At 36.0% G+C, this 144179-nt stretch overlaps 11 protein-coding genes across 21 annotated transcripts; 6 read left to right on the plus strand and 5 right to left on the minus strand.

The window, feature by feature from the left end:
* Positions 1-1166: 1166 nt before the first annotated feature.
* LOC140789338 (putative laccase-9) lies at positions 1167-4470 on the minus strand. The gene is made up of 5 exons (XM_073139004.1): positions 4326-4470; positions 4084-4235; positions 3733-3977; positions 2402-3478; positions 1167-1643 (listed from the first exon to the last, which is right to left on the minus strand). Exons 1-5 carry the CDS (start codon positions 4437-4439, stop codon positions 1513-1515), a joined length of 1719 nt encoding a protein of 572 aa, XP_072995105.1. The 5' UTR covers positions 4440-4470; the 3' UTR covers positions 1167-1512.
* A 7449-nt stretch (positions 4471-11919) lies between these two features.
* Positions 11920-20232, plus strand: LOC140788784 (uncharacterized). Its single transcript, XM_073138232.1, has 5 exons — positions 11920-12347; positions 13571-13745; positions 15642-16104; positions 18848-18928; positions 19517-20232. The coding sequence occupies exons 1-5, from the start codon at positions 12264-12266 to the stop codon at positions 20019-20021; spliced, it is 1308 nt and encodes a 435-aa protein (XP_072994333.1). The 5' UTR covers positions 11920-12263; the 3' UTR covers positions 20022-20232.
* Positions 20233-29598: 9366 nt separating this feature from the next.
* LOC140789075 (protein DMP2) lies at positions 29599-30843 on the minus strand. The gene has a single exon (XM_073138675.1). It carries the CDS (start codon positions 30796-30798, stop codon positions 30199-30201), a length of 600 nt encoding a protein of 199 aa, XP_072994776.1. The 5' UTR covers positions 30799-30843; the 3' UTR covers positions 29599-30198.
* Positions 30844-32405: 1562 nt separating this feature from the next.
* Positions 32406-34745, plus strand: LOC140788164 (probable indole-3-acetic acid-amido synthetase GH3.6). Its single transcript, XM_073137307.1, has 3 exons — positions 32406-32780; positions 32883-32990; positions 33280-34745. The coding sequence occupies exons 1-3, from the start codon at positions 32500-32502 to the stop codon at positions 34634-34636; spliced, it is 1746 nt and encodes a 581-aa protein (XP_072993408.1). The 5' UTR covers positions 32406-32499; the 3' UTR covers positions 34637-34745.
* A 5616-nt stretch (positions 34746-40361) lies between these two features.
* On the plus strand, positions 40362-43489 carry LOC140788903 (receptor-like cytosolic serine/threonine-protein kinase RBK2). 3 transcript variants are annotated; one of them, XM_073138420.1, is made up of 9 exons: positions 40362-40554; positions 40622-40689; positions 40762-41148; positions 41714-41965; positions 42048-42202; positions 42425-42504; positions 42609-42744; positions 42843-42992; positions 43128-43489. In XM_073138420.1, the coding sequence occupies exons 1-9, from the start codon at positions 40538-40540 to the stop codon at positions 43296-43298; spliced, it is 1416 nt and encodes a 471-aa protein (XP_072994521.1). In that variant the 5' UTR covers positions 40362-40537; the 3' UTR covers positions 43299-43489. The 3 variants fall into 3 exon arrangements, with proteins under 3 accessions (XP_072994521.1, XP_072994523.1, XP_072994522.1); XM_073138422.1 differs by having other exon boundaries at positions 40362-40502; XM_073138421.1 differs by having other exon boundaries at positions 40389-40554; positions 40861-41148.
* Positions 43490-43929: 440 nt separating this feature from the next.
* Positions 43930-46073, minus strand: LOC140788904 (gibberellin receptor GID1C-like). The gene is made up of 2 exons (XM_073138423.1): positions 45755-46073; positions 43930-45416 (listed from the first exon to the last, which is right to left on the minus strand). Exons 1-2 carry the CDS (start codon positions 45791-45793, stop codon positions 44412-44414), a joined length of 1044 nt encoding a protein of 347 aa, XP_072994524.1. The 5' UTR covers positions 45794-46073; the 3' UTR covers positions 43930-44411.
* Positions 46074-53334: 7261 nt separating this feature from the next.
* On the minus strand, positions 53335-54087 carry LOC140787995 (histone H2AX-like). The gene is made up of 2 exons (XM_073137069.1): positions 53796-54087; positions 53335-53713 (listed from the first exon to the last, which is right to left on the minus strand). Exons 1-2 carry the CDS (start codon positions 53991-53993, stop codon positions 53492-53494), a joined length of 420 nt encoding a protein of 139 aa, XP_072993170.1. The 5' UTR covers positions 53994-54087; the 3' UTR covers positions 53335-53491.
* Positions 54088-55233: 1146 nt separating this feature from the next.
* On the minus strand, positions 55234-85038 carry LOC140789037 (nodulin homeobox). Of its 4 annotated transcripts, XM_073138624.1 has the most exons (17): positions 84878-85038; positions 79029-79154; positions 78797-78952; positions 77362-77445; positions 77134-77259; positions 68344-68568; positions 67397-67528; positions 67193-67288; positions 66925-67086; positions 66529-66844; positions 66332-66454; positions 66167-66236; positions 60416-60464; positions 58012-58572; positions 57909-57943; positions 56027-56088; positions 55736-55905 (listed from the first exon to the last, which is right to left on the minus strand). In XM_073138624.1, the coding sequence occupies exons 1-17, from the start codon at positions 84917-84919 to the stop codon at positions 55868-55870; spliced, it is 2403 nt and encodes an 800-aa protein (XP_072994725.1). In that variant the 5' UTR covers positions 84920-85038; the 3' UTR covers positions 55736-55867. The 4 variants fall into 4 exon arrangements, with proteins under 4 accessions (XP_072994723.1, XP_072994721.1, XP_072994724.1 ...); XM_073138622.1 differs by having other exon boundaries at positions 55234-56088; positions 58012-58563; XM_073138620.1 differs by having other exon boundaries at positions 55234-56088.
* Positions 85039-93869: 8831 nt separating this feature from the next.
* On the plus strand, positions 93870-118515 carry LOC140788375 (sodium/hydrogen exchanger 1-like). Its single transcript, XM_073137608.1, has 14 exons — positions 93870-94359; positions 94445-94563; positions 97886-97983; positions 104532-104591; positions 104686-104732; positions 104811-105005; positions 105133-105179; positions 105457-105523; positions 105657-105757; positions 105882-105983; positions 110841-110979; positions 111067-111129; positions 112644-112727; positions 117831-118515. Exons 1-14 carry the CDS (start codon positions 94189-94191, stop codon positions 118158-118160), a joined length of 1623 nt encoding a protein of 540 aa, XP_072993709.1. The 5' UTR covers positions 93870-94188; the 3' UTR covers positions 118161-118515.
* Positions 118516-120177: 1662 nt separating this feature from the next.
* On the plus strand, positions 120178-123476 carry LOC140789800 (acyl carrier protein 1, chloroplastic-like). Its single transcript, XM_073139644.1, has 4 exons — positions 120178-120446; positions 121177-121275; positions 122259-122381; positions 123169-123476. The coding sequence occupies exons 1-4, from the start codon at positions 120387-120389 to the stop codon at positions 123295-123297; spliced, it is 411 nt and encodes a 136-aa protein (XP_072995745.1). The 5' UTR covers positions 120178-120386; the 3' UTR covers positions 123298-123476.
* Positions 123477-132173: 8697 nt separating this feature from the next.
* On the plus strand, positions 132174-141715 carry LOC140789006 (uncharacterized). Of its 6 annotated transcripts, none has more exons than XM_073138584.1 (4): positions 132316-132568; positions 133251-133352; positions 137661-137787; positions 137860-141715. In XM_073138584.1, the coding sequence occupies exon 4, from the start codon at positions 137864-137866 to the stop codon at positions 141050-141052; it is 3189 nt and encodes a 1062-aa protein (XP_072994685.1). In that variant the 5' UTR covers positions 132316-132568; positions 133251-133352; positions 137661-137787; positions 137860-137863; the 3' UTR covers positions 141053-141715. The 6 variants fall into 6 exon arrangements, with proteins under 6 accessions (XP_072994681.1, XP_072994685.1, XP_072994683.1 ...); XM_073138583.1 differs by having other exon boundaries at positions 132430-132568; positions 133251-133308; XM_073138580.1 differs by having other exon boundaries at positions 132174-132568; positions 133242-133308; positions 137661-141715.
* Positions 141716-144179: the final 2464 nt, after the last annotated feature.

Here is a 144179-nt window from a genome sequence, read left to right on the forward strand (position 1 = left end):
AATGAGATTATTATAATGTTTAACTATTATTTGGTGGCAAGATATATTTTAGAATAAGAAAAAAATCTTCTTAAAGTGAACCAGGGATATTGTAAGTAAATTTAGCTCCTGGTTGGATAAGGGATCGCGTCACGTACTAAGGCTCATCCGACAATGGGTTGGTCCACTCCATGCCTACCGATTAATTAACAAATCATAATTAATTAAAGAACTAATCATGCACGCAAGGACTTTAATTATTCCATCTAATAATTAGATTCCAAGTAAGTTGAGTGTGCCTACCAGTGGAGAGTGATGTTATATTCTGCATGGTTGTAGACATTGACGACGACGGCATCGCCCTTTGGTCGGACCGGGAAAGTCCCGGTGACAAAGCCTAGTGTAAGGATCTTCTTTTATCTTCCAAAAACCATAGTAACTTTATAAATTAAGTTGATAACCTTAATATACTTACCACAGAGTTAACGATGAATGATGGGTCTTTGCCCAAACTGGGCAGCCAAAAGCTCCACACAGTAGAAGAACAAGTAGTGAAAACTGGAACATGAAAAAGATTGAGAAGAAAACTCTATTCTTTATGAATGAATAGGCTTACATGTATGGGAGTTTCTATAGAAAAAACGTATAGGCATGGTGAAACAGCATTCTTGTGTATAGATGGCTTGCAAAAAACTCTCTGATATATAATCTTCTTATTTAGCATGTGATGAGCTGTGCCAAACTCTCTAAATATATTTCCTTGTTCAGCAGGTGCATGGTGAGGTGTGCCATGCATTGATTGAGCTCATATTGATGTCAAGGTGTCTGTGGGTCGTAGTGACCTTCGAGATTATGTGAGGGACCTCTTTGAATAATGGAATAAGAAGATCAAGAAAAAGGAAGGAAGACAGTGGTGGAAATATGGTATAGCTTTAGTTGGAGAGGAATAGGAGAATATTTTAGAGCAAAGAAAACGACTGGAAGGTTGTTCTCTTGTGCTGGAAGAGGTGATCAAAGGGAGGACTCCAAAGACAAAAGTGCGAAAGCTGCTTGTTGGGATGAGGACTGAGCAAATGTGTTGGTGTTTTTTTTTTTTTTTTTTTTTTTTTTTTTGCTTCTGTTTTGTGTCCAAAACAAAACTATTGTGTATATTGTTTTCGAATCAAGTAGTAAAACCGGATAAAATATGAATTATTAATATTACATTTATTGATACAATCATCAGTTGGACTTTTACAACTCATGAACAAACGAAGAAATAAGTAATGAGTTACAAGTCAAAGTGGAACGGTCCATCGAATCAATTCTTCAACTTTCTGACCAGGATTGGGGAGCTAGCACTTCTCTCTCCATCCATTGTTTTTTTCTATGTAAAATTCTCACCATAGGTAGGTAAAAGACTAACATCAGTGTCCCTATCCAACTTGCTCATCGTTATTCTCCAGTTAATTTCGTTCACATTTCGTTAGTCAGAGAGTATATTAGGTTCTACTATATAATAAATTCACGTTTATTATTTACTTATTTAGTCTTTTAACATGGAGGCATATCTGAGGGAGGAGGAAGGAGCTTTGCTTCTGGAGTCTTTCCATTCTTCACTATGAACACAGTGTCCATTCCCCAGACGAGATGGCGATCCAAGTGGCAATGCATGAACCAAACACCTAACCATGAAAAAAGGAACAAAAGATTAAAGAATGAATCCTCATGTTTATTATATTGTAAACCTCGTTTTCTAATTTCACTCCTATATATTTTCAACAAAATACTGAAATAAGTGCCCTGAACCACAATATATTTGTAATTGAATTTTTCATAGAAAAACTATGTAGGGTATTTTCTATAATTTAATTAAAAAAAAGCGGGTAAAATTAAAAATAGTGTGTATACTAAAATAGTATAGACTATAGGGATGTCAAAATAAATGAGCCGATAGGATTGGCTCACAAAATTATTTATTAATATTATATATATTATATATAAGTATATCTATAACTATTAGATATTTGATTAAAGAATTGCTTAATAGGCTTGGCTTAAAAATAGTATAGTTTCATGTTTGAACTATGCTCGGTATGAAAATAGGCTCAATTCAAGCTCTACTTAGGCTATGCTTGGCTCAATTTGAGCCGAGTATGGTTTGAATAGAAAGGGTAGGCTTGAAATTAATTTCGAGCTAAGCTTGAACTAAAATCAATCTGAATAAAAGTTCTTAATGCATGTAATAAACAATCGGCTGTGAGAGTCAATTCGAATATGCCATGCTAACACATCAAACAATTAGAAGTCAGGCACCATTGCTACATTAGGGCACATCCTTAGGGCCCTTTGAATTCAAAGTGAACCGTGGAATTAATTATACCATAAAAAAGATTCTACTAAATAATAATAAAATGAATGAATCAAAGAATCGAAAACTCACCAGGATTGGTTGTCCTGAACCGAATCGCCGTCCACCCACTCTTGGGCAGCCCCACTGTGTTCTGATACGGCGGATCCACCAAATTATATCCCAAGATGTCCTTCTCCTCGAAATTCCCCTCCCCACTCCCCACCACGTAGAAGCTCTGCCCGTGCAAGTGCATGGGGTGGTTCTCTCCGGCCAAAATATTCGTCCCCTGGAACACCACCTCCACGCTCGTGTTATACTCCAAAACCTTCACCTCCGTCGCCTTTCTCGTAAAGGACAACATCGGTGGGAGGTTATCTCCGGTGAAGTTGAAGTAGAACGGCGGCTTGTTCGGAAAGTTATCCCCGTAGATGCCGCCGATCATGTGGTAGTACGCCTCCAGGATGTCGATCGCCGGGTTCTCGAAGCTCACGTTGTTCAGGCTCGCCGCCAGGCGATTCCCGTTGGGTCCAAAGCAGGAGTTGTTAGGGCAGCTGATCACGTTCACGGATACCGTTATAATCATCCGCTCGTCGACGGTGGTGGGGACGTCGACCGGGTGGTCCTTGCTCGCAAGCGAGCGGAGCCCGGCGGTGAACCTATTGGCCGCGTCGTTGTCATCGAAAGCAGGTAAGAGAGGGAGTGAAGAAGGTATAGAGTAGTTCGAATTGGAGTCGGTGGCGTATTCTAACACGGCAGTGGTGGTGGTGGTGTCGAAGGGGAGGTTGGCGGCACTCGAGTACGATCTCGCCGCCATGTAGTAGTTGTTAGGTTCTTGATTCGCTTCGAGGAGGAGGTCCATGGTTTGGCCCGGGGTGATCATGATGTAGTCGGTGGTGAAGGGCTTGGTGTAGCTCGCGTCGGTGCCGACGACGGTGAGGCGGTGGCCGGCGACGCCGAAGAAAAGCTCGTTGTTGATGGCAGCGTTGATGACGCGGAGGAGGTAGGTCTTGCCACGGTGGACGAGGGCTCTGAACGTGCCTTCTTGGGAACACGGATAGAGGTCCCCGGGCTGGCCGTTGATCGTGTAGGCATCGGAGAGATTTGCGTCGGCGCCGGTCCGGAGGGCGTCGGCGAGGATTTGGCTGACGTTGGCAATCCACCATTCTCCTGCCGTGATTAATAATGTTAGGAAAAGTAAAAGTAATATTTCTGAATTGAGATAAAATTCAGTCAACATAGATTCTAACTCCTAACTCACAGGTTTAAATGCCCTTTCTTTAATATTATAATTAGCCTACTGACTTAAACCTATATAAAATAATATACTTATTGCACTCTCTCCTTTAGCCATTTTTCTTCTTCTTATAGACTATTATAGAGGGAGTAACCATCATAGAGTATAGAGTATAGAGTATATGTACCAAGAATGATGGGGATCTCCTTGTAGGGCTTAGGATAAGGGAAGGTTGTGCCACGCCTAGGGTGCACCACAATCGCGCCATGAACAGTTGCACGATCCCAATCACTATGTGCATGCCACCAAATAGTGCCTTCCTCCTCGGTGAACAGGATTCTGTACGTAAAGTTAGCTCCTGGTTGGATAGGGCATTGCGTCACGTACTCAGGTCCATCCGACCATGGGTTCCTCGGTTGGTCCACTCCATGCCTACCAAGTAATTAGCAAATCATAATTAATTAAAGAACTAATCATGCACGCAAGAGGACTTTAATGATTCCACGTAATAACTAGAGATCAAGAAAGTTGTGTATACCAGTGGAGGGTGATGTTATATTCTGCTTGGTTGCAGACCTTGACGATGACGGTATCGCCCTTTCGAGCGTGGATGGTCGGCCCGGGGAACTCGCCGTTCACCGTCAGGATGTTCTTCGTCTGACAAAGCCTAGTGTAAGGAGTTTCTTTTATCTGCAAACGAACCATGATAACTTGTAGTTGATAACATAATTACATTTCCTAATTTATAGGACTTTGATGATAAGATATAGATATACTTACCACAAAGGTACGGTGATGAGTCTTTGCCCAAACTGGGCTACCAAGAACACCACAAAGTAGAAGAACAAGTAATGGGAACTGCACCATGGAGATCTTGTAACTAAGAATGCTCATTGGAATAAAGGAAGGAGGAGATAAACTTGTAACCAATATTTGATGCCTGCCTCTTTAGGTATTTATAGAGGCATGAAACGATATAGTTGATGACTAGTCCACCCAAAATGACTGACATCTTCCTAAGTTTCTTCCACACGCGGTAACCTTAGACAAATTTGTCACTTGCATGCATGCATGCATATGTTTCTCATGCATGACGTTCGTCGTTCTCATTAAGAGTTCCTTGAGCTTTGGCATTTATTTGGAGAAGTCCAAAGGTTTAATTAGCTACCAAGAAAGCTTATCTCTATATCCTGAGTTTTGACACTTTCAACTTCGGAATAGTCATAAAAGCGATTCAATTCAAATGTTTTCTTGTCAAAATAGCAAGGCCGGCATAGAATAGCCTTAGCCAAATGGATTTATTTGGGGTAGGTTATGTTTTGGTTAATGAAATTAAGAAAAAAAAATCAAAATTTACAACGAAATATAAAATCTACAAGGATATTATTGCTGAGTTTTACTTAACTAAGTTAGTTTGGGCTAACCCCATGAGGTGACTTACTTAGCTAATAAGTGGTTGAGTTAGATTTTTTATTAAATAGGTACTTTTACTCATGCTACTTAGTGAAAATAGAAGAAAAAGAAGACAAGAGAAAAGAAGATTTTCTCTACATACAATAAAGGTTTGCAACTAGAGGATTTTTTGGTTGGGATCAAGGCACAAGGATTTTCTTTTTTACATCTACAAGGGTGTTCTTGCTTCAAGAAGGTTTGAGTTTCTATATTGGAGGTGTTATCTAAACTTTAAAATTTGAAGCTAGGGTTATTGGTTTCTTGTGGATGACATTTTTGTGATCTTAAGAGACTTGTTGTGGTAATTTTCTTTGTACCAATAGCTTTTTTTGGTGCTTGGTGTTGTTAATTGCACATCTTTCTTAATTGGCATCATTTTTAGCTTTTATTGTCATAGATATCTTAGGTGAGAAAAATAGCTCCTTTGCAACAATTACAATGCTCTTAGTTAAGAAGTCTATGTCATCCAATTGAACAGATTTAGGCATCATGAATATACTATAATTTTCTTAGTTAAAAAAGCAACATCATCTAATATAAAAGGACATATTTTGATGCTCATGGAAGAGGATCTAAGCAAAAAGATTTGAGTCTATGTGAGTATTTTATGTGTTTCTTCTAATTCCTTCCAAGTGATTTCTTTTAAGCATCAAATCTCCATATTCTTCGCTTATATATTTTGATATGCTCATTTTTGTACCTTCATCTTCTCCGAGCAAAAGTGGTATCAGAGTTGCTGATTGCTGTTTAATTTCTCTCTTTTTAATTATTGCTTAAAGCCACCAAATTATTATTTAATCTAATCCGTGTGTCCCAGTTCTGTTGCAAAATATCTTTCACCATGCATCCGAATTGAAGTATTTTTATCTAAGGACCTGCTCTTCTCAATGAGATACGTAGAGAGAGAGAGAGAAGCAATAAAATGTCTAAGTATAATCATGAAAAAAAAATTGAGAAGAGTAGAAGTAGTTTTCTAAAGAAAAGGATGAAAAGAATAAATAAAACTTAATTGGAATCCTGGTGGGGAATGCTTTTCCAAAGAGTTCAAATTGGATTCGCCAAAGGAAACACAGAAAGGGAAGCAATCCAATTCCGAGTTGACAAAGTAGTCTACCAGACAAACTTGAGGACTTGTTATCCAAGATTAAAGAAATATAAGAGAAAACATTTATTGTCAAATTCTTCAAACTATTATTTAAGTAGAGTTTTGCACAGTTTATTAAAGTAGCTCATGTTATATAATCACAGCGTATTTAATGGGAGATTAATTTCTCACTTCTCTCAAAAAATGTTTTATTATTCTTCTTAGAATATCACATAAAAGTTTGTGTGCATCTTTTCTGTTAATTTTCAGTTGCATATAAATATGAACTTTTAAAGACCTACTTTAACTAGTAGTATAATTATTTTTCAAGTACCAGCTCTTTCACACTGTATAAAATGACCAGATTTCTTTGTCTCCCTAAAGTCAAATTTTTGGCCTCAACTTAATCTGTCAAAATGGATGGACTTTTCTTAGAACACTAGATTGGGGACCATAAACTATGCTTTCTATCTATAATTTTGCTTAATTGTATCTGTCTTCTATTCTTAGTAGCAGTTATGGAATGAAAAAAGGAAGAGACATATAATCTGAAAGGAATCCTACACTAGTAATAAAACTACAGAAGGGCAAAAATTTGGTAGGATTTGATATGTTTGAAAAGAATGGAGATTTCATCTAGAAGTTGAAACTTTCACAGATTGCAAACGTAAACTTCTTTGACAAGTCTACTCCATTATAATCACTGGAAGCCTTGTCAATTCTTCGAAAGAGCAACCTGGTACCCTTTCCATTTACTCGTTTTTTAGTCGTAGGGAAGAAATTTCCACCTAGTAAATTATCCATTAATCTTCTTAGATATTCTGTCATTTATTTTCCAAGGTCCAAGTCAGAGCTATGGGTGATTTCATGTGAATGCCTTGATAGGTGATACCTAATGATAGACATGCGTAACTTTGATGGGGATGGTTATATATATGTTATAGGTCATAAGCTTGTCGTCATCATTTTATTAATAATTTGGCATCTGACTATTGTGTAAATTGTTTTGGAATCTACTTGTAAAACTGGATGAAAGAATTATTAAAGATTGAAGTCGATATTGGATACGGGGCTGGGTAAAATACATTCTATAAGTATAAAAATCACATCGTATCAATTCTAAATGACACAATATATATATATATATATATATATATATATATATATATATATATATATATATATATATATTAGGGCATATGCCATAGGCGATGGTATAGGCAGTAGAGGGCCCAACACTAGCTGTTCCATTATAACCCAGGGTGTAATCGAACCGAGCTCTAATCAATATTGAAATGAATATAATTTCGAGCATAATTATAGAATCAAGCTTGAGTTAAAATAATTTTAATTTGAGATAATTTTGAGCTAGTTTTGAACTCGAGCCTAAACGAGTCGATTAATAAGCAATTTGGAGCCTGAGTCAATTCAAGCCTAAATCGAACCTAATTAAGCTTGAATAAAGCCCAATACAATAGTGAAAGAATAAAAAACTTATATAGTAATACTATGGATCTTTAGATTATGATCTAAAGATTTGTAGTAGTCATATATGTTCTTTAGGACTTATTGAACACAGCTCGAGATGATCATTTGGTCCGACCCGCCCAAGCTCGGTCTGAGCTCAGTTTAGACGTGGCCCAACTTGAGCCCAAGATGATAGTGGGTAGCACAGGCTAAGCCGTTGCTCATCCGGTCCAACCTGAAAGCCCAATTTGCTACGCCAATTTATGGCTTGACCCGTTATGCATGCCTATTCCCATAGTTTTTTAGTCCCACGTCGAATATTTAGATATTAATATATAAGATATTTCTATGAAAGATAACGAACATATCTTCATAGAGGCTAATTATACTTGACCCAATAAAATATAATATTTATTAAATTTAGCCCATTACGCCTGAACCAAGCCCAATATCCAAGTCTAGTGATCAGCAACGGGCTACAATATTCTAGCTTAGCCCTAACTCGGTTTAAGTGATTGGTGGGTCGGGCTATGAACAAATATGTTTGTCCTATCCTCCTGATGATGACGTCTAAACGAAGCTTGATCAATTAATTTGAAATGTTTTCTATATTCAATTGGTGCTCCTTAAGCTTTAGATGAATGAAAAGGTTTTGATCTCTGACTCTAATGCTTTGTTCACATATGGAATAAAGGTTCAAATGGGAATATCATTTTTTATTTATTATTAAAAAATAAAGGATTTATTGTAAGAATAATTATTCTTATATAAATAAGGGTATAATAATTATTTTTAAAGTGATATAAAGTAAAGGTAAAGAAGAAAAAATATTATTGAAATATCCTTTGATTTGATATAAAATATGTTGGTATAATAAATGAAGTATAAAATACTATACTCCATGTATGAAATGTTTGGGTGTAGGCCCTAAATATGTAAGTGTGCAATATTAGGGTGTTCAGTATGCAAAGCTAGAGTGATAGGCATGCAAAGTAAGGATGCGAGCGGTACATATGCAATACTAAAGCGTGGGTGTAATGGTAGGGTGTGGTGTGCATGCTACGTGTGTAATGGTAGGGCGTGAACGCTATATGTGCAATGGTAGGATGGTAGCTATGCAATGCTATTAGATATGCAATGCTAAGATTGGTACTTATACTATTATGAACAACTACGTATGCAGTGCTGCAAAGGTACGTATGCAATGCCTTAGTGGCAAGTAGTAGCAATGCAATACTTCTTTTTTTTTTGATCGCCAATGAGCTGTGCCCAGCAATTTATTAATAGACCGTCGAAACGTAGCCGCGTCGACAGTGATGAGGTTACAGAGTTCTGGTGGAGCGTTGATTGGCTGCTCAAAATAGCAGTAGCCAGAGGCCACGCTTGCCCTAGTTGCTGCCCAGTCAGCAACGGTATTAGCTTCTCTCCCTACGTGGGAGAGCCTAACTTCTACAAACTCTTTTGCCAGCTCCGCACACTCCTGCGCCAGATACTTACGCAATGATAGAGAACTAGCCACTAGTAGGTGTGCGTTGCTTCATATTTCGTCGATACATATGTAATAACTATATACAAAAATATATATTATACATATTAATATATTCTACATTCAACAATAATAAAATTTTATTCTATGTAGAAAGTATATTTTTATTTTATTTTAAAACATGAGATTGTTAATAATATTAAAATATTTACACTTTCATATATATATATATATATATATATATATATATATATATATATATATTCTCAAATTTCTTATTTTATTATTTAAAGAAAGAAATATTTGATTATTGTTAATACATAGTTAAAATATAAATGTATTATTTTATCTTTGAATAAATATCAATTTGATAACATATTTACTAAGTCCAACTAAATAATATTATTAAACAATTTTGTAATATATTTACTTAATTTTAAGAATTTACTATCAAAATAAAATTTAATAAAATATTTTAAGATACTCACTAGATATGTAAGGCGCAGATAAATCAATAAAAAATAGGGTTAGATATATTTTTACTCTACTGTTTTTTACACAAAATCACTTTACCCTTATATATTTTAAAAAGTCTCAAACTAGTCCCTACTAAAGTGAGAGGGTTAAATTTTCTATGAAAGTTAATAGAGCATGCCCAAATGACCAAAATACTTTGTTATGTTTATTAGGCAAAATAGATATATTTTTTTATCTGATTTTCCTTAACTCTTATTCATCTTCTTGCTAGATGTGATCTAACTACTAAACTTCATAAAAATCTAAGTTTAATAATACTTATTATAGAGTTGGCACAATCTAAAAAATAAGAGAAGAATACATGTGGTATTATTTGAATAGTGAAATGGTTATAAAAGAGGGGAATGCCATTTTTATCCATAGAAAAAGAAATGGAGGTAATTCAACCCCCCATTTAATTTTTGAAAGTTTGAAGTATAGGGGGGCAACATAATTTTAGGCATAAGTATAGGAGGGTAAATTATATTTAATTCAAAACAATAAAATAGGAAGAATTTATAATGAAAACATAAAAATGGGACGAAAGTGCAACCTCAAATATATCTAGACATTTTAAAACAAAAGTCTCAAAATAGTTTGATTTCCCAGCACGATTTTTATTTTGTTAGGTTAAATATATTTTATGCTTTGTACTTATGACTAAAATTATTTTATTCTCCTGTATTTTAAAAAGTCTCAAATTAGTTTGCACTTACGACTAAAATGATACTATTAAATTTTTTTGTCTAATTATTATGACGTGCCCAAATAATTTCAAAAACTAAATGGCATCTTCACTTCCCTCCTTTTCTAGTTTTTATGGACAAAAATGTCCTTCCCCTCTTATATAAGCTTAATTTTCTTCTCTTGCTTTCTTTCTACCCATGGTCTCTTCCTAATCTCAAAAACCCTAGTTAGAGAAGAAGATAAAGTTGCCCAAATAAAAAATTAGATAAAAACCTCGTTGATTTTGCCTAACAAAGCGATGAGGTATTTAAGTCATTTGGTCATGCACCATTAATTTAGATAGAATATTTAATGATATCATTTTAGTCATAAGTACATGGACTAGTTTGAGACTTTTTGAAGCACATGATAAAGTAATTTTAGGTATAAGCATAGGGAGTAAAATGTATTTAACTATATTTTGCTCATTGAGATTAGGGTATAAACAAGCCAAGCTTAAGTGAGCTGGGGCTAGCTCGGCTCGGCTCGGCTCGACACCAATATTTTCTCAGCTCGAGCTCGAGACGAGCTAGAAAAAGCTAGCTCAACTCGGTTAGGTTAGACTCAAGCTCAAGAAAAATTGAGCTCAGGTTGTTAACTCGAATCTAAGTCGGTGATCTTGACCTCACCAACAGCCTTGGCATCTAAGTCGATGATGTTGTGTACATAAAGTGTCCAGAAAGTAGATTGATGTGATCAAGGACATCTACAAAAAAGAGAATATGACTACTGAATTGTCTCACATTGGAGGTGGCTACAGTAGGCAGTGTAGCATGGAATGACTTTAGCAATGGGAGCAGAGATCTACCAAAACTTAGGAAAAAAAAGAAGAAAAATAAAAGGATAACAAATTAAAACCTGAGTTGGCGGCGGTGGAGGAAGTCAAGGGATCCACTGTCCACGAGTTGGAGGATGAGGCAACACACCGAATGGGGCAAGGAAGTCTATGTGGAACGATAAAAGGGGAGTCGGTGCGGCAAGGAACGATAGAGAGGGAGGTGGTGTGGTAGTGAATGACAGAGGGGAAGTCGGTGCGGCAGCGAATGACAAAGGGAGAGTCGATGCAGCATCGAACGATGGAAGGGGAGTTGGTGTGGAGGATGATCTTAAGAGAGGCAACGTCATAATTATTGGAAGAGGAGGGGGAGTTGAGAAGCTTGAGGGCATAGATGGAGCCATGGAAGAGGGGTAGTCGGCCGAGATGAGAAGTGGGGTGGGTGGGAATTGGGAAGGAAATAAGTGGGGTTTTAGATCTTTTAGATTATATATGCGCTATATTATCATCCGTTCGATCTTAAATCTAATAATTCTAAATTTCTAATAAATCAATTATTTATATATATTTTAAAAGCTACGAGCCCTAATTGAGCCGAGCTCGAGGAAGCTGAGTCTAGCTCGACTCAACTCAATAGTTCTTTCAATCTTAATATGTTCAAAATGAGCCGAGCCTGTGGCCCACTGGAATTTTCTTTTGACAGCCCTAGTTGTGAGATAATATCCTGATAAGGTATAGTTCAAGTAACAGCCACATAACCCTTCAAAAAAAATAATAAAATAAAAAATAACAGCCACATAACTTGGGAAAAAAGAAAAAAGAAAAAAAGAGAAACCACATAACATAACTTGCTATTCACCAAAGAGACGGCTGAAAAAAGACGAAGATAAAGAGTAGAAATAAAATCCGGAAAAATTAAATCCAAGAAATAGAAGAGTCCAAAAATAGATCGTAATCCCCATTTGTCGTCGTCTTCAGGATGGAATCTCGAAAGCTCCAACCACACCACGAAAATATTTCCCCAAATCGAACTGTAACCTCTCACTCCTTTGAATTCGTTCTACCACCCAATTAACCCTTCTATATTCCTTCTTCGTTCTTTTCCTTCAATCTAGTTCTGGTCCTCTTGGGGTGTTGGGGATTTCTTGTGGAATCCCTGCCACCGTTCGTTACATCTCGCGGATTAGGGTTTTGGTGTTTGATTTGGATAGGATGGTGGAGCTCTCTCTCATGCCCTCCGCCCTCTTCTCGCCCACCGGTTTCCATCAGGAGCCGGGACTACCAAGGCTACCCAAGGTGAGGGCTTGGAAATCGATCTACTTATACTGGATTGTGTTCCCCTTTGTTAGGGATTTTATTTTATTTTCTTTATGCATTTCCTTTTTTTTTTTTAACCGGATATCCTGTAAAAGGAGAATACTTGGTAGTCATGGATTCAATTTTAGGGCTCCTTTTGGTTGGCGTAATTGTTCTTGCTGTAAATTATTTGATGTTTCTAGTGTTTTGTGCAGATGTTGCGAATTGTTATTTTATTACTTTTAGAATTTATTTAAGAAAGTATGATACTTCTTTTAATAGCTCAGTTGATTTACTTGTGTCTTTTACCATAAATCATTATGTACAGTAATGCTTCCTAAACTTGAAAATTGGGGTTTGATAATTATTGAATCATGCAATTTTATTCCAAGAAAGGTTGCAAATGCTGCTGGTGTGGGGGTTGCTAGGAATCTGTTGATGCTGTGGCATGTTCCCTAATGATGCAACACATCATGCTGTGCAAGAGAATACTCAGTAGCCCCAAGAGTAAATACATGGTATCCGTCATCATTGTTTGATAAGAAAAGGGAAGGAGAGAGACAGAGATCTGTGTGCTTGAAGTTCTTTCTCTCCTTTACTCTGTTTTTCTCGCTGGAACTAATTAATGTTAGGTTTAACGGGTTCCTGCCTACAACTCGTGGGACATCATGAAAGTTTCATTTCGAATCTTAACGATATTGAAAACACGTCGTCATGGGGATTACTATATGTTCCCATTTTGTACCATTTCGGCTAATGGAATATTAGTGTCTAGTAACATGGTTAAATTTTTAGTCACCAATTTGAAGAGTGACCTATAAGGAAGTGCTGATCTAATGTGACCTAAGTTATCACATTTATACATTAGGCAGGAATGATAAAGCTCTTTCATAAAAAATAAGTTCTTTACATAATTTCCTGTGAATTTTTTAAAAATAATGTAATCATTTTGACACTACTTGTAATATCAACTTTATCCTTGAACCATGCAGCCACCAATTATATATCAGTATATTAAACCTTTATGTTCACTAGAAGATCATATTTTTTTTTAAAGTCAAATCATTACAAATCACCACCATTTGTGCATAATTATATTGTAGGGACTACAACATTGCTATATTCTTTCTTGTTCTACAATGAGATTCGAACCTAGTTATGAAATCTGAAGGCCCTATCCACCTTATCAGTTATGAAAAATGAACTTTGCTTTTGTTGTGCAGGATCTTCAAGCTTTGGCAACGATACATATTCAGGGAAAAAGACAAGATGTACCAAGATCTGCTTTCCTGCAACACTCTGTGCAAGATACAAAAAATGTAGTGCACCAGTTGCATCTCTTGCCAGATTCAACTATGTCTCTGATTAATAAAAAACCTGTTCCTATTGATGTGCAAGGTTTGCATCTTACCACTAGTAGTCATGCTAGGAATTGTAATATGTAACAGATAATGAATCCATCTTTTGATATCCACATTCTAAGTTCACACAAATTTCTGTCTCTAATGATAATATCCTAACACCTTTTTTATGGATAAAAATTTCTTCCCTTTTTGTTCAAGATTCTTTTTGTTACTAATTAATGTATATGATACTGAATGCAAAACTATAATCAAGCCATTTTGCATCTTTTCATAGTTATTTCTTATGCTAGGTACATATATTCAGTGGTGGAGCCAAATTTTTTATAGTGGGAGCAAAATATTATAATTTAAAAAAATATATTTCACATAAAAATATTAAATTTAATAAAGAAATATATCCAATAGTATTACAAAGAAGCATATGGAAATACATAAAATTAGACAATATGTGATTACCAAAAATTATACAATGTATATGTATATATATATAGTATGTTTAGTTTAATTTTAACATTGAAATTATAACACAACACTAATGAACAAAAAATAACCAAGCAAAAACTTTACTAGATATGTATCCACTTCAGTCATAATAAGTTAATAACACATCAATACTATATTACTAGGACGAAACTGGCGAACTTCAGGAGTTAGGTAGTCTATGCGTACTTTAAATTGAAGTATACGAATATGCATGGTTTATCGATTTTTTCTTATCCAACAATAGCTCCTTTCTATGTGTGCAATGTGAAAAATATATGAGATGTGTTGTTCTAGACTATTTATCTGTCTCTCAATCATCACAATGCTTTGAGGTCTCTTAGTCAACTATTTAGGGTTGTTAGTACTTCGGTTTTGTTGGTGTGGAAAGAGATGAAGGAGAGTGTGTGTGGGAAAAATTGTGAGATAATTATACTTGGGGATTATTATAGTAGCATGGTGCAATTTTAAGACTTGGAAATATCAGGAGGCAATTTTGGAGATTGAAAGGAATGAATAGTTAGGGACAAATGAACAAGGTGGCATTATTTCATACTACTATGTTAATTTGTATACTGTTATGTGAAATTGACGGATAGGGCAATGTATTTATGTGTAAATTTTTTTTATATGTCTTTAGGTGCTAGAAGTTTGCTATTTTATTTTTCTTCTTACATTTCAGCATTAGCAGTGGGATGGCCTCTCGAAATTGTGCATAACATCTATATTGGAAGCTTGTCGGGAAACTAGATACTAGATAGCTTCTTTTTTCTATTTGGTTATAGTTCTATAAGTCTGCTCAGATGTACAAAGTGCACCTGCTGTTTTGTTCATTTATTTGACCTGACTAAATAAGTAGACTGCATATTCAGTGAGCTGTGAAATGATGCTTCCCATGACACTCTGCCTAAAATAAAAGCATATCTTTACTAAGATTGGGATTGGTCAGGAAATACAAATCTGCATAGAGAAAGAGACTGTCAAAACAAATTTTTTTGGTCTGGTTTAAAATGTTCTCTATGAATACAATTAAGGAGTCTGAAATTACTCTCACTAAGAAAATCTAACTAAATGGAATCACATCAGTTTATGAGAAATTAAATGATTCATGGTTGAGTTTAAAATAAGAAGCTTCCAGAGTATTAATAAAGAATGTCATTTTCAACTTGAAAAAATAACATTTAGAAGGTTTATTGGACTATATTACCTTTCCATGAGTTGTTGATAACAATAATCATATGGTAGTTAGAACTTGAATTTACTAAAACTTTGTTTTCTTGGACTCTTAATGTTCACACGTTGATGGCTCAATCTGGAAACCAAAGTTTCTATTATCATGATCCAACACATTTTTCTAATCTGGAGAGATTTATTTAAATCAGAATAAACAAATTTGTTTATGCTTCTGACTTCCTTGTGTTTCGATGCTAACAAGTTGTTCTTTCTACAGATTCATGCTCTGACTCAGTTCTTTTCACCTTTGGGATTGCCGAGCAGTGTTCTAGACAAGAAAAGATACTAAATTTTCTTATGTCTGGTTCAACTATGTCAGAAGCAGGGGGCCTAAACATTTCTTTACTATCTGACCTTATGGGGTTTCGCACAATGGCAATTAACACTTACCATCCGCTGTATGTTCCTAATGATGATTTCTGTCTCTACGAGATTGGAATGGACGAGCACCAACATTCTCTACATCAGCAAATGCAGCTTTTTGCTCCTGATCCATTCGTGGATTTTGTTGGAAATATGACACGGTCTTCAGTCCTTACAATTGATCAGAATGGCCAGGTTCTTTTCACTGGCAGTGGCGCTGAAATGAAAGATTTACTTTCAATTCTTTCAGAGTTTCATCTGTCCAAAGGATCAAGAAGTGGCAACAAGCTGTCAATGCTAGTCCCATACTTTACTAGGTAAGCCATTATATCCTGTCCTTGAATCTGCAGACTTTATTGAATCAATGTCATATCTTTTCTATTTTATACTTTATCCATTGAGGTTCTTGAATAATATACTGAGTTGCACTGTTTGCATTCTTGTCTTGCTAAGTTGTGAGAAGGTTAGATGTACAGATTGTTGTAACAGAAATTTAAGTTCCATGCGGCACTACTTTCCTCAGTGTAGGCACTCGTAATTTTAGATTCAAGTAGACTTAGAGAAATAGTAAGTAGTAATGGCAACAAATAATTAACTCCTATTGCATCTTCATTCTTATTCTTCAGCACCTAATATGATGACCAACTACTATTGGTTGATGGATACACTATATTTTGTTTGATCTTATTGTGGCCATCAGGCAATGTTTATCAATTAATGACATGGAGATCGTCCATGAAATATATCATCAGCCTATTGTGACTTGGCTCTTTTTGAAACACAATAATACCTGATCCCCTAGAATGGCTGGTTTGGTGTTTTTAGGTTGTGTTCATACATGTTCAGAATAAGTGGTGTGGGGTGGAATTAGAAGGATCAAGTCATGATTTTCTCAAAGCACTGCTAGAGATAGGAAATCTCCACCACCTATTAAAGCTTTTGTTTTCACCTGGGAGTTGAGAATCTAGATATTCTGTTTATATAAGTAAGAGAGAGAATGCTGCCTGACTTGTGTGATAGAATATTTATATGATATACCTACTAATAGCAAGTCAAGGCTGCAGGAACACATCGCCTAACTATATCTAGACATTCCATTTAGAGATTGTTGGTTTTGTGAGTGCTTGTGGAATTTTTTTAAGTATCTTGAGATTTTGAATCAAGGATTATTATGCCAAAGGCACAAGACATGGTGACCTTGGCTCAGCATAAGCATGATTAGCACATGTCATGCCTAGCTGGTGTGCAGTTGGCACACTAGGCCCCCATTTACTTTAAATTATCTTTTTCCCTAATCTAGATTTTGGTACACTATTCTAGAATATAAAGTATACATTAGATTATCTCTATTTAGATTTGAAATGTTATTCATCCAAATCATATTTTATACCATATTGACTTGACTAAAGTTATTTAAAAATCATTTATCATCTCTCCTATTACCCCCCACCTCCTCATTTCACTAATCAAAAGTTCTCGCTTAATTTTTTCACCTATCTTCTCTCTCCTATTACTCGTTGCATACATAGAGAATATTAATATGTAACTATTGCATACATAGAGAATATTAATATGTAATCATTGCATACATAGAGAATGTTAATATGTACCCATTGCATGCCAGTGTTTTAAAAAGCATTTATGGCTAAATGGGGGGTCGGGTCAGACCAACTTAAAAAATATAAATCGATCTCTTTTTAATTAATCATCCTATTCTACCCTAAATCCATCTCTCTCGATTCTCTCTCAAATGACAATGGCAATTGGCAGCGGCAAGTGACGGCGTCGGCAAGATCTTCTTCCCTTTTTTTCTTCTCTTCCCATTCTCTTTCTTCTCTGCTTGGCTAGTCTCTCTAGTCTCTATAGTAGTATTTTGAAATTTCAATAATTAGTTTTCTAATTATATATTATTTATTAATATTAGGAAAATTTGCATATGACACTCTGTATTTTAACGAAATTGTGGTTAACATAATACATTTTACTATTTGCAAATCGAGCTCCATTATTTAGCGATTGTGTGCAAAAAGCACTCGCAGTTAGATTTGAACTATTATCGTTTGGGCAGATGAGAATATTCCATCAAATTTATTTTAAAAAAAAACTAAAATACCCATAGTTTCTTCATCTTCCTTATTTCCTTTCTCTCTTCATCTTTTCTAGGGCACATCGTGATTGCTTCTCCTAATAAAAAATAAATGTAAGTTCTCCTTAAGCAACTCTCTTCTCGTGCACACATTAGATATAGCTTGGGTTTGGTAATTTCGTTTAGATTTAGCTTTAGAGTTTTTACTTAGGCATAGCTTGAGTTTTTGGTTTTTATAAAGAGAACCGTCTTTCTTTTAGGCATAGCTTGGGTTTTTGGTTTTTATAAAGAGAACCACTCCACACAAAAATTATATTAGGTTGGAATAGATTTGGATATAGGTTGGGTTGAGTTTGAATTGAATTGAGTATAGGTTGGATAAGTATAACTTAGCTGAGGGTTTTTTTTTGTAATTTTTCTAATGTAGTTAACTTAATAGAGAATTTGTCTGCTCCTGCACAAAATCATTTGATTGCAAGAACTTAGTCAATAATAGTTTTCCATCTGATTAATTGCTGGTCTGGTGCCTATCATTTATTCATTGAGTACATGAGGTAAGCAAAAATGCAACTGAAGAAATAAAACCAGCAGTTTTCTCAACCTATCTTTTCTTGGGCCACTATGGATGATGAAGGGAAAGCAATCCTTTTGCTGATATTGGAACTGTCAGTTTGAACTCAGAGGGACCACCCCTTTTGCTGATAAACCCCTCAAGTATTAGTCAGACTCTGCAATCCTTGCATATCCAATTATTTCTCTTTTGAAGGGGATTGTGTATCCTATTCCTTTTCAAAATTTTGAATTTGGTACAGTTGATATAAAAAGGACATTTTTTTTTAAATTTTTTTATCATGACATTCCCCTTTTCCTCCATGTATTTCTTTTCCTCACCTTTGATTTTCCATAACTTCTTCATATGCTTCCTTGTTTTAATTAGTCAAGCAAAAGATGACATTTAAATGCTGTGTGAACAGGAGAGGTGGTGGACGGTCACGAGCTAATGGCCAAGTGTCCTCTTTGCAGTTGCAGACTCAGACGGCTGCTCCTTTGACAAGGTATATAGTGTGATATCTTATATCAAGCTTACTATGAATAACATCATACGTTCTTTGCAGCATAATTAAATAATATGGATTTTCATGATATATAATAGGTTGTTAGGTGCATACAGTTAATTCAATATTTTGTGCTTATGACTGATTCATAACTCACTGATTTTATCATTTGTGGAGGAGAGAGAGAGAGGAGGACCTCTAGGTTCTGACATATGAGAATGGATTGTACATTGTAGTTTACATGTCATGACGAAAAAGCACTAGCACAGATATTGTCAAGAAAAGGGAATTCAAGCTTTCTAATATGCACTTTTAGATTGAATCATTAAAATTATGTTATGTTGCTGGTCTATCTCATAATATTCCTAATTACAGTACTATCGCTGTTTATCTCCTATTTTATATTTTTTTTAGACATGTTTCACTTTTCCTGGCGCTGGCTTTTTTAAATATACTAATACTGTAGATATTTTGTTTTACTTTATTTTTCTTTTTCTAATTCTGAGAATAGTTGCCGTTCTCTGACATCAATAATTTCATTGCATCTGCATCTCACTTTTTTTCCACTGACCAATTTAAATTTCTCAGCCCTGAAAACCTCAAGCTGAAAACATCCACAAAGAAGAAACGGAACAAAAGGTCAGAAAGAGAGCGTGATTTATACCAGAAAAATTACTTCCGTGCATGTGAAAGCTTTCTTACATTGATCCTCGATAAGAATAGAGGAGGAAGCATGTCGGCGATCGTCTCACTGAAGAAATCAGGGCCCGAGATAAGCCAATTCCTTAATCAAATATCTGCTGGCCTTGCTGGAACAGGCCTTGCGGTTCTTTCCTCTGTTCTATGCAAAGTGGCATTTGGTCCGGTATCTTTTTCTGCTACCAAGCTTTTGAACACTGGATTTGGACTTGGCTTGTTTTGGCTCTCTTGGGCAGTCATCAGATTAAGTCATACAATCAGCTTCGTCAGTAAGAACTCAGGCCACAAGAAGCTCAGCGAGGAGGAGATAGCAGGCAAGATTGGGAGGAGCATGAATGACATTCTATTTAGAGCTGCGACAGTGTTGGCTGTGGTAGTTATGAGGTTTGCGTAAGTTTTCCTGCTTTCTTTTTTCTTTTTCCTCGTTAACCCATTTCCTCTTTCACAAGTGTTGAGATGGGACTAACTTTAATAATATGTTGATTAATGCTTCTTTTGGTAGTGTCTCTTAAGATGTACAAATGTCTTGAGTCTATTGTAAAATAGTGGATTACGGGTTTGTATATGGAAGTTGAGCTTATGGTAGTACCCAATTTTTTGTGCAAGTACTCTTTTTCTGTTTTGATAGAATTGCGAAATTGTCGCTAGTCTAATCTTTTGTGCAAATTGAAGATATAAAATTGATCAATGGACGAAAGCCCAATTCTTCTACCCTTTCATTGATGAGGAGTAATCCATTTGATTTCCCATTATAATTTTCATTGAAAGCAACCGTCTTGAGTTTTGGCCGTTTTAGGCGCATATTTACATTTCAGGCTTGTTCTTGAATTAAAGCTAACCTTACAAGAATAAAATCATCAGAACCTAATCACTTACATATATGATACGAATGCGGGCTCTTTCTTTGTTATACTAATAGCGTCGGAATTCTGATATATTTTTTGCGATCTTTCTAAGAAAGATAATATTTTACTTTTTTATACTAAAATAAATAATAAATCAGCTCAGGAGTGCTCATATAATACGAGACTCTTTAATTCTACAAGGATAATCCCATCTGCCATACGAATGTAGATTTTAGTGCACCATGATGTTGATGGTGGTAAAGTTGAGAGAATTAATATTTGTGCTTATACTTTAGAGCTAAGTAAACTCCGCAAAGACTGATAAGAAGACGTCCTCTTCTTCTCTTCAAAGGACGAGGAGAATTAACTCCTGGAACAAGGATAAAGACAATCTATCCCAATGCACTTGTCAGGCAAAGTCTGAATTGGCTAGACTTCGCTAGCAAGTTTGGTATTAGTCATCTGACTGCATTCTAAAATATCCATACATCAAGAAAGCAATATGAGCTTTTGATTGGGCCCAATGGAGGGATGAATTCAGATGCTGGACGTATTGGGATCTACAAGGTCCACTCGAAACAGACCACCACTCTGGTGTGGACATTTTTAAGAGCTCCTGCGAAAGGTTGAGCAGAATCGGATTCGTTCCAAGAATAAAATATCACAGTTGGTTTACACGCCATCCTCCGTATCTGCGATCGATACTACGACCAGTGTTTTAATATCCAGTTAAAGAGTCCATAACTCTTTTTCTCAGAAAGTGATGGACATGTTCGTGATGGAATAATGCACTTGCCGACATTAAAATATTGTTTTGATCTATTCTAGGATCGAACAATCAATCAAGCTCTCGTGCTTATGTTATAACAAGTGTATTGTAAGTTTTGAGATTTGAAATGGATTTAAGATGATTTAATGAGAAGAACTGTGGCTTTGGAAATTAAGTGAGATTTTTTTTTATTTTAGAAAAAGTTTGTAGGGTAGATATTTCATTCATTCTAAATAGATAACTACAAGTCTGATGTACATGAGAGGAAAAAAAATGGGAGATAGTGAACAAGGAAAAATATTATGTCAAGCCCCCAAAACACACATAAATAAAGTCAAAAATACTACCCAAGCCACTACACTTGCTTCAGAGATTGAGCTTTTGGTGATTCTGTCTGTGACCAAAGCGGATCCGACTAGCCAAGAAATATATATACACAAAATATAAATATAAATTGAAAAAAATTGGGAGGTAGGTAATTCGCCAAATTCGACAAGCCATGACTAGTGGAGAGGGAAGGAGTGTGGCAGCAATGGAGTGGCCTCGGTGACTAGAAGTAAAAAAATCAAGAAGGAAGAAATAGAAAAAAAGAAACATAGGTGGGTAAGAAATCCTACCACTGCACAACCCTTTCCTTCACCGGCAAACCCCAACTCCACCTCCATCGTTGCCAAGCTTGCAGGAGGAGTGGGCGACGAGGAGAGGGAGGGAAGTGCAGAACAGAGATGACCTTGGTGAGGAGCGCAAGAGCTAAAGAGAACAAAACCGATCATAGTCAATAGATGATGATGACTACTGTGGGATAAGAGAAGAAGCAAGAGAGGAAGGGAAGTAGGGACAGAAAAGAGGATTAAAAAGGGAAGGGGAGGAAGAAACAACTCATGGTTGAGGGGGAAAAACCCCTCCCCTACTTTGACCACTTGGGTAAAGAGATAGGAGAAGAGAAAAGTCGCCAATGGTGGAGGAAGAACCTTCTTCTTGTAGAAAAGGAAAAACTTGAAACCCTAGCAACACAGGTTGATACGACCGATGTTTAAACAAAAAAGTGAAAGTGAAAAATATTTATATATTATTAATCTCTTATACTCTTATATAATATTTAACTGTTATTTTAGAATAAGAACTACTCCTGAATCTAATTTGTTTTCTTTTCTTTTGGTGTGGATGTCTCACGCCCCTGTTACCCTTCACATGCAACAAGAGGTTAGTAAATTTTTAGTGTTTTTAGTGGGGCTGCCTAACCTCTGTTCTTATGCATTTTCTTTTTTTTTTTTTTTTTTTTTTGAAAAAAAGTCATGTTGGGATTAAGACTCTTAAGCTTGAGTACACGAAATTAACATGTAAGCTTAATTCTAAAAACTCATATTTTATAAGTGCAGAATCACAATAGAACATGAATATTAAAAGAGAGAGTGGATGAGGACCTTTTTCATATAATATTTAATAATAATAAAAACATTTTTGATAATGGGTCTAAAGTATTTACTCATCTATAATTATCTCTCCCCACGTATGAGAGAGAAACGCCAAATGGCAATCGTAATTAAAACATTGAAAGTTTTAAGCATTTTCTTTCTATCAGCAGAAATTTTGAAAGTATCTTAATACCGTGTGGGTTTATTATGGTTCGGATGTAACCTTTTATTTTCCTAAAAATCTCTACCATTTACAAATAATATCCACTCTTATGTTAGAGTATCACAAATTAAGTAACCGAGATACTTAAATAGCTTTCTTGAGATAACAGTTAGAATATCCATTGAGATATGAATAATTTTAAAAAAAAAGTAAGGTGAATTGAAACAAAAATTACACAACTGTGAGGGGATGGGTAACTTAAATTTAAATAATATCATGTTGAAAGATTAAATATTTCTTTTTTCTAGATTCTTATAGTTTAAAACAGTGCGAGTTAAAATTAATTTAATGTGTTAAATGAGTATGTGGTAATATAAGTTTTTTAGTGTATTAGAAGGAAACGTGGAAGAGAAACCTAAATATAAATACTTTGAACCTGCTATTAAAATATAATTTTTTTATCAAAATATATTATATTCAAAAAAATATCTATGAATGAGCCGGCCCATGAGATAGGAAATAAAAAGGTAAATTTTATGAATTATACCTTATATTTTATCTATTTTATGATTCACACCTTCGTTTTTTTAGTTTTTTTTAATAACCAGACTCATTATTTTTATAATTCTCATTTAACACCCTCCATTAATTTAAACAGTACCAGTAAAAAAATATTCGGTTATAATATATGAAATAATTTATAAATACCTAAATTAGGTAAAGAGGAGAAAAAATAATTATGAGGGTATTTTAGTAATTTAGTTGATATTAGTTAGTCAATATTAAATGAGAATGATAAAGAAAAGAAAGGAAGGATCGGATTATAAAATCGAGTGAGAATTATAAAATAAGTAAAATATAAAGTGTGATTTATAAAATATCCAAATAGAAAAAAAGGGGGAGGAATTAATAGATCTCTAATCAACAGCAGGTAGGATTATTTCGTCAAATACTCAACTACGGATGGTCTCGTGGATGTCCATATTTTGAGCCAGATCCCTAATTTACGTACAAACAGATAGATAGATAGATAGATGCACGTAATAAATCATTTCTCTATCTGTCCACACCCATATATGGGTGGACAGATACAAGAATCCGGATAATTATCCCCGAATACAGTCGGATTCCGATACCGATACCCATCCGGTCCCTCTATATTAATTAATCCGGTGTCACCCACACAGCGCACAGCGGTGGTGTCCACCACCTTTTAACCACTCGAACCCAAAATTTAAATAAATAAATAAAAATGAAAAAAATAAAATAAATTCCAGCTTCGACGAAACTCCATTCCTATCTTTAGTATGTGGAGGATAAACCTCCCGCCCCGTAAAAATAGCAAACATTACAACAGAAATTTAACCCTAACCCCCATCACTATATATATACGTATATATTTTAGTACTCTTACTACTCTCGCATTCCTTATAACAATCACACCCAAATTAATGACTTTGTGCATATTAAATTTAACATCACCGCCGCCGCCAATGGAGAAGATGGATCCTGGCTCGCGGGGGCTCCACAACTGTTGTGGCTACGCCGACGATGGTGTTAATGGATCGCTGGAGCTGTGCACGGAGAGCCTGGGGTTCGAGAGCGGGGACGGGAGGGTCGGGGAGGGGGAGGCCGAGCTGGACGTCAGCTCGGCAGATGACACAGCGGCGGGAGAAGAGAGGACGGGGCGGAGGAGGGACGACGAGAGGAGGAAGGAGTTCCCGCCGCCGCTCAGGTGGATCGGCGAGGGCGCTCACATGAAGGCCGAGAGGAGAGATGGTCGGCTGATCCTGACTGAAGTGTGGACCGAGCGGCCGGAAATCTTCCACGTGTCCCGGGAAGATGGACGGCTCAAATTGCATCTGATAGGGTCTGAAGAGGAGGAGGAGGAGGAGGAGGAGGTGACCGATGAGGAGAGTGGCGGCGGAGGTGGGAGTTGGGATTGGGGAAGGGATGAGAGGAGGAGGGAGGGGATTTGGAGGTGCCAAGAGGCGGTGAGTGGTAACGGGATGCCGTTATTGTGGTCGAATCACCGCTTCCTGACGACGGCCTGAGGTGAAAAGAAAATTAAAGAAGAAAAAAGAAAAAGAAAAAAAAAAGAAGAGAGATGGAACCGGTGTCGTCACCACCGGTGGGATGGGAGAGAAGATTCTTAGAAAGAAATGGGTTTCTATTTTCTTTTCTTTTCTTTTCTTTTGTTGCATGTACACCCTCTAAAATTTCTTAATTATGTTTTTAACCTTTTAAAGTTAGATATTTATATGTATACATTAGAGCCTGAGGTGAAAAATTAAGACTGGAATAAAATGAGGATTTATCTTAGGATAAAAAAATTTTGTCCCAATTTTTGTTAGGTGTTTGGTTGCACAATCGTTAGGATAATAATATATAATTAGATAGCATTTGGTTGTGATAGTTGAAATAAGATATAAAAATGATAAAATTAAGCTTATTGGTCTTTTTCTAGTTTAATGTATATAGATATTTGATATTTTTTTTATTGAGAAAGATAGGAAAATAGTTTTATAATTAAATATAAATTTTATATTTAATTTATAACTATTATATTATCATATCATGTTTATTTTTGAAATTTCTTACCAAAAAATAATTTAATTTAATTTATCATAATTTAACGATATAGATATTATCACAAATAGCATCATAAATATACAAGGCATATTTTAATAATTTTATTGCAAACATATTTTAATACATTATATTATAGTCACATTATAATAGGGTAATTCGACAGTTATATTAAGTCACATTACAGTTTGATAATATATTTTAATAAGTTATAATCACTATAAATCTATATTATATTCATACTATAATTCAGTAATTTTGTCTTTGTGAGAGAAACATTATCTGAGCTAAATGTTAGGATAAAGATACCCAGATAAGTATAGTTTGTTTTATTTCCTTATCCCTTGTTTAACAAGAATTTTCTGGAATAAAAGGGGTTATCTGGCCCTTAACCAAGAGTTAAATTTCTATTCCCATTTAATAGTAAAGAATCTATGTTCTTATTCTATTCTCTCTTCTTCTTCTTTTAATATATTGGGCATCTTGATTATTTTGTGTATTAAATACTTCAACTTTTGTCCGAAAGTAATTAGAAAGGCATCCTTAGATTTTAAAAGTATATTTAATTTACAAGGTAGTGGTTTTGGAGAAAATTTGGCTTGGCCAATGTAAACACTTTTATTTGATTAAATATTTATAATAGTAATAGTTTAGGAAGAGATGATTTGTTCTTGAATAATAAAAAATAATGCATCTTATTAGACAAACATAATACAAGATATTTTTCTTAAAGATTGAGTTGAGAATCATTGTGGGATCAAATCTTTGATAATTATTTATTCATCTCTTATATACATGACTTATAAAGCGGATTTGAGATCTATATATCTTAGAAAACATTTGCATCATGATATCATTTAATCATAGATGATTCATACATGAACTATACTGAGAAGAACTAAATCTAAGTCACTTTATAGATTATGGAATGATTCACTTAGAGCATCACACTTTACAAATTATATATATACTACTTATCATAGATAACCATATTCTCTATGTAATAGTATTCTTGGTGTTATATTAATTTTGCATCTAGCAAAATCTAAACTATGAGTAGGTATGAATTTGACAATATTTTCAAGTTAGATTGAAAATCTCTTTGTAATGTATGACAGTATGAGTCAAGCCTACCTCGAAGTCCAAGGAACAAACATGTTCCTAATCACTGTAATTATTCATTTTAAGTGACTCTAAAGGAGTTAGGTGATGTGGTCCGACACGATTGGGTTTATATATATATATATATATATATATATATAATGAGAGCCAAGCTTGATTATAGTTAGGCTATTTGGGCTCCCATGTCAGAGCCCAAGAAGATAAGCTACTTGGGCATAAGAATAGCTCATCAACTTAAAACGAGATAAGAAAATAAAAAGGAGCCTAGAAAGAGATAGGGTTTGGAAATTGAAGGGCAATCTTCTCCACTAGGGACCATATACACAACTACATATTGCACAAAGAAATTTGTTGAAATTTGTTGGGATTAATTGTACCTCCATCTAATGCCATTTTCTTGCGTCTCGATGTATGAGCCAATTTCGTCAAACACTATTAAAAGATAATAAAATAATCGTAATAAATTTAGACATAAAAATATACATGTATGTGAAAAACTATCTCAAGAGAGAAAATAATATGAGGCAATAATTGTAAACCTATCGGTCATGGGTCATGCCTACGTCCACGCACATGCGTGATGCGCGTAATGTAATAGTCATGAATGCAAGAATAAATCTTTATATAAGATAATACATTCCACAAGTAGAACTTTTATTACAAGAATCTCTATATATTAGCCCTCGTTCACTTTAGGAATATTTTTTTTTTTAAATTTCAGAATAACAACTAAATACCATAATATCCTCACTCTAGAATACAAATCTTATTCACCGAAATTACATCTTATACCACACACTAACTCAATTACTAATTTATTCTTGATATATATTTTTTATTACCTACTTTATGTCAAACCAAAAGGTATTCATCGTAATTTAATAAAAAAATAAACAAATTTTTTCTTATTTTTCTCTTTACTCTATAACACAGCAAAGATAATTATTACACCCTTATTCCATAATATAAGCAAACACAAGAATAGTTATTCTTCAAATAAAGACCTTATTTTGGGAATAATAAAGAGAAATATCTATTCTAGAATTAACATTATTCTTAAAGTAAATGAGGCTAGAGTAATAGTAAATAACTATAAAAATTTGGTAGGACCCACACAACTTAATATCCATATAAACTATCATCATTGCTATAAACCTAACTCCTAACTCACCTCATCTTTGCAATACAATTTTTTTTTCATGATAAAAAGTCATGAGCCAAAATGATTTAATGAATAGACCTTACTTTGAATTAGGGATGTCAAATAAAAAATAAATTATATATTAAATAATATAAATTAGAAAGAATCATCATGTTATGAATGAACATATAAATATATCATCAACGATATATATCTATATGTTCTACGGGTGAAAACGGATCGGATACAGATCGGATAGTGATTAACCCACGTCCATATAAATATATCATCAACGATATATATCTATATATTCTAGGGGTGAAAATGGATCGGATACAGATCGGATAGTGCTTAACCCACATTCGGATCTATATTTTTAGTTCAGATACGGATTCAGATACGGATATCGGATGGATAGTAAAACTTAAAACCATATCCTAACTAAATTGATACGGATATATTTATATTCACCTTGTTAATACCTAATAAACTCTATTAAAAAAAAATAAAAGAAAAGAGGAACAATTACACCTTCCAACATTATTTGAGTGGCATTAGCTGCTCCTCCCTAGTTTCGTCTCCCTATGCATCAATATTTTACACAAGATTAATTAGCCACATCAACTGAGATGTCCATGTCTGCGACCTCAAGTTTGGTCTTGCAATGACTTTCATGGGGCAAAGAGGATTTTGGAGGGAAGGGGAGGGCAAGAACAGAGGTTGGTGGGCAAATCAAGGGAGTGAGGGTCTGAATCCTTAAGGAAAAGGGAATTCTCTTGCTCCTCCAAGCCAATCTTAGTCCAAATCACCGTAGGTAACTAGTCACTCAAGCCACTGGAGCCCAACAAAACCTCAAATAGAGCATCTCTCTTTTGGCCACTTGTGACTAGTCACAAGGAAGGAGATAGTCATCCTCCCGAGGCATAGGGGAAAGAGGGAGATAGTCATCCTCCTAAGCCATAGGGAAAGGTGGCAGGCATATATCCATGCCTTGGAACCGAGGCATTGAAAGAGATGTGACACTTCTCAATAGAGTTGGACTCCATTGTTGGAATGGGAGTGTGACTCTTCCCATATCAAATGCAACTTGCCCCTTGTCATAGAGTCCTTCTCTCTAATAGGAGCAATTTTACTGCTGGCTGAGCTCACCAAGGTGTGATGCAACTTGCCCCTTGTCATAGAGTGCGACTTTTACCATGAACTTTTTCACCTCCTTTAATTGTATATCTTGTTCTCCGTTCGGCAACTCCTTTCCCTCCAGAGGAGTTTAATGATAAGTTTTAGGTTTTCTAGTGTAAATGTACTTGCTTGTGTGGATGTAGCTTTGAATGACAAAAAAAATGAATATATAAGAAAATTTATCGAAACCATCTTATCTTTTGTCTTTTATTATCTATCACATTCTACCATAGTAATCATTTGACTTTAATATTTTACTATTTAATGTTACAAAAGCATTCTGGCATTATTATTTTTTTAATGATAGTTACTATCTACATGAGCTAGCTAAATTAACTATACATGTAAAATGAGCTAAATAAATAACTCTTCTCATGTTAAAGTAAAGGGAATACGATTTTATTATCAAATTAGGATTATTTTGGATATTATTTTTAAAATAATATAATATTTTCTATTTCATTAACTAATAATATTTTTGAGGCATTAAAAGTATAATCTAGCAGTTGAATAATAAATATCAATATGGTAGATTATAATGATAAGAAGCAAATTGTAGGGCGTGTTTTTAATAATGTATACATATATATAATTAAGTAAAAAAAATTATAAGTTGATCATGTAGATGGTAAAGAATCGTTAAACAATTCTGAATATAATGAACAAATAGTGTCTCATCAAGCTAAGAGTTTGGCGTCTGAGCAAAACTCACATTCAGAATCAATCTAAGTTAAGACATTTCACCTCATGTGAAAAGAAAGAACTTCATTGAATAAGAATAACATCGTTCCTAAAACAAGATCCTAATATATATTTAGAGTTAGAGATAAGATAAAACTCGCATTCTAAAACAAACTCTGAAAAATAAATCCGAGGCTTGGCTCAGACATAAACTACAATGCTCGTTCATTGGAACATATTTTATGAACCATTCGAACAGATACTGTATCAGTTGAACTCAAGAGCGATGGAATGTCCAGAAAAGTACACAAGAAAATACGAGAAAGTTTTTTGCTAATATTACCTTTGCAAGAATATAGAAAATTATAGCATTAATTGCTTAACACACACACACATTCCTATAGAGCTTAGACTAAAAATATTATGTTAGATCTTTCTTGAAATATTTAACACTTCTCCGTCAATCGAATTGAAAGCGCCTCCCATGCTAAAACCTCATCCTGAGACGAAAAAGAGTGAGAAACTTTACTCTCTTTTTTTTTTGTTCTCTTCACGTTAAATTTTAAATTTTATGATCCTAAAGCGCAACCAGTGACTAGAAAACTATTAAAACTTTCCAAAGATTGAAGCACAGAGAAACGCTACAATTTCTCTACTAACAGATACTTCATTCAGAAGAATTCTCCTTGGACTCCGAGTACGGGTAGCCGATGCCATGGCGAGTATAAGGAAACACCACAAAGACAGCGCTAGCTATAGCACCAACCACCACCGGCAAGGCCATGTTCACAGCCTTCTCGTCGGACTCGAAAGACGGATAAAAGCACGAGACGATCTTCGAATCCAACATCGCGATAACTCCGAAGACAAGCAAAGAGAAGAAGGCATGCACAAAGTCCCCAAGTCTTAGCTTGTACTTGGACAAGTTCACAGAGCTAGAGTTTAGATCCGAGAAGGAGTACAAACCTTTTATGGTAGCTATACCATAGTAAATCTTCCCATCACTCCCTTTGTAGCTATCAGTGAAGGAAGAGAAGAAGCAAGAGAGGCCACAAAGGATGAGGAGTGCACCAGTCAAGAACTTGTTAGAGGTGTGACACTTGCCATTGCTAGTGAGAAGAGGGTTAAGGAATTGGAAGATGAAGACTGTTCCACTAGGAAGGACCTTGATGAGGTTGCCTACTCCTTTGAAGGCCTTGTCTGCTGTGCTTTGTGATTTCGTTGTGGAAGAAGAGCTGGTGAGTGTTTGGGTGTTATCTCCTGCCATGGTGATCAAGTGTATTTGTTCCAATTTTGATCTTGGGTCTATCACTCTTTATAGGAAGTATGGTGGGATTATAAGTTGAGATAATGATATGTTTACCATTAATTGTTAGAATGAAGAAGCTTGGTTGGGCTACCTAAGAGTCCATTCTACTTTGATACAATTGTTCAAAGTAATGCCTGCGCTAATGGCTGGTTGGTATGGGTGTAAAAGTTGACCAGTTTTATGCTCAAACACATGCAAATTTTCTATGCAAAATAAGTTTATTAAAGGCAGAAGATAGTTTAAATCCAAAATATAACCTGAGGAGTTCATGCTAATTTTTTTAATCAGCGAGCACATAGATATTTGCTTCTCTGCCATGTCAAGTTTTGATACTCTCTTGAATGTTAGTTGTGTTTATAAAATGTATGTTTTTATAATAATAACTTACATGCAATTCATAAATTTTCCAGAAAATGAACCTACCAAAGTAGAGAATCTGAACAGTCTATTATGGTGAACTTCTTGAAAAATTCACAATAAGATATCTTAATTTGGATGTGTTATAGGGATGTTTATTGCGTACATTCTCTTACTTGTAATGATGAAACATTTAGGTTATTATCCAGCTACCATAGCTACTCAGATACATCTCTATTTATTGGAATTGATTTGTGACAGTGAGATTGTTTCATTGTAGGATTCGATAGTCTCAATTAGATTGTACGTTTTATCTACCAATCAACCCAGAAGTACACACACATATATATATATATAAAACATGAGGTTGATAAGATATCGTTTTATATTTGCACACTAAGAAAACGCTTTGGTCCTTTGTATCAACCTTTAAATGTGCCTATGTGCAAGACTATTAAAATAATCAAACTAAATTAGTTCGACCCGAGCCCGACAAGCTCTCTCAACCTCAGCTCGCTCAAGATATAATGATTTATATCTATCTCTATCTAACTTTGATCTAATCCTAAACAACTAAACAGAAATGTCTATTTTCATTTTTGATAAATTCATGATTATTTTACGTATTAGAGTTTTAATCTTTTGATTAATTTATAGGCTAAACCTTAAATTTCAAGCTTTAAATAAGTTTTATTTACCTCAAGATTAAATCATGTTAGATCTGACCAGCTTGAATTAGGTTTGAATTAGGCTTGTTTAAGACTTGAATTTGACTTATTTAAGGCTTGAATTGAGCTTAGCTTGAGAGTAGCCTGAATTAGGCTCCGACTCGGAATTAAGTGAACCGAGCTCGAATAGATTAAGGCTCGCTGATGGTCAGGTTGTTTACACACCTTCGATAGTTATTTAACTGACTATTTAATTTAAATAATTATTATTATCTTTTTAGTATTACAATTTTATTTCTAACATTCTATCCATCAAGCTCATGACTCTTTTGTTTTTTGACTTACTAATTTAACTTGGTTGATAGTTTGATAATATAATTAGTTTGAAGGGGAAGCTTAATTGCACGACGGTTTAGAGTAAATTTTTGACGAGTTTAGTTTAAAGTAATTATTTAGAGATGCACGTGTTTAAAGACAGCTTACTATATCGATTAAATTTTAGTAAAATTTAAATGTACATAACGGAGGGTTGACATCCGCATACAAAAAAAAAAGCTATTTTAGAGAGAGAGAGAGAGGAGTTAAATTTTTTTAAGCAACAGGCAGGAGACTTTCTCTAGCTCTATCGGCGACGATGGAGACTGCCGACGACGACGTGCTGACCAGGTTGGACAGCTCTACCCGTGACGCCCGCCGCCTCCAACTCGAAACCCTCCAATCCATCCTTCAACATAATTCCGACACCGACTACCTCAAGACCTACCTCCGAGACCCCGAGATCGGCGCCGACTCCTTCAGACGCCTCGTCCCCCTCTCCTCCTATGCCGACTACGCCGACCTCATTGGCCTCATCGCCGACGGAATCAAACCACCTTCGTCCCTCTCTTCCCATCCCCTCCTCTGCTTCTTCCTAAGGTCAGCGGAGAAAAATGAAATTTTATTTTCTCTTTTTTCCGATCATTATTGCCCTTTTTCTTCGTTTTTATTCATCTACTTCGTAATTTGTGGAATACCCAGTTCAGGGACCAGTTCCTCGAAGCCAAAGTTGGTACCTTTCTTCGATTCCCAACTCGCTAAAACTTCCTCTAATCTTGCCCATCAGGCAAGCTCCGCCCTTCTTCGAAGGTAAATATCGAATAGTTCTCTACAGCCCATGTATTTCCTTGCAAGTTTTAATCTTTAATCTCAGCAAACCAAAACAAAAGGACAAAAAAGTTGATACCTTTTTGCCTTTTCGATTTTTCTTGCCTTTTTTTCTTTGTTTTTGTTGATGTGTACGAAATCTACGGGATACCTAGTTGGGAATCTAGCTCGTGGATCCAGAATTTGTACCTTCTTCGTATCCAGTTTCACCAAATCAGCCTCTGCTACCCATCTATTTCCTTGCAAGTTATAATCTTTGATCAAATCCCAGGTTGTTCCCACCAAGACCATCCATTAGTAAGATCTTATGGTTCCTCTACGCCGGAAATGTTACAGAAACCAAAGGGGGATTCAAGGTAATGGCGGCGACGGCATACCCACTTCAAGGGAAGGGGCCTAATCCATATCCTTTGCTCAATATCTGCATCAGTCCACAAGAAGTAATTCTGGGTGACGATATTTATCAGCAAACGTATTGCCACCTTCTCTGCGGCCTCAGGTTCTCCTCTTACATAGACGCCATCCGAGCTCCATATGCAGCAGGGCTAGTGAGGGCAATTCGACTTTTAGAGTCCAATTGGGAGCAGCTTTGCCATGACATAGAATTCGGATCTGTTAGTAGCAAGATAACAGAATCTCCAATGCGAGAAGTTGTTGAAAAATTGCTTGGTGGACCACAACTGGACTTGGCGCAGAGGACTCGAGTAGCTTGTCAGAAAGAGAGCTGGTGTGGAATTCTTCGCAAATTGTGGCCGGAGATGCGATACATTGCTTGTGTCACCACTGGTAGTATGGAGCAATATTATCCAATTTTGAAGTACTATGCTGGTGAGACTGTACCATTGTTATGTGGAGACTACTTTGCTTCAGAATGCCCTGTGGGGATTAACTTGGAGAGGACTTGTTCACCAGAGAATACAAGCTTTGTGTTACTCCCAACCGCTGCTTACTTCGAGTTCCTCCCTTTTGATATCGAGACTTCTCCTTATGACAAAAAAGAAACGGTTGATATCTCCAGCGTGGAGGTTGGAAACCTCTATGAGGTGGTGGTGACTACTTATAGGGGATTGTATCGATACCGGCTCGGAGATGTTGTTAAGGTAGTCGGGTTTTATAACTCTTCTCCTCGCATTAAGTTTGTGACAAGAGCTCCTAAAGATTCATCTGAGATCATTACTGAGAGGGACTTGATGTCTGCAATGGAAAATATTCAGCTCATGCTCAGAGATGAGTGCAGTGGAGAGATTGTAGAGTTTGCAGGGTGCTTAGATTCCGATTCTAGCAAGAGACATGCGAACATTTTTGTTGAAGTAAGCAGTGACTGTGTTTTGCTGCAGAAAAAGAGATTGGAGGAGTCAATTGCTTTTCTGAGAAGGTGTTGTTCATCTCTTGAAGAATATTTAGGGATTGTTTATAAATTGAAGAGGTCTAATGGAGATCTTGCTCCAGTAGAGATAGCAATAGTGAATCCAGGGAGCTTTGAGAGGCTCTTGAAGATGGCAGTGGAGAATGGAGTGTCTGCCAACCAATACAAACCACCAAAGATCATTAGAAATTATGAAATTGTTAAGACATTAAAGGCATGCATTGCAGTAAAAGCTAACAGTGAGGCTGCATTATTACATTGAGAGCTTCTCACAGGAGAATTGAACATTTACTAACTTCTTGTTTGTATCATATTGCTGTGGAAATTTTCGTCTGTGATTTTGTGTAGTAATTTAGGGTAAATTATAGTCATGTATTGCAGTCCGATTTCAACCTATAATCATTTATTTTAAATTTAAGGACTTAAATCCATTGTGATACAGACTAAATAATAATTATTAAATTTCTCATCTAAGATTAGCAGAAATGATACAAGCTTATGTTAGGGTTCTCTCAAAAGAATCAAAGGCCAGCCAAGAGAAAGAAAAGGTGGTCGATTCTGGCTAGCTAGAGCTTTTGGGTGTCCGGTGTCCTTTGGGTGCAAATCTCAGCTTGTCACTTGACTAGATGATGGGTTTAGGTCTTGATAGTTGACTGTAGAGAAGGCTCAAAGATTTAGCTAGAAGATGAGTCAAATAGGAAAAGGCTTTGGATTCGACGAGTTGGCATGGGTCTGTCGGGTCCAATTAGGTCTCTGAGCCAGTTCAGACCTTTCAAAATGAAGTTTTGGGCTGAAATTTGATATAAAAGTGTGTTATGCTCTTAGCTAGATATGAGCTAGGATTTGGTTAGATTTTTAGTAATAGAACTAGGCTTAATGATCGAAAGCTTTGGCTGGCTCGCAGCAACCTGCACAACTGGGTCTTAAGTTGGCTAGGATTTTAGTGCCCCTTGGTGAGTGAGGAGGCATGTCCAGGACAAAGGGCGTGGTTGACTTGTGTAGGGGAGATTTAGGCTAGGGTTTTGGTTGCAGTGCAACAAAAAAAATAATGTGTTAAAAATTGACTCAAATTTAATTTCAGCAAATTTTCAATATGTATCAGCATTTCTGTGCCGCGCGTTTGAACGGGCCCTAGAGGCGTTCGAACGCGGGTTCCAAAGATAGCAGTCTGTGATGCAGGCGTTCGAACGGCCCAGTTGCTTTCGAACGCGAGCTAGCCCGAGAGCAGACTTTTCTGCAGGCATTCGAACGGCTCCTCCTGCGCTTGAACGCCCCTTTGGTTCTGTTGTATTGATATTGGGCGCGTTCGAACGCGTCCTCGAGGGCGTTCGAACGTGACGCGAAAAATCCCCAAATATGAACCTGACTATAAATACTAAAGAGTAATTTTTTAGAGCTAGTGGTTGGAAAAATATTTATAAGAATTGAGCCACCATTCTATTGAGAGTGATTAGAGTTGTTAAACTATTTCTAAGTGAGGGATTTGCATAGTAAAGAAGATTGCTCCGCCCGTGGACGTAGGCACATTGCCGAATCACGTAAATCTTGTCTCTCTCTCTCTATTGTCTCCATTGTTTTCATTGTTAGTGATTGTTTGCATTAGGGTGTTTAATCCATGATTAAAACTGCTTAGGGCTATTCTATCACCATTAACATCTCTTTGGAGTTTTTCCCGAGCATTGCATTGGTTTCCTTTCTCTATTCCCATTTGAGATATTTGGGGTGAAGGTCTTACTTCCGCTTCCTTCACCATTTGGGTATTTTGCACAACACAATGGTGAGGTGATGGTTAAGGGTTGATGAACCAAGAAGGGCTGGCAGTGACTTAGTGGTGATAATGGTAGGATCCAAGGCTAAAGGCGATGATGGCTTGGGCTAAGGATAAGGGGCCACATCCATGGTGAAAGTTGGTTGTGGAAGGAGGTGATGATCATGAAAGGTGGAGGCCGAGTGGAGATGGAGATGGGCTCGATAAGGTGGAGAGTGGTGGCGATGGTTGCAGCCAGTAGGCCAGCGAAATGAAAGTCATACAAATGGTAGAGATGGTTGGGGCAAAGAAAGATAGAGGGGAAAAGCTAGAGACAAAAGAGAAGCTAAATCCAAATTAATTGATGCATAACTCAACTAGAACTGTTCTCCATATATTTATAATTCGACTAAACTGAATCGACGAACCGACTCAGTTTGGGCCTATCCAATTCAAATGAGACTTTACATAAAATCCAAACGATTTCTATAATTAAAATAACTAATCTAAAATGAAATAAGCAAGATGACTCGACTCAACGGACCCGCTAACTCGGGCTAACTCAACTCAGACTCAACCCGAATAGTAATGTAATCCGTAGACCAATATTTATTGAAAGCTCAAGACTATACATAGCTTCCAATAGTGGATCATTCAAAACTTTACAAAGCCTCTCTTGTAGACCTAGCTTGGCAATGTTATGAGTATGAGCATTTAACACCTACTCATATAACAAACCCGAAGAAGAGGATGTAGGGTCGAACACCTAGTGCATTCCTAAATTATTAGAAATTTAGTCAAGTTTGAGCCACAGAAAAAGCCATTCACCCACTTAGGGAGTCACTGAAGAGCCATACTGGGCCATTGCCCATAGTAATCAAAAAAATAAATTTACTTTTATGATACCCCTCAGTCTGTGAACCAATAATGATTCACACACCACCTTGCAACCCACCCTACCAACTTGCATCCACCCATCCAATAGGCTCAACTGCATAGAGTACCTGATGGCAAGAGAAAGAGTTATTTTCGACCATGTTATCACCCTACAGCAAAGGAAGGATAAGAGTGTTTTCCCCCATCCATCCAGGTTGGAATATTTAGCTAGGGGAGAAACTTCATTCTGCCTGGAAGCTATCATTCCTTGCTTTCCAAAGGCACCGCATGGCATTGAAGAGAAAAGCTAGAGGTATACTATGGATAAATCTGAGACAATAGTAGACTGGCAGCCATCTAGATGAGATGGGGTGTTATCGAGCTTGAGGCCAAGCTTACAACATTATCACATTGCTCAAGCAAATGGACAAGATAGTAACAATTGGACAACCATTTCAAAACCAGAGTTAGACATGGGTCAGGTCTCATCCATAGATCCATGGCCATATGAAAATTATCTTCCAGACCTTCGTAATTAAGCATTTTCACCCAAGGATTGTCAACACCCATAGAATTAATGCACACCAAAGATTTACAAATGCTCTCCCAGCTCTTAAGGTGCATCTGATGCTTCTCATCATCAAACTCTCACCAGAAATTGCATAGAGTGGTGTTAAGCTTGGAAATGAGAGCTTAAGGCAAGAGGGTAGTCGACATAAAAGAAATTTGGAATAGCGGCGTTGAGAACAACTTGGGAGAGGAGTTTGTGTTTCCATCCGTCTAGCTTCCTTTTCATATTTTTTTCAGAATGGACTCATAGGCTTCTTTTATGGGGACCCCAAATAATAAAAAGACATGGCAATAAGGAAGGTCCCTAGACCTCTCAAGCGAGAGATGAGGTAGAAATGCACTCATAGACCAGCTTAACAAAATGATTAAAACTCCACTCCATCTTGTCAAATACTTTCAATAAAGTCCGCTTTGAGCAGTGATGACTGTGTTAGTCTTGTTCAGATTTTGGCCCATTCTTTTAGATGTGAAGAAACACCAAACTTTGCTACAAATCCCTAGCTTCAGGACCGACCTATAGAGTTGGAAATACCGAGTAGTTTGGCCGTCCAGGCCTGCCTTGTCCGATCCAAGGCTCTGAAGGGAGGTCAAATGATACGGTTCAGCGCCCAGTGACTCATATTACTCCTGTTTTGCTTATTTGCTTAGATGTAATTCAGATTAGATCCTGAGGGTCCTGTAAATTGCTTATGGGTACTTAGTCGTTTTGTGTTAGTCGGATCGAAGTCGGTCAGGCTAGGCTGATCAAGTCGCAGGTAGCCACCTACAAATACTTCTGGTGCACACCTAGTTAACCATCTTTGATCAATTAGAATTGACTCCTCTTCTTCCTTGTTCGACCTCTCCCTCTCTTGTCCTCTTCCTCCAAGCTTGGCCAACCACTATTGCCGACCTTGCTATTCACCTCCTCCGCAAGTTGGTCTCTTATCTCGGAGAGACAGTCCACCTTCTCCCTCCTCCTTTTAAATCCCTATCGACTTACACCATCTCCGTCCGCTATCTTCATACCACCCTATTCTAGCCGAACTGACTAAACTTTTCAATCTTAGATCCGTTGCAAAACTCTCTTCTAGGGCGACATATTCAAATTCAAGAGGTTCCAACAGGGAGATTGCCTAGAATCGCCATCGCATGTTTCGCCCTATAGTCTATCCAAAGACCATTGCATATCAAATTAAGTTGTTTCCTTAGATCGGAACGTATATCATAAAATTTTCGTCAATCAGATAGAGGGGCTCACCTAAATTAGTAGCAATACCATCGTGAAGTTTGGGAAGCAAGTGCCACTCCACATGAGGAAAGTTAGCGAGAGAAGGCGGGCTAACAAAGGTGAAGATGGAGCAAAAATTGGAGACAAACTCAGCTAGAAATTGTGCTCTGAGAATGATTATAGATTCCCATTAACAGTTGACTAACATATGTAACTTGGTCTAGATCCTGAGGATTAGATGGTTAAGTACTTAAATTTAAAGTACACTGAGATAACTTAAATTGGGTCAAACTATATTGAGGTAATTTATTCAAGTTTAATACAAACTCAAGATTGATATTAATCAAGCTTGAACGAAACTTGACGTTCATCGAATTACTATTAGTAGCATTCTGTTAGTTAAACAACTAATCATAATTAAAATTAAAAGTGGATTAAAATAGACCATCTTGGCATTGTAAAAATTATTTAAAATAACTCCAAAACTACCCAATAATGTACCCAATATCATAGTATAGGGAAAAAAAATATCTTCTTTTATAAAAGGAAAAAATTCATCGGCAAATATTTTACAACTCAACTTCAAAAAAAAAAAATTAAATATTTTAGTCTTTTATATGTGTTTATTAACTTTAACAACGATCCGTTGAAAATTATGTTAAAAAATGTAATTCTAAAATAATCAAAAGATTTTAGTGACAATTATAATTTTTTTTTAAATATAACTATTAAAAAATAAAAATAAAATAGTTTATAAATTAATCTAACGGTTATAAAAAAATCTCCGTCAGATCGGATATTAAAATTGAAACAAAAATTACAAGGAAAAGTTTGGCTTAAAATATGAGCCAAACTTGACCACCATTCTTTAGCCTAGAATAAATCTACGTGTCTTGGAGGGTCGAATATAACAAAAATCCAAGAAAGAAACACTTAATTTTTTTTTTGAAGAGAAAGAAACACTTTACCATCTACCATCATCGCTCTAGAGAAAGAGACTAGAAAAAGGACAGACTAACTTGAGAAAAAGAGACCTCTTATTATCTTATTAATTAGATCCATTGTCCTAATCATTGGATACCATTCAGAGACACCAACTCCAATAAACAAGACGTGAGTTTAAGAACCCTAGACAAAGATCTCCTCTCTAATTTTGGCTAATAGCGAGGCCTAAATTTAGGTAAACGACTGTAATAATAAAAGTCCGAGCCTAGTTATTTGGTAACTTTTCAAATAACACCCAAAATTAAAAAAAATTTATTTGAAGATTTATATGATAAAAAGAGTTTTTTTTTTTTAGGGGATTAGTATATATTATAAATATGGGTGGGACCGGGACCGTACGGTAGAAATGATAACAACGAAGGCAAAAATTAACGGTGTTTCTTTCCTCAAAAATTTTGTAATAATTTCCTTCGTAGGTAACCTTTCTCCGTCCATGCAAGAAGACGAATGAAAGGCTACCAAACGATAAAAACGTGGATAGCTAATTCTATTCACCCATCACTATCCACAGTTGTCCGAATCCATGCAATTGGATTTGCTTTTATTGGTTTACTTCCAACGTTCTCAACCTTCTCTTCTATTTTTAAGTGGAGGAGAGAAGGCTTCGCGCCAACCACGCATTTAACCTTCCTTGAGACCACTAAACGGGAGCAAATTAATTCGTAACCAGAATAGATAGAGGGATAACTCGATCTCTATTCGTACAAAGAAGATATCTAGGTAATTGCAAGAATTTCTCGTAGCAATTTAGCAGCATGGCTTCTCCTCAAAGGTAATGATATCAAGCATGCGTCTTTTAATTGTATGAGTGTAGCTTTAATGAATTGCTAAATATCCAGAGAATGCGTAGAGAAACGTGGAGAAGTTGATGAATTAGTTCACTTGTCTACCTCCGTTTCAGCTCAAGGTATGGGAAAATTTATCTCAAACTCTTCCTATGAATTCAACTTCACTGTGTTCATCATCATCAAACCTTTAGATTTGAGATCGTTGGACTTCGATGAGGAGAATCGAGAAATGACCAATGAATCATCTTCTAGAACGCTTTTTGATGATTCCGTTCGGTCTTCGGATTCAGAAACAGTTTCTGAGAACACCAGCACATCGTACTCGGAGAATGGAATTATTTGCAGCCAGGCTTCACTTTGGCGGGGATTCCTTCGCCTATGGAGGGTGAAATCGATGAGGCGATTCTCGAGCTTCCCCCCATTTGGAGTGTCAAAGCTATCGAGAAGAAGAAGCAGTAGAGAGACCAATTTCCCCGGATCGAATTCGAGCATGGATAACGATTTCTGCCTGTTTAAGCCTTCTTGGAAGAGCTTCACGTTGCCAGAGCTCCAAAATGCCACAAATAACTTCAATCCAGGTCTGTTTTGATCTTCTCTCGCAATCTGACATGAACTTTCAGCACCAAAATATTCAGACTACATGAATTTGAATGAAAATGTTACTTAATTTCATTGACTACTTTGTTTCTTAATTTAGTCCTAACAAATTTGAACTTCAAGTATCAATCTGAACTGAGGTGATGCTCACAATTTGAGCTGTTACTCTGATATTTCTGTATGCCACATTTACTAATTTTCCTTGCAATAAGATCATAGTATTGTATCTTGGGTTTGAATCCATCCATATTTAAATGAACAGCATAGCAGAGTAAACTCCTCCTTAATTGTTCATCACCATCAAGTGAATCTTAACATTGGGTGACAGAGAAGAAATGTTATCTGAAACATATGTGCTTCAAATGCATAATGTTACATAGCATAGGACCTGTATGTTTCCCTTTAGTTGCTGATTCTAATGGAACTCAATATGTAAGGACAAAACAACTGAAGTGATACATTTCCCTCATATAGATATCGATTTCAGCAGTTCCTTTGGCTACTAATTCAGTGTGAAAAATTACACTTTCTTCCTTCGTACTACAGAGAATATAATTGGGAAGGGTGGGCATGCTGAGGTTTATAAGGGTTGCCTACGTAATGGCCAGATAATAGCAGTTAAGAGACTTACCAGAGGAACAGCAGATGAAAGGATCAACAATTTCTTATCTGAATTAGGAATATTAGTGCATCTGAATCATCCAAATACTTCAAGATTGATTGGAGTAGGGGCTGAAGGAGAGATGCTTTTTGTCTTTCAGTTGTCCTTCCATGGATCCCTGGCCACTCTACTTCATGGTAATTGTGTAAGTTTAACATGACATAAAGCTTTTCACGTTATGCTACATTTGTAATTTTCCCTTGCTGATCTATTTAAAAGGTTCAACGGAGAAACTAAACTGGAATCTCAGATACAAGATTGTCATTGGGATAGCCAAAGGTCTTGAATATCTTCATGAGAGGTGCTCGAGACGCATCATCCATCGAGATATTAAGTCTGAAAATATACTGCTTACAGAGAATTTTGAACCTCAGGTATCTTCCAAAAGATTGTTCTGTTAGTGTCTGTAATGTTGTTCCATGATGGTTTGTGAAACTTTTTAAGTACCAAAAGAATTTCAATACTTCAATCTCAAGAATAATGGAGACTTGAGAAGGTTACAGATTGGTTTGCTCATCTGAATACTTCAGCATAAGTTATTCAACTAATTCACTTTTCAGCAATTTTTTTACAGAATCTCTTTGATCTTGTTCCAGATATGCGATTTCGGAATTGCTAAGTGGCTACCTGACAATTTGACTCATCACACAGTGTTAAGCATTGAAGGCACATTTGGGTGTGTGAGTGAGGGATTTACTTCTAGTTTCATGTTCATCATCTTTTAATTATTTGGATATGCATTCACATTTTTCATCTAATATTACCCTCTTATGAAAACAGTTATCTAGCACCTGAATACTGCACGCACGGCGTAGTTAACGAGAAAACCGATGTGTTCGCCTACGGTGTTCTAGTACTAGAGCTCATTACTGGACATAAGGCACTAGATTCTTCAAAACAAAGTCTAGTGATGTGGGTATGTGTTCTTTTTACTCTGTTTCAACTTTAGTTTTCATGATTTAGAATTAAAACATAGTAATTGTAATTTATTTCTTTGCTTTATTGTTGTCTCAGGCAAAGCCTTTGCTTGAAAAGAATAAAATTATGGAGCTACTTGACCCTTCACTTTGTGATGATTATGACTCAAAAGAAGTAAAACGAGTAGCTAATGTGGCTCGTCTGTGTGTCCAGCATTCATCAATTCTACGGCCTCGCATGAATCAGGTGAGCTTACAACTATTGATCAATGTGCTTTCTCAAAAGAAAATAATGAAAGTACAACGAAAATGAATCGAAATGCCGACTAATTTGCAGAATCTATCCATAGTATGAATTTGAAAAGCAAATATTTATGTGCAGGTCCTAAAGCTGCTAAAAGGGGAGGAAGACCGATCGGATTCTAAAAATGTAATTCAGAAGTCGCTCATCCGCAGAACATATTCTGAGGAGATCTTCGATGCGGAGGAGTATAATGCAACGAGGTACCTGAATGATCTTAGTCGGCATAAACAGCTAGCTTTTGACTATTAAATCATAAGTTTTTGGACTAGCTTATCTACTAGTAAAGCAATTCTACATGGGACTCAAAAAGGAGAGAGAAAAGATGGCATTGAAATTGTCTAATTTTTGTATATCTCTTTGAGGGAACATGTTATGAAGTTTCTAACTCTATTTTGTACTCAAATTTCACTAGAAACGTATAAAACTTCAGTTGAATATTATGTGCTTTTGTTACATTAGTAGTGTAGTGCTGTTTATTTTGTCTTGAGGAAGACAGGGGAGCTCACTTCCTGTGAATGAGGCAGAGTACGGTCCAATATGCAACTCAAAAGCTTAAGAATCATAACTTGGTCACCCAACTCCTTCAAGGCCTAAGAACAAATAGGCAATCCAACTATCTTGTAATATATTTAACTTGTTCAAGACCAATACATCATGAAGAAAGATAATCTATAACAATTTTCACGGTAAAAGCTCAGTGGTACAACTACTATTTAGAATCCTAACCGGTGAAATGATAGCTTTTAGAAATATACAGTTAACCATTCTCTATCAGCTTAGCAGAAGCCACTACAGAACACTAAGGAGGTGGTTATATCCAGGGTGTAGCTAATTATACACTTGAGCATTTCAGTACCATATCATCATTGAACATGAACAATAGGAGAAAATAGGGTATATCACTAGAAAAGTTTAGTATAATATACATATTTCACAATAGCAATAACATGGAAATTAACCATGTTGCTGTAAATAAGAAATCTTACAATCTTAGTCGTGTACCGTCGGTCGCCTACCAGACATTACCAAGGTTTGTACCTTCATCACGACCGGATGTCAGAGAACATGATATCTTCGAAGAAATGCTTCAATCACCGGACCGCATACATAAAAGAACTGCCACGGTAAGAAAGAAGAGTAATTCCATTCCTTCCATAAATCCTAAGTCCTCCATAACTCTTCCTGGCCTCATCCTTAGAGGCCTAACAAGGTAGCTACTTCCGATGTTGCACATGCACCAATGGCACAGCCAACAACCATGCTAAGCCAAAGTAATAGCAGCAGCAGCACATACCTTGATCAGAATGTCAAGCTTATACTTCATATAAGTGTAGCTAAGGTCAGACAATACCCTATTTATATTCAATTTGAACTAACAAAGCTCTTAATTTCCTCCATGACATCATAGAAATGGTTGGTGTTGGGCAAGAAGTAGAATCCTACAGTAGCCTGCTCACGGTAGACAAGCTTAACTTCTTTACCAGCCCTTTTTAGCGCTTCAGCATAACCAATCTGCCAATCCTGAGTCAAATCCAGACCTGCCACCACGACAAGAGACTTTGGAAATGGCCTCCCGTCTAGCTTTATGCCGTTAGGCCCAAATGGGTTACATGCAGGATGATCTCTATTGGCCCCTTCAGGAAGGAATGCCTTCCAATACCAATCTCGGTCTTGAATTGTGACGAAGTATTTCCCATCCAATCTCTTCTCCGATTCCGTTCTGCCTTCCCCACCAAACATTGGGTTGAGTAGAATATTCCCTGAGATATTGATACCAAACTCCATGGCCCTCATTGCCACATTGTGCACAATGTTGCCACCCGAGCTGTCCCCTGCGAGGAAAACTCGCAAATTTGAGTCCTTACCCCTATAGAGCCACGGCTGGGCTGACACCCACTTAAGTGCATTCCATCCATCATCATAGGCGCAAGGGTGTCGATGCTCTGGTGATCGCCGGTAGCTGACAGAGATGACAACCGCATTGCAAAGATTGACAAAGCGACGGCAAAGAGAGTCGTAGATGGCAGTATTGACCGAAGAGTGTGCGAAGCTGCCTCCATGGAAGAAGATAATAACTGGGAAAGGGTCTGATTCCAGGCAAGGTGAGCAACGCATATCAGTGAGAATTGAGACCGCGGGGAGGGGGTTGGTGGGCGATGGGCAATAGATGCGGACAAGGAGATTGGTGGAGCGATCAACTAGGCAATCAAAGGAGTAGACACCGTCTACCGGGGTGGCATTAGCGGGGACCTTGCGGTCGAGGAATTCAGCTAGATGGCGGTCGAATGTGCCGTCGGGGCGGCGAAGCATGTTGTAGGCTAGTTTGAAGTTGGAAATGAGCACCCATGTGTTGAGAGGAACCACCATCTGTGATAAGGCCAACAAATCCTATGGATTATACTTCCTCTAGTAAAATGTTTAGTTCTTGCGCAAAGGAAGCTCATATGTGATTAAAAAAAAAAAAGGAAATGGCTTCATTTTTCACTTCGATGACAATCAGAGAACAAAGGGTCATCAGAATCGCAAGTAAAGATTGAGCTAAAACAAATTTCCTATTGGTTTCAAAAATCACGCTAGTATAAGCAAGGCATTCTATAACTAACTAAAAGGAGATAGGAAAATAAAAGAAAAGAAAGCATGCCATTTCCATATAAATCCGAAGAAATGAAGGGAAATAAACTTGAGAAGAGAAAGAAGTGAATTACCCTGGACTCGTTAAGGTTGACCTCGTTGCCGCCAGCCATGGAATAGCCAAAAGAACAAAAGATCCCTCCTTTTCTCACGAATCAAGATCTAGAGACAAAACCCAAGTCCCAAATCCAACAATCCTATCTCAAAACTCCTCTGATTCCGGAAACCCAACAAAATCCTCAACTTCCATGCCTCCGTCTCTCGGAAAGGAACCGCCTTTGAGGCGCAATTCAAAGCTAGATTGCTTTCTTAGATTCTTATAAGCTCAAGATACCATTAAAGATCTATCCTTTTGGTCCGACTTCTCCATTTGTTTTCTTGTTCTATTGGAGTAAAGAAGAGAGAGAAAAGAGAGGGGAAGGAGTGGGGAAAGGGACAAAAGTTGGCTGCGTGAAGCCGACGCCAACGCTGCAACACGACAAAAGGAACGCGCCTTCCCTCAACTTCTTCCCTTCTTTTTCATCTTTTTTTTTTTCTATTGGCATTTGTAAAAAAAAAAACCCTTCAATTTTCAAAATAGCAAAAATAAGTTTTTTTTTATACATTTCATATATAAATTATATGTATTTCATTATAAAAAATATATATACATATAATATAAAAAAATAAATACACTCAATTTTAAAAAGCTAGTTTTACTAGTAGCACAATTTTTTTTAATAAAAATATGCAAATAGCAAGCTTTTTCTTATATCTTATAAGTTATTTCTTATCGATATTTAGATTATAAATTTATCTTTTTCTAATTAATTTAGCATAATGAGATTCTTTTATTTAATCTATATAAGTTTTTCATATTTTTTCTAATATCTTTAGTTTAGTTAATAATGATGATGAATACTTCAGCGTTTTTATGTACCTCTAATCCTATTTTAAGTCAATCTCAAAATCTCGTCTTTCTCCTTCTATATCTCATCTCTTTGCATTCTCTTCTTTTCTTTCATTAGGCACAAATATTCGTAGCATAATCCAATTCTAAAATCAAACTTTTTCCAACTCCAAAATTACGTTCTCCAAAAGAAAAAGTATTTGATTATAAATGGCTAGAAAAAAAACTCTTCGCAAGATCTTCTCTAATATGTTATATATCTATAAAGACCCCAAATCCAAGGTTGTCAGAAACATGGAACGTTAGATATTATTATTTTTTTAGATCACACGCAAGTCTAAATGCATCACTAAATAAGGACTATCGATAATTGGATAGCAAATTTATCACCCCTGAGGTTAAAAAGGCAATCAAATAAAGCAGCAAATATTGAGATTTGCAAATTGAGGGTTGTAGTTGACTAAAAGAAGATTCAATTATCTTACTTAAATATTCAAGTTCTTCAATATGGGTTATGGTAATTCAATGCTACTATTGAAGGGCGAGCACATTGTCGAACTTATTTATAAGTAGAGATGAAATACACACGTATGAGAAATATAAAGGTACCTTATTGATAATTATGGGTGTTGATAAAAATGGTGAACTATTTTCTCTTGTGTTTGTCGTCATTGAATGTGAGAATATAGACAGCTAGAAGTGGTTTCTTTCGTGTCTGCGATACAGAGTTGTAGGTAGCAAAGGGGTGTGCTTGATTTCAGGTCGTCATGAATATATACTTATGATTGTTAATATTAAATCTAATTGGTGTAATGAGCCAATTGGTTACCAGTATTTCTTAACACATTTGGTTAATATTTCAACAACAAAAAAATGAAATCCTGTGTTAAAAGATTATATTTATCAAATTTTATTGAAAAATTAAATACGTAAATTTGATGATTGAATGTCTCACTTGGAGAAGAACCATCCCGGGGTGAAGAAATGGCTTAATGATATTCCTAATGGAAAGTGGGCACTGGCTCGACGGTGGACGCCAATTTGAGATAACAAACACAAATTTGAGAGAGATTCAATGATGTTTAAAAGGCGATCATTACCTCTTTAATTACAGCTTTGGTTCAAATAACTTTTCTCATATCAGTGAAAATATCTAATCTTCAGCATAAAATAAGAGAGATGTGGTATAGAATTGGGCAAGAATTTACCAAAGAAATATCATTGGCATTAAATGAGCTAGCTAAAAGAGCCAATATGCATACTGTGCAAGAATGTCACCATATTTGAGGTATATTCACAGTCTCAACAAATCCCATACCGGGTATCACATTGGGAGGTAATTATGATCCAAAAGTTACCCAAGTGATAGAATTTTTATATGTGGAAAGTGATAGTTATTAAAATACCTGTGTCCTAATGTTCTGGCTGCTTGAAAGATGAGAAGATTATAGTGGACTAAGGTTCTCGATTCAAGGTACACGGGTGGCTTAAGACTAAGTAGAATACTTACCGAGATAGATAATAAAAAAGCCTTGCAAGACTATACTTTGTAAAATAATAATAATAATAATAATAACAACGCCATAATTGAGTGTCTTGTTGGAATAGAAATAATTTAACACAATAGATTTTGCCAACTCAAGTACTCTAGTGTATTTTTTTTTTCAATAATCTCTTTGTCCTTTAAATTTTAGTATTACTCCTCTTCTATATCGAGAGAGAAACATAAATATATAAATAATTTAAACCGACTGTTAAAACAATAATTATTTATAAAAAATAATATTAACTTAAAAAAGTTGCAGCAAGGTAAAAAGGTGAAATTGTATATAAAGACTAAAACCTAAGAATTATTTTTGGTTTGAATCACATATCAATACATCTCTAGTTTCCTATAGCCAAAGTTGAACATAGAAATATAATATTTAGGGGAAAATATGCACGCATTAATAGGTTATATTACCATCCATGCTCACTGTCTGTCCATTCTGTGTACTGTGTAGGCACAGAGCTTCATCCACAATACAGGATTGGTTTGTACTCGTAAACATCAAATCTAGAGTTTTTTTTCTTTTTTTCTTTTTTCCGTATACAAATGGATTGGAGCCAAAATTTCCCAATGAATGAATTTTAAACGTGACATGTACGTAGACTCGTAACACGTTGGGCACTTATCACAAACTTTCTCCCAGAAAATTCTAAGTTCGCACGGAATCCAATCCACCGAGCTAGAGAACGAGAATGATATAGAAAAGAAAACGATGTCTTTCGAGAAAAAACAAAAGAAAACAATGTCATACTTCTTTTCTTTTTCTTTGTTGGTCGAATCCTGTTTAAAGTTTAAAGGATGGGTAAGAAAATTACATATTAACTCCCTATCCTATCCTATGGCTTTGCTTAAAAGCAAACCATCTCTTAAGCATTTATTTGTATCATTTTATCTCGTAATTTAAACTAATATAAAACTGCTAATTTTTCTATCCAAATTTTATTAAAAAATTTATTAAAGTGTAAAAACGAATTACAAATTTATTAGAGAACAAGTCTCAAATCTTAACTATTGTTTAATTATCACAATATATTGCCTTTGAATATATGATCATGGAAGAAAATATTTATATTATTTTAAAATATGAGTAAAATATTCACATTCACTCAAACAATAGGATTCTAGGGGTATTACATAATTAAAAATTTATTTTTAAGTTTCGATGAAAAAGAATAGCATTGTCACACTAGTCTACACCACAAGAGGACAAAATAACTCAAATAAGAACTCAAAGAGGTAATTTGATTTTAAATATTACTAGAGAGCAGTTTACTCACGTTCTGTGACTCAATTTCTAACTGTATATAATCCTTGCTTTCTCATAATCCTAATCCCTAGTTTAGTGAGAACCGCTTGAACAAAGACAAACTATAGTGCCGTTTTCACCTGTTTCAAGATGTATCATCTACAGTATTAAATAAAAAGCTAATATAAATTTATATATTTTCTCTCTCTTCTTTTCATTAAAGTTAACAAAATATATTTAATATCCACTTCAATTAAGTGAATGTCAAGATATATTGCATGTAAGCCCATCTTAGCCCTTTGAAATGATAATTTATAAGATCTATAAAACGAAATTTTAATATTAGGAAATACACGTACATATATACACAGTCTAAATATAGATGCCTCTTTGCACCCACGAGTGATGAGTCTTTTCCATTTCCTCTCTCCTTGTTAGGACCACATCTCTGTAACATGATTGCATCATTTACCAACAATCATATTCCAATATTGGTAAATGATGCAATTATATTATCATCCCTCTAAATAGTGGAGAAGGTTCCCTACATCTGACATCCCTTGCTTTCCCATACCAACATGGTGACCACTATTATTGATCTCCTACCTCCAATTTATTGTGATCATCTCCAACTATCTTGTCTGACCCTACACACCACATTCCCTGCCAAACCACCAGATGGAGGCCACCAACTTTTGTATGTTTGTTCCCAATTGCAAAGCATCTAATCTATCAAGAAAAAGAGTTTGATTGTAATACACAACATACAAAAGATAAATTTTAGCATTTCAGCCATCCAACACTAATTCTGCCGGAAATAATTTTATCAAACTCTCTTTCATATTTAACTCTTTAGCATAGTAGAAACATTCGTTATAGCACACTTACCAATAATGATAGTTCTTCTATTAGACGTTTCTTTGTTTTGGTTGGAGGTCGTGCTAACCTTTCAGCACAGATTGACTAGTTCATTGCGACATTGCTTATCTGTAGACTCTTCATTTGCAGAAGATGTGCTTCGCTGGGAAAGAAATATGTAGTCATGCAATCAGATTTATCAATGAAGATGAACAGTTTCTGCTTGGTAAGAAAAAGCTTTGCCATATTGGATAGGGTAGAACTGAGACTCTTGTGACCAACTTGGTCAAGAGATATATACTGTGCCAAAAACAACTATAAATACAGGAACATGGCAAGTACATGAGTATGTTAAGATTGGTAGCCAATGAACTCAGGATGTCAATCTTCTGGACATGGCAAGTACATGAGATGTTAAGATTGGTAGCCGATGAACTCAGGATGTCAATCTTCTGGTGTCACAAGAAGAAAGTCTGTGCATTCAGTGTTCCTAGGGTATTGAATCATCATCAATATTGTAATACAAATTAAAGTGAAGAAAATACATCTCATTGTTAATTTGTTGGACACAAGCAAACTACTAAACAACTTCTGTTAAAAAATATACATCAAGAGTAATGAACAATATTCAGTTGTATATCAATGAGAAACCAACAAAATTGTATGTCCTAAAACAAACCAATGCGTAGAATAAAATAATTGAGTTAAGAATTATAGTGCCATAGAGGTACCTGTGATGTTCCAGCATCAACTGCTACAAAGTTTTGTAAACCCTGAGCTGCTTCTGGACTTAAACATAGTGCCTTAGATCAAATGCCACTTAAACAAAATGTGAAACAGCAGAAGGCCACATATTTGGGTAAATAAAGATCTGTGCACTTCTTTCGCCAACAAAATAAAGAAACAATCAAAAAGTTAACCAGAATAAGAAAATTCAACCAGCATATTTCAACTCTCATTCTGCTATATAACCAAAAACAAAACACTAAAGAGGCTAAGATAATTAGGATGGCATTGTACCCTGGACAAAGCAAAACAAGAAAATGTACCATGAACAGGTGACTTTCTAGGTGTTTTGGCATCTTAAGAATGCAAGGACGTCATGAGAATAAAGTTGCAGGGGAGGAGGAAATCTAGATTCATTTTATAGATAAAGAAGGTGTATAAAAGAAAATAGCTATCTAGCAATCACTGTAGGGTGTTTAGCTTACACATGTAGAGTTTTATCTAGCTTAAAAATAAAGAGAAACCACATTAGATAGTCTCTGCTCTATGTCTTAATATTTGAGAATGTCTCCCTTGAAATGCTTAGGCATAACCATCTGCAAGCTGCATGCTAACAGGGTTCAGGTACAAGTCGAAAAGGACCTTAGGCTTCAGGATCAACTAAAGCAATTAGCTATGTTTTCAGCTACCTTCCTGAAGCAAGGTAACACCATAAGATGAAAGAGAGTTATATCATTTGAAAAGTTACTATTAGATCGTCAGCAGATGCATGTCGTCTCAATTCATGCCCTGATAACTTACAGATGTTTGGAAGACTGAGCATACTGTAAAATTGTAAAAGTAGCATGATTTCATCAGTGCACTCAACTAATTAAAGGGAAAGAATTTTCTAATGGGTAGGTGTAAACGCATCAAAAGATGAATAACTAGAACTACTTCTTTCTATAATAGCCTATAAAGATTATTTGGAAAAAGAAAATCATCACTTGAGAATAGGAATCTTAATAAAAATGTATAGTCCTTTCACAGGCTATGACATTTGATGATCAACCCCCAAGTAAAACAAAGTTCAAAGCAGTACGTGGATGGGATTAACAGGCAAAAGTATGACTCAATTAAATCTTCCGACTTCAGTCCAATATTTTGAAAGACAGCTGCAGTTTATAATTACAGGTGATCACCCCACTATGTAGCGCCTAAGCTAAATGTGGGCACCAAGGCAAATTAGTATTTTTAATACATAAAAATTAAAAATAATTATATATAATATATACTACTAAAATTTAAAATAATTCTTCTAGAAGAATAATAACTAATTCACAACCAATGATTACAATTACAAATAATAAACGACAGAATGGCCAACATACATACTAGCAAACAATAATCACAAACATTAATCAACAAATAATCATCACATACTTGCAGAAAAAAATAGTAATTCACAAATAGTGATCTCTCTCAAGCTCTCAGCGGAATAGCAACTAGCAAGTATAAGTGCAAAAAATATATTTATTCTATGGATTAAAAAATAATTTAAAATAATTAAAATAATACTAAAACCACCTGATGCCAAAACCTCCAAGGCAGCCCACCCACCTTTGTGGGGCAGCCTTCTTTATTTGCAACAGAGCCAATGTGCCGTCCCAACCACCTTACAATCGCCGCCTTCCAAAATAGTGCTTCAGTTTTTGCAGTAGTCAAGCTCAGAATTCACTAATAAACTACCACTTGAAATCACCTTTGTTACACTATCTAAAAGTATACAATTGACAGAGATGTCGTTATTTCATACAAGGAAAACTAACAATTCAAACTCAACAAATAAAAAACAACTACTAAGCATGAAATTGATATAAGACCAGCAAGAATATTTAACAAAGAAAAAGGAAGCAACACAGTTCCCAGCAATAAACTGAAGCAAAAGGAATACCGAAGAGATGGAAGAGCATGACAATTAAATTACCTGGCTTGATGCTCCAAACCACAGACAATTACATAGCAGAGAAGCAATACTACTAATCCCCTTCCTTAGCTCTTCATCTGATTGTTCTAGGACCTGCAGCAAAAACAGCCTTAACAGAACAGAACCGATAGGCAACCAGAGGGATTAGAAGATCCAATGCTCAGCATTGAGGCCAACAAGAAGAAAAACAAAAACAAGAGAGTTAGAAAAGTCCTTCAAAAATCATAACTAACTGACAAACAATTTCAGACTTTCTGCTACCCGGAGAAAGAAGAAATACAACGCACATCCAACAAGCAAAATAGGGGAAACAGCATCGTAATGCAAAGCGACCAGCCTAACCAACCAAAGGGAGAAATATAAGAATACTATAACGAAACAAACAAAACAAATGAGAAACTTATAACCCAACAAAACAAATGAGAGACTAAGAAAGATGAAATATCTTTCTCCACATAATTTCTTGTCATATTACTTTATGGTCAAAATTGTTACATTTCCAACAACTCCACACTAAACTTTTCCACCATCACATCAAAATCCACACTTCCCCAGCTTATTAAGACACAATAACAATCTAAAACTCCTGAGAAGCCGATCCAATATCACCCTTATCCTTCCCTGCTTTCTTAGGTAGGAGAGTCTGATGAATATTAGGCAAAACACCACCATTAGCAATTGTGACAGTCCCCAAAAGCTTGCTCAGCTCCTCATCATTCCTCACCGCGAGTTGTATGTGCCTCGGAACGATCCGATTCTTCTTGTTATCTCTCGCCGCATTTCCGGCCAACTCCAGAACCTGATAGGAACAAATGGCAAACGAGATCAGATCGGCAACAAAGAAGAGACGAAGGCCTAAGAGTAAGGACGAGATCGCTGACCTCGGCTGCAAGGTACTCGAGAACGGCAGAGAGGTAGACCGGAGCGCCAGCGCCGACGCGCTCCGCGTACTTGCCTGCTTTGAGGAAGCGAGCGATACGACCGACAGGGAACTGGAGGCCGGCCTTCTGGGACCGGGAGACGGATTTAGACGCCTTGGGCTTGCCACGGCCGCCCTTGGTCGAGGCGGACGAACTCATGGCGAGCAGATGTTAAGATCGGAGAAGGAAGTCGAATTGGAAACCCTAACCCTAAGAGTCGTGTGTACCTTCTCGAAAGCGGGAGATTTGCTGGAGGTAAGGGAAGAGGAAGCGAGGTCTTATATAGGGGGAAATTCAGAAGAGAGATTTGCTCTCATTGGTGGAAGTGGTTTTGGGAGGATTGCCAGCATGTAACACGCGATCGACGCCACGTGGCAATCGCGGAATAGTGGTAAGCGGGTCGGAGTCGGGTTTATATTGGATTAGTGGGGACGAATCCGAGTCGGATTAATCTTGTGGGTTGAAGAAGTATCCGCATCTATATTCATATGACCTAAATATATGATTAAAAAAAATATAAATACCACATATTTAAATATAGTTTATTTCCTCAGCTGAAAAGTAAAATGAAACTTGTAAAAAAAAAAAAAAAAAAGAGATAGATATACTTTTTCATTCGTATAAAATGGATTAATAATGTTGGTTATTCACTTATTAGGTGGGTAAATATATCTCCATTTGTATGGGCTATAGCTCCTTATAAAGCAATCATAATGGCAATAAATTTTTGTGAATTGGGCTACCGAGCCCTAATACGAGAGAGAGGAGCATTGCTTGTGTTTGGATTATCGAACTCAATTGAATTATGAGCCAAACTAAAGAAAACGAGTTAAAATCTTATAGCTCGTGTTAATTTTAGCGTGTATATATATATATATATATATATATATATATATATATATATATGTAAGCTTTGCTTGTGTATCTCATGTACATTTCCAGCTCCAATCTTAATTCTTGTTTGACTCATTTATTAAATGAGTGAGTCGATCTTGAATAAAATTTCAAGTCGATCCCAAACAAAATCACAAATTGAGCACACGAGTTATTCGCGAAAAACAAGCTTGATTGACAGCCTTATGAGGCACTCAGTTCTATTTCTTGTGATCAACCTGATACTTAATAGTCCTCTTAACTGGTATGCCAGTTCCAAAAGAAAATCACTATATTGTACATATTTTTTAAATGAATCCCGTAAATTCGTGTGAATAATTTCTCAAGCATAAAAATATGTAAGTATCACTTTGTTAAAGATATGTGAAAATGAAATAATAAATGAGCAAAGACATGAATGTAAAATGTAGACTGACAAGTGGGGCCTGTGATATTTTCCAGCTACTGTAACTAGATGATAAAGCAACTCAGACATTAGTTCAGAATGAGCAACATAGAGAGCATCTGGAAGAAAAAGATAGATAAAACTATGATAACTGCAAGACCAACTTCATACATTACAAAATTTCCTATTACAATAGCTTGATATAAAGCTAATTTGCATTGCTTGACATAGAAAATATTGTCCAATGAATGAAAGGAATTAAATCAGCTTAACAGACCCATGCAAGACTTTATATTCCTCGACTTCAAGCATACCATGGGTTTGCTAGAATAGTCCACAGATTGGCATGCTGTGACTAATCGGCATTTTCCTTTTTGTCGTTGTCAACCTCTTTGAGCTTCTGAAAAAAATATTTCCTACTGCATTATCGAGAGTACCCTGATGAGATCCCAAGCTACCCTCATTGCACCACCATTTTTCAAAGCAGCCTCCTCAAATGTTCTTCCAGCAGAGTCTGACGGGTGCTGAACTTCCTTCCACTTCTCTGTCTTCAGCTCTGTGATGTCGACAATGCATATGCGGCTATCGGCCAAGTTCTTCCCATGCCATCTACCCTCCACTTGGAACACCTTTCCTTTTCCTACTTCCTTGCCTTCTTTATCTACCAACGAAACAAATCGACCAGGCTCAACTGATGTAGATTTGATAACTGGGCGGTTTAGTTGAATGCCATGAACAAAATCTGTCTGAGGGGTCATCTCAGTGTCCTCTCCAGTTGCTGATCTATCACATCTGGTTAACCCTGGAAGATTAGTTCCTCGTGTTGATGGGACATAGTTTTCTTCACTGGCACTCTCGGGAGAGTCATAGAATTGAGAGGTCGCTATTATAGAAGGCTTATCAGGAGTATCACCTTCTGATGGAATACGCGCTTCCTTGGCAGCACGGGCAAGCCTAGCCTTCCTATTGTTCAGCCTGCAGTTTCAGATCAATTGAATGCCTGTTGTCAAACAATTCAAGTATGATATAAACTTAAAAAGCATGACAGCAAGCAGAAAAGTCAATACTGCCTATAACCGAAAAGCAAGCATTTTAAAGTCGTGTATCAAAGTAATCAAAGATAGACCTTTCTGGGGAAAAATGAAAAGCAGGTGCTAATTTAATCTGTACTTCAAAAGGATATGTTTCATATGATCTTTTGATTTGAATCGTATTAGTAATAGTAGATTTAAGTGCCATTCAGATTCTGAAAAGTATGAGTTCCAATATGTAGTAATAAACAAACTCTATCTACACGACCAATTTTACATCTACTTGACACACTAGGTAATGAAACATCAAGACATGATCTTGACTGTGGCTGCCATTTATCTTCTTAAGCTGTTGTGTTGATCACTTGCCTGAACAAAGCACGAAGGGAATTAATCATGTCTGTTATTTACAACAGTATTGCTCCCCTACATGCAAGGTTTTAGGCAAATTATGCCTCTGGAATACTACAAGCCAAATCTTAGCCTCCATGATACTACAGTCTAAAGCTTAGAAACAATTTTTATGTAGGATAGAAACCTGGGAGCCCGATACCACTTATCATTCTCAAATGGCAGGCTCAAACACCATTAGGCACGTGTAATAGCACATGTTGGTATAGGATCTAGATTTCTTTATTGTACTTATATATGCTGATAATATCGAGATACTAACACCTGATGATACCATCTGGAACAAAAAGCATGCTGCTTTCATGTTCACGCAAGAGCAAAAGGACTAGGTCCTTAATGCTTCTGTAGTTTGCCCAATGTACAAACGATTGTCCCAGATACTCTCATTGTCTACAATCATTTGATTTGGGCCCAACAATTTATGTGAGTAGAATAATCTGATTTGATTTGGGTTGACCAGAGATTTCTCTACTGAAGACAGTAGGACAGATACAGGAAATAGGAGTTCAATCTAACAAATGGATTCATTTTGATCTATCCAAACTATCTAAACTCCACGGTCATGCAATCTCCTATTAATTATTTTCATACTGTAGTATTATATCCATGGTAGCTAGTAATGTTGCAGAACTGTAATCTATATACCACTTCTCACTTTCTATTTTATGGTCAGTTCTACATATACTCTAAAGTCTAAACAAATTAGTATCAACTTCATCAAGAGTTGGTACTTGGTTGTTATTGCTGTTTATATGTGAGTACTCTACATAAAGGAATTACATGGTCCAATGATGAAATTGCGAAAGCTATTTGCATTTCTTTCTTGTTTATTCATGATTTCCATAATAACTTTATCTACTGTTTTGTGAACAGTAAACTTTTCAGGATGTTGATGGCTTGATGCATCTGACACCTAGTGATGCTCCATGATGCCTAAAGTCACCACTCACCAAATGTGATGACTTCGGTAATCATTATTATATGTGGATTAGGATCTCGACTAAAATAATTGGAAATCAAAATAATCATGAGAATAAAAAAACTGAAAAGAAACTAAATAGAAATTGTGTGCATACGTTCTATTTAAATTAGAAAGACCAGCCTGCTAGGAGAAAAACATAGAAAACCCAGATTGGGTCATTAAAACAACCGATGAATTTAGCATATTAAATTACATGTACATGTGTGTTTGGCATGTACACACACAGAGACACACAAAGCAATCTAATTAGGGAAAAAGAAAAGGCTATTAAGTCTAGAAGCTGTTATTTGTGATAATGTTAAAAGCCTAAAATGAGATGGCTAATCTCTTATCTGCTTAATAATACTAAGGCGAGATGGGCAACTTCTTACCAGTTCTTTAGCTGGGAGGATGTAATTTCCGAGCCCTGGGAAAATAATAATAAGTATTAAATAATGTATCACACTGACAACAGAAATTAGTTAGCAACTATACCTGGCTACTCAATTTATCGGCCCATGTCTGCAACAAAGCTGCATTTCTCTGCATTTCAGGTTCATCTAGAAGAGCCTTCTCAATAGCGTTTATTTGTCTTTCATTCATAATATTGCGCTTCCTTTTCCTCGGTTGTTTTTCTTCACCCTGAACAGCCTCTGCTTTCTCATCTTCCTGGAAGCCACTTTCTTTTGTTTGTTCTGCTGGATTAAAGTCCTCCCCAGAAGGGGGTATTATCAAGTCTATATCCATTTTGCTGGAGCTCAGTTCCACACCAGTTGTTTCAAAATTTGCAATCCCTTTTTCAGTACCTCTCAAGGATCCAGATGCATTCCTAGTGGTTGAAATTATATTAGTTCCTTTAGCTTGGTCAAGCTCAAAGTCACTAGGCGGGTCCACAGTAGGATTTCTAGTGATATTGACCTGGACAAGGTCTTGGCAAAGTGAAATTTCTGGAAACCCCCCTTTAACATCTTCATTGACTTCTGAAATTTCTTCTTTAGCACATCCATCTTGTTTTCTGAAGAGGGATGGTGTCATCCCCTCCATCTTCTGCATATCCTTTAAGAATCAATTTCCAGATACAGAAGAAAAAAAGGAGCACTGAGTTCACTAATCAATCCTATCAATAGAAGCATTGTTAAACAATATTTCAGAAAACCTGGTGGCTTTGATGAAATTAGAATTTGACATTGGTCCATTTTAGTAAAGATTGCTGAATGGGATACAAAGTTTCAACTCCATAATCTGATGTACCACCTAAACCATCCCAAGTGAAGTAAGCTGTAATGAGAAAGTGAAGTGTCCTGGAGCGTATCCAAAGGCAGGAATGCAGTAAAAAATACCAAGACAAGTATATCAAAAATGTTTGTTGGATGACAGATTTTCCTTTTAAGTTGTTCAGAATGGAAGTTTAATGAAACATTGGTTAATTTCCTCTTTAAAATTTCCAACAACTTATCTACCAAGAGGCCAAGGTTGGAAGGATAGCCAGTGCTATACAGTATAGCCAAGTACTCGGATAGGACAAGCCCACAAGGTACCCGTTTTGAAAGATAGAAAGTGGTGCCCTTTTATGTTCTTGTGCATGAGGCACAGCAAGGACACGAGGCCTGAAAGTGTAAAAGACAAATATCCTGGTTGGTATTAGGTCTACCATATGTTCTTCTGTCTTTGATTAACCTTTTCCCTTTTCTTTCTTTAGCTTCACTATAGTCCTTCATTAGGTCCCTTTGATCAAAAATTCAATCACACAAGATCACCGATCCTTTGTAATACTGAATGTTTAGCAGTTAAGAAACAGTTCAGAAAATCAAGATAGTTGAGAATTGAGATGAAAACATCAAAATAGATGTCACTACTAGAAACAAGGGCATATGAAATTCATTATTACTTGTGCCAAGTTCTTAGTTGCAATAATTAAGGACAAAACGAGAGATAATCAAATAAGAGGATTAACAAACTTCCAATAGAGAAAACAGAGTGCAATTGTGAGAAGATTGATTCAATTTAGGTTAAAGACACAACACAGATATTAGGGTAAAGAAAAACCACAAAGAAATGATATAGATACATTAAATAAAGGAATAATGACACTTTTGGTGTTGTTATTGTTGTTGTCCCATTATTTTTGGAGCAAAGATATAAATGATTTTAAGGCCTGTAAGTGATGAAGATATGATTCATCTAAGAAAAGAAATCACAATCCAATTTGGATGACCTGACATCTATTTCCAGTGTCAACTCCAATGAAGAAAAAAATCTAAATAAAGGTTCAGAATTCAAGTGTTCAGCTCTCTCCTCCCCACCCTCTTCCCCTATCTAACATATTGTTTGCAGACATGCAGTACATGCTCATGCAACTAAGGGACAATCCCTAACCCCACTAGGTGCCTCTAGACAAGGAAAGAATCCAGAAGTTAAAAATTATAGCTTTTGATCTAACCAATTATTCACATCTCTGAGGCAATATAAGATGACAGAAAAGAAAAGTTCCACAATACAATTAAATGCATACATACAAGGATATGTATGTACAGGTGGGAATAACTGCCTCATTGAGCATAAGTGCCTGAGGATATTTTTTTCCTCCTGATCAACTAAATGATAATAATGTTCCATATGCAAGAAAAGACTTATGCAATTGAGAATTAGCAATGTCTAAACCTCTAAATTTTCTATCTCTAATAAGATTAAGGTTGCTTCAACTTACCTACAAGGATCAAAATCAATGATGTATATATGCAAAAAGTGAATAAATATAAATGTGTCATTTTTTATTGTAACATGATTAACAATATGTAGGAAATATAAAATATCATAGCTCATCCATTTTAATATCCAGTGATTCCAATGGTAAATATCATAGCAATTTACTACAGGGCATTAATAAGGATATATCTACCTGCACCAGTTTTTCTCCTAATTCCCCCTGTAATGTATCTTTAAAAACCCTGCACAATATTGTTAAGCAATGAAAAACATTAATAAGTCATTCCGACAAATAAAAATTATTAACAGACAACAAACTGACTTATGCTTACATGACTTTACACCAACTCTACTCCTAATATAAAGCAACTAGGCAACTGACCTAATCTTTTTTCTGAAATGTATGTGATTTGTTATTTATGGGTTGTTTTTTCTAAGAGAAGGATGCTCCCCTGCCTAGAACCTAGTCGTCATCCTGCCGTCTAGGCAATTCCAAATCCAACAGGTCACAACTCACAAGGTTGCTCTAGATTAGTGTAAACTTTATTTAACAAGGTAGTTCTTCCAAAATGAAGAATGGTAAGATCCAGCGAAGCCATCTTGCCCCAAGTTGACCCCTCCATGAAGCAACACCAATTATTAAGATTTATATTATGTCATCTATTGCTTACAGAATTACATGGTCATCACTGAGGCTTCATGATCAATCTCAATATGCAAAGGCAAGAAGATATGATGTGAACACTTAGCTTTAATTCCATCATACATGTTTGTCGATGCACATATAATCTTATGTTATACCTTAGGGATATCATATCACATGCTTAATGTATATAAAAGAGAGATAGAATTCCCTTCCGCCAAGTTAGAGTTCCCTATTCCAATCAGTTCTTCCTCTGCCGTATTATCTCTTCTTGTTGGATGTCTTCGGAATTCTTCTTCATGCGTCTCATTCGATCTCAATCAATTCCACACGTGGATATTTTTCCGATCATAATTGGTTCCTATGAGAGATAGTGCAGAAATTCAATTGTATTCCGTTGGACCTCTTGCAAATTGAGATTAGATCTCCTCTATCTTTCTCCACCGGAGCCTCCTTGCCATTCAAGTGATCACTGGAAACATTGGAACAGTGCACATCTCCTTCACATCCACATGATCCGCAGTTTTTATTCTCTCTTTTCTTGTTTGATCTTGAGTATTCTCCAACACCTCGCGATAAAGCCAATTGAGTACAAACATCAATTCCTTACCAACAGAATTATTTTTTGCGCCCATAAGATGTTCGAGCATGGGTGGTCTAATTGCTGCACTGCTGATGCAGTTTGCTCGCCGAAATTACTTCCCTCAAGCTCTTCGACAAAATTATTGACTGTAATTCAATGCCAAGTCCAAATATTGCCCTCAAAAGCTATCAATGTCTTGCCTAATGATACGAACCGACTTAATCCAATTTGTAATTCAGCGCCAAGTCCAAACATTGTCCTCAGAAGCTGTCAATGTCTTGCCTAATGATACGACCGACTTAATCTGATTCGTAATAATTCTGGACAGATTTAAGGATGCAATTTTCAAGGAAGATTCCATTGGATCTAACCTTTAAAAGAGAGCTCTCCAACGGATCCAAAATTTCAATGTTTGACTAGTTAGATCTTGAGATATCGACCAAATAGTGGTCAAAGGTCGGATATTTTCTGTACTACTGGAGGAAGAGGAGATCGAGGAGAGAAGGAGGTCAAAATCTGGTCGAAAACCTTACCAACGGAAGGTGGCTAGATTGGTGCGGAAGGAGGTGAGAGAAGTTGTAGCCATCGACCAAGATGAGAGGGGAGAGATAGGCATGATAAGGGCTTAAGCCAATTATTCTTCCTTAACTCATTGATTAATTAAATTAAGGTTGCACTCCATATATATATATATAGAAGTTAGTCCTAAATTGATTCAAACTCATTGATGAATCTTTAAACAACACGCATCAAGTTGTTTCGGCCAATCCCAGATCTGGCCCTAAAACTAACCACTTGGCTGGGATTAAGGCAAAATTGGGATTGGCTAAAACTGCCATCGTTCATAGCATGAGCATTGCCCTCATTAGAGATATGATAGTGTTGATAATGCATGCTATTTTTTGAGTTTCATACCTTTTTGACATCTCTTCATACAGACCATGAGCTTAATTCTTATCAGGAAGCAATTATTCATCCTGAGTAACAACTCGTTATAAACGAGGAGTTTTAGGTTTTTGAGCATACTCAGACACGGGATGTCATTCCCTTGCCAAGTGATGTTGGCCCCATTAGCTGCAAATGGATCTACAAGATAAAATGATGAACTGATGATTCTATTGAGCAATATAAAGCTCGTCTTGTTGCTAGAGATCTGTGAATCATTGATAAATTCTTGAAAACTAGGATACGGATATGGCGTGGATACAGCAATAAAAATTAATAAAATAATATTTCTAATATATTGAAAACCAATATAAAAAATGGTTTAATACATATCATTCTATGAGCTTTATAGCTTATCTAGTTATCTTATATGCACTACTATCATTCTATGAGCTTCATAGCTTATCTAGTTATCTTATACTGAATATTTTGTAGGTAACTTTCTGACATTGGGGTTGAAAAATGGTGAACTTATGAACTTGTGAGCAAAAGAAGAGGCAAAGTATTAATTTGCATTTTCCTCGATCAATTTCTTTTTCATGTCCACAAATTACCTCCCCTCCCCCTGCCAATCATTTGTCCCGTGAATTAAGGGAGAGCGAGAAAATGCTGGTCCTCTCCTTTGAATCATCATCCTACTTTCCTTCCCGGACCGGGGATTTAAAAGAAAGAAGAGGCCAACTTGTTCTTTTGTGTATTGTCAACATCCAAGCGAAAAGCAGCCTTCGACGACCTAGGATCAGGTGGCATATATGTATGGCGGGATAACGGGTTGAAGAAACTAGTTTTTTGGGCTTTATCATTGAGTTTCCCTTCATTGACCTGGCATAGGCTGAAAAGAAGGAAAAAGGGCTCGCTTTTTGGGAAGCCCATTCCCACTGCGCTCACGGCCTGGAGGGAAAGCACCACCCCTTTATTTGCTGCTAAAAATAGACTCGGGAGTGATATTTTTTTAATAGCAGCTATTTATCATATTTCTTAGATGAGGGACGAGGCAGGAGAGGTTTATGTTATATGCTAGAGAAGCACCCAAAGTACTAAACATAATAGGTATTAGTTTTTTAACAGTTGGAGCAGCAAACTCGAATTTGGCAAGAATCTTATGTTTTGGTAGCCCATAAGTCAGTACTATGATGAAGCGGCTGTTGCTCACCTGACATGATCGTAAATAGAGTTTGTCCCACATTTAACTAGCACAATAGATATTTGTGCAATGTAACAATAGATTGAGCCAATGTAATAATTTCACTACATAAGGAATGACTACTTGAATTATGAATTATGATATTTATGCATATCAAAAGTGGTAGCAAGCAATTCCAATGATGTAGAATTAGTATTAGTACTTTAGTAGTGATATAAATGAATTATCCAAAAAAAAAAGTTATGATGATAGATAGAATAATAGAAACATCTCATATCATATTTATTAATACAAGTTTACAAAATAAACCAAGTTCCATTATTGATCATTCATTTTCTTCTCCAACTTGCTCATCCAAGTCCTCATTACAGTCGTCGATAAATAAGATAGACTCTAAATCTGATTCATCAAGTGAAAACTCCATAATTTTTAGCACACCCACTCCATTAAACGAATCAAATACATATTCCCAAACATCCCACATCTTAGTCTCTTCTTTGTATTCTTCTGATTTCCTAGAGATTGCTATGCACATACACTAGATTTTTCGATACGTATCTGATACTAGTACGGAGGCATAAATGAAGTATCCATGCTTCATAGCTAGAGATTTTACTTAGGAGTATGCCATTGATTATGAGGAGACATTTGCTCATGTTGCTCATATGACTATTATTCGTATTCTCTTTGTAGTTGTTGCAGTTTGGTGTCGGCCTTTATTTCAAATAAATGTGAAGAGGGCCTTTCATAACACTTTGTCTGAAACAGTATAAATGCAACTATTATTCATATTCTCTTTGCAGTTGTTGCAGTTTGTTGTCGGCCTTTATTTCAAATAAATGTGAAGAGGGCCTTTCATAACACTTCGTCTGAAACAGTATAAATGCAGCCTCTGTTTAGCCTCTTTGTTCCTTCATGTCATGTATGTTGCCTCTATTGAACTATTTAGACTTAAGCAGGCACTTTGTGCTTAGTTTGAGCGATTTCGTTGTGCAACTACTGAGGCTGAATATATTATGAGTGCTTATGGCCACTCTATGTTTATGCGGTCCTCACCGCAAAGGCGATCGTTTTCCTACTCTACGTAGATGACATGATTATTATTAGTGATGATTTGTCTTCTTTTAAGGCTCTATAAAATCACTTGTCTCAGCATTTTCAATGAAAGATTTAGGATTGTTATGTTATTTTCTAGGCCTGAAAATTGCTCAAGGCGAGAAAAGCATACTTGTATCTCAACAAAAGTATGCCTCTAATTTGATTAGTTGAGCTGATATATCAAATAGCAAGATGGTTGATACACCTCTTGAGCTTTGTGTGAAGCTTCATCCTACAAATGGTGTGTCATTGACAAATTTAATTAGATATAGACAGCTTGTGAGTCAGCTTGTCTACTTACGTATGACTAGACAAGATATCTCTCTCATGTTGTGAGCATAGTTAGTCAGTTGGTATCATCCCCCCAATCTGTTTATTCTGTAACACTTCTTCGAATTCTTAGATATGTATAGGGACCATTACTCACTCTCTTTTGATATTTGCACATTCTTTTCTTATGCTTCGTCCTAATTCTGATATTGATTGAGCTAGAGATCCTACCACTCATCATTCCTCCACTGGGTTTTACCTGTTTCTTGGTGAGTCTTTAATCTCCTTGAGAAGTAAGAAGCAAAATGGTATCTCTCTTTCTAGAAGTAGAATATAGAGCAATCTCCACTACTGCTAAGGAGATCATTCATGTTCATCGTCTATTGGGTGATATAATTGTGTCAACTCTAATCATATTGATCTTTATTGTTCTATACAGATTGCTAGGAGAAGCGAAATGCTCTCTCTTTCTAGAAGCAGAATATAGAGCAATCTCCACTACTGCTAAGGAGATCATTCATGTTCATCATCCATTGGGTGATATGAGTGTGTCAACTCTAATACATATTGATCTTTATTGTTCTATACAGATTGCAAGTAACCACGTATTTCATGACTGCACCAGATATATTGAAGTGGATACTCATTTTGTTCGGTATCAGTTTTTAGCTGGCATTATCAATTTTCCTCACATATCTTCTACCAAGCAGATAGCCGACCTTTTCACTAAGTCGTATCCTACTCCTTGCCTTACGTATCTTGTAGGCAAACGCTACATGTTCGATCCACCTTGGGTTTCAAAGGAGACGTTGATGTAGATATAATACATATAATTTTATGTTTACCTTGGGGATATCATATCACATGTATGATACAAGGATTGTCGTGTCAGTGCAGTACTGGCAAGTGTCACAAGGGGTGCTGTGTAGCACCCCTCCTTTCATCTCCTATGAATCATTGTGAAGTTATCATCATTGTTGTTACCGAGCTCCACCATAGCTGTCACCATCGTCAATCTTTGCCATCATTATATTTGACCCATTTGGATTGTCTTCCTAGTTCATCAGCCCTCTCTCTCTCACCACAATCGGCAAGTTCCATGTGTGTGTGTGTGTGTGTGTGTGTGTGCGTGTGTGTGTGTTAGTGGAAGAGATAGAATCCCTTTTCATAGAAATGTTAAAAGTTCTAAATTGTTCAATTTTCTGTTTGCACAAAGAAAAGAACGCATGAGTACTTTCTCAGTGAGAATGGTATGATTCACCTTAAAAGTTGTAAGTCGTCCTCATTTAACAGACTAGGAGTCAAAGATTTCCCGTACTCGGACAAGGAACCTGCACATTAGTGGTGACAATTTATAATAAGAGAATTCTGTGGCAATCACCAGTAGCAAAATATTAACTAATGGCACAAAGGAAAGTGATTATACTTAAGTTCTCGCAAACAGAGGCTGCCTTATCCTTATTGGAACTGGGGGAGGACCTGGATGATTCAGTTTTCTCTGCAAGCAAGTACTTGCGGAACTCCCTAAGAAATAGGTCTCTTTCTTGTTCTGTTGATAGAGCACAGCAACTTGATCAATTAGATTGTTGCAATGAGTAATATTTCATGGGTAAAGGATCTGACCTTCACAAATACTGGGAATAAAAACATGCAGATTCGCAATTATTTTAACCAAATATGATGTTCTCAGTTGTGCATATGTAATGGAAGGCCTGTTACTGAAGCTGATAGGGCATGCATAATTAATTTCAGTCAGTAAAACTGATGCTGATTTAGCACTCTCACAACCATCTGAAGTTGGAATCAATGCCACACCAGCTGCAGTAAATGGGTCGTACTCTAGATTAGCGTCTTCCTCTATCAGTGGTAAATTGACTGAGCACCAACTTGACACAAATTCTTCATGAGGAATAGCCAAGATTTCAGTAAGAAAAGGAACCTAAAGAAAGAAAATCAGCTTCTAGGATAAAGCAAATTGCAGGTAACACAGGTGCAACGAAATTTGGAAAGAACTCTTACAGAAGTAGTCATAAAAGATGATCGAAAATTGGAGTCATCAGAAAATATATCAACTAGGCGCAGGGCATTAATGAGCAGGAAACCCATCGGATTACTCCTCTTGTAAGAATTACCAGTTTCTTTTCCTTCTCTGGTGAATGCAGTCTTCAGTAAATTTAGAAACTGCATCAACGATGTATTAATAATGAATAACAGAACAGAGGAATGTGATATTAATCATTTTGCCACAATGATTTTAGTGTTTGATCTCCTTTCCTAAGGGACTGACCTCTAATGCGACAGACTGTCCCAGTTGCATGCTCTTTGGGGAACCAGCAACCTCATCAAGGTAAGAGATACTCTCTGCTTCACAAAGCTGCAGCAACTGAGGATGCAAGAAAAAAACAATGGAATTACTAACACAGAATAGGAAAGTACTGCTGTCAGACTTTGCTGAAAATAGAATAAAATGTTGTGGCTACACTAAACGTACAATGGACAAAACCTTTGCCTTCAGTCTGGAAACAGCAGCAACAACATCAGAAGATTCCTTCATGCATTCTGGAATACTTAATCTTAGCATCGTTCGAGCCACTGAAAGAATGCCCCCATTTTGGCATAGTTCCTGTGTAAGCTTCAAAGACTCAGTACAAAAGGTAGAGACATTACACTTGGCTAGCAATGTGAAAGCTGCAGAATGAAAGAGATCAAAGTTATACTTGCATCATAATCAATTATAAGAGAGAGAAACTTGGTTCCTTCTCATCTTCTATGTCCACACCACTTTACCAGAAGTATGCCAGCATGGTCTGAAATTTTGGGCCCACAAGGCAATTCCAAGGGGACACCTTTCAAGCTCTACCCAGTTTGCCTTATTGAACCTTAACCTTAAATATCAGCAGGCACAGAGGGTTTTCAGTCACATGTCGATGGAGGTGAGCTGGATCAAAGAAGTCAGTACTGGATAGGGCTAAGGATTCAGCATTTTCATTGGCCAGCAATCAGGAAGCGGTCAAAGTCATCTGAGTTACATCAACCTTGCTTCACTGTCTGGCACGCTGGATATGTACATGATATCTTCTGATTTTATGGCTCACATGCTAGAGGAGTATATCATCTTATCCTCACAGAGGGTCTGAGGCTTCCTCATTAAAAATAAATATAAAGCTAAAATATTGTGCGACTCTCCACTCGTCCCCCATATAACCAAAAAATTCTGGTAAGTCCAGTAAAACAAGAAACCATAGATTTTGCAGACTCTGGTCTCAATAAAATGGCTAAGTGCAATCGGGACTCTTAAACAGTTCTAGACAGACAGCCTTTACAAGAAAGAGGAAGAAATACAGAAAAGAAAAGAAAAACTGATTCACATGAACTGCATATGCCTAGCACTAAAAGAAAATCAAAAGTAAGAAATCTGCATTTCTCTGAAATGGTCACCTTGTTTCTAAGGACACGATCTCGAAACAATTTCTGCTGGCACAGTGATAGAAGAAACTGCAATGAAGCTTCACATTGTTGACAGATATAGTGAAAAGATCTAACTGCGGCAGGAAGACTAGACTCATTGCATGAGACTTCATTGGGCAGTGTTGATAGTTTAACACTCAAAATCCTTATATCTTCATGCAGACTTTCAAAAGCTACATCCATAAATATATCGACCTGAATATGAGAAACAATAAACAGATTAGTTATACTGGATATAGTGACACTTTAAATTAACAGAAAGTTCTGCATATGGCAAACCAGATATTAATCCACAATTAAATTTGTGAGCATGCAAGTAAAAAAGCAGGAAATGCACGTGGCTGTTCTTACACTCTAAGGGCGTGTTTGGTTGCAATGATGTAAGGGAAGTAAAGTGGGTATTTTCTAGTCCCCCTCCACTTTCCATTATTGGTTGCTGGAAGTTAATTAGGAAGTGATTTTTGTGACTTCCCCTAAATCATTGGATTTTCCTATTTTCAGCCCAATCGACTTTCTTTTCGAAGGAGGGAGAGCACACTTTCCACCTCTAGTTACCAATCACATGCAAAGCATGTGATCATTAGGTTCCTAAAAGACTATACACCTCAACCCATATTATTTAATTTTGGCTATTTTCTTCACATCTATACCCTTCTAAAATCTCTTATTTACATGTACATCCTTCTAAAATTAATATTTATATTTATCTCCTTTAAAACCCCTAGTGTTTGCATGGATGCCTTTTAAAACATTTTTCTAGATACCCCTCAAACCTAGGTAACCATTAAAGTTTCATCAATTTTATTGTAAAAGAACAAAACTACCCTTATTCTTATTTTTACCTGAAGCATATCTATGCAAAAACTGACTTTTAAAGGATATACACAATATAAAATTTAAAAGGGTATACATATCATTTTATTTTTGTTTGAAGTTCTAACTTCTATTTTTTTCACTTCTCTCAATGAAACAATTAAAATTAAAAGACTCACAATTCTAATCTCACACTCTCTATCCCGATAAAACGTTAGGAAGTGATAAGCTTTTGTCAGAAAATAAGTTCCCTCTGAACTTCCACTTCCCAAGATTACTTCACCTTCCGACAACCAAACACACCCTAAGGCACATGCCATTTGTTGAGAGGGAAGTCTCCCTAGGACAAGCATAATGTCATGCTGATATTTGTGATTTAAGCTGAACTCAATTGTTCTTGCCAATAATAACTAACAACTTAAAAGTATGTAAAAGGTAGAATTTACCATCAAATTCATCCTCAGTCTCCACTTATGTGTGCCACCGGTTATTGCCGCAGGTAAACTTCTGCTATTTTAGCAACATACTTTTTACTTTATATTTATGAGTATGACTAATTGAAATACAGAATTGCCCTAAAAGAAGAATACATTAAATTTTTGTCACTTTGGTACATTCATGTATACAAAACGACCCAGTACATTATCTCCACACACAAAGGTCACAAAGTGTTCTTTTTTTTAATAAAACAGTAATATATTAATTAAGGAACCTGGTTACAGAAAGCCTCAAAAAGATCATGCCAACAATTGCAACAGCTGGGCGAGGTATGCCCCTTCCCAGCCACCATAATTGGCAAGCAATCAACAGGTTTATTGGCTCCTGTACACATGAGGGTGTTTACAAGTATGATGTTTTTGTGTAAGGTGAATAATACCTTCTACAACTGGTTCAAGAGACCAAGGTAGATTGTGCACTCCATTGAGAATGTCGGTAAGATGGAGGGAATCATAATCAGTCCAAAGGTGCTGAAAAAAAATAATAAGTTGGCCAGCAATCCTTTACACACCGGCCAAAGTTCAGCAGCTAAGGTGTTTGGAAAAGCTCTCGTCCATGATCCTACTATGATTGTGCTTCGTCAAGGAGTCGAGCCAAGAAACCCACAGCACCTAGTCTAGAATGTTCTGAAAATGACAAAACCAATGTTAAGTTTTACCCATGGTTTCGGCCGAGGTTTCGGACGGGGTTTCGGCCGTTTCGGTCGAAACGGGTGGGAACAGGTCGGATCCGACCCGGATCCAACCCGGGGGACATCAATAATTGATGTCCCCACTCCCCACCTGCCTCTCTCCCTTTTCTCCCTCTCTTTTTTCTTTTTTTCTTTCTTTCTCTCTTTTCTTTCTTTCTCTCTTTCTCACGAGTCTTTCTCACCAGCGACTAAGTAGATCTCTGATGACTCGATCTCCGGTGATGTTCTCCGACGAAGATTCGACGACCTCGATCTCCGGCGACCTTGGGTAAATTTTTTTTTCAGTTTTTTTTTTTTTTCATTGTGTGCTGCTGCACCTACATGCTGCTACTGGTGCTGGTGTTGTTGCAGCACCACTTGGTAGCAGCACCTGGTGCTCCTGTAGCAAATGTTGCTTATATAGTTATGCCTCATAAATTTTTAATTATTTTATATTTTATTTTGATATTTGTTTATGTTTTTTAGTTGCAGAGTTAAAATATCAATAGCTCCAAAAGAGAAGTCATATGATACCGACATTGGGTGGCAACATTGCAGCACTATTGGGCAAGATAAAAGACGTGTTAAATACAACTGGTGTGGAAAGGAAATGAGTGATAGTGTCAGCCGTTTAAAAGAATATTTAGCTAGAAGACAAGGAAATATAGCAACTTGCACTCAAGTGTCCTTCGAAGTTAGAAAGCAGATGTTGGCTCATTTAATTGGCAAAAAGAAAGATAAACAATCTGCACAAGAAAGAGAATCAATAATTCGTGAAGAATTGATGCATAATCATGTACACATTGATGATGATAGCAGTGAGTAAAGTGAGGAGGATAAGGAGGAGAGACAGATGAGGGTAATAAAAGAGAGCAGAAATATGCATAGAGAAGAGGAAGAGATAAGAAGAAGCACTGGTAGTAATTTTCAGAGATCTAGATCAATTAATATACGAGAGAGAGAATATGATGGCAGCAGTTCTATCCATAGGACTCCTGGTGTTACAGCAGAGTCTAAAAATATTGGACCAATGGATACATATTTTCATAAAAAAATAGGTCGTACACAGACTTCCATCAAGACAGCTCTCAAAGAAATTAAAAATGCAAAAAAACACATTGGTAAAGCTATCTCTAAATTTTTCTTCTACAACCATATTCCTTTCAATGTAGCTGATAGTCCTTACTATCACAGTATGGTGGATGCTATACAACCAATAGAGCATAGTGTTCCCTTTCTTAGTTCAAATGATATTGCTACTAAATATCTTGACTCAGAGGTAGATGAACTTCATACTTACATTGAGACATTTAAACGATATTGGGATGACTACACAAAATAAAAGAGTAGTCCAAGTGGTGGGTACACAAAATAAAAGAAATATAATTAATTTCTTAGTGTACTTTGGCATGGGGATAATATTTTTGAAGTCTGTGGATGCTACTGCTCATTTCAAAAATGCAGATTATATTTGTCAGTTGATGGATGAGGTAGTACAAGAAATCGGTGAAAAAAGAGTAGTCCAAGTGGTTACTGATAATAGGGCAAATTATAAAGCTATTAAAAATTTACTGATGATTAAAATACCTCATTTATATTGGACGTCATGTGCTGCACATCGTATTGATCTAATGTTAGAGGATATTGCAAAAGAGCCTAAAATTGACATGGTCATACGTGATGGGCAGAGGTTAACAAATTTTATATATAACCACGGTTGGGTTCTTAATTTACTCAAGCAGATGACTGGTGGTAGGGAGATCATCAAATCCGGGGTCACTAGATTTGTCACTCACTTTTTAGCTTTGGACAGCATTATGCACTACAAGGATGATATTATGCGGATGTTTACATCACAGGAGTGGTCTATAAAAATTAAGAATATGAAACATAAAGATAAATCTTTACTTTGAAAAATATGGCTCTTGAAAATATATTTTGGGATAATATTACAATTGTCACCGCAGTATTTGAGCCTCTTGTCAAAATATTAAGACTTGTAGACAGTGATGACAAATCTGAGATGTGTTTCTTATATGAAACAATGGACATAGTAAAAGAATCAATAAAAAAAATATGGGCCAAAGTTATAAGAAGTGGTGGAAGATGATTGATTCTAGATGAAACAAACAACTACATAGAGATATACACGCTGTTGGTAGGCATGCTTTTAAGTTTTAAGTTTTAATTTACTAATTTACTTTTATTTATGAATATTTAAAAATTTGAATGCTTACAAATTTTAAATTTCTACAAGGTATTTTTTTAATTCAAGATTTCGATTATCTAAAAATGTCAATAATGATAGTGAAGTTTTGTTGGGGGTTAGAAAGGTAATCAGCAAGCTTGAGCCCGATATTCATAAACAAATCTTGTGCGATAAAGAAGTGGGTTATGATTCAATTAAATAATTTTATTATTATTTGTTTCAACTTTTAACTTTCAATATAATCAATAAGCTAATAATATATTTCTGATTTCAGATGGAGAGATATAGATTGAGAGCTAGGCAATTTAGTACTGCTAAAATTGCTGCAGCTATATCTCATAACACTCCAGCTGAATGGTGGTCTATCTATGAATGGGAGAAGACACCAAATTTGACGACAATAGCAAAGAAGATTTTAAGTCAAACTGTGTCTTCATCATAGTGTGAAAGAAATTTGACTACTTTCTCCTTAATTCACACAAAAGCACGCAACCGATTGACAATGGAAAGATTGGAGAAGTTAGTTTTTTGTCATTATAATATGAGATTGAGGGAGAGAAATTTAAGAATAAAAACAGACAATGAACAACTCATTGATTTCAATCATATTTTTGATGAAGATCAATTGACTCCATAGATCAGAAAAATAGATTATAGGTTATTAGACGACAAAGATAACCCATGGTTAGATAAGATATTGGGAGAGACCACCACGAGGGCAGAGACTGGTACGAGTCATTCAGCAGCGAGAGATAGTGTACCTACTAGTACTAATCATAGTCCTGATGATACATATGGTGGCGAGATCATTCCATCTACATTTGTTGAGAAAAGTCAAGGAGGCATAAGAATTGAAGACAAAGAAACTAAGGATATATATATATATCAGCGACATCGCCATGAGATACATTTTGGTCCCTATGATTATGATACATCGAGTATTTATTGTTTAAAGTCATCACAAGATCCATATGCTAGTTATTATCCTCAGTATTCTCAGACACAAGATCCAAATGCCGGTTATTATCTTCCTCAAACGCAAGTCACACAACAAGATCCATACAATATGACTACTATGATGGAATCACTTTTTGAAGCATCAGGTCCCAGACATCAATATTTACAAACTTATGGTGATTATGATGATGAAGACTATAGAAATTTACGAGAACCAGCTCGGTATTCATCAAAGTTTTAAATTTTGAGTAATTTAATACATTTTTTAAATTTTTAGACTTCATATGTGAGTAATTTTTGTTTTCTTATTTTTTTGTCATTTTTTCTAAATTTTTCTGCATTTTTAAATAATATTTAGAATTTTATATAATTAAAAAATAGTCTAATCCGATACAAACGGTCGATACGGCCGATACGTATAGTTTTTCTGGACGGCCAATACCGATCTCGATCCCAATACTGGGAACCTTGGTTTTACCCAACATATGGTGGGTGGTTTCCAATGAGTACCAGTCTGACGCACTTTATGGATGGTAATCTGTCTAAAAAGGACAGACAGGCCTAGGCAACTATTTCAAGAAGAAACAACCTAACCCGAAACAGTCATGGGCCCCAGATCCAATCCATTGGATAGTAATGATGAGTGGACAGCCTGGGCAACAGAAATGGCATTTAAGTTTAGGGAAAGAGGTTGAGTTACTCATCCTTGTGAACTTGCAGAAGTAGTGGACAGACCACTCCTATCAGGGTCTGGCCCCATCATATCTTTGGGACCTCGACCATCAATGAGCATGCATCACAAGATATTTAATTGGAACAACAACTGAGGTAGCAAGATGGGTGTAGCAGGCTAACAACTCGTACCAAAATGAATAAATAATAGAAAAAAAATATTTCTAGACACGCGCCTTACTACCCCTCATTCTCCCATCTCTCTCTCTCTCTCTCTCTGATATGACTAGGTCGGATTGGATCCATTCTCCTAACTCCATTAGAGCTTTGGCTGTGGAATCGGACCGCCAGAGCAATCAAAGATTACCACGCGACTCTCCGTTGATTACTCTCCCACCCTTCGAATTTAATTTGAGTTTAGAAAGGTCAATTGAAAATACCTAATTTTATTGTGCTTGTGGATTCGTCAACAAATATGGCCGACCAACGACTTTAGGTCGATGCCTCTCATGTACTGGAGCTTTACAATGTTGGCCTCATGCTATTGGAGCTCTTCCTTTAAGTCCTCGTGGCTCGGACAGTTGTAGAGGCAAGCTCCATGGTTGTCGGCCATGGAGTAACACCCGTCGGTGTCGGCTACACGCAGCAGATGTCTCGTAGGAGTCAACGAGGTCACAAGGGTTGTGTGGAGACCTTTGGCTTGGCCTTCCGACAACGCCATCGCCGGCAATCAACCAACGCACTTCTTTTCTTCCTCTCCTTTGAGAGAAAGAGAAGGGATCGATTAGGTTTTGGTCCCAACTCGTGTTAGGTTGGTTAAACCCAATTAATTTGGGTTTTGGGTTCGGATTTGGATTTCGCATTCAAGAATGAACCAACCCGACTAATTGATGTTAGTGGGCTGCAGATAGCAGCCCAACTCAATTAGTTTGAGCTGGGACTTGGCCTAGCCGGAGTCCAATAACTTTTTGGATCATGGGTTTGTAGCCCAACTCTAGTTCTTGGACTTGATTGGCCCAATTAAATGAATTAAAATATATTTGTTATTATTTTAGAAATCATGATGTTGATTAAATTAAAATGTTATTATTATTAAAGGTCATGATTTGATGTAATGCGTGGACGAGAGATTTCAGTCTTTTCACCTATACCAAGTGAGTGAGTGAGTTCACACTTTTATTCATCTTGTATTTCATGTTTTTTATCAAATCACGTATTTTTGTGTGTAAGTTAAATATCATATTTCCATGTACAATTTAAATATCATATTTCTATGTGCACAATTAAATATTATATTTCTGTGTGCAAAATATATGACTTAGTGTATTGCTATACTTCGTACAAATAGCAATTTTATCCATCAAGAATATCAATGACAAAACATAACTGATATTTGGTATAACTTAGAAAAAAGTGCCGACGTAGATTGCTTGCAACTTTTTATAGTGACTCAAGTCTACTTGAAAATCTAAGGGAGTCTTATTTTATATTACTACGATGACTTTCTTAGATGACTCTGACAGGATTAAGTAACAATCTCATGTTAGATCGAAAGACATACTACAGTGACTTTAATCTCTCTAAATAGTTAGTGGAATAGACAAGGTAAGTTTATCACATAGTGACCCATAGAGAAGAGACATGGTGCATTTATCATATAGTAACACCTACTTGTAACCCTAACCGGATTAGCAATAAAGAAAAGACCCGAGAGTTATCTCGAGGTGACTTCAAATTGATGTGAATCCACGAGGCATTGACCCAATTGAGACATATGGCATTATTATTATTATTAAGAAAAGTCGATATATTAACACTAAGCATGTTATGAGATATAACTTACTCTGTTATTATTTGTGCCATTATTATTACTGTTGTTATTAGAATGCTTAGTGAAATTGGCATTTTATATCGTTGGACTTGGATTTATTTAAAGTTATATTTATGGACTTCGGATTTATTTGACTTTTGAGTGAATTCCACTAACTGAGCTATAGTTATTGGCTCATAGGATCCCTCTTCTAACATTTCAAGTACTAGTCAATGTAGTGACTGAGCAAAATACACCAAGACTTTACCTCTATTTAAAATTTACCCATTTATCTTTTAGTTGTACTAGTTATTATATTCTAAATTATCTATCAATTTAGTTTGATTAGAGATCCATTAACGGTGACATTTGGTCATTTGCATTGTTATTAGATTATATTTATTAGAGTTAAATATTCATATTATACTTTTGTCATTGTGGACCTAAAAAAATTATTTATTAAGACTTCATGTAACTTAAGCGTATTGAGGTACACGCCAATCATGATTCCGATTTCAAGTCGTAACCATACAAGTCTTCCATTCTCCTAACACTGAGATACGATGAAGCAAAAAAAGGTTTTAAACCACCAAATCTATCAGAACCAGCCCAAGTGTTCAAATTTTGTGGCATTTGAGAGCCTTGTACCTATATTCCAATAATTCCATTTTAATAAACAAATTGCTTATCAAGGTCCTGCAGCTTAAAGAATACATGACCATTAGTTTGTGGTGAAAGGATTGACAGCCACTCACTGTAAATCTTTTTGCTCTCAATATTACTTCCATCCCATAGAATCTGTTATCTACTTGTTTGCCGGTGGCTTAAGTTAGAACATTTTTTGTTTTATCATTGAAGTTGGCATAATTAGCAGCTAAAGTTGCCCTTCTTAGTGATCAAATATCAAAATATTAATTCATCAGAGAGTTGAACCTGCATCCAATTTGCAAGAACCACTAGAAGATAGAACCTCCTAATTGATGAAATCTTACCAAGGCAAAAATCGTAGCTCATGGTACACTTTCTGATTGCATATACAGAAGGAAAATGCCAGCTCCGATAATAGTTAGAAGTACGAAAATTATCAACCACTAAAGCAGAGAGAGAGACAATAGTATTCGCATGTTGTACCTTTGGATGCGCAAGCAGAACATGAACAAGTTCATGCCATTGTGATGAAACATAACCTGTTAGAAGATGAAGACTACAAGCTACAAGTGTCGAATGTAGAAAAGGTAAGGCGCCAAGATGGTTGTCCTGAATCAGAGGAACAGTTGTTACTAGAAAAAAGCATGAATGCTGATGTGAAAAATAATATGCTTGGCAGTTCAACTGATAATTCCTTGCAGAGAGTTGAACCTGCTTCCGATGTGCAAGCACAATTAACAGGAAGAACACCAGATCCATTACTTGCTCAGATAATTTTACATCCTCAAGAAGTACCTAGAAGAACATAATGCCGTTAGTCTGACTAGTTTTGAGTGATATTCAAAACTTAACCAGAATCGTGTTTAGTGAACAGACTGTGCATTTCAGGAGACTATGTTCAGGAATGTCCCCATGAGACCAATCTCTTCATAATCTTAACAGAAGAATTATAAGCACTGAAGTACAAAAAAACCAATCACTAACGGCGTCAATTCCAACTACTTTGATCAGCAAATGACGCTTCACCACCGTTCCGCATTAATTTCGGCCATATTTTCTATCAAATCATTACTTTCATCGTTTGTGTCCTTCTTACTTCTTCAATCTTAGTTTATTTCCTACTCTACCTCTTAAGATACCTTCAACTTCAATCATATCACTCCTCCTCTGGTGCATATTTGGTCTTCATTGCACATTACCAAATGATCTCAATCAACCCTCACACAACTAACATTTGGTTTTACTAGAAACTTCTTTTGGGCACTAGTAGAAAACCTTTCTCCAAAAGAAGTTATGAGTAGCAACTAAACCTCTCCCAATCAAAAATAAATAATAGATGAACATGCAATCAAAGTTATATGGGTGGTTGGCCAGTAACAACCCCTCCAAGAAGTCACAATAGATATGAGAATATAGACATGGAAGGACGAAGAGAACTTTTCATTTAAGAATTTGTCTTCATAGCTAAAAGTGCCAAACTCTATATATATAACAAAACTTTCATGTCCTCCCTCTACATCATCAAGCTCGCAAGTAGGGACCTCCACCTTCTCATGGCTAAAGATCCCCCATCATCATGGCCAGAGCGCCTACCATTATAGCATTTGTTAGATCTTAGACCCATCTCATCGCCCATGAGATTTACGAGTAACACATCGGTGATGTATATATCCACAAGCTCACCATTGTCCCCCTTACTGCACAGAACAGGAGGATGCAGTTAGGCACGCCATATTAGTCGCCCTCCCCTTCCTCACTTCCAGCCATGAGATGCAAGCAAGCCCCATTGATCTCTCTGTTCCATACCAAGTTCTTTCTTTCTCTAAAGCATCGCGTTGATAGCAAAAGGGGCACAAGGTGCGATAGTGCTATCCTTGGCAAAGAAATGATCACTTAACAAGGCACCAAACCAAACCGTCTCCAAAGTAAAGATGGTATATATTTAATATCTTGCATTCTCATATAATGAAATGCAAACAAATAAGTTTTAACCAGACTATTTCACATTGGATGATAAATATTTGACGAAGTAAAAGAAAGCCAAAAGAGAAAAAGAACTGCAAGCAAAGCATGCTGCAAGGATTTAAAAGTAAGTTTCTTTTATATGACAGAAAATATAAGGCATCTCAGGACTCAGGATAAGTACCTGCTCCAGTCTAGAATGGCGAGTTGCCAGATCAGACAAAGTATGCAAAAGGCGAATACCACAAAGCACATATGACATGCGCCTATCTCTATCAGGTGACAGGGTTATAGCAGTAAGGTGCAGAGGGAGAAAAGATGCTAGTTTTTCCACATCAATCTGAAAATAAAAAACTCGTCAGGACAGGATGACATTATATGTACAAACACACAAGAGCAATAGACCAGAGAGTTACTTGTTTCGATAATCCATTATCTGTCTTGCATTGCACAGTGAAATTATCAGAGTCTTTCAACAATTTACTTAGATCGCCAGAAGAAAGTCCATTGAGCTCCTGAATAGCTGCGACTATATCAATGTTCTGCCAAAAAAACACCGAAGAAAATGAGATAAAAGAAAATTGCTCAAAACAGCTAGAAGTAACAAAGATGCTGAAGATAGGCTTTAACATTTTTAAAATAACATTCCACATTATGTTTGTGTATTTTCTTATAATCCTCTCGTTGACAGAATAGAGAACTTTCTTTACGGCTTGACTGAATGGTTAATTTGATATGTAGTTAATGGTCATTGTTTAATTATTTAAACCAACTGAAGGTAATTAAAATGAACACAAACATATGTCCCAAGTTAATTTGATGATTATTTGCTTCCGGCTTAATAAATTTATAAGATTATGAATAATGAAGTTTAATATACTTTAAATAGTTCAGTTGCAGTTTTCGCAACAAAATATTGAGGAATTGTCCATATGTAAGATCATAATTATGGATACGGGTCTTTTCCACAAATGGCGACAAATACAACAGCCTCCTACCAATAGGAGGTCCAGGGAGGGAAAGATGGAAGCAGCTTTACCCCTGTTATCATGCAGGTCATTTCTCTAACTTGAAGTCATGCCATCAAGATGTGTGGCCTAGAGTTAACTGCCACACCAAGTGGCACCTTCAAAGTTTATAGCAGCTTACACCAAATATAACCAAAAGAAAGAGATATTCATAATCTACTATTCTAGGATTTGAAGGAGTCTAAGGTTGTCAATTGGTTTGACGACTAAGGGTTGTCCAATGAACTTGACGACTAAGGGTTGTCCAATGAACCCTAGTAGTACAGGAGCTCAAGTGATGAAACTAATACCATTGTCACTGGAGAATAAGGCTACATACATCTTGTGTTTCCCAAACCTGCACTCAGCCATTAGCTAGCACACCTTTTTATATACTATGATAAGTATGACATGTGGAATCTTTGTCAAAGTTTTATTTTTCAAATTTCTCATAAGTATATTTCCTGCAATGTCTTATTTTCAGCTTATAGTGCCAATAAGAATGTTGAAGCAGTGGGTACTCAAATTGAAAACTAAAAAAGTATTTTTATGAACTTAAGGTTTAACAATAGCAAAGCGCAAACATGGAGAAAGCATGACTTTTAAAATCTTTCTTTGCTGAAAAGAGCACTCAAATATATGACTAGAATGTGTAAACTCTAAAGCTCGATTATCATTGTACTGTACAATATGGTTTATGTACTATAAGATTACACTTCCAGATGATTCTACAGCATAGAAGCAGCTAAGAATCATTTTGTCACGGAACCATGATGAAACAAAATTTGCATTACATCAAATATGAAAAATGGAATGTAACCCAAGTTCTTAGCAAGTGGATCCAAATAGGTAGTCAAATTAACATCATAAAAGGTGCATGAATAACCAACTACAACATAAGAAACAGTATATGCATAGATCCTGGTGTGTATACTGTCCATACTCCATAGGAAACTATCGAACTCCGAAGAAGGAAAAGGAAACTATTGAACTCCAAAAAGGAAAAGCAATCAATGAATTATAAAACTCACTTGAGAATCACAAGAAATTGAAAGTAAACAATGAAATAAGTATTTTCAAGCATCAAGAAAGCAATCTAACAACAACATCAGGCCTTCTCCCAACCACATGGGTCTCATCAGTAAGCAATCTAATATGTGATGTACAAACTAAGACATAATGAATAATAAAGAAATGATTGCTTTCACATTTCAACTACAGTTGGCAGAGCAGACGCGAAAGATGAATGGTGGTGAGAGCATTTAAAGAATTCGTGGTTTTGTGAATAGATGCCTATGAGTCATTTGACACATCAATCATGATATACATTAAAAAGCTGAATATCTTAATATTCAGTTCTTAATATGCATTTAAAAATACCTTGATAAATATTTTCAACGCAAGACTGTAATTGCATAGTAAAAATTAGGAAAAGAGAAAAGTAAAGATATGATGGCCTTGTGAATGTATCATTCTGCAAGGAAACAAGGTACTATGACATTCTAACTTTGAAAGAAAATGGTCAAAATCAATGGTTGAATGGCCCTAGAAAATAAGTATATGCTCGAGATACTTATATTAAGATCTATCCTATGGAACTGAAGGCAATTTGGATTTCAATTAGGAGACTACTTAGGAGATAAATAGATAATAAGCAGAAAAAGTTTGTCTACCCATTTGGAATGGATATTGTGGAACTGTGGAAGATAACTAGGTAATTGGGGGATAGGTTTAAGATATAGCAAGTCCAGGGGAAGTATATTTCAGATGTTAGAAAGCCATAAATAAGTAAGTTTGAAAATTGTGAGTATAAAGTCATGAAAGTTATAGTTTGAAAATTATGCTTAAGAGGGTGAATATAATCGCAGAAAGTAAGGTTCCAAATATCAGGATCGGAATCGACCGTCCAAAAAAAACAATACGCATCAGCGGTATCAGTCGTCCGTATTTGCCTATATTTTAAAATACAAAAAAGTTATAAAACATTTAGAAAAAAAATAATAGTAAGATATAAAATATAAATTACTCAAATATTAATTCTAAAACAATACGCATCGGCGGTATCATTCTCTATTTTCTCTCCCTTTCTACCACTTACATTCTCTCTCCCTCTCCCACCCAAATAAAAAAAAATTCTTTCCCTCTCTCATCTCCTTTTCATCTCTAATCTCACACTCACTTCAAACAAAAAATTAATGCTCTCTACCTCAAAACCCTCTTCCACTCCAACTACCCCTCTTCTCTCTATCCCTCCCACTCTCCCCCTCCCAATCCTTCCCTCTCTCTCTCTCTAACAATGCCTCTCTCTCTCTCGCACTCTCACTCTCCCTCTCACACTCCCTCTCTCTCCCAAGTCAATGCTTCCCAAGTCAATGCTTCTCCGACGTAGTTTCAGTCTCTATCAATGTCCAGCGAACTCCTCTAATGCAGATCCGGCTCCGTCAACCTCCGACGACCTCAAATATGCAATTTTTTCCTTTCTTCTCTCTCTCTCTCTCTCTCTCTCTCTCTCTAACAAGCTCCCTACCCTCTCTATCTCTTAGGTCGTCTCTCTCTCCTCGCTCTCCTCTCTCTTTCTCCCTTTCTTTCTTACTATCAACCCTCTTTTTTCTCCTTTTCTCTCTCAATTTCAATTGAAACGGCTGAAATAAGTCAATAGACTACTTTTGGGGTGGGATCGGGATCGACCACAACTGAGAACCTTAGTGGAAAGAAATAAGATCAAGAAAACAAACTTGATTTGGCTTTTCTAGATCATCATAGTAAAATGGCTAATGAAAAGGTTTTGATATATGGAAATCACCAAATCGTGATTCCTGGAACTTCAATACAAATGTGCATTTCAACAAGGAGAAAAGACAAAAAGCATAAAGTATTTCTTACCTAAGTTATAGATCCGATGTAAATAGTATTTTGAAAAGCGGTCTAGACGGAGCATTGTGTGATGCCCCATTGAAATTTTGGTCGAAACCGAAGTGTATAGCGGTCCAAGAGTCTAAATGATACAACAACAAAGCTGACTCAAGAGACACTACGATAGTTAGGCAAGACTTGAGCTGGACAAGTCTTGAGCTTATCCATTGGGTGGATGGAGGATAAGAAACAGCCTCTCTTGATCTTATTCTTAGCCTCCTAAATATCTAGGAAAGATATTTAAGAAACTTAGTAACTAAGTTTTCTTTTGCCTATATAAGGGCATGAACTCTTTACTTATTAGAGATCTAAATTTTAATAAATGAAAAGAAATGAGAACTTCGTCAAGAAAGCTTGTGTTCTCTAGATGTTATTAAAGTCTCTTTGATTTTTTTTACTTTTATATTATCATTACTTCAAGGCTTACTTTATCTTGCGAGAAAGTGAAGTGTCGTGAGGACTTGCTAACTGATCGAAAAGGTTAAGTCCGTGACAGCCGGGCAACTTGCAAAAGGAATAGATGCCAATGGTTTGGCGATTGGTCCAACAAGGTAGCCTTGGCATGCCACTAAGGTGCTTAGCGGGTTGGGCAGCCCGCTTTGGAGGAACAACGGGTCAAATCGAATCAAGCTAGTAGGTCAGGTAACAAGTTTGAGAACTAACCTCTCTAAAAGAAAAGAAAAGGAAAATCAATTTGAAACCCAATCTCTCTTCCTCTTCCTCTTGATTTGAGCCCTAACTGATCATCTCCTCTCTCAAGTGTCTCCCTCTCTTGATCTTCTCCTATCTCGAGCAAAACTGACAAGCTACACAAGGCAACAACGGAAAAGGTGCTTTATTCAATCTTCTTCTCCTTCTCTCTGACATGTTAGGTTGGCATCCACTCTTTCTCTCTCTCTCTCTCTCTCTCTCTCTCTCTCACTAGCTTGTAAAGGCAAGCCACGTGCTCCATCATGAGCTCAACTTAAAAGATTTTGAACTTAAAAGAATTGAGCTATATTGTATAAACATTTGGGTCTTTGAGCAATTTATCATTTTAGATGCATTAATAAAATACACACACATATATATATTTGTGAATTGTGATTTTCGTTGTTATGGTTATGAATTGCACTTTTAAAATTTTTATATATACTCTATTAGAATATATTATATATAATTGTTTTTTATTTTTTATATATTAAAAATACTATACTGCTTTGGTGCTCATCCACTGCTTTGGCACTATGCGGCGGGGTGACCGCCTGCATACTGCGGTCACATATCAAAACATTGGATGTAAATCTTTGCAATTACATTGCCAGGATGATGTAACCTAGAAAATCCAAAACTTGATGTAGTTGTTCAAGGGACAATTAGCAAATAAATGCAAAAGGGCTAGCAATGATGACAAGATTTTAGCTATATTGTGCCTAAAGGAGACAATGTGTGCAGAGAGCAAAATAATAGGTTGGGTGAATCACAATGTTAGACAGATAGTTTATGGGCTGATTTCAAATCGAGTACACCAAAGAAGAGAAGGTGTGATATAGGTTGGGGCATCGGATTGAATCTTATTGGAAGCACTTCCTGCCTAATTTCAATAGTCAGCAAATAATGTTTGCTTTGGACAAAGATTTGTTATCAACATGTCAAATATATAAAGTGCATACCTTTGAATAATTAAATAAAATGTGCATATATATATATATATATATATATAGAGAGAGAGAGAGAGAGAGAGAGAGAGAGAGAGAGAGAGAGAGATTTACTTGCATAGTCTACTTATTTATGCTTAGTAATATAAGAAGAAAAACATGTACAAGAAACTCTGAGAACTTTAACAACTGTATAAGGCGCAGAGGACATCACCAGCATAGGCTTCTAAATTTACTCAAACGCCTCCTATACCAAGTTCTCCCACTGTACCTATCCTCACATCCATAATACTGCCGGAATGTTCAACTTCATGCTTAAACTGGTCATCCTAATACATATACCTTTTCAATTGTAAGCATTGAAATCCTCCTTTTATGATCCTAAATAGCCATGTTATAATTTCTTACAAGATTATGTCCAGTACAAACACATAAAAATCCACATGCATCAACCAAACTAAATTTACAAGCTTGCAATGGTACACAAGCATTTTTTTTCTACTATAATATCACTAGCCATGAGCTTAAATTCGCCTAAAACATCGCAACAAGCCAACTTCATATCAATGCTGCTCGGAATCAAAAATTTTAAAGAACTCTATCAAAACAAGAGCACATGTCACAAACTCAGATTGCTAACAACAATAAACAGCTTCAAATCATGGTATTTTAGAAATTTCGATCCCTACATCAGATGAAACCACCAACCTGGTCGCTTCCGGCCGCGGATTCCTCCTTGCCGTGCTTCATATCTGCGAACCCAGGAGTGGGTCGCTCGTATTTTCTTCTCTTTGCTTGAAGTGCTTGAGAGTTTTTGGTGAATCGAAGAGTAGGCAAGAGGAAACAGGAGAAGCATTCGGGCTTTTGCAAGGACAGATGGTGGTTTAGATGGGTTGCGGTTCCGGATCGAACGGTAGAAAACTTCGACAACAAGCGAGTTGGGGGGAGAGTTGGGCTGGATTAGAGCTATCAACATAATATAGCTGTTTGGATGCTCAAAAAGCCCGTGAATCCGAAGCCGATCCATATCCAACCTAACAAAATTGGTCCATAGCTTATATCAAGCCCGCTTTTGACATGCCCCAAAAGTCTATTGAACAGGCTAGAGGTCAAACTATGTCTAAGCCCGACCCAGTCCGAGAACATAGTGCCTAGCCCGTCACAATTAGTTTGACCAATGTCTATTACATTTAGATTTAAGTTCCTTAAATCTTATTTAATTACTTATATTTCTTAGATATTAAATATATGTTTATATTATTGTGCTTATTAAAGAGCATTAACAATAATCACAAAATTTGATTGACTAATTTAGTAGAGATTAAAAGTAATTATGGAAGTGAGAATATTTTAAAAAAATTTGAATCATATAAAAACATATTTTTCAGGCATTTAGAAAATTTTCTATCGTATAAAATAATTTTTTTCCAAATATTTAGATTCAATTGGACATGGTATATCTGTCGGTTCACAATTAGTCTGCCTAATAATACGGACACAACCTGAGCCCAAACCTAATTTAATACTAGTCTAGGAATAAACTCGGCTAGACCTTGTCCAAGTTCGAGCTCGATTTAATTTTGTCTAGGCCAAGCTCAACCAGGTCCATGAGATGAACCGGCTCGAATTTGACTGGCAATGGCTTGATCAATACTCACACTCTTGTCGAAACAATTGCAAAAGATCAATAAACAACATAAAACACCCAAACAGTATTATTCATCAGACCTACAACGAGGGATTTTAACTTCCACATTGTCAATCAAGAATCCAAAGCTTATAAAATAGTTAAAATTAAATAATAGTAAATAAATTAATCAAAAATACCGATCATATGAAAAAGTATCGATCACCTTTTCAAATTATAAGAGCAAAGTAGTCCTATTTTATTTCCTTCTCTTAGCCGACCATGTTTTTATAAGATAAATAATTTAATAAGAACTATTATTTTTTTCTCTCTTAATTCAATAATCTAATCACATACCTAAAATATCTTATATACCTCTTAATTTTTTAATAAATAAAAATTTAATAACTAATTTGTTAATATCAAAGCATTGCTCATGTAACAAATATGTAAAAAAAAAGAAGATGGTCAATGTTATGGTCCGAACGTCCTCGTCTCGATCTGAATCAAATGCAAGAAAGCAGTTTGCGCAATCGAGGGAAAATATTCACTAGATATACTACCGTAGTTGAAATATTCTAGTTTGGTCAATCTGTAACTTCCCGATCTACACTTTTGGTATTTACGCCTCTCACAAATTCTGATTGCAATTAGGACGAAAATACATAAAAGTAAGAGTGGTGGTGGAAGTGACGGGTGGTGGTGATGATAAGATTAGGGATGATAATGGCGATGGGGGTGGATGGATTGTGGTGTTTAGAGGATAAGGATGAGGAGAGAGAAGGGATCGAAATCCTAAGGAGGAGGAAGAACTCGATAGACGAAAGAGGTTAGAAGATCACCGATGTCGAAATGACGCACGACTAAGGCTTAAACAAATGGGAAGGGAGATTAGGGTAGAGAGGCAAGAAAAGAGATAGAATTCAATATTCATTCATCATAATATTTTTGGTTGCCATCCAAATCTTAAGATGCTAACCGAACAAGCTAAAAATGATAGATAATAAACCCTAGAAATAATGAATTCTTGTCGATTGCGTTCAAACGGGGTTGAGCGCATTCGAATGCGCATTTCGTCTTCTCTGCAGATGTGAACGTATGCAGGCGTTCACACACGGGCGTTCGAACGAGGTCTGCACTTTCGAATGCACAATTTGCATTTTTTGTCGATGTGAACGCATGCAAGCGTTCGTAAGGGGCGTTCGAATATACTCATTCCCGCATTCGAACACGACAAAGAGAATCCTTATTTTTTTGAAATAAGGATTTTGTATACATAATAAGAAACAACTCCTATAAGGTATATCCATGTTCGATACAACTCGGTGAGATTTGAATCACATAAGTCAAACAAAGTTACATATCAAATATGTAGTTATAAAAATATATAAAAGAAAAGAAAAAAAGGTTTTGTATTAATTATAAAAATGTGTAAGATGGGTCACAAACAAACAAACAAACAAACATAACTTACATGTATACCCTTCAAAAGCCCATATTTTCTTATATACCCCCTCTAAATTTGATAATTACATGTATAGCATTTAAAAAACATGGCTTTTGCATGTATATTTTTTAACACATTTTTTTGGATAGATACCCGTTAGAGTTAATGAGTTAATTAACTGCCAAATTAAATTTAAATAAACTAGACATAAAAAGATGAAACTATCTTTATTCTAGTTTTAATAAAAGTTTCTTCGTTAAAAGTAATTTTATTTTTTATTAAATTATTGAGACTTAAATGAATAAAGAAGGCAACGGTAGATCAGGCAGTCAGTGGTGTAGAATAATTGTTCTCCAAAAACAGCTACAGTGGTGTGGGCTTGCTTCAAACCACCTGGGCGGCAGAAGTCGTGGCTCTAAGCGTGGCACTCCAATTTATTAGACATAGGAGTTTGAGATTAAAATAAAGTTCCATTCTCCTCTAAGCATCATTGAAGATTATCATTTCATATGTTTCATTTTTTGTGTCAAGTTTAAATATATCTACAGGCGAGGCTAACAAATCTATGAATTAATTAGCTAATTTGGGTAAGAATATAGGATTTGGTTGGACCTGGAAGGTAGGTTCTTTCCAGAGCCCTGTGTGTCAAGTTTTGGTCATTGATTAGTGGTGCTTATTGTAACCTTAGTGACTAGGTAACAAAGATTTAGGCTTTTATAAAATAGATATTTTATCTCAGGATAATTGACGTGCTATTTAGAAAATCTGAAAGTAACTTGGACGATCTTTCATAACATCAAATGTTGTTAAGACAATATATACAAGAAGTACACATTGTAAGAACAAGTAGAATAGAAACAAAACAGTATGAGGAGAGAGAGAGAGAGAGAGAGAAGGTTAGAAATAAGATCTAATAAGCTGAGCCTTGAAATAATTTAATTTCACCTAAAATTCTATCATAAATCTCAACAAATAGAGCGTGTGAATCACTGAATCTTGTTAAACACCTAGCACTATATATATATATATATATATATATATATATATATATATATATATATCATAAACTCCTATCTATTCATAGCTTATAAACGGCAAAGGATACACAGTTACATGCTTACAGTAGATAACTATCTTTCGATAATAGTAAATATTTCAGACTATGATACAAACACTAACTGTTGGTCTATTACAGATATGACTATATAAATGACCATAAAAGAATCTCAGCTTTGCGGCTTATACGAGTTGTTATATGCAGTCTGTTATGACGATACCATCATAATTTGGACAACAAAATATTAAAACTGCAAAATGAAGATTTCAACCTGAAATAGCGACATCCAAGAAAACTCTATGATGCAATAAATTTATACTTCTTCAAAAGAGATATGGAAGACCGAAAAAGAAGAGTAGAATTCAGCATTTTTCACCTTGTTTCATATCTCTTTTATGTTCATTCCCCCTCCATAGACACTCCTTTCGGTCGGCGAACCAGGCACAAATGGAACAAATTAAGCCTCTGCCACCAAACATTTGGATGGTGAACTAAGCGAGATGGCATAGTGAGAAGCATCTGGAGGCTTGTCGGACGAGGAACACTTTGACCTGTTGGCAGCTCAAAATGTTGTTCGTTCCTAAGCAGTAGGGCGAGGAACGACTTAGGACTTGAAAGTTCAAATGTTATGCTGACACTCCTGCTGAGATGTATTTGTAGGTAGTAATCGCCTCGTAGAGGCTTAGTCATCAACCCAAAAACCAAAACAATGACATAGAAAGGCGAACAATGATGGTTACAGCAACCAAACTTGATCTATAGCACCATATAAGGCTTATTTATTCATTACCATTTTCATGGCATTTTTTGGTTAAACAAAAAAAAGTGATGTATCTTTTTCCAAATACATGTAGATCCACCCTAGAGAGTCAAACTTTTAGTGCTTCACTGAATTGGCTCACACAGTAAAATCCTTTCATGATGAACAAGGCAAGTTGAGATCCAAACCAACACCAAGTAAGAGGATAATACATCAATGTAGGAATAGTCACTAGATAAAGCATGATATCTGATAATGATCATATTAGTTTCTGTTTGCAGACAGAATAGGATTGGAACAAAGACTGAATCAAAGTAAATTGGATAGCGATCTAGTTTAAAGGAGGTCAAAAGCACTTGGCCTTTGGTAATTTACTTCCATGGCACCTTAAAGAGACCTATCCACCTTGAGACAGTGATACTTGAGAGTTATTCGATCACTCTCTGAGTCCTTACGTAAGGAATTTAAAATAATAATAATTTCAACAAACATGTAAATTAGGAATGATTGGTGGACAAAATATGAACAGGAAGCTGGATTTTGATACACCTAATAACAATATATTTTCAATAACACAAGATGTATTGGATGTTGTGGATCACGAAATCAGAATGAAATTTGAAATTGGTACAGAGTAACATATGAATCACTTGGAAAAATAAACGTGCTTATTCTATAGGACGATAGATATGTTACCAGATAATCTCAAATTGGCTTTGATTTAATAGAAGTGGAGGAGAAGATAGAAGTAGATCATCAAAGCAAGAATTTGAGGATATATATATATATATTATTTATTTGCGACAGTTCTTAAATTAGGTGGATGGAATTTATCTATTCCAAAAATATCAAATTCCAAACTTTTTGGAATAAAAAATGACAATAATTGGTGAAAAACTTAGTAGCCTAATACTACTGTTAGCTAAAATTGATTTATCAATCTAAGCATCTTCTTACATCTACTACCTTAATACTGAAAAAAATATACAAACAAAAATTAATAGATTGTTAAGTACTCACTAATTTATTATTTTATTTCTCATATAGTGTTAGAAGGAAATCTTAATGCACCGGGAAGGTTTCATACCATGTTATGTGTAACAACCCAAACCCAAAAAAAAAAATTAAATTGGGCACGACGCGACCGGCCACACTGTGGCCGGCCTCGTGCCCATGCAAGCTGCATGCGCAGCTTGCGTGGTGGGGGCGCCACGCGCCCGCTGCCGCTGCCGCAGCCAACGAGCTGCCGCCAACTGGCCACGGCGGGCCCCGGCACTATTGCAACCCCCTCCACCGCCTCCTCTCTCTCTATCTCTCTCTTTAAATCTCTCTCTATCTATCTATCCCTCTCGATCTCTCTCTCACTCCACTCTCTCTCGACTTTCTTTCGCACTCCTCATTGCCAACGTCGGCCCGCTGCCACCTTCCCGAAGCCGCCGCCGCCGGTGAGAAACTCTTCCTCCCTCTCTCTGCCTCTTTGCCTCTCTTTCTCTTTCTTTCTCTCTCTCTCTCTCTCTCTCTCTCTCTCTCTCTCTCTCTCTCTCTCTCTCTCTCTTGCCCGAACTCGGGCTCATCGGAGCCGAGCCGCCGGCGAGAGGCCGGCTGTTGGCTGGCCAGCAGCGGCCGGTGCCCTCCCTGCCGGCCCGAGTCTGCAAGCTCCTCCCTCTTTCTTCTTCTCCTCTTCTTCTTCTTCTTCTTCTTCTTCTTCTTCTTCTTCTTCTTCTTCTTCTTCTTCTTCTTCTTCTTCTTCTTCTTCCCTTTCTTTTTCTTCTTCCTCCTCTGTTTCTACTCCTTTCTTTTCTGCACAATGCTGGGCCGAGCCCAGCACTAGTGACATTGTTTTATTATCTACTTTATTTTATATTTATTTATTTATTTAATTAGGTATTACTTCCTTAATTAATGTAGATAAATTATTTAGACATTAATTATTTTAATAATAATATATATTCTTCAACATGATGATTATTAATTATAAATAGTATGATTAATGATTAACTAGGTTATAAAATATTATGCATAAATATAGATAATACTTATTTTGATGTAACTATGTATTTATATTTCTATTAGATTAAAATATAGTGTTGTAAATTATAACTACTAGATTTATGTACTTATATTCATAATATATGCAATTTCAGTAATCTTAATAATTTATTATATACTATTGTGTGTAGAATAAGATACTAATCTTATTAATTAATTAATTAATTATTTTACATAATTAAGTAAATACTATATAACTTCTAATGAATCAAAATAGACTAAAAAATATAAATTCATTATAAATAGATCTTATCTATACTTATATCCTATTTATAATTGTTTAGCTTTTACTTTATAATTATATATTTAGAATATTAAATAATAAAAAAATGAACCTTTCTCCGTATATTATCACTAGCATTTTATAATAATAGTATATCATAATATTTGAATCATACCTATAATGTCAATCTAGTTATGTGCAAAGTAAAAGAAATGTTTTTAAACTAAATAAACATTTATATTATACTTGAACTAATTTTAATTGGATAAAAGACTAATTAATATTACTTGAATATTTTCAGATCCCGAACCCCCTTTATTTGAGACCCCGTGGACCTCTAGCGATGAGTGTCACTCGGTCATCTGATGGACGTGAGAGATGCGTGATTTGTGTCTTCTGATCAGACTGTGAGTAGTCTTATCCCCTAGACGCATTTCTCAAATTAGGATATATTATATCTTATGTACATGCATGTTTTGGCCTCCAGCATGATTATATGATTTTATCTAGAGATGATTTCGGTCAAACATATTTTATCATGTATTTAATTAGGCTGATCTGAGATATGAGTACATTTGTGATATATAGAGATGATTATACTGTTATGGTTTTTATGTCGGGATAATCTCTATCATGAGTATGCATGTGATAGACTAGCAAAAGTATACATGTGTTAGATATATGGTTAGAGTCGGCATTGCATTATTTTTCTCTTGGCTTTTTTACCACCTAAATTTCTGAGTTGCATGATCTGTTGTCGTACTGGATATATGCATATGATTTATCATGTATAGGAAATCATAAAAGTACATGTGTATATGATGTGATGTGATATGATGTGATGGCTGGAACGGTATCTAGTTCAGACTGGTACTGGACATACTCTTAGCGTATGGCAGAGTATGGTGATGGCTGATGGTTGTACTCTTAGCGTATGACAGGGTACAACTATCATTGATATACCCTTAGCGTATGACAGGATATGATTACTTTCTTCTGAGATACCTTTAGTGTATGGCAGGGTATGATTTATTTACAGAGATACTCTTAGCGTATTACAATGTATTCTCTGAGCTTGTGACATGATGTGTATCGAGTTTGGGGCCGGTTACCGTAGTCCAGCATGGTGGATGATATTCAGAGTTGAGACGGTTGATTGTGATAATGAGAGATATGTGGATTATATCTGACTCTGATATATACGATTATCTAATGGTTAGCATGCATCATGCATCATCATTGATGTGACCAATTTTATTATTGCTATACATGATATGCCGTTATATTCGGTGATGTTATATGGTAATTTCATCATGTGATATATTTTTGGTTGATGATATAATATGCTCAGAATTAATTTCATTCATATATATGTCATTGAGGATACATATATACATGTTCATACATGACATCATGCTACTTTTTGATTTATATTATCCAGTACATGATTTACTCTCTGTTTGACATCACTGATTCGGGGTAAGGTCTATTCACTGAGCCTTTTGTTCATGACTCTCTTTATTTCTTTTCTAACCCTCTCAGATATGTGGTACGTGATATCGACTTGAAATATCTTAAGAAGATCTTTTAGAACGATGATGATGTGAGCTATAGATGCGAGACGGTATAGATGATAGTTTAACCAGATATTGAGTTGTACCAACAATTGATATTTGTGCTCTTTGTATTAGACGATGATTTGGATATTACAGGTCGAATCATAGTGTACTCTTGCATTAGCTATTTTAGTTGTATCTTGATAGTTTGTTGTGGCCTGTGTGGGTCCTACCAGATTATGTAGTGGTTTAATGTATATTATTGTGGACTGGGATATTCATATGTTAACCGGTTTATTTGGTTAATAGTATGATTTATTTGGTGATAGTTTATATGATCATGGATAGGTTAGTAGGTTTTATTTGATAATGTCATGATTATATGTATGCAGGAGAGTATCTATGTGTGCCAGGCCTCGCCCGTCTTGTCGCGTGCGTCGCGCGTGCCGTGTGGGCGCGTGGACGTGCACGTGCTCACGCCGGGTGGGGGCGTTACATTATGACTCAACAAGTAGCCAATTATCAAGCTTAACCTATAAAATAGTAATTTGGGCATTTTAACCATCATTTTGACATCTTTTTATTAGTATTTTTACCTATGAAAAAAAATGAAAAAATTATTAAATTGATCAATGTTTTTGTTTAGAAAAAAATACTGTTCAGTTCAGTATTTTTATTAGGGCTATAATAAATTAGACTTTAGTAATAAATTTAAGGGCAGTAGAACAGAATGAGCTATTAAGTTAGAAAACTCACGAGACGGCTCATCTAAAATCAGCATCCGCAATCCAATATTTCAAGCCACGTGTACACTAGATCCAACGTCCCAGTTTGCATCTCATCCTCGGCCCTGATCCGACGGCTATTAAGAAGCAAAGAGCTCCAGCTCTCTCTCTCTCTCCAACCACAGCCGTCGGTTCCAGTCTTCCAGGTATCAATTTATCTGGATTACAAGGCAGCGAAATCACCTGCTTGTGATACAACAGCTTAGCGTCTTCCCAGGCGTAAAGCACTGCCACGTATTCTTCGAACACAGTTGAAGGCAGCTATTTCCACCGACTCTCGACGAGAATCCCGTGCGCCAATCCGAAATTCTCGATCTTTCTTCGATTTACTCTACCCGTCAAATCGAATTCCCCCACAAAAAACTCGGATATTTTCCCCCAAAATGTGGAGCCAATAACCGAAATCTCCAACGAAGCGGGAGTTTATCGGGCAATGGATTGCTCGGGGACGTAAAAAGATCCGATTTCCCCCCTCCTGGTGATCTTTTAGGTCTTTAAGGGTTTAATTTCGAGCCATGGTGGGCGATTTGGGATCCGTGGTGATGAAACTGGGGTTCTCGGCGTCGGATTACCAATCCGTAGTTTCGATTAATATTTTCGTGACGCTGCTCTGCGCCTGCATCGTGATTGGGCACCTGCTTGAGGAGAACCGATGGATGAACGAATCCATCACTGCCTTAGTCATCGTGAGCGCTCATTCGCCATCGAGTTCAAGATTTGATTGCTGTTTATGTCGAATGAACTGAGTTGGAGGTGTTCTGTTGGTTGCAGGGGCTGTGCACTGGATTCGTGATCCTTCTTACTACGCAAGGGAAGAGCTCGCATATTCTTGTCTTCAGTGAGGATCTTTTCTTCATTTATTTGCTTCCACCGATCATCTTCAATGCGGGGTGAGTTTCCTTAGTAGCATATTCTGTTTTAAGTTGGTAGTTGTTACAGATCTAATTTGACTGGCATTTGTATTAAGCAACGCAAACCTTATGAGGTTACTCTTCAGTTTTTGTATATGAACCAAACTTTGTGAAGGAAGTTCCCATTGCTTCAGACTGTATCACGTAAAAATATGTGGAGGGTCGATGATTGTATGCAACTCATCATCTCATATTTTGGGCTTCGTTGGACATGGACGGTATCTGCTTCACACTCAGAATGAGCAAATAGTTGTCTATTTTAGGGTATCTGAAGTAATTGTTTTGTCTTACTAGTGTATGTATTAATGAATTTATGTTAGCTGGCTTGAGTAATGAAGGGAATAAAGTGTTGATTGACTTCGTAATTGAATATATAAAATCTTTAAACAACCCATATTCAGTTGTCAGTTTAGGCAAGATGAATGAAACGGGAAGTTCTGCTGGCCTATTTGTGATAAGGGAATAAGGGGATGGAAGACTTATCATTGGATAATAGTACTATTTTTCTGCCTTTTTGTGTTTGGTTGGAAATTAAAGTGCAATGGTAGAATAATTTGAACAGAAGGGAATTCCTTCCTTTTTATGGAGTAAATTTTATCAGCATACTGGCCTTATAAAGTCTTTATTAGCGTCTTCTGAATCAACTGAGCCTAGTTGGTTATGAGAGTGATTTACATTAAAACAGAAACCAACTCCCCCACTACCCCATCTACTTACCCTAAGAAGGTAGAAAAGGCTTTGACCTTTATCTTCTTTAGAGTTTCCAAGCTGGAGATTAGGATGATTTTGATTTTGGAATTGTAAGTGACATGAATTGTCACATTTAGGTGTTCAAAGATCTGTTTACTCTTGAACTTGCAAATTGGATGTATAAGGGAAGTCAGACATGTGTTCCATCTGGTTTCGAACATCAAGAACACCTGAAATAGTATTTTTGGAATTGTCACTTGCCACATCTTTAGATCAATAGGTAGATTGATCTTAAGCTCCTCTAGGAACAACTTTGGTTCTCCCTAGCAAGCTTTATATGGACGTAGTCTGTCTCCCTTTATTCCCCTTTCAATGCCAGTGGTGCCGAGATCTCTTTAATACGTGCATATATTGACTGGACAAATGAAGAAAAAACATAGGGCTTTAACATACATACGAGACGGCATAATAAATATGCTGGCATGAATACATGATTTAGAAGAAAAAGGTAAATTACAGTTCACCGTTGTGGTTTGACCTGATTTAATTTACCATCTTGTACTTCAAATTTAAGTACTTAACCCTCCGTGTCACATCATGTTGCAATTGTTAGTCGGCTGTTAACCAAGATATGAAAAGACGTTACCCTTACAAAAACACAGTCTGATTACCCAATGCAATCCTTCACTGCTTGACGAATGGGAATGAGCCATGCAGGCTAGTGGAGACTGGTTGGTGGATAAGAATAGATGCCTTCTTCTATTTCTTTCATTTAGTATCTTACTAGGTGGTTGGTGAGTGAAGAAGGTCGAGATAGTTAAAATGGTGTTATAGGTTGGTGGGGGTTGTTTAGTCATTTAGGAACTTGCTTAAGACAGGAAATATTGACGCTAATAAACCACAGTTATTCTAGCATTTGCACTGTTAATTCTGGATTAAAAATCTAATAGTTGAGACATGGTGTGGACCACAGAGTGGTTAAGTGCCTGAGTTTGAAGTACTAAAATGGAGTCAAATGACAGGGAAGTAAATTGCAATTTATCCAACAAAAAATTATAGGCATGATTTGGATTCAAATGCTACGGTTGACAAGTGATATTTTATTCAACATCAGTTGCTCATATATTTACATCAATAGGGTTAGTACTCTATGTTAGTGCAAATCAGTGGGAGATAATTAAGGAAGAAAAGTTAATAAAAATCTTTTTAAGCCTCAGCCATTTCAGGTCCTTCTGGGGCCATCCTTTGTTAATTTGAGAACAATCATTAAGTTTCTCTTATCTTCTTTATCTCTTGTGAAATCTCCAGGCTGAATTAAGTTTGTTATTTTTATGCGAGTTTGCTGATCTCGTCAAACATTTGAATGGATCCCTTATTCTATCTTCACTAGGTGCTAGAATATGCCAAGTGATTCACTCTCGCTAGATGCTGCAAGCCTGCAATAATGATCATAAAAAACAGTGAATAATATCATAATATGCATTACGATTAGTGGGAAGTGGAAAGAAATCCAAGAAAATTAGCTACAACCTAAAAGAATGTGCTTTCTCTCATTTGCATATACGCTTATATTTTAGGTAGAACTTTTGTCAGACCAATTTTAATAGGTTCTACTCTTTTCTATGCTTTTGATGAAGTTGTTATTTGTCTTTTCATATTCATTTAGAAGAGTTAACATTTCAGTAAATTTTGCAAGTCTTTACATTTTCACAATTATAAGATCTTTGATTTTCTTAGATATCCTTTTCAATTTTCATTAGCTCTTGCTTGGTCTTGTAATTCTTTCTTGATCCACCTTTGCTAAAGGTAAGTTAGGAACTTTTGCTGCATTACCACAAAGAAGTAAAAAAAGAAAAGAATTGATAGATTGACCTTCAATTTGAAGCTTCTTGTTGCAAAGTTGTAGCAAATTTGTGAAAAATGAGATAGATTTCTTAAAGGCACTACCTTGAGAAGAAGCAATATATTGACCTTGAAGTAGAAGCTTCTTGTTGGATCACTATTTATAGCTAATTAGCTACTTCTGTTAGCTTTGTGAAAGTAAGTTGTTTTTAGTTAAATCATGGAAAATATGACAGATGAGGTTTCCACTTTGATTTCATCCTTAAGAGGTATTTAGCACTTATCAGGAGGATAATGTGAATAAATATGATAAAAAAGAAACTTCAACATGCAAAAGGGTGTTCTATTTAGCACTTAACAATTTTGATGATACAAGCCTATAAATTATGATGCATTCCACTTAAGATATCTAACAGTGGTAAAATATCTTTTACAAAGAAGCTGAGTGAATTTGTTGAGAGTGAGCATATACTTCTTTTGTATTACGTAAATGTCTAAATTTTGGCAACATGTTAAGTCTTTTAAAATTTAAAGTACCTGTAAATGATACATTGCTCATGCTAAATATAACATATATTAAAGGGCTTATCAACAACAAACCCATCTTTATAATTAACTTAATTGGTTTGCCTTGATAGTTCATTAATTCTATACCTTCCTCTATTGTTTCAATGCTCGGTTCTTAGACTATGTAGAGCTTTAGAATTTCTATAAACAAATAATATTGCATGCAGTGCTAAATTCCTGACTGTTTTTTTTGCTTCACTAGGTTCCAAGTAAAAAAGAAACAGTTCTTCCGCAATTTCATGACAATTATGTTGTTTGGTGCTATTGGGACATTGATATCCTTCGTCATAATCTCTCTTGGTATGTTCTTAATCTCTTAGGGGAAATTGCATTTACCCCCTTGAGGTTTAGTTCAATTATTACAAAATCATCCTGTACTTTCAACTTAAGCATTTAATCCTCCATTGGTTTGCACTTTTCTGTGGTTTGGGCTAAAGCGCAACTATTATATTTTCTATCATATTTTGATTAAATTACTTTTGAATTTATAGATCTTTATTAGAGACAAAGTCGTAAAGTATTGGATAAGTTTTTCTAGCGTACCTAAAATAATATTGATCAAATTTCAATTGAGAAAGACATGATAAATATATTAAACAAATGTATGTTTTTGCGCTGGAGAGAGAGAGAGAGAGAGAGATGTCAGTGTTACATTTTAGATCCCGAATTACTTTTGAATTTGTAGATCTTCATTAGAGACAAAGTCGTAAAGTATTGGATAAGTTTTTCTAGCATACCTAAAATAACACAGATCAAATTTCAATTGAGAAAGACATGATAATTATATTAAACAAATGTATGTTTTTGCGTTGGAGAGAAAGAGAAAGAGAGAGAGAGAGAGAAAGATGTCAGTGTTACATTTTAGATCCCGAAAGAGGAAGAAGAGAAGGATAGACCTCTCCTTAGCTCCAAACTTGCCTGAGCATGATTAGAGACTCTTTTAACCCCAAAGTTTTAGGCCATGTTCAAGTTAGCTTTAAGTTCAAACATAATGTGAGCTCGACGGAGAACATTTACTTAGATTGAAATCTCAGGTTAGGTTTGGACTAGTGCTGTTCATATGGCTCGATAGCCTGAAATCCACTCAAAATTTTCGAGCCACAACCCCCGACAGTAGCCTGAACTAGGTCCAGCCCGAGTTCAACTCGAGATCAATTTGGTTGGGATTGGGCTTAGCCTCTCTCTCGGCCCAAAATTCGAAGCCCAAGCTTGGCCCGAAACCTGAACTCATAGTCTGATTATTAATATTATAAGCCTAGGTGGCATATAACCCCGTAGATAGCCCATAGGTAAAGTAGCAATATGAAAATATATTAGATAGCCCATAGGTGCCTTTATGTTAGCTAGCCTACATTTCCTCTTTAGTCAGGTATTCAAAATTTTTTAAATCAACCTTCTATGTATTTACCTTCCATTTCTTACTTTTAATTTTACCTTTTGCATTCTCTCCTTTCCTTTGAATCTATCCTTCATGGATTGAATCTGGCCGATGGTCGAGTCTAGGCCTCTAAACTAACTCGACCCGAAGGGCTCTTGGGCGTAGGCCAAACTTGGGCTCGAAGTCGACCTGGCTGATGTACACCCCTAGTTCGAACAGGATTATACCCAATAAAGTGACTTCTTCCTCTTTTAACCCTTCCATGACTTATAAAACTTAACACCACGAATTTGCTATCCTCTCTCTTCCCTCTTCGCCTCATCTTTCTCTTCCCCTCCATTCGACTTCGCCTATTCTCTTGCTCTCTTTCTTTCTCTCTCTATGGCTTGTGGTACTGTGGCATGTGTCAATTCTTCATGATGACTTCCTGTGCTGGCACAAGGTGTGTTGTCTTACATACAATGCACCAAGTAGCGCATAGATCATTGATTGTAATCATCTTTGATAGATGTGCAACAACTACTTGGAGATGGCTAGCATGACCATCTCTCTTTAGAGTGGTGCCACAAGTAAGGTTTTAAGTATCAGTTTCGGGATTGGGTGCTTGAAAAAATAATACATATTGGTTATCTCAACTGTATTGGCCTTTTGTTTCGAAAGATTCAGGTCGGGGATTGACTAAATCGGCCATATCGGCCGATTAGTTTCAGCGATATGGATTGGGATTGACTGATACTTGAATCCATGCCTGCAAGCATGGAAGAAGAGTATGTTTAGTATAGTAGAGGCTATTGGGAAGTAGATTGCCCTAGTTTTTTTGTTCCCTCTCTCCTAATTGTACGTAGAAATTATACTACCGGATCTTCCACTTTTCACAACCAAATGCTCCCTTAGGAGAACAAAACACTACATGATTGTTTAATAATTCATAATATATTTATGGTTTTTTTATATAATTGCCACTAAGAACTTTAAAATATCATAATTGCTCTTTTGATTCTTTTAGAATTGTCATTATGGTAACATTGCTAACAAATTATATTAAAGTCAACAAACACATATAAATGACTAAATATCTTCTATCTTGAAGTTTAGAATGTAAAATATTTATCAACGATTTGTTTCCCATAAAAGAAGGCATTTTTGTTGTATTATTTGACTAAAATACCTTCCTAAATATTGGATGGCTTTTAAATTATTTTACACAATTTATCCAAGGACAAAATAGTCTTTTTTTTATCTACGTTCGGTTTTGTAATGAGAGGAAAAGCTCTAGGTCTTTTTCATAAAAAAAAGTATAAAATACTGATATTCATAGGGTAGGTTATCCCTCAAGTACAATATAAGAGTATATACATACATTAACACCTCCCTTTCAAATGCAAGTTGGATCAAATATAAGGAGTTTGGCAACTATATATTTAAGATGTGGAGCGGGATGTGACAGTGAACAAGTAAGCTATATACTCAATAGATGTTATATGAGGAAGACTAATAGTGCTAGCTAGAAACATCAAACAAAATGACAGTCCACCTTAACATGTTTTATTCTCTCGTGGGAAATAAAGATTGCTTGCAATCTGTGTAGAGCTGGCACGCCAATGCCCTTTAATGGATGACAAAGGTAAATGCTCCGTAGAAGAAGTGGACATGACTCTATATTCTACTTCGGTACTAGAGAGTAGAGAGAGACAATATATTGCTTCTTGCTCTACCAAGATATCAGAGAGTTACTAAGGAACACAGAATTCAGAAGTTGAATAACGAGTGGTAGGATCACCAGCCCAATTAGCATCAAAATAAGCATAAAGATCAAGAGATGGATGTGTAGACATTAAAAGAGAGTGAGTATTACACCTCCGCACATAATTAAGAATCCAAAATAAATAATAGATCGAGGGCTATCACAAAACTGACTAACTATGCTCATGAAAATAAAAATTATCTAGTTTTATGATACGTAAGTACACAAGCTGACCAACAAATTGTCAATATCTAGTCAAATATGCCAATTGGACACCATCTATAGGACAAAGCCTCATATGAAGCTCAAGAGGTGCATTAACTGTCCTATCATTAGATATAGCTGTTCGACTAATCAAATTAAAAGCATGCTTTTGTTGAAATACAAGAATGCCTCTCATTGTGAGCAATCTTAATACCAAGAAAATAACACAGGAGGCCCAAGCTATTCATCTGAAAGTTCTGGGATAAGTGTTTCTACAAAGACTTAATATAGTTGAATCTTCACCTATAATAATCATGTCATCTACGTTGAATAGCAGAATAACTCGTCCCTGCGAAGAATGCACAAATATAGAAGAATGCATAAACATAGAGTGGTCATGATCACTCTCAATAAAACCAACCTCTATCATAACTCGTTGGAATCGCTCATACTAAGCACGAGTTGCTTGTTTAAGACCATAGATGACACGGCGAAGTCGACAAACATGGGATAAAGTATAAATAATCTAGGCAGAGGTTGCATACAGATTGTTTCAATCAAATCACCAGGAAGAAAAGCACCCTTACATCTAATCGATACAAGGGCCAACAACAAATGACAATTACCATAAAAAAGTACAAATAATAGTAATCTGGGCCACAAAAGCAAATGTCTCCTCATAAATAATGCCATACTCTTGGGTGAAACCTTTGGCAACAAGATGAGCTTTGTATCGCTTAATAGATCCATCAGGTTGTCTCTTAATTTTGTAAACCCATTTATAGCTAACGGGTTCAATGCCACTTGGTAAAGGAATAACATCCCATATTTGAGTACGTGCGAAAGCCTAAAACTCTTCATTCAATGCATTTGCACTCAGGATGGACAATAGTCTCCTGATAAGAACTAAATCCATGATCTGTGTGAAGAGCTATTAGAAAGGTGTGAAACTTAAGAGAACGGCATGCAACATCAACAAACCATATCTCCGAGGTGGACGATGCTCACATTAAGATTAACGAGGACCCACAATACTAGTAGGAGAGAGCAAAGATGGTGGTGCCAAAAATGAAACAGGAGGAGACACAGATGAATAAGATACAGGAATAATCCGTTGAAGTACACTTGATTGATAGGAAGACAAGGGAGTGGATCACTAGAACATCCAACAAGAGGCTCCTCAGGAGAATATGGAGTAGGCACAGTCTCAAGAGAAAGCTGAGGAGAAGATGTCAAAGATGGAGGCTAAAAAAAATAAGGTTTTGAGACTCGTGAGTCAAAACATCATAAATTGTTAGCCTTTGTGTTAGAAGTCAACACTATACCATAAAAAAAAAGAGCACATCCAACAAATCGAGATGAAGTCATACTCATGAATAGGAAGAAGAACAGATAGTATTCCAAAAACATGAAAATTATTGCGATATGATTTAATAAAGAAAAGAACCTCATAAGGAGAGCGATCTCATAGGAGAGGCGAAGGCATGAGATTGATAAGGTTAACAAAAGTCAAGAGAGCTTCAACTCAAAATGAACGAGGGATAGAGGAATTGAGAATGAGAGCGCGAGTAGTCTCTAAGATATGACGATGTTTTTATTCTGCTACACCATTTTGCTCATGAGTGAAGGGGCACGACTGTGGAAAAATGGTGGCATGAGAATAAAAAATGAAATGCATAGCAGTAGAGGTATACTCTCAAGCACAGTCAAACCTAAAAACCTTAATGTGTTTGTGAAATTGAGTATGATCCATAAAAGTAAAAATCTGATAAACTTAGTGAATCTCAATGCAATCTCAGATTGATGACGAATGAGATAAACCCAAGAATATCTAGAAAAGCCATCAATGAAACTCAGATAATACAAATATCCAAGTATATCCACACATGGAAGGTAATTGTGCATCTCCCCAGATAATGAATAAGATTATTATTACTTGAAGAAAAAGGAAGAGCCACTTGTTTGGCTAACTTACAATCCATACAATCCGACATAGGACTAAAGGAATCTTGTCCTAAGGCTTCGATACAGAAAAGACCTTTAAGACGAGACTTGACATATAATCTAATTAGATTAATAGGAGAGAGAGCAACACCAACGAATGGGAAGTAGGTGAGATAGGTACATGAAAATAAATATGGTAACTGTTAGTTCTATGACCAACTCCAATCTTCTTGCTGGTAAGCAAATCCTGCACAACACAAGAAGCAGCAGTAAATAGGACATGATAACTAGAATTACAAATGCTGTTGGTTGAGAGAAGATTAATATTCAAATCAGGAACATGCAAGACATTAGGTAGTGTAAGAATTAAGATGACCAGAAGCTCAGATAGTGCTAATAGATCCATACTAACTGATGGGAAGAAGAGATCCATTTGCAATTGGAAGTGGTGGTAATTGTGACATGAGTGAACAAACAATACCAATAGAAGGATCTAGAGTCATATGCTGAGTGACACCAGAGTCCATAATCCAAATGTCATGAGTAATACTAGGAGTAAACATGTTTGAGTGATCTGTTAGAGAAGCAGAAGTGGATACAGGATTCTGCAAAGATATCTGAGGAGCTGACTTTGTTGGGCCAATATTTGCTCAATCTGCTGAAGACAATTTGGTGGACTAATAGTACCAGGAGTAGGAACAATGGAGGGCATCTCAGAAAAAATATCAATAGCCATAGCTGTAGTCGGGCATGGACAACTCTTTTATTTGTGGTTGTTGCATTTCCTGCAACTCATGCAAAAAATCATGTATGTGACTAAAATTGTTGGATAGATCATTCACCCTGCTGAATGATTTGAGCATTAGACAGTAGGTGATATTCTTGAGCACCACTTGACTCGACAAAACGTAAACAAATGTGGCACCAAAGATCAGCTACAATGATAAAACGAATAAATTCGGACAAAGTGCTTTGTCAATATAGTCAAATATGATTGAACACGAATATCCACGGAGATAATGATCGTGATTTGAGTATTTGACTTACAATCAAGCCTTTGATGACGACTGGGGTCGTTGAGGAGGCAATTCAACCATGACGAAGATGATGATACTGGGATTGATCGTTGTTGGGTTTCAAAGATCCCCAAGGGTTTCCGGTCGGAGCGTCGAGATAACCGTCGCCGAGTTTTAGAGATCCCCAAGGGTTTCTAGTCGGAGCATGAAAGGTCGAGGTGGGTGGGCTTTGATACCATGTAATGAGAGGAAAAGCTCTGGGTGAGGAAAAACTCTATGTCTTTTTCGTTAAGCAGAAGTATAAATACAGATATACATGGGGTAAGTTATCCCTCAGGTACAACATAAGATTATATATACATTAACATGTTTTAATCATTATTAGTTAGATTTAAGTAACAAAATGACATTTTTGAAAGAGCACAACTTTTTCGGTGACAATTATGATATCATGAAGAATGCCATGGTAATTATGATATTTTGAAAGTTCAGTGGCAATTATGAAAAAATCTCTATATTTATTTGATGTAAACAACTTATTTTTGTATAATTATTTATTCAGGTGCTATGGGATTGATCAGAAAGCTTGACATAGGTTTACTGGAAATTGGTGATTATCTTGGTAAACTCACTTTCTCTTTCTCATTCTCTCCTGATGATAGTTGGATACTCTTTGTTTCTTTGTTAATTATTTCTATCTATCTAAATGTATGCAGCGATTGGGGCAATATTCTCTGCGACGGACTCTGTTTGCACCTTGCAGGTTCTGAACTCTTGCAGATTTGCTTTGTAGTCTTTGCTTGTGAAATAACATATCATTGTTTATTGGCTTGAAAAACAGGTGCTTAATCAAGACGAAACACCTTTACTCTACAGTCTGGTCTTTGGTGAGGGTGTTGTTAATGATGCCACTTCAGTTGTCCTATTCAACGCTATTGAGAACCTTGATCTAGGTCATATTGATGCGCTTGTTCTACTGAAGTTTGTTGGGAACTTCCTTTATCTATTCGCTACAAGCACCTTTCTTGGAGCATTTGTAAGTCTTTTCCTTTTGTGTACTAACACTAAGATCTCCCAAATTGAAATCTTAATGTTAGAACTGCTATTTATCTATTTAGTTTAACATGAGCTGTTTTCCAGCTGATAGTTGCTTTCTTCTGCAGACTGGACTGCTTAGTGCTTATATTATCAAGAAACTGTATTTCGGCAGGTTTGACAAACAATCTTCTTTTAAGTGTTTTCTATCAGAATGCTATTAAAAAAGTTGAATGGCAGCATCAAAGAGTTTTACTGGTGTTGCATTTTCTTTTACTTCCTCTTTAGCTTGTCTCTTATCTTTCACATAATACCAACAAATATCTACTCTGTTGCTATGTAATGACTTAATAATCTTCTGACATGCCAAGGGAAATGCTTGTAAAGTGATTGAAACAAAATGATTTTACTTGCCTCTTTTCTGAGTTTCTTACTTTTGCTTTTCAATCCAGGCATTCCACTGATCGAGAAGTTGCTCTTATGATACTCATGGCATATCTTTCCTATATGCTGGCAGAAGTGAGTGACTTAACTTTAAATTTGCCTTGCCAAGTTCTGAGATCCTTTTGTCCTTCTAGCTTTTTCATGATGTGAGAGGCTCAGTTACATATGATGACTATGTTCGTTCCTGACATCGAAATTTCTGTTGCAGTTGTTAGATTTAAGTGGCATTCTCACAGTATTCTTCTGTGGAATAGTAATGTCACACTATACCTGGCATAACGTGACAGAAAGTTCTAGAATTACCACTAAGTATTCAATCTTTATCTTTTTCTGGCAAAGCATCTGCTTCTTATAACGTTACTCTACTTTTCCAGGCAGATGCAAGTAGTTAAACAGATTTTATTTTACTTGTATTGTTTTTTTCTGTTTGCAGGCATGCCTTTGCAACATTGTCATTCATTGCTGAGGTTTTTCTCTTTCTTTATGTCGGCATGGATGCATTAGATATTGAGAAGTGGAAATTTGTCAGTAACAGGTATGTTGTTTCTCATTTTTAGATAATATTTTGTAACCAAGGAACATTTGTTTCCCTTGATCCCATATGTATGGTGCAATTCTGAGCAAGCCTACCAATTCCCGATAATTGAATTAGAGAGTTCTCAAAATTTAATAATTTGGAATATCCAAACTGCCTGTCACCCTTGTTTGTGCAACTCTATATACTACTTTTGACTACGATTGTACTTTTAACAGAAGCAAAAAGAATATCAACTGTCAAAAGAGCTTGATTCCATATTAAAGCACCCTCATATGAATCATGGATTTATTTTATATTCCTAGGGAACCTTTTCTACAGCATATATTATAGTTTGCTTTACTGAAGTATGATATGCAAATCATCAAGGGTCTTTTCCTTTAGATTCTCACAGAGGCACAAGTTTTTACTAGGATATCAACGTCACTTTGTGACCCGCTGTCAGATTGGTAAAAATACTACTAAATCATTAATTTACAAAATACATCCATATATACGATATCAGGGAGCTGCACAGGGTAGATTTTGGAATTAGAAGTTTTTGACTTCATGAATATGATGAAATAATTTGGCCTTCAGTGTAAATCAATGCAGTAAAGCTGATTATGCATAGCCTAATGGGAACTTTTCCTTTTTATTATTTCAGTATAGCAGCCATTCTTACAACTACATTTTTTATAGTGGCTCAATTTGTGGTCACCCAGGGAATTAGTAGAACCACACTAAATCAGAAATCCTTGAAGACTAATATATATCATGGAATTCACAGAACTTATGCTAGTTTGTATGAATAATGAAGTTTGATTTCCATTATGAGCGGAATTTGGGGTCTGGCTTGCAGTATGATGTGATTCGGGTCCAACCGGGCCACCACGTGGATATTGGCATGGAGATTAGGCTCATGGCTAGAGTTATTTATCTAGCTAGATATTTATTTCAGCATTGATTTAGTTTTATTTCAGCTTGTGTTAGTTAATTTGACTAGATGTTGGATTAGCCATGAATTTGATTTAATCAATGTTTTGAAAGGCGACTGTGGTGGATGGGAGGTCACCCCACTGCCTAGCACCAAGGCGGAAGGCGGGTGACAAGACGGTTTAGTATTTTTTATATAAAAGATTATATATGGTATATTACCATTTGTAATACTAATATAGTATAAAATTTGTAATGAAATGCACTACGCCACAATATCAAATAACATTAATTAATTTATTTAGTAGAACAAATTAACCATAATTACTAATTAAAAAACTAACAAATCAAAGCATATTACCTATTTGACTATTTCCTATTACTAACAGATCAAAGCATGCTTACCGTGATTCACAAACTAATACAACAAATTTATCAGTGATTTACCTATTGCAGTTAGTAATTAACACTGTAACTGTAGCGGGGAAGAAAGACGACAATGAAAGGGAGAAAGAGAGAAGGAGAAAGGGAAACTGAGAGGAAATTACTATTACGGCGGTGGCTAAATCAGGAGGTGGCCGCTGAGATTGAGAAGGGAAGAAATCAAGAAAAGGGAAGAAGAAAGAGAAGAAGATATGGGTTTGAGGGGTACCTCACTCGCTGCCGTCGACTTCTTGCCGCCGCCCGGAGATGATCGAGAGAGGGTGATGACCGAGAGAGGGAGAGTTTTTAGGGCTCAGATTGAGAGAGTGAGGGAATGATTCGTTTTTTTTTAAATGGTTAATGGGTTAGATGGATAGTGAGTAATGAAGATCCGCCCCGAAAAATCGAAACTCGTCTCTGTTGCGGGTTGACCCACAATTTCATTTAGTGGGCCACTCGGCTCACCACAGGGCTTGGCGGTCCACTAAGTGCGCCCTGGCAGCTCGACCGCTAGGGGTTGGTCGCTTTTCTTGTTGGTGGGACAGTCGCTAAGGGTGCTTTTTGAAACACTGGGTTTAATTAAGTAGTTCGATTTAACTGGTTAGCCTCCAATATATATTGTGGAGTGCAATTAGGATTACTCATGTTTTGAGTAATTGATCAACTCCTCTAATCTCCTGTCTCTTTTCTTCGACCTAGCTTCCTCCCTCACCTCCCTTTAACCCTAGCTGAGCAAGCCACCAAGGGCCTCCATCTCCTCCTTCCTTTCTTGGTAAGACCTCCCCTTTTCCTGTGGCACCGACCATCTTCTCCCTCATCTCTCTCCTTATTACGTCCAATGCCAACTACTCGCACGCCCTAGATCAGCCGCAAGCCACCATCGCCACCACCATCCTACTCCCTGTCCTCACCGCTCTCAACCACCATCCCTCTCACGTCTTAGACCCCCTTCCTTAACTTGAAATACATTCTTGTCATCTCCACCATGTCCATACTACCATTAGAGACCCGCAACTCCACCCAAACTGCAACTCCTCCTCGCTACCATTAAAATAGTGTTGCCGGAGCCTAAACTCCTTCCTTACTCCTACCCCCCCAAGTCGTACACTTTCCATCACTCTAGACCACTTTCCCACGTTCCATATTTGCCCTAACTCCATTATCCACGTCCAAGCAATAGGGTCTCACCAAATCCATAACCTGATCTCCACATCCTAGCCGCACTTCATCCGATCTTGAGCTAGTATTCGAGAACAATCCATATCACAGTACAATTGATTGCACTCCGATGTGATTATGCAATCATACTAGCTACCACATATCTTGACACTCTATAGCACTTTGTGTTTGGCTTTTTTTTGAATCAAAAGGCATGATAGTAGATGAATGGAAGTGCCAACTATAGAGATTCACATTTGTTCTTTTATAGTTAGTGTTGGATAAAGATACGGAGTCTTTATAGATGGCATAAATTGTTTGAAAAATGTGAATGTGTGTTATGATCCTACCACGAGGGTCGAGTCGAGTCTAGTTAGTTAATTTTGCTTATTGCTTTTAATTTTGAATTAAATCGGATGTAAGTCCAATAAGGTGAATTGGATCTGACCGCTATGATCTACTTTTATAAATAGGAGTGGTCATGACTTCATAGGTTAATTATCATGTATGGAATGAATATTGGTTTTTGTCAATTTATTATTTTGCTTTTATCTTTTATTGTACCCATTAGATTGTCTTTACTTCCTGGGAGTAGTTTTTAACCCTAACCCTTCCAAGCTTTTAAACCCTAGCCACTATCTTCCTCCACGAGCCACCCTCATTTATGGCCGACCACCAACATCCACATTCGTCCGCTACGAGCAGATTGTTCTAAATTTGGTTCGCAACAATTGTATTAGAGCCACCGTTTATTGCGTGATGGTGAACACGCAATTTAAAACTAACCAAGGGGAGATCGTGGCCATGGAGGACCAAGAACTCATCTCCATCCCTATGGTAGCTTTCTCGGCCCCATCGGCCACTGCTGTCGACGAACCACCTGTGTGGGTGAGAGTGATACTCAAGTCCGCGTTAAAAGATTTATCAAAGGAGGCCACTAGATCCACCGGTAGGAGAAGATTATTCTCCTTGGTGCCGACGTTCCAACGACCATTGGTGGTCACGGTCGGCTTCCACTAGCTGACTGTAAGCCCGTGGTGGATTTCGCAGCGCTGATGAGCGTTCGATAGCCGGACATGACACCCTTTTTCCCTTTAGCCTTCACTAAGTCTTATCTCAAAAATGATGAACCTGAGTCCACTGATTAGCATGATCGACTCTACGAGTACAAGGACGTCAGGAATTAGTCATCTTGAGAATAAGGTGTCGGAAGTGTGGTAGATTGTTATGATCCGATGAGGGTTGAGTCAATTAAGTCTAGTTGAGTCTAGTAAATTGATTTTGCTTTTAATTTCAAATTAAAACGAATGTAAGCCTAAAAGAGAGAATTAGATCCGACCTCTTTGATTCTACTCCTATAAGTAGTAGTAGTCATGGCCTCATAGATTAATTATCATGTGTTGAATGGATATTGGTTTAGGTCAATTTATTATTTTGCCTCTATCTTTTATTGTAGCTGTTAGATTGTCTTTACTTTCTAGGAGTAGATCTTAATTCTAGAATTTTTTCAAGCTTCTAAACTCTAGCCACCATCTTACTTCATGAACCACCCACCCGTACAGCCGACCTGTACCACCCCACAGCCGTCCGCCCTTCGATGACTGCCGTAACGTTGGATAATTCGTTTCAGCCCTGTTTCGACCTTCTTTCACCCTTTTAGCTCTTACTCTGATCTCCAAATCCACTCAAGCTAAAGCCAAAAAACCCTAACCCGTGAGATTATCACCTTTAAAATCTCATAATATTCCTATGAGTGGATTATTCTAGATCTGGTTCGTAACAATGGAACATGAACTCCAATGACACAAGTTGTGTTAATTCTCTTACTTTCAATACTTCATTCCTCGGTGGCTATTGTGAGATTGTGCCGCTGACAATGGGTGTGATGCCATACAGCAATATTGGCAGCTACCACCACTTTCGACAGGTGTTTAATTATACTAAATGGGTGATATAGGTTCTCCTAATTTCAATAATTTCCTATAGTTTAATGTTATTTTTCTGCATGTCAAAAATAGCCTAAACCGAACCACCAAAACCAGAGCCAAAATGTTTGAAGCAGGTTGAAACTATGGACTGTTTTGTTTCTTTTCAGAGATCAAAAACAAAATTGGAACTTCAGACTTGTTTTGTAGTACTTTAAAGATATATTCAATGGGATTAGGAAAAAGAATTATTTTTATATGGCTAATACTCATTTTATGCCTAGTTTCTAAGCATTCTTATGTGTTTGCTCTTACACTCATTTTCCATTGTGCTTTAAAATATGAATCTTGAAATTGTGATAGTAGTGCGCCTAATAGTTGATAATGTTGATTACCTATATTTGGGTACCTTAAACATCTTCTCTTTCCTATGCAGCCCTGGAAAATCAGTCAGCCTGAGTGCAATTCTCTTGGGTCTGGTATTGATTGGAAGAGCTGCTTTTGTTTTCCCACTTTCTTTCTTATCCAACTTGAGTAAAAAGTCTCCAAATGAAAAAATCACATTTAACCAGCAAGTGAGAGTTACCTTATTAGCTTCATGTATTTCTTTTCTCATTGATTTTCAGCATGTTAACTTTCAAGATTTTGTCCACACTCCACAGGTTACAATATGGTGGGCAGGTCTTATGAGAGGAGCTGTATCCATTGCACTTGCTTACAATAAGGTTAACTGCTTGAGTTTTTATAATTTTACCAACTGTTTCTTCCCTTTGTCATTGCCTTTTCCCTTGTTGCTTAAAGGCACACCCAATTACAGTTCTTGTACTTTTAGTATGACTAATTAACTGGCACATGCCATAGAGCAGGATAAATCTTTCAGTTTCAAAGGTTCATTGTATGCAACTATGCATTGTGATTGTATACCCCAGCTCTTCATTCTAGGCTATTCATCTTGTATTTTATCTTTTCAAAAAACACAATCATTGTATAGAATTTTTGGGGTGTAGTTCCATGTGCAAATAATAAGTAGGTTGATTTTACTAAGATAGTCATTGTTGCATCATCATCAGAATTAAAGCCTTTTTAAAAATTATGAGTAGGAAATACGAAAGTTGACTTGATAATGAGGAACATCTGAGTTCTGTGCCATGGCACACACTATTGGATGGATGCTATGGCTCCATTGGTGAATTGATGATCATAGGTTGAATTTGAAGACCACAATGCCATTTTTTCATGTCATTCATCTTTCGTCAAATCCGGTTTTTTTCATGCAAGAGTTTCATTTTAGGCCGAACATATCTAAGTTAATTGCTACTATGTTTATAGAAAACTGACTTGGACAAAACAGTCAGGTGTTATCGTCATCAACATCCAAGCAATTTACAAACAATATGGGTTGATTGGTGCACCAATCCAACATTCGGAGATAAAAGAATTTAGTAGTTGTCTTGGTCTTTAAGGCAGAATTTAGGGGGTTCCACTTTGAAGTCTGAATCACAGATGCTGATACAAAAATGGAGAAGTAATTTGTAAGGATAGACCAATATGATAAATCTTGTAAAACAAGAACATTATAAGTTAAGGATGCAAAGATATATTCAACATATGTTTGATGTGTTTCAGAAAAAGTACTTGTAACTTATGGATAGGAAATAATGAAGAAATCATCTTCCATTCATTCATTAACAATAAATGGACATTCATAAGACAAATGTCCAAAATATCAGTAAATAAATACAAGAAAGAAAAAAGAACTGCATTTATTAATCATGTTTGTTTTCAATATGGCATTAGCTCCAAAGTAGGCATCCTACAAATTGATTGTTCATAATCTACAAAATAACATCCAAGTCAATGTTTATTTAGCAGGATCCTTGCCCACTCAATCTTTACTAGAAGATACTAGCTTTTTATCAAATTGGCATTTCTCCATGTGATTTATCATCTTTTACGAACAGCACAACCTCATCTTTCCGTAGTATCCAAGAACTATCCTAGTCTCTTCTAAGCTTCTTTATTTTAATTCAGTATTAATATCCTGCTTGAATTTGTTATGTAAATATGGTTCTCACTTCTCATGCATACTCAATAATCCAATGAGAACGCCTGAGTATTGTTGTTTCCAATCTAGTAACATGTTATGTGCTACTATCTGATATCCGTTAACTTTTTTATGTTGTTTGTTTAGAAGATCCTCTACTTGTTGCCATTCTGATGTACTCTGATATATCTGCAGTTTACTAGATCTGGCCATACTCATCTGCCTAGCAATGCTACTATGATCACCAGTACAATCACAGTCGTCCTATTCAGCACAATGGTAAAATCCTATATTGTTCTAGTTCAACTTAAGTGTATACTTTGCTAAATGCAATACTATGGCTTGTTAAGTTGTACAATGTGGCAGTACTTTTTCACTAGTTGCTGCTAAGAAAATTGCATAACCCTTTTATCGTTTTTCTCATTTGGTATGAATTGACAAGGATTTTGTTGCTTGCATATATGATCTTTAGCATTCTAACTGAACTGTCGGTAGTCTTTTCGGCAAATGTGCACATAGAGGTTTGATACTACAACCTTTTCAACTTTCCTTCAGCCACGGGTATCCAAATTTGACATGCTGTGTTATGCATGAGAATGTTGCGATCAATACCAAAGTTCCTAATATCAGGATTGAGATCGGTATCGGTTGTTTGGAAAAACGATACGTATCAGATGTATCGTCTGTTCGTATCGGATCAAACTATTTTTTAATTACGAAATTTTTTAAATATTATTCAAAAATGCAAAAAATTCTAAAAATTTAGAAAAAATGATAGGAAAATAAGAAATAAAAATTACTCACATATGAAGCCTACAAATTTACTTAAAAAAATGTACTAAATTACTCAAAATTTAAAACTTTGATGAATACCGAACTGGTTCTCGTAAATTTCTTTAGTCTCATCCTCATAATCACCATAAGTTTGTAAATATTGATGTCTGGGACCTGATGCTTCAAAAAGTGATTCCATCATATTAGTCATATTGTATGGATCTTGTTGTGTAACTTTTATTTGAGGAGGATAATAACCAGCATATGGATCTTGTGTCTGAGAACACTGAGGATAATAACTAACATATGAATCTTGTGATGGCTCCAAATAATAAATACTCGATATATCATAATTATAGGAAGCAACATTCTAATGGCGACTTCGCTGATATATATATACATCCTCAGTTTCTCTGTCTTCAACCCTTATGCCTCTTTGACTTTCCTAAGCAAATGTAGATGAGATGATCTCACCACAAGGTGTATTATCAGGATTATGACTAGTACTGGTATGTATACTATACTATCTCTCGCTGCTGAACGACTCGTACCAATTTTTGCCTCATTGTGGTCTCCCATAATATCTCATCTAACAATGGGTTATCTCGTCATCTAATAAACCTGTCATCTATTTCTTTGATCCATAGAGTTAAGGGATCTTCATAAAAAATATGATTTAGATCAATTAGTTGTTCATTTTCTGTCTTTCTTCAATTTCTCTCCCTCAATCTCATATTATAATGACAAAAAATTAACTTTTCCAATCTTTCCATTGTCAATCGGTTGCGTGTTTTAGTATGGATTAAGGAGAAAGTAGTCTATTTTTTTTTACACTGTGATGAAGATAGTTTGACTTAAAATCTTCTTTGCTATTAGTGTCAAATTTGGTGCATCCTTCTATCCATAAATAGACCACCATTCAGTTGAAGTATTATGAGATATAGTTGCAGCAATTTTAACAGTACTGAATTGCACAGCTCTCAATTTATCTCTTCATCGGAAATCAAAAATATATTATTGTATACTGGTTATATTAAAAGTTAAAACTTGAAACGAATAATAATAAAATTATTTAATTGAATTATAGCTCACTTCTTTATCGCAAAGGATTTGTTTATGAATATTGGGCTCAAGCCTACTGATTATCTTACTAACTCCCAACAAGACTTTACTATTATTATTGACATTTGTAAAAAATTGAAATCTTGGATTAAGAAAATACCTTATAGAAATTTAAAATTCATAAGCATTCAAAATTTTAAATATTCATAAATAAAAGTAAATTAGTAAATTAAAACTTAAAAGTATGTCTACCAGCAGCGTGTATATCTCTATGTAGTTGTTTGTTCCATCTCGAATCAATCATCTTCCACCACTTCCTATAACTTTGGCCCATATTTTTTTTTGATTGATTTTTTTGCTATGTCCATTGTCTTATATAAAAAAACTCATCTCAGACTTGTCATTATTATCTACAAGTTGTAATACTTTGACAAGAGACTTAAATACTGTGGTGACAATTGTAATATCATTCCAAAATGTATTTCTAAGAGCCATATTTTTCAAATTTTTACCTAAAGATTTATATTTAGGTTTTATATTCTTAATTTTTATAGATCACTTCTATAATGTAAATATCTGCGTAATATCATCATTGTAGCGCATGATGCTCTACAAGACTAAAAAATGAGTGGCAAATCAAGTGACGCCGGGTCTGATGACCTCCCTACCATCAGTTATCTGCCTAAGTAAATTAAAAATCCAATCATGGTTATATATAAAATTTGTCAACCTTTGATCTTGATCTATGACCATATTAATTTTAGGATCTTTTGTAATATCATTTAACATTAAATCAATACAATATGCAGCACATGGCGTCTAATATAAATGAGGTCTTTTTATCATAAGTAATTTTCAGCAGCTTTATAATTGGCCCCGTTATCAGTAACCATGTGGATTACTCAATTTTTATCGATTTCTTTTACCATCTCATCAATCAGCTAACAAGTATAATTTGTATTTTTGAAATGAGCAATAGTATACACAGACTTCAGAAATATTGTCCCTATGCCCGAGTACACTAGGAAATTAATTATATTCCTTTTGTTTTGTGTACTCTATCTATCACACATCAGTGTACAATCAAATTCATCCCAAAACTGTTAAAATGTCTCAATGTAAGTACGAAGCTCATTAACCTTTGAGTTAAGATATTTAGTAGCAATATCATTTGAACTATGAGGTAGAACTTTATGCCCTATTGATTGTATAGTATCCACCATAGTGTGATAATAAAGACTATCAGCTACATTATAAGGAATATGGTTGTAGAAGAAAAATTTAGAAATTGTCCTAACATGTGTTTCTTTGTATTTTTAATTCTTTTGAGAGCTGTCTTGATGGAAGTCTGTGTACGACCATTTTTTTTCTGATGATATGTATCTATTGGTCCAATATTTTCAGACTCTGTTGTAACACCAAGAGTTCTTGGGGGTAGAACTACTGCTCCCATATTTTTTATCCATGTATATGAACTAATCTAGATCTCTGAAAGTTACCACCAGTGTTTCTTCTCATCTCTTCTTCCTCTCTATGCATATTTCTGCTCTCTTTCATTGCTTTTCTCATCTGTTTCTTTTCATCATCCTCTCCACTCTGCTCATCGCTATCATCATCAATATGTATAGGATTATGCATCAAATATTCTTTCAAACGGCTGATACCATCACTCATTTCCTTTCCACTCCAGTTGCATTTAACACGCCTTTTAGCTTGTCCAATAGTGCTGTAATATTGCTACCTAATGTCAGTATCATATGACTTCTCTTTTGGAGCCATTGATATTTTATGTTTTTCACTATAACTTTGTAACTAGAAAATATAAACAAAAATCAAAATAAAATATCAAATAATTTAAAATTTATGAAAATAAAACCCTCTTAATTTTTTTTCTTTACTTCTTTCGAGTTTCCACCCCTCTCTCCTACCCCTTCTCTCTCTCTCTCTCTCTCTCTCTCTCAGGTTCTTAGCAGCAGTAGGTGCTATTGCTTCATTGCAAGAAGAGAAAGAGAAGGAATGAAAGGAATTAGAAACTGAAAAAAAAACTCAACCGAGGCCGCCGGAGGTCGAGGTCGTCGAATCTTTGTCGGAGAACGTCGCCAGGGATCTACTCGATTGCTTGAGAGAGAGAGAGAGAGAGAGGGGGGAGGCATCAATTATTGATGTTCCTTGGGTCGGATCCGACCCGTTTCAGCCGGGACAACCAATCCTGGCCGAAACGGATCGGGTATCGGCCGAACCTTAAATGGAACCTTGATCAGTACGTGACGCTAGTATTATTATATGGATTTTATAACACAAGCTTTTCCAGTATTGAAGAGTACATGGAGATACCACCAAACATTTCTTTGATTCTTGGACCTTCATTCCATTGTGATATGTTTCCATGGATAAAGGATGTCTAAAAGGTGGTTAAAATGTCCGGATTACCATTTTATAGGTTAAGATAATCTTAGTTTGATAGTTGGTTACTTATTGAGTCATAACATGGTATGAAACCTTCCTAGTGCATTAAGATTTCCTTCTAACACTACATGAGATGTTGAAATTGAGGATAAAAAAAAATTAACAATAGTATTGGGCTACTAAGTTTTTCACCAATTCTTGTCATTTTTTATTCCAAATGGTTTGGAATTTGATATTTGTGGAATAAATAAATTCAACTTACCTAATTTAAGAACTATTGCAAATAAATGAAGAAAATAATATATATAGGTATCTGCCATATTTTATCCTCAAATTCTCGTTTTGATGATCTATTATTTTCTCCTCCACTTCTGGGAGATCAAAGCCAATTTGAAATGATCTTGTAACAGATCCTATCGTCCTATAGAATAAGTATGCTTATTTGTCCAAGTGATTTATATCTTAAACTATACTAATTTTAAATTTCATTCTGATTTGATGATCCACAGACACCAACACATCTTGTGCTAATGAAAATGTTTTGTTGTTAGGTGTATCAAAGTTCAGTTTCATGTTCATAAAGTCCACCAATCATTCCTAATTCACATAAGGACTCAGAGAGTGACCGGATAACTTGCACATAGCACTGTTTCAAGGTGGATATGTCTCCCAAGGACAAGTGCCTTTGACCTCCTTTAGACTAAGATGACTATCCTGTGTACTTGATTCAATCTTTGGATCTATAACCAGGATATGGTGGCTTATTCCAGTCCTATTCTGTCTGCAAACAGAGGCTAATTTGATCATATCAGACCTCATGCTTTGTGTGCTAGTGACTACTCCTACATTGATGTACTATCCTCCTAATTGGTGTTGGTTTGGATCTCAACTTGCCTTGTTCATCATGAACGGATTTTACTGCGTGATCAATTCACCAAAGCATTTAAAGTTTGAAATTCTAGTGTAGATCTAAATGTGTTTGGAAAATGATACATCCCTTCTTTTAATCTTCACTTTTCTGTGGAGTTTATCCAAAAAGTGCCATGAAAATGCTAATGAATAAACAAGCCTTATATGATGCTATAGCTTAATTTTGATTGTTGTAACCATCATTGTTCTCATTTCTATGTCATTGTTTAGGTTTTTGGGTTGATGACTAAGCCTCTGGTGAGGCTGTTACTACCTACAAGGCATCTCAGCAGGAGTGTCAGCATAACATCTGAACCTTCAAGTCCTAAGTCATTCCTCTCCCCACTGCTTGGGAATGGACAGCATTCCGAGTTGGAAACAGGTCAAAGTATTCCTCGTCCGACAAGCCTCCGGATGCTTCTCACTACGCCATCTCGCTCAGTTCACCATTATTGGCGGAAATTTGATGATGCATTTATGCGCCCAATGTTTGGTGGCAGAGGCTTTGTTCCATTTGTGCCTGGTTCGCCGACTGAAAGAAGTCTCCATGGAGGGGAATGAACACAAAAGGGATATTCAATAAAGTGAAAAGGCGGAACTGTACTCTTCCTTTTCAGTGTCTCATATTTCCATTGGAGTAATGATTCATTGCATCATGGAGCTTTCTTGGATGTCGCCATTTCAGGTTGGAAGCTTCATTTTGCAGTTTTTTGTCCAAATTATGATGGTATTGTCAGAACAGATTGTACAGAGCTAGTGTTTGTATGGTGATACATGTAGTCATATCTGTAGTAGCTAGTGTTTGTATCATAGTCTGAAACATTTACTACTTACGGCAGGAAGTTTTCTGCTGTAGGCATGTAATTGTGTATCCTTTACTGTCGATAAGCTATGAATAAATAGGAGTTTTGATGCATAGACTGTTAGGTATTTCACAAGATTCATACGCTCTATTTGTTTAGACTTATGATAGAGTTTCAGATGAAATTAAATTATTTTAAGGCTCAGTTCAGTAGATCTTATTTCTAAATTTCCCTCTCCTGGTACCGTTTTCTTTTCATTCTTCTTGTTCTTTTTATTTCTTTTTATATATATATTATCTAATAACATTGATGTTATGAAAGATCGTTGAAGTTACTTTCAGATTTTTTTGGCCTGTTAGGTATTTTGGACCCCCAAATTAATTTTAGCTTTTTTAAATAAATTTCAAGTGGACTTGTTGCTCACGTTCTCATAATTAAATCACGTTGAATGGATGCCTCCTTGAGTATCTCATGTCGGCTTGCATGTTTTCTTTTAAGTTACAATTGCTATTGATGGATTTCTTTCTTTCTTTCTTTCTTTCTTTCTTCCTTATAGAAATTCTATTTTCATGTCTTTCGTAACTGATTTACGTAAAGAGAATATATTCTGTTTGGTGTTCTAAAATTCGTGATATTGAATGTAATAAGTTATAGAGTAATCTATCAAAAACACCTACCTTTTATTTCAACTGTAATTCATACTATACCATATGGACATCTATTAGTCTACCCTTTTATTTTGCTTTTATGCCTCAAAAACATTCAAACTAATTTTATCTTAACAACAGCTTACAGAATAGAGAATATTTCAGATACTTTTGAAGATAAAAAAGAAAAAAAAATGTAGAATACATGAAATTACCAACATCTCTTTCTTATAATTTTTATCTTATGAAATGGATACACATTCATTTCATTTTATTAATATATTCATTCATTTTATAAGAAAATGGATAGCACATCAATTATCCGGAGATAAAATATATATTTTAGGTTACAATTAGCACCGTTGACGTCAAGGACTGAAAAATTGACAGGTTCTGTGAAGGACCTTTCTTAGGTGCAATTAAATCTCATGTTTCTACTCTAATTAACTAACTAATTCGTCCATTTGTTAGCTCTCACAATAGATATGTTTCAACTTGACATAAGGAAAAAAAATCAGAACATATGAAATAACAATCTTCAATGATGCTTAGGCCTTAGCAACCGACCACGGTGCTAGGTTAACGCCTTTCCTTTCATGATGTTGACGAGGAGAAGGCCAGAAGAGAGTTCATTTTAATCTCACACTCTTATGTCTATAAGGCCCCCATTTAGTTTTGAGTTCAGGTATCTAAACTCGTTGAGAGATTCCTAACCTAGTTCCGTAATCAAATATCTTTTTATTTCTTTTATATCTAACTGAGTTCACTCTTTAAACAAATTAAGACTAAAAAATAAGATAGATCAATCAAGTTTAGAGCTTAGCCTTAAACCAAATAAGTCCTAATGGAGAGCTACATTGAGCAGCACTATAGCCATTAATGGTAGATTAGTAGATCCACCTCCTAACACAAGAAGGCACATTCAAATTACCCAAATACCCAAGCCGGCAATTTAAAATTTATCAGTTATTTAACTCCAAAGATAAGGATTTAAAAAATATAAATACAAAAATAATGTGTTTAAAAAAAAAAAAATATATATATATATATATATATATCAATTTAGACGGTTATAAATATGAGATTTTTGAAGGGTATATATGCAAAAAGAAAACTCTTTTTTTGAGTATGCGACCATCTTACACATTTTAATAATTAATACACATTTTTTTCTGTTCGGTTTCGATAGTAACGAAGCCCCGTGAGGCCGAGAGCACTTCAAATAATTCTCTCGCTCTCTCTCTCTTCTCTCTCTCTCTCTCTCTCTCTCACGATCTTCGTGCTGTCTCTCTCTCTCTCTAACCTTCTGTAGCATCTGAATCGATCTCTCACGATCCATGGCTTCCATCACTGGATCGGCGACCTCGATCATTATTCGGCAGCGGAACCAGAGCCAGGTATCGTCTCGATCGGTCCCATTCCGATCTCCCCTCGAATTGATCTGATCTCTCTCCTTGTTCCCTTGCTCTTTCTAGGCTTTAGGGATAGATTTTGAGCGATCAGTTGGTAGAGTTTGGTGATGCGTAGTTGGAGTTGGATATACTGGGGCTTAAATGCTTGTTTTGAGATAATTTGTAAGCGGATTAGTTGATCTGTGGGTTCTGGTTTAAGTTTCCGGAGTTGAGATTTATTTGGTGGATCGAGTCGTTTGGAGCTTTAAGTGAATGGTTCTGCGCGATCTGCTGCTTATTGGTTTTTTTTTTTTTTTTTTTTTTTTTTTTGCTTCATATTTTTTACATTAGTTTCTTATGATGATCAACGATGATAATTTGGGTGAAATTTTGTTTATCTGCAACATAGAAAGTTTACCTTTTCCTAGCTTAAAATGTTCTTTGCACTATTTTTTATTCGAAGTACTCAATTATCATGTTAAGTAATGCATTGATGAAACTTTCTTTTGTGACTTATATGGTATAAAGAAGAAACATTGTATTCTTGTTCGTTTTTAAGTCCTTCAGATGTTATAAGCTTTGGATTCTTGATTGATAATATGACAGTTGAAATCCCCTTTTGTAGGTCTGATGAACAATACTGTTTCGATGTTTTCTGTTGTTTACTGATCTTTTGCAGTTTTCTTGACAACCGTGATAGCGTTTCTCCATGATGCAACTTCTTTGTGTTCTGCAGGCACTTAATGGGATCTCAGGTCTGAAATTAGTCTCTTTCTCCAGCCAAAGGAAGAATTGTCCATCGTTCCGGATGCAACCATTGCGGGTCTCCTGTGCTGTGTGTACTTTAAACCTTATATGGATTAGATTATATATTTATCCACATTCTACTTATTCTATCTGCCCATTTCTGTAGTTAAAGTAGCTTGATTGGATTCTTCTAAGTAGAGATCTGTAGATATTATTTTGATCTTGAACAATTTCCCTTCTTTCAGATGGGCACTGATATCTGAGAATGTATGTCTCTAGCACGAATTAAGAGATAAGAGTATCTAGAGTGGTGAAGTAGAAAGAGGATTCAATAAATTATGAGCTTGTAGATATATTATAGGCTAGACAAGGGGTTATCTCTATCTAATACATAAGTTGGATAGCTGGATCAACCCTTTAAAGAAAAGAGTCGCACCGGTCCCAAACAATGTGCACTCGGCATTCACATGAATTTTCCACTGAAAATCACATCTTATGCCTATGGTGGGATTTGAACCCATTAGTCCGTGACCTCTACTATAGTAAGGTAGGACTCCCAACTACTTGCGCTACCGGTTAGGTATGTACCCATCAAGTTTATGAACTAGTGTTAGAGGGTCAAGAGACAGTTGGTTATTCTTATAGAAACTGAAAGGAAAGAAAAGGAAGATCCTAAGAAAAAGTGAGGCAATTAAAATAATATTAACATCAATGTAGTCAATTGATCAATGTAGAGACTGCATATATAAATTCTATCTACCAACTTTTTGAGCATCACATTTTTGGTTGTATGATCTTTATGTAAAAACAGCAAGTTGAAAGACCAGCAAGCTACCATACTCTGAAAGAAGAAAGTATTGCCTCCATTTTAGATGAGAGACAGAGTATGTGGTGTTTTTATCTTGGTGCAACATTATGGTTCTGTAATTTCAGCAGTTACAATACAAGTTCCGGTTAATGTAGTTACACTCTTATCGTCCCCACTTCCTATTATTTTTTGTATGTCTTATGCTACATTCCATTAATATTTGATGATTTAGCAGTGACAATATGGACTGTGTCCTTGAACAGGCCAAAAAAGAGACTGTGGACCAGGTGTGTGCAATAGTGAAGAAACAGTTAGCGCTCCCTGAAGACACAACTGTCGCTGGACACTCAAAGTTTTCTGAACTTGGAGCTGATTCACTAGATACAGTAATATTGAAAACCTGGCATTTCATTGTTTCTGATGTTTCAATGATGTCTTATTTGTGGTGAAATTTTCAGTTTGAGTTCAGTTAGAAATAATTTTTACAGTTTGGACTAAAATGATTTTTTTTTAAAAAGTTCCTTCCAAATAATTGGAGCGAGAGGAAGAGAAACATTCATCGCAAAATAAGAGATAAATCTTGCATAACCTCTCAGAAGTACAACCTCAAAGCTGATTGGGTTATACTTGAGTGAAATTCCACCAAATACTTTGAAATCAGTTGTAAGGAATGAGCTTGCGAAAACAAAACTCAACCTGTGGAATTCTAGGATTTGAAATTTCAAACAGGGTAGATCTGCAGAAGCATTTGGACTAATAGTCACTCTAGAAAACAAGTCAAAAGCCTCTGTTGTTTAGAAAATATATCATACAGTTGTTGGCATCAACATAATTGATGGATTGCAGAGTTCTTGAATCCTTATGCCACCCCAGCTTAATGCCAATTCAACATTAGGAATGAGGGACATGTGCCAAGTGCTTGGGATTTCACTAGTTGAATGGTGATTATAGAGTGGGTCACCTTAGCTGTCTCTTGGTTTAGCACTGATCACGTTTTATGCAGGCTTGTATTTAATGTTCCATACTGTTTCTTTTTTCTATTTTCTTTTTGGGATTGCACGCCAATGAATTCTTTGAGATTATATGTTGTGCCTTGTGCCGTACTTTATTTTGAACCAAATATTTCATCCTTCATATTATTGATCTCAATCTTTTTCTTTAACTTATTTGTAGGTTGAAATTGTCATGGGTCTTGAGGAGGCCTTTGAGATCACTGTGGATGAAGGCAGTGCCCAAGACATTGCAACAGTCCAGGATGCTGCTGATCTTATTGAGAAGCTTATGGAGGAAAAGTCTGCTTAGGTGAATTGGAAGAAACTTGAAAAAAAAAAGACTAGAATGGATTATGCCTTAAATCATATTAGTTCAGCATGAGTTACTGATGTCAAATTGCAAAACTTTGGTAAGCTTAGGGTATTTATATCTGTCTCAATGGACTGGAAAAATTTCTGACTCTTAAGCTATTTAAACATGTTAGGTCATTTAACTGGTGCATGCATAGTTTCTTTAACCAGAAGAATTCATTATGCTCTGGCAGGCAGGTTGAATCACTTCTTTTGCATCTATCCTTCAAGACTTCAGAATTTTTTTTATCATTAGCTTCTGTGTATTATAGTTTAACTTGAAAAAATTCAAATTCAAAAGACAATGAATCTAGTATAAATTCCACTAGAAAACCTTCGAGATAGGCATTTCTAAGGTTTTATTTTTTATTTCTTTTTAATTTGACCCGTTAAACCAGTCATATGCATAATATAGAGTTCTTACAAGCCCATAGTAGATCCAATAAATTGTTGCTCATTATTTTTCATGTATGTCTTGGCATCAGGTATTGCACACCTCAGGTAGTGGAACAAACATATCCGTTCATAATAAGAAAACAAAGTCTATTTGATTTTTCCCAATGATCATATTTTTGCTCTTTGCTCAATCGTGCTAGTATCAGTGTGTTTAGGAGGCTCTCTCTCCCTCTTAAAGCTACATCCAGATCTAGAATTCCCAAAGTAACTTCAGTTTTGTGCTTCCATTAAAGAAAAGTTTGACCCAGTACGTATCAATTGATGAGATGAAGGAAGAAATAAAAGAAAGATTCATAGCTGAAAAAAATAACTATATAATTTGTCATGCTCAAGTCCTTATTATCCACTTAGGCGCTTTTATGTGTAAATAAAAGCATCCAATGGGAAGCTGGCCTTTATTTGTTTAATTAGATAAACTTTATGTTTACCATGGCTGGAAATTAGTGCATCAAAACATCCCTCTTTTTGGTTTGAGATATAACATGCAATTCATTTCCTACTTGGTGAACTAAACAACATATTACTTTTTTTTTGGGCATCATAGGGCTAATTCACTATCTAATTTATGTATGTCGAAGATGTTAATCATTGAGCTTAACCTCTTCTAATTTTTAATAATGATAACAACTATCCTATACGAACCAATCCTCCTCATGTCGACCCACATTTGTACCTGGTTGACATTTAGATCAATTGACCACAATGTTCTTATAATCCATGAAGTATTTGAATATTATGTAAAATTTTCATGATCGAGTTAGTTTGGTGGTAATCAATCAATCAGACTTCCATAGATTTAAATAAAGAGCATTTTTATTTTAATTGTATATTTTTCATATATATATATATATATAATGCATCAAATTTGATATAGATAAAACGGAAATTTAATTTTTGCTCCCAACAGAATAACATGACACTGGTATCCGAAAAACAAAATTTTATTGTATCAACTCTATATTTTAGATAACTGCAATGCTTTTTTTTTTTCTATAGTACTACTGGGTTATGCTTAAAAATAATACACAGCAACAAAAGCAAAAAGAAAACACATTAAAAAAACAAATATGAAATATCAAGGCATCTAATAAATAAATAAATAAAAATTAACTACTCTCATATAGCTAAAGTTATTAACTAATTTTTTAGGAATGGAAATCAAGAGGGTGAGATGAGTGGAATCCTATACTATGGTGGATTAAGTTAAAAGAGGGGTAGATGTCCACCTCCAACAAGCATCATCCTCAAAGCCAAGTAATTTAGGAGCTTAATTGCCTAATTCAAGTGAGACCCAAGAGGAGAACTATAGACAAAAATATGGGCATTAGTGGGTAGGGCGAAGGAGAAAACCCTTAAAACAAGTAATCTCATATCAGATGAAGTCTTAGAGATGATTAAAGAGCAAACTGAGGATTGCGTCATCATTAATCTCCAGATTCTTGAGGACTGTCGGTCAAGATGGAAGAACACTCTTTTTAGAAAAGTATGGGGGAATATTTTTTTCTGTTCAACCCATGAAGTGTCACCTATCTAAGTTGTGGTGGGGAATAACCTATTTTGGTGTCTTAAATATGGATGGTATGTATTACATTTTCCAATTTCATAGAGAGGAGGACATGACTTATATTCTTATAGAAGACCTCACATCAAAATGGCCAACTACTCTACTCAATTAGATGGTAAGAGATTATCGTCCTAGCTTTGCAACCTTCTAACATTGGGATGATACAAATTTAATTTTCATACCTTACATTGAAATACTAAAGAGTTGGAGGTAATAATCCCAATAGCTGCATATTTTGGTTGTCCATTACGAGTTGATGATACAACTATGGCTAAGAACCAATCTTAGTTTGCTTGCTTGTGGGTTGAAGTGGATTTGGATTTGCCATATATGAAAAATAATTTACATCAAATAGTCATATATGAGGATCTACTTATAGTTTACTTCAATCGTAGAGTGATAGAGCATAAGGTGGAACCATAACAATCCCCAAAGTGACCAACCAAGTATAGGGATGTCGACAAACAAAGCTGCAATACCTATGCCATCTAAGGAAGAAGAGTTGATATTGCCCAACAATGCTAATAAAGATCTCGTGGCGCATCATATCGCTATTTCAGTGCTGATGATGATGGAGGTCGCCCAAGACACTATCATAAGAAATGAGAAATATGAGGTTCTTTTTGCCAGCCACCAAAGGTTGCTTTTCCTACCCATTGCTTCAATAAGGCTAAACTTTGATCTGATTAAGCTGGGCATGTTTCCAAATATGTGCCAGCCTCAATTACTCATGGTGGGGTAGCTATGATTTAAAGTGTGTCATATTAGGAGAACATGACTCATGAGAAGACATTGAGCTCTAAGTAAAAAAACTTAACAACTCTCTTGCCAAAATTAAATGTGACGGACTTGCTTTGAGATTTTAATGGGGAAAGAAATGTTTTGCTGACTAATATCAAAGGTAAGGATAAGATGAACTAGGTCTAAATTCCTGAAATAAAAGGATTTAAGAACTCTACTTTCGACAACGAGTCTTCCATTACCAAAACTCATAAGGAGGATCACCCTCGTCCACCTACTTCTCGTCTGATAGTTTAGAATAGAATATTCCTCCCTCCAAAAAATAACTATTTATGGGTTTGAGATATGATTGAATTAGTGATTGGCCCCTTAACTATGGTTTGAATAAATGTGACTTTCTCAACTGATGAGACTCCCCCTTTTGGTGAGTTGTCTTCCATCCAATAGACGATGATCCATCTCAAGTTCTAGCTCTTCTCCCGTTCTACCTCCCTTTCCTCCACTTTTTCCACCATCCCATCTTCTAGAGAGAGTCATAGAGAGATTGTCCAAAGAGTTACAAAGATCCTCTTAAATGAGGAGTCCTCTGCTACAACTATGGACATCCATGAGAACTATGTCTTAATATTGGCTTAGAACATCCTATCAAATATTAATATGGAAGAGTGGAATGCATCACTCAAATAAGGTCTAGAGCCTAGTTTTACTAAGTTTATTTTATAGAATTATAGGGGTATGTATAAGGATGTTGTGTGGTATCAATGCTTAGACTACAGCAAGCATGATCGTGTCAATTTGGTGATTTCATTAGAAACTCATATTGGCTTTCGAAAGAAAATTTGATTGTGTGAGTGAAATGTTACCTTAGTGGAATTTTTGTAACTTCTAAGCAATCTATTAGTACTATTGACATGGTGGGTAGTTTCTCAACATATTACTAATCTAATGATCATCTCGAGAACAAGCGAGTGCTAGCTACTATCAACGGTCTATGCTACTACCGTTGGATCTGAGCAGCTACTTGGTCTGGCTTTTTACTGCTTGCATTCCATTGATGATGATAAAGGACTTCAACATCTATATCTGCAAGAAGGATAAACTTAGCTTTCGCTACCTTAGGTGCCAAGGTGAGAGTTTTTAAATCCTTCATTGATTCTATTACACTAATAGACTTAAAATTTTGAGGTCTCTTTCATATAGTGCAATAACCAGGAGGGACTATCCCGCATTCTAATCCAACTTGACTAGGTATTAACTAAATCTAAATGGTTTCAATTTCTCCCTTTTTTTCAATCCGACACCTTAGTCGGAATGGGTCATGTACCCTTGCTAGTGATGTCGACTTCTAAGCTTAGTCAATTTATCTGATCTTTTAGATTTGAGTCTATTTGGCTCAAACGCCAAGGTTGTGGTGACATCTTGAGGAAGATCTGCCGTCAACATGCTAATGATAATCTTATTCATGCTTTTAACCATCTCATGGGCTACTCTAAGGGTGCCTTTTGGCATTGGAATAACTCGACTCTAGGCAATTTCGTTTATTTAATTCATTTTGATCGGATTTTTTGTGACTTTCTGGAATCAGATTGTAACCTCCAACAGATTTTGTTTTACTTAATTCCCCGTATTCTAGACATGCTCATCTTAATTGTCTAGTTTGTATCAAGTGGTGGCAATGATTAAATTAAGTAGATCATGGATGGTGATTATAACTCTAAATTTCTCTTACCTTTTTGCCTCCATGCATAAATATAAAAATTATGTTCATTTAATTTTGACTAATGATGGTCTTTGAACAAGTGAGATTGCTGTGATTTATTTTGAGTTTTTAGATTTCTATCGCTCTTTGTGAGGTTGTGGTACCAAGTTTTTGGGGCTTCATATGAATAATGATTGGCCTATCCTCCTCACCTTGAGGGAGAAGATTCCCCAACTCAACCGGCCTCACTTGCTGAGATTATAAAGACTCTATGAAATCTCTCAAAATGACAAGGTCCCAAGGCCTAATATGTTTCAAGTTGAGATTTACACAACTCATTGAAATATCTTAGGACTGCATTTTCTTTGCCAGCCTAATAGGGCAAACCTATATTATTTTGGTTCCTAAAACTGACCTTTCAGATATGGTTTCAGAATTTCATCTTATCATACTTTGTAATGTCTATTATAAAGTTAGAAATATTGATTCTTCGTTTTAAATCACTACTGCCTATGCTAGTTGGCCCTGAGCAAATTATCTTTATGGTTGCTAGGAATATTGGAGAAAATATTTTAATCACTTAAGAATTTGTGCATTTGCTTGCGTATGATAATAAGAAATTAAGAATGCAGGACTCTTTAGAAAAAATTGGATTGATAATGCTAATTGACTAATAAAAAAAAGTAACTTTGATAAGTCTTTATATCTATTTTACTCCTCCATTGTCATATTGCACCCGTAGATGTTTATGCAGCAAACTTGACTTTGCTGAAATGTGTTCTTCTTTTGCTTATTTTATATCTAAATTTTTTTCTACAATAATTAAGATAGACTTGTAAGGATTAATTACCAACATTGGCAATAAATTGGCTGGATAGAAGTATGACAATTATCTACGGGTGGTCTTCACTTTAGTTAATGCCATTTTATTTGCCATTTCTAAATTTCTAATTATTTTTCTCTTGGGTTCCTAATTTCACTCTGGATTGCATTTCAAAAATTACTAGAAAATTTCTCTAGGAGAATGGGGCCTTTAACAAAGGGTTCTATCTTATTAATTAGGACTTGGTTTGCTCGATAAATTTGAGGGAGACTTTTTAGTGAAAAATATGTGAAATGCCAAAATTTTCTAATAGGAATAAATGCATTTAAATTATTTAGTGGTGCTAATATCTTTGGATACACATTATGAAAATCAAATACTTTTCTATAGATTTTTGGGTGCCTAAGTATCTTACAAAAGTATCTTGGACATGGCAGACAATTAGGAAGGTTGCTTTATGTTTACATGCAAGTTTGAGATGCTGGGTATTGTCGACAGCCAAGTCAGCCTGTTGGAAGCTCCATGACTAAGTAATCCTCCCCTCTTTCAATACTCAATGCATATAGGACTTGTGGAATATGGATGATCTTTTGGTTAACAGTCAATGGAATGTCGAGAATTTTCCTTCTTTTTAGGCTAAACTTGAAGGCCCAAATCCTTGTTACACCTATTGTGTCATTAGGCTTGGGGTTACCCTTGGTTTGCGGTGTTTTGGGGAGCTTCACGTTCATCAAAGCCACAAGAAAAGTGTTTCTACTTTTTCCTTAAGAGCCCTTGCCTCCAGATTGGTTTGGATTGTGAGGCCTCTAATGGATATAAGCTGGACCAAATTGGAAAATCTCTCGACTATGAACAGAGTCGCTGATAAAACCGGATTATAGCAATTAGAGTGGCTTCACCATTAATAATACTAGCGAGTGAATCCGAATGAATATTCACGGTTCCCTCAACTATAAGGACCACTAGGATTTCAGTGCCAAAGCACTCAATTGATTAGGAACATGAGCAGCTCTACCAAGAGAACGAGAAAGAGGGGTCTCGATGGGGCTAAGCTAGCTACCTCTGTAATCGAGGAGGAAGAGAGCAAAAACCAAAGGAATCACAAACAGAGGGAGGGCCTTCACGCAATGCTCTCTCAAAACTCTTTTCCATTCTTAAGGAGAAATATTTTAAAATGAATAATTTTTTACATATGCTACTCCGATAGTAAATATGTAATTTGGAACAAAATTATGATGTCGAAAATGTAAAGATTATATGACATTAGATTAACATGAAGTAAAATGTAGATAATCTTAAGTTGTCATTAGTTTTTTCAATAGAAAAAAAAAATGATTTTATTGCTTAATCACCATGATTACAAAACAAAAACTCCATTGATGTCAGAACAAAAATTGCAAAACCGGGTTTGGAACAACCCCAACCTTTGTACACCCATAATTTGTAGTCCTTTTTGTGTTAGCAAGCAAATTGACAGATTTGTTGACTTCTCTATAACGTGAGACTTTACGATTTTAGTAATTTTTCAAAAGTAGAACAAATCTCATCTATCGTCGAATCCAAAGTCTATGGAGGAAAATGATCTTTATTTAAAATATTAGTGAGCACTATAAATTCAGTCTCAACATAGACATTTAAGCAGTGATAATTCTTGAAGATTATTAGATTCTTTCACATAGTAGAAGTCTCAACAACAAGAGTGAAATAAAATCGGACACATTATGATCCTACAACTGCCATTAGGTTACTAAGCTATAAACTTCTTTCCCGTCTTATTCGTTGGTCCTATGAGAGAACTGTTTGTATTGAGTTTAACCTATATCTTATTATTAGGTGCTGAATTATCCGCTTCCACCAAACATTTCTAACTTTTATCAACATTAATAAATCACAACTATTTGTTAGAATTGATTTCTTTATAAATTTTGACTTTGAAAACTATTTTTTTTTTGTTGTTAAAAATCACTTATCCTGTGTATCACCATTATTTTATATAGGAATATATATTTATGTAACAAAAGTAAGATAATTGAAGTTAATTTTGTCATGTCAATCAATAGTTGCAGTTCAATATAAAAGTAGTAAAGTACTCTTTGTCTAAAGTAAGAGATTAGGAGGTACACTATTTTTTTTGATAATCAACATATTATATTATATTAAAGGAAAATTATATTTTATAAGTTATGTCTAAATTCTAGACTCGATAAAACGGCCCAGCCTGCCCGTGCCCGGCCGGCTCGAGCCCGAACTACTCATGGGCCGCACGGATTAGCCCTTTGCCCGCTCGACCCGGCCCGGAAGCCCGCCTGTTTGGCCCGCAACTAGGTCCGCCCGTTTTGCTACAGTATCCTGCCCGTTTGCTATAGTACTTTGCCCACTCTGCTACAATAATTTACCATTGCTACAGTACAAAATTTTGGTATTGTATCGTTTTGCATTATTTTAAGCACACCATTATAAAATTTTAATTTATTTTAATTATTTTTTAAATGGAGAAATATATATTTTTTTAAAATAAGCTAATAATAAAAAAATTCTAAAAATAGCTAAAATATGGGTTGGGCCGAGTGATTGGTAGGCCCGGCCCGACTGACTAGCCCAATCTCTCACGGGCCAACGGCCGGTAACGGGCTAGACTATTCTAGCCCAGCCTGAGTAATTGGTGGGTCGGGCCGTGAACAAATACTTAAGCCCGGTTGGCCCGAAAAGCCCGGCCCGGCCCGTCCGATGATCATGTCTACTAAATTCATTTCATCCCTATAAATTTATTTGTATCATTTTACTCTCTTTATAATTATATTTAAATTAAAACTGTTATGTTTTATTTGCTTACTTTAGGAATACAGGCAATTTTAGATTATATATTCTTATTTGTTATTTTTAAAATGAGTTATTTTTTTAGAAATAATTATTTTTATATTCACTTATATTTTAGGCTAAGTAGTAACAATTACTTTTCTTGTGATATAAATAAAAATACAGAAAAAATCTTTTGTTTTTTTATGAAATTATAATAAAGAACTTTTAATTTGATATAAAGTAGATTGGAGAAATATATATCAAGAATAAATTAGTAATTATATTAATATATAATATAAGATATAATTTGATGATAATATATGTATTTTAGAATAAAGCTTTTACGATAAAATAATGGATTTTATCCATAATAATAAAAAAAATCTTTATATTATATTTGATTAATTTATAAGTCAAAATTAAAGATTCCGATGAACTCGTAAGTTGATAAACTTTCTAATATATTTAAAATATTAAGCACAGAGTAAAATTATACTCTTATTGGTTGTCACATCAACTCTTATTTTTAGGGGTATATTTGTCAATTAAAAAAAGGGACATTTTTCATGGACACTAAATGACATACATACCCTCGTTTTATATTTTTGATCCGTTCCAGTACAGCCCTTGTAAGGGTACATATGTCAATTCATACTTGCTCTGGCCATGTGTTCGGCCGGAAGACAAAATTACCCTTTTTATTTCTTTTATATCATTATAAGACACAACATTGTGAGGGTATTTCTGTCATTTGAGATAATTTCTCTCTCCGTGGTGGTTTTTTGCTCTGAAACTTATTATTATCTCCCATATATTCACAAAATTTGTTATCACTCCTCCCAATTTCCCTCTCTCGCTTCCGTCTCATAAATCTCTCTCCTTCTCTGTACAGAGTGCGCTCTCCTAGCGCTAGTTCTCTGTCTTCCTCCTATTCCGGCGTGGGGTTCTGGCGACGGCGGCGGGGCCGCACCGGCGGCGTAGGCCCTCGTCTGATCGTTCTTCCCCTTGTCTAGGGTTTTTGGAACTCTCTCTTCCTCCGGAACCCTGCTTATTCTCTCCGTTGTAGTAGCAGATTAGGTCTCAGAATTTTTTATCGAGGGTTTATTTGGCTACCGAAGAACCTAGGGCTTTCTTCTCCATTCTCGTTGGTAAGAACAATGGGTCCTCTTATTTTTTAAGCTCTACATGGTATTATGAGGATTTTTTATAGTATTATATTAGGGGTTTCATCTATATCGCTCTATAGTTTGGATTTGACGCATTTTTATTTAAGATATGTGAATTTTCTATTTTTTTGCTCGAAAAATATTGTTTTGGTAATCCTAGGAAGTAATTTTTCTTATTATGGAAATTTTAGTGCTTAGTTTGATCTCTTAAGACTTTTGGCTTCTTGTTACTGACTTGCTTATATGTTTTTCTCTTTGTTTTTCCTTGCTTTTGTTAAACTTAGGAAGTGTGGTTTGTTGTCCTCCTTACGACGTCTATGATCATTTGAACTTGATACTTCCTTTGTTATATATATATTGAGGACATTTTGACAGAAGGCTTGTTTGATTAGTGATATCCTCCTAGGTTAGCATGGGGGACTTGTGGAAGTTAAGCACCTCTAAATTTCCAACAGTGGTCATGAAAATTGTAGTTTCTCAAGTTGTGTTTGAAAGTAGTTATAGGCCTCTTATATATCTTTTTGTGTCACGCCTTGAGGAGATTTTCCGTAACTTAGATTCTTCTGTAATCCCTTTATTCCTAGCAGTGTTTAACAAATGAAGCTTTTTTCCAATTAGTAATAAATGTATTAAGATCCTTAAATTTTCTGTTTAGTTTTTGCAGATTCAGAAGTGTGGACTTGTATCTGGGAATTATTTAGCTTTACTATCTACTCTACAAGGTGAGAAATGTGTTCTAGATGATACTACAGAATCATTGGCTGAGGTATTGTTCCTTGAGGGCAAGATATTCCTTCTAGTTGTTTTATTTTTGCATGTCCATTTTACATTTTATATGACTCAATGCATACTTAATATTGTCATTTGAAAATTCAATAGCAGAAGATTTTGAGAAATTTGAGGTCAATTTGGTAAAATCTGAAAACTTTTAATTTGTGGCTCTGTACATTTTTGATGCTTTGCTCATTTAGTTTGTTAGGCTTTTGTTTGATTCCATTCCGTAGCAGATTAGGATTTTCATCCTTTTAGTTAGGCAGTCAGTTACTTCATCATTTTGTTCTTTTCTCTCTGATTGTTAACCTGCGAAGTTAGGTTTCTCTTAGTCTTCTCTCTCAGAAGTTGTACCTATGGCAATCTTGTCTACTTTTTTAAAGTAGTTCAACTGTTTTTTAACTCACTGTGAGGCTTTTTTTCATTGTTTTTGTTTCAATTGGATTGTTGGTCGAGTTATTGGCTATGCTGCTTATTATACACAAAATCAAAAGGAAGTCCCCCCAGTTTTATATTTTTTGTGTGCAACTTAACACCAATCTTCAGAATCTTGCTCACATGCCATATGCGGACAAATCTTGCTAAACCACAAAATAGAAATAAAACAGTAGTAATATAGGAAGACACAAATATTTAAGTAGAAAATCTTCCAATAGGAAGAAAAAACCTCTAGGCAATAGAGAATCCGCTGAGCAAGTATATACGAACTCTAATCTTTTGGATAGATCAATCCTTATCTAAGGAACACCACTTGTACAACCCAGTATAAGAATTTCACTAAGACAAGCCACAATTCCTAGAAAAAATATCATAGAAGATAGTATCCAATCAAGAAGATCCACTCCGTCATGGAGTCTCAACTACCGCAGTTGATGCTGACGTTGAATGCCGATAGAAGATGGAGTATAATCCCTTCTACTTTCTTCTCTTCTCTCCTCTTCTTTTCTCTCATGCTATTGTACCCCCCAAGGCCCAACTAACTTTAGCTCCTATGATTCACTTCTTCCCTCCTAATTAGACCAAGAGCGGCAAAGCCCACTAATTTGAGTTTGTGCTGCCGGCCCCTCCTCCACAACAGTGTTCATACTGCTTAAGTTGGAAGGTGACCTATTGAATGCTTAAAGGGCGAAAGGGGGTTTGGCATCTGTCCCCACACCCTTAAACACTATGAGGGCCTTTCATCTGACCATCCTATTTTGGTTAGTCTTGGAGAATGTGTTTTCTTGATATGAACTAATTTTCATCAAGCTACATAAATTGATTTCCATGCTTCCATGCTAAGAATGACATGAAATCAACATTTCTATCCGAGGTACTTCATCATTGTAATGAAGACAATCTTATATCTATGTTCTTGATTTTCATCGTCTAGGAGGATAAGTAGATACTTTGAATATACGAGGAAGCATTTTCCCATATTTCTTACAACTGTTTCCATGGAATTAGTTAAAAATTATATTCATCTTGTTTTTTTTTTTCTATAGTATGTGTTGAGTTTAACATCAGGACTATTTTGTGGCATAATGATGTTTTGTAGTAATTTTACCATTTTATGCTCCACTACCTACAATTCTTCTTAGTTCTAAACAAAGCTGCAATTGTTTTTACTATAGAGCCTTCACCTATGTGATTTTATGTCCTATTGGCCTCCCTTCTCTATCTCTCTTTTGTATTTGTTTTTCATTCCCCTCTTATTTTAAATCTTGAGATTGCTCTAGTTTCGGTTCTCTTTTTCCTTGATCAAGAGCATGAGGATCTCCCTGGTGCTGTCAAAGGCAGGAGGTATACTTCCCATTTCTCCAATACTGTGAGAAGGGCCTTGTTTATTAATAAGAGAGGAAGAGAGTAAGGTGTGTCCTCTCTTATTGCCTACTCGATCAGCAAGAGCTATCATGGTGCATTGATCTGCCATAGATGGTAGGAAGGAGGGTGGGAGAAGGAGATGGGAAAGAGGGAGGGAACCTCTATCATCACCATTTTGGGAACCTCTATCACACCAAATTGGTGATGATAGTGTTGGAGTAATGTGAGACCTGCGCAAGATTGTAGGTTGATTTCCTAGACAGGATAAGTTCACTATTCAGCTCAAATTACCTAAAAGAAGTTGGATTACTATAGGTTCTTGTAGGAAATTTAATGCATGAACAGACCCTTGGTGTTTCTGCATGTTTGATCTTTCTAATAATGTTTCTTTTCTTTGATGCTGTCAAAGGATGATGTGATCATCAATTTCCATTGGACTTTCATCTATTATTCACCTAGACTTGTTTGTGCTAGGACAATTGTTGTGATGGCCTAATATGTGAGGGGATGTCCTTTTGTCTTCTGTTGCACCATTTTCCTAGGAATTGGATCTATTATTAGGTTAGGAAGTTAATTCGGGCGAGGTTAGGTTTGTCGGCTACATGAAACTTTTACCAAAGCCTCTTGGCCTCCCCAAGAAAACCCTTAGGCTTCTTCTTAGCTTGGATTTCCTAAAAAGCTTTTGAATCAAGATTTCTAGTTTTGAGATTTTGACCTGGTTTCGGTGGGGTATCAGCTAGGTCAACTGATTTTGATTCGTATCAGACCTGTTTCAGTCGGATCGGCTGAAACCACCCTTTATTGGTTAGTGAAATGCATCCAATCTCGTGTCCAAAACAATCCTACATACCTCTCTCTCTCTATCCATATTCCACCTTGATGAAGTCCTTCGATGCAGATCTATTGAAGTAGATATCCATTGAACTCCTCGGATGGATCTGGCAACACTGTACTTAGATGACCTTGGCTAAGTCCTTTTTCTTTCTTTTCGGTTTTTTTTGTTATTCTCATTTCTCCTCTCTCCAGTGACCTCCTATGCATCTCTATCTCTATCTGTGCCTTTCTCTCCCCCTTTGCTCTTCTTCTCTGCTGCATCAATAGAGAGAAAGAGAGGGTGAAAGGAGGAAATGGGAGAGGCATTGTGTGTGTGTGTGTGTGTGGAGAGTGAGAGAGAAAGAGAGAGTGGAAGAGTAAGAGAGAGCAAGTGGGAGAGTGCGAGAGGGGAATAGATAGATTTTCTTTTCTTTTTTTGGAGTTTGAGAGATAAGTGAGATGTGGCAGAGGCAAGGAGAATGAGAGTGGGAGAAAAGGAGATTTATTTATTTATTTGTGAGTAGTGAGAGGGAGAGATTGAGAAAGTAGAACTATTTTCATTATTTTTTGTGTAGAAAGAAACTAAAGAGTCATGTACTTTAAGACTAAACATCTCTTCTTCCATGAATTGATGTTAAGTTGTTAATAAAAAGAAGAGTTTTGTCCCATAAACCTAAGATTGGTTTTAGATTGCATATTTTTAATTTTTAGACTGGGTGTGATTTTATAAATCCTTTGACTTACTCTCCCCAACCCCCTTTCATTCTCCCCCTCTTTCAAATGGTTCGTGCCCTAGCCCACACTGTTCTCCCCATCTCTCTTGATGAACGAGCTGATGACAATGCCGTTCTCCCTCTCTTGACGAACTAGTCGACGACGACACCATTCTCCCCCTCTCTCAACGAACTAGTCGACGACGACACCGTTCTCTCGTCACTCAATAGCGATGAGCTGAGGACGATGTCGATCTTCCTCTCACTCTCACTCTGGTATTTTCTTCTGCTTAATTGTCTCTCATTTTTTCTATCAACTCTTCTCAGTTTTTTCTCAATTTCTTCTCTGAATTTTCTTCATATGATTTCTTCCACTTCCCCTTCTCAATTTCTGTTTTCAGTTTCGTTCTTCAGTTTTTCTTTTCTTTTATTTCTCAGTTTTTTCTCCCTTGTTCTCTGAAATTGCGCAAATTTTCTTCTCTGGATTTTTCTTCTCTTGTATGTTAAATTTGTTGTGGAATGGTCAGTAGAACTTTTCTGTTTATTTTCAGAGAAGAAAAACTAATTAATTTGTTAAATTAGAATGTTATAATGCTTATAGTAATACTAATAGTTAGATTAGTATAGTGTTAGAACTTAGAATTTCTCTGTTTATTTTTACCACAGATAAATGGCTATGAGCCTATGAATTGCTTATATTGAATTCAATGATTACTACTATTCTCATTTTGATACATTAATTTTATATATTTTAATATAATTTATTTATTGCTATATTCTGTTTTTTTGAGAATTTGTCGTATCTCCGTATCTGTATCATACCCATATCCCGTAGCCATATTCGTGCTTCATAGACAAATGTACATACATTTGTTACACTGCCCTTGGTTGCTTTTCTGTTTGTTTCGTGGAGTTAACAGCATATTTCGCGTACTACGCAGAGATGGGTTGATATGCTACATGTTCTTTTGCAGGTCACACTGATTACTTCATATCCTGGTATTCCTAATTGGCTGCAGTTACGTATTTGGTACAAAATATATCGGTAAAGGGATTAAATATGGTCTGCAGTCTTTTTCTGATAATGGTCTGTACTTAAAGGTAAGGATGAATAGCAACTTTCTCTTGTTGAGGCATTTCACATGAAGTTATTCGGAGTCATTATTCTTATAGTATAATGGAGTGCAACAAAGAAGAGGCCATAAGAGCTAAGGAAATTGCTGAGAGAAAGATGCAAGACAGAGATTTTGTTGGTGCACGAAAGGTAGCTCTCAAGGCTCAAAGGCTATTCCCAGACCTTGAAAATATCTCTCAGATGTTAACCGTTTGTGAAGTGCATTGCTCAGCTGGAGTTAAGGTCTATGGAGAGATAGATTGGTACGGAATTCTTCAAGTTGAGGCGACAGCAGATGAGTCATTGATAAAGAAGCAATACCGCAAGCTCGCTCTTTGCCTCCATCCTGATAAAAACAAATTTTCTGGTGCTGAAGCTGCCTTTAAGTTAATTGGAGAAGCACATATGATGCTGTCTGATCGAGCAAAACGTTCAGTTTATGACATTAAAAGAAACGGAAACATCAGAACTGCTCTTACTAAACAGCCTTCTTATCAGTCAAAGAAAACTTCATCTGTTAGAAACAATGCTAACACTGCAAACTTTAATGGCTTGAATCAGCAGCAGCCAGCAGGATCTCAGACATTCTGGACCATTTGTCCTTTCTGTGGCATGAGATACCAGTACTTCCGTAGTATCTTAAAGAAAGCTCTCCGCTGTCAGAACTGTTTGAAACCTTTTATTGCATATGACTTGAATACACAAGCTGTGCCTTCTGCAGCAAACTCGGGGTTTGGATGTAAGGGTTCTGACATTCCACAGCAACAGTATCCAGGTCAGCAAGCTCATGTTACTAGCCAGCAATGGCAATTTGCAAATTCTGTTGCTAATACAGGGTTTCAGGGAAATGTGGGCGGAAAGCCAGGGATCAATTGTCATCATGCAGATGGACCTATAAACAAGGATGAAGGTGGTAAGGAGGCTGATGATGGGGCGGGTGATGAGGTGAAGTTTGAAAAAGTAAAGCTTGCGGAAATGAACAGGAGAGATAATGAAATTAAAACATCGACAGCAAATCCTGCCAAACCTTCATCATCAAATGCAAGACAAAAGAGGGGCAGAAAGGTAGTAGAAGATTCTAGTGATTCAGAGACAAGTGATAGTGAAAATCTAGTTGTTGAAGAAGATGAGCCCGAAGTGCAATGTTGTAGGCAAACTTCCAACCGGTATCCCCGAAGATCTAGCAGGCAGAAGCAGAATGTTACTTATAATGAAAATGAAACTGATGATGAGGGGGACGACAATGATGACGACTTTTTGAACCCCCCTAGTAGTAAAAAGTTAAAGAAGGCTGGATCTTCTTGCCATGCTGATCAGACTGACCAAGCATTGTCTGATGGTGATTCTGTGGGCGTCAATGCAGGAGCCAACAGGATAAACATTTCTAACAATGTTTACATGAAGCAGAAGGGAAGTGTTCCATTTGGAGAGGAAGTACCAAATGGAAGTGAAGTGAGCAAAGATAAGGTATATAAAGGCAAAGAGGAAATTGGTGAGAACGAGGAAAATCGTGGAGCTGTACCTGACCTTTCTGATCCTGATTCGGTCTCATTTTCCTATCCTGATCCAGAATTTTTTGACTTTGAGAAATTCAGGGATGTCAATCAATTTGCAGCTGATCAGATCTGGGCACTCTATGATAACCTTGATGGTATGCCTAGATTCTACGCTCGGATTAGGCATGTTGATGCTCAACACTTTAAGGTACGCTTTACTTGGCTAGAGCATGATCCCACAAATGAAGCTGAAATGACATGGTCCGATGAGGAGTTGCCTGTTGCTTGTGGAAAGTTTAAACTTGGAAAAGCAGAAACTACTCAAAGCCGGCTGATGTTTTCTCATATTATACCTTTGGAAAAAGGCAGAAAAAGAAATACATATGATATATATCCTAGAAAGGGTGATGTTTGGGCTCTCTATAAGGGTTGGGATATTGGATGGTGCTCAGATGCACAAAATCATAGACTCTATGAATACGAACTTGTAGAAGTCCTTTCTGATTTCACAGTGAGTACTGGGATTAGCGTCATTCCACTGCTTAAGATAAAGGGTTTTGTAAGTTTGTTCATGCAAGCAAAGGACATACCCCCATATGCAATTCCATCCAATGAAATTCTCAGGTTTTCACACTTTGTTCCTTGTTATAAGATGACTGGAACTGAAAGAGAACATATCCCTTCAGGTGCTTTTGAACTTGATCCTGCAGCTCTTCCTATTAACTATGAAGGGACTTCTTTTTCTGTCACTCTTGACAGTATGAACGCTGGAAAATTGGGCACTGAATCCTATGGTTCATCTCATGAAAGCGCAGCTAACAGAGGGAGATCTCATACCACTACAGTGGAGACAGCAAATGTGAGCTGCCAGGATCTTTCTTCCCAGTGGAAGACAGAGGTTAGTGAGAATGAATGTGATCACATAAATACAAGTCAGCAACTGGCGACAGAGAATCAGCAGAATGTAGGAAATAATGTGGAAGATGATATGGGTGCATGGGGAAACAATGTCCATGATGCTAATAGATGCAATAATTCTCAGCCAGAATCTTCAACCTGCAGTTTTTATGAGTATCCTTATTCAGAATTCCACAACTTTGAAGATGGGAGGTCATTTGATAAGGTCCAAGAGGGTCAGATTTGGGCGCTATATAGTGATATAGATAAGTTTCCTAAGTACTATATCTTGATAAAGAAGGTTGAATTTGAACATCATAAAGTGGATACCAGATGGCTTGAGGCTTGCCCTCAGAGAGAAGAGGAACGCATATGGTTGGAAGGAGAACTGCCTCTTGTATGTGGAGATTTCAAAGTTGCTAATTGGGGCCTGACATATAATTCTACCGATGCCTTCTCTCATCTAGTTCAGACCAGGCAAACTGGTGGAAAGCATCACTACCAAATCCTTCCTAGCACTGGTGAAATTTGGGCTATCTACAGGAACTGGAGAGCAGGATGGACCCTTTTGGATGTACGAAATTGTGAGTATGATGTGGTGGAGATATGTCAGCATACTGGTGGTGGCATGAAAGTGTCATTGCTATCTAAGGTGGATGGTCACAGTACTGTATTTATGCCGGATAAAAATGGAAAAGCTACAAAAACAATGGAGCTACCTGAAGACGAGTACATGAGATTCTCTCATCAAATTCCTGCATTTCGGCTGACAAATGAAAGAGGTGGCAAGCTTCAAGGCTATTGGGAACTTGATCCTGCATCTGTGCCGGAGGCTTTATTATTCTCAGATTTCCAGTGAGAAGCTTCATGTCCATGTGAGCTTAACAGGTTTGCTTTTTTCACAAACTCTGTGAAAACTCCTGAGGCTTTTGTGCCAAGTAAGCCCATGGGGAGCTCTTGACTGGGGCGAGTTCTTATTCAAACTGTATGCAGGATTTCCTTAAAATCCTGACCTTGGGATCGATGCTTGTATCAAATCAGGTTGTATATGGAAGGCCATCTGTGCCCTAGATTTTGCTTTAGAAGCTCAGAACTCATTTCCACTAGGTCTATGTGGATTGTAGCATCAAAAGCTTGTCGTACTCTAGTTTTTGGAGGCTTCTAGAAGGTACTAGCAGGGAGGGCTCACCAACCAGGTGATCAACATGTTTTTGCCAGCTTGTAGTTCTTTCCTGGGCTTCTGTTGTCACTTTACTGATCAACATTCCTGCAGCTGCAACTACCTAACATGTCAAGTTTTCTTTTTAGTTCATATCTAGGAATTTCTTGAATTGAGCTAAAGTTGGCATTCACATGTAAGTGAATTTCAGGGAGGCTGATTGCTTTATCATGAACAAGGTATTCTCCACCCTAAATTCTGTCTCTGTGAAGCCTAAATATTTCTCATAGCACAGTAATCAAGTAAAGATGTACTCTGTAATTCATCCTCATTTTGTAGTATGGGTTCTCTATTTCAAGTAAACACTGCCTCCTGTGGTACTTTTACCTGTTCATTTGTTTAGCTCTCGTTATGAGTCTCCAGTTGCATTGCTCATCGCCGGTGATTATGTTTCTTTATGCTTCTTTAATTGGGACTCCAGGTCTGCCCCTGTGCACTTAATTTTGGTTTGCTTGATGTGGTTTTCCCTGATTTTGTTTGTTCATCCTTAGTGCTTCAATCTTGGTTCAGGCTTGTCCTAATTCTTTTTATAAATCTAATTCATTTTAAAACTTAAAAACGAGACCGAGTGTGTTTGGAAATCGTTGATATGTTAGGTTAACAATTTATATGAAAATTTAAATTTTCTAAAAGTTATGTTAAATTTTAGGGAGAAAATTTTATATAAATTATTTTTTAGTTCAATAATTTTTAAATATAAATCGCTGATTAGATGAACAACTTATATAAAAATTTATTTATTACACTTAATTTTTTTTAAATTAAAATTTTTATATAAGTTGTTGATAGAGTTAACGACAGAATATTTGAAAGTTGCTGACTGGACTAGCGGTTTTTAAATATACTTAATTTAAGTTTTGAAGTATAATAGACACGTAAAATAATAAATATGTAGGATGATTAGATTGGTCAAAACCTTTACCTGGTGCTTTCGTTTAGTTTCTATGTTAACGTCTGCGTTCCATCTTGCTCCCTTGGGATTCTCGTTTGGAATTCAATGTGCTTGTGCTGTGTAGTTGGTATTGTAGCGAGCACATCTTCTGATGCTGATGCTGATGCTAGTGCTGGTAGTCCACATACTAAGTTACCAATCTATGTGGCTGTGATTTCTGTCTCTCCAGTAATGACCTGGTAAGCTGAATAGTCTATTCTTTGCAGTCATACATATTGCATATCATCTTTGAGCAAATTACATTATTAAACATGCCTTTTGATTGTGTAACACTTAACTTATTTATTTATTTCATTTTGAGAAAACTCTTCACATTAGTTTCCAGTCTGTTGCATTGAGATCTGTTGTCTTCCTTTTATTCATAGAAAAGAACTTGATATTTAGTGAATTTTTTTATATACGTATAATTATTTTTTTAGAAAGATTGATTCAATTGCTCAACTTATATATTGAGAAGGCTAGTCTACTTCATAACCTATGAGCATGTGAGATCTATTAAAACATATGTTGATGCCATTAAACTAACCAAAACTTATTATAGTGGCTCTCCAAAGTAAGGTGGTATTTGGATACGATTTTAACTCTTAAATTTGGTTAGAACACTTATTTCTTAAACTTGAGTAACTTATCTCAAATTGTGGAATGCAGACATATTTAATATGAATTGCATGCTTTTAGATTTGCAAAAAATCCATGTCAAAGTCCGCATTGCGTATAATATAAGTGCGCAATGGAGATTCCTAGGTACGCAATGACCTTTTTATATATATGTAATGTATTTCTGGGTATTGGCATAGAATAGAGAAATATTTCTAAAATTAAAAAAAAATTATTAAAGTACACATAAATAATATCACTAAATAAAGGGAATTTTGCATATAATATTCTGCGTTTTAATAAAATTATTATTTACATCTTACATTTTTACTATTTGTAAATCAGATCCTATGATTTAATGAATATGTACAGAAAACATCATGGGTTAAATTTGAATTAAAATAACTAAAATATCCTTAGTATGACTTGGTTGAGATTAATTTTATAATTTTTTAGGTATAATTAACTTAACTTAGATATTTAGTTAACTTTAACTAACAGATCTAATAACTGCACATATTTACTAAACTATAATGCTCGATTTATAAATAGTAAAAATGTAGGATGTAAACTATAATTTCGTTAAAAGACAGAGTATTGTATGCAAATTTTCTTCTATCTTATCTTGTGTTCATATAGTTTTTTGTAGAAAAGTACCTAGTTAATTACATACAAAAAGTTTCCTAGTGTTCGACTAACTTGGTTTGATATCTAACACAGTTTTTTTAAACGTGGTTACCCTATACCCTTTAAACCTAGAGTAACAAGTTAAATCAACTTAACATCAAAGTTAAATTACCATTTTGCTCTTGATTACAATCCTTCTCTCCTCTCATCATCCCATACCGTATTCTATTTCAGTGACCACTTTTTCATATCAAATAATCTGATTTACAAAAACACTCTAATTTTCTAAATCGATTTAAATTACCATATTCAAGGTTATACAATGTATACATATTTACACTGCACGCTTGTAGGTCCGCACTATACATAAAAATTACCTAAACTTATTACAAACTACTGTAAATCACTGTAAAACAAAGTTCATCCTTAATACATCATTATAATTAACCAATTTTTGAAACATAAAATTCTGTACAAAAAAATGCAATGCAAATCTACAAACATGCAGAATCTATTAACCTATTCTGATTCTTAACTTTGAATATGATACCATACAGAGGGAGTCACGAGCAGGGTGCTTTGGCTGGCGAT

This window comes from Typha latifolia, chromosome 5 (genome assembly GCF_019914945.1).
Source record: "Typha latifolia isolate L0001 chromosome 5, TyphaL0001v2, whole genome shotgun sequence".
NCBI lineage: Eukaryota > Viridiplantae > Streptophyta > Magnoliopsida > Poales > Typhaceae > Typha > Typha latifolia.

Bases quoted from the DNA above. Each gene is read 5' to 3' on its own strand.
- LOC140789338 (XM_073139004.1), bottom strand. From the start codon at position 4,439: ATGAGCATTCTTAGTTACAAGATCTCCATGGTGCAGTTCCCATTACTT. The intron at 3,978-4,083 runs GTATACACAACT...ATTACTTGGTAG, and splicing joins TATAACATCACCCTCCACTG to GCATGGAGTGGACCAACCGA. The intron at 1,644-2,401 runs GTGAGTTTTCGA...TTTCATGGTTAG, and splicing joins GTTCAGGACAACCAATCCTG to GTGTTTGGTTCATGCATTGC.
- LOC140788784 (XM_073138232.1), top strand. From the start codon at position 12,264: ATGGTGGAGCTCTCTCTCATGCCCTCCGCCCTCTTCTCGCCCACCGGT. The intron at 12,348-13,570 runs GTGAGGGCTTGG...TTTGTTGTGCAG, and splicing joins GACTACCAAGGCTACCCAAG to GATCTTCAAGCTTTGGCAAC. The intron at 18,929-19,516 runs GTATATAGTGTG...TAAATTTCTCAG, and splicing joins ACGGCTGCTCCTTTGACAAG to CCCTGAAAACCTCAAGCTGA.
- LOC140789075 (XM_073138675.1), bottom strand. From the start codon at position 30,798: ATGGCAGGAGATAACACCCAAACACTCACCAGCTCTTCTTCCACAACG.
- LOC140788164 (XM_073137307.1), top strand. From the start codon at position 32,500: ATGGAGACTGCCGACGACGACGTGCTGACCAGGTTGGACAGCTCTACC. The intron at 32,781-32,882 runs GTCAGCGGAGAA...TGGAATACCCAG, and splicing joins CTCCTCTGCTTCTTCCTAAG to TTCAGGGACCAGTTCCTCGA. The intron at 32,991-33,279 runs GTAAATATCGAA...ATCAAATCCCAG, and splicing joins AGCTCCGCCCTTCTTCGAAG to GTTGTTCCCACCAAGACCAT.
- LOC140788903 (XM_073138420.1), top strand. The intron at 40,690-40,761 runs GTATGGGAAAAT...TCAAACCTTTAG, and splicing joins TACCTCCGTTTCAGCTCAAG to ATTTGAGATCGTTGGACTTC. The intron at 41,966-42,047 runs GTAATTGTGTAA...TCTATTTAAAAG, and splicing joins CCTGGCCACTCTACTTCATG to GTTCAACGGAGAAACTAAAC.
- LOC140788904 (XM_073138423.1), bottom strand. From the start codon at position 45,793: ATGGCTGGCGGCAACGAGGTCAACCTTAACGAGTCCAGG. The intron at 45,417-45,754 runs GTAATTCACTTC...GCCTTATCACAG, and splicing joins TCAACCTTAACGAGTCCAGG to ATGGTGGTTCCTCTCAACAC.
- LOC140787995 (XM_073137069.1), bottom strand. From the start codon at position 53,993: ATGAGTTCGTCCGCCTCGACCAAGGGCGGCCGTGGCAAGCCCAAGGCG. The intron at 53,714-53,795 runs GTCAGCGATCTC...TGTTCCTATCAG, and splicing joins TCGAGTACCTTGCAGCCGAG to GTTCTGGAGTTGGCCGGAAA.
- LOC140789037 (XM_073138620.1), bottom strand. From the start codon at position 84,919: ATGAAGCACGGCAAGGAGGAATCCGCGGCCGGAAGCGACCAG. The intron at 68,569-77,133 runs GTACAACATGCG...TCTCATATTCAG, and splicing joins TTCTGCTTGCGCATCCAAAG to GTCGATATATTTATGGATGT. The intron at 67,529-68,343 runs GTGACCATTTCA...AAGCTTACACAG, and splicing joins ATCGTGTCCTTAGAAACAAG to GAACTATGCCAAAATGGGGG.
- LOC140788375 (XM_073137608.1), top strand. From the start codon at position 94,189: ATGGTGGGCGATTTGGGATCCGTGGTGATGAAACTGGGGTTCTCGGCG. The intron at 97,984-104,531 runs GTATGTTCTTAA...TTATTTATTCAG, and splicing joins CTTCGTCATAATCTCTCTTG to GTGCTATGGGATTGATCAGA. The intron at 105,180-105,456 runs GTTTGACAAACA...TTTTCAATCCAG, and splicing joins AAGAAACTGTATTTCGGCAG to GCATTCCACTGATCGAGAAG.
- LOC140789800 (XM_073139644.1), top strand. From the start codon at position 120,387: ATGGCTTCCATCACTGGATCGGCGACCTCGATCATTATTCGGCAGCGG. The intron at 121,276-122,258 runs GTGTGTACTTTA...GTCCTTGAACAG, and splicing joins CATTGCGGGTCTCCTGTGCT to GCCAAAAAAGAGACTGTGGA. The intron at 122,382-123,168 runs GTAATATTGAAA...ACTTATTTGTAG, and splicing joins GAGCTGATTCACTAGATACA to GTTGAAATTGTCATGGGTCT.
- LOC140789006 (XM_073138580.1), top strand. From the start codon at position 137,864: ATGGAGTGCAACAAAGAAGAGGCCATAAGAGCTAAGGAAATTGCTGAG.